Here is a 144,179-nt window from a genome sequence, read left to right on the forward strand (position 1 = left end):
CAGTAATAAAAACCAAATCAGATAAATCAAAACTCTTGTGTAACATGACGGCTGGAAGGAAGCAGGTAGTGTGGTAGGGATTAAAAAGTACTTTCTAGCAGAGCTCATATTTGAAGCCTGTCTTTTGATTTGACATGTGGCAGTTAAAGAAAAAAACACTTCAGAGGAAACCATGACGTCACTGCAGAGGAACACACACAGCGGGTGTCTAGACCAACAGTAATAACATCGTGTGCTGATACCACGACATCAAAAAAGCACGTGTTGTGTCCATCTGATGTCGAAAGAGAAAGACGTCCGTCTTTTAACACAGACATGAAATGCTTTGGGAAATTTTCAAATAGTGTTTTATCAATATCATACGTATTTTCTCTCTAGAATCATAATCAACTTTGATCACAAAAATCCAATATCTGCACTTTTTTAAAACTCAACTCTCTCTATTCATCCGTTTTACCCAATGACAAACTGTCATAGTTTTAAGCTGTAAAAGATTTCATTCTGTGGGACATTTAGTGAGTGAGGTCAAACCATTTTAGTAAAATTCTCTCATCTTTTTACATTCCATAGTTACCTTTGTGTCATCAAATGGAGAAGATTTAAAATGGTCAGAAGGTCTTTTTAAAGTGAATTCCATATTCATTATGTCTTTGACATCCCTACTTAAGCAGTACGTTCACCCCAGTCTCCGACTGTTTCCTCTGAGTAGCTCCCCTGGGGTTGTTGGGGGCTAAGTGCGTCACTCAAAGGAGGCTTCAGAATAGTTGCCGAGGGAGAGATCGTCCATATCTAAGTTCACAACTCAGATCTTATTGACTGGCTTGGAAATTCAAGGCAGAAATCTACTGGTCTAAAGCCACTTGGGGAAAAAACAGTATAATTGAGTGTGGATATGATTGTACCTATCTTAAATAATTATTTCAACTGTGATCATTGCAAAAAGATGAAGGAATGTAAAAATATTCTAATGCCATTAAGTAAATGTCTTTGAAAATGATCTTATGTTTCTCTGCTACTTCCCTACCATTGCTACCAGGGGATGTGAAGCTCTTGCTGATATTGTTTTGATGTATACCGTCACATACTCTGCAAGAGGCAGGGAGTAACCTGAGGTCCGAAGCAAGGTGGTGAGGGGATTCATCTCAGCAGGGCAGTGAGATAAAATGCTTTCATGACACCTGCTGGTGTAATGTTCTGCTAGCCAGACTCTGTTCCTTTTCACCTGCATCATCCATCCATCATCCCAGCGGTAGGTGCACAAAGCACAGCCACTCTCCATTTGTCAGTGCCCATCAGAAGTGGTTACATTCTCATTATGGGCCTGCCGACGCTTTTGAAGACTGAAATAAACTCGGGCTGTGGCGAGAAAACGACACAAAGGATCAAATGCAGCCTACCACCTGAGCATGATTAAAAAGCCAATATTTGAGAGGGATTACATCAATGTGTTACTGTGCATCATGCACTTCATCCCCAGTGTTCTGTCTTTGTAGTGTACTGTGTCTTGATTTAGATTTTTTAATTGAATGGAGAACTCGTGGCGAACAGACGGTTGTCACTGCTGATACGTTGGAAGAAAAGGGAAAGGAGAGAAGGTGAGGAGGAAGGAAAAGGGAGGGTGGTAAGTGATTGGGTAAGTATGACGGTAATTCTCAGCCTGTCAATTAGACATGCAAACTATAAATAAAGCAAACCACGAGACACTTGAAGAAGTCATTGCTCTCCTGTATTGTTGTTTATTTTTTTCTTACACCCTCTTGTGACTTTCAGACTAGTTTAACTAGTCTGAAATTAAGTTTTCAGACTAGTTAAGTTTTAATTTAACTTGTGAGGCTTTAAAAGGGAAAAATTGGGTGAAGTCCAGCTTTTGAACTCCACACTAAATAACCATTTTGTTACTACAGGGCTTCACAATGCAGGGCTGATTGTAGGAGCTGCACATTTCTGAAACAATCAGTAAATCAGTCCTGGATAATATATAATGAGAAAGCACAGCCGAATGTACGCTTCATAATTTATACTTGAAGACTCAGGACACTTCCTGTGAAGGAGAGCACTTGGTCATGATGAGTATAGAAGCTGAATTCTGATTGCTCATTCTGATTTAATAAGTATAAAGATGATGGATGTGTTCAGTATGTGTGAACTAGTATATTAGTGAAAGGTGATAATAAGTAGAAAAACACCGAAGAGACGAAATTTTATCCAAAATTCACAGACAACTTATTCAAGTGGAGCATGCATTTGTTAATTTCCAGGTGTTTGATTAAAATAATAATTAAAATTCATCTGACAACATGTTATTAAAACGAATTAAACAGTTCAAAACCCCAGCCCTCTTCGTAAAACCGTGGAGGATATTCATGTGGTTTATTTCAGCTTGTGAAATGGAAACCATATGAATGGCAATCATATGGAAGTACAGTTAATGAAACCTCTATGGAACTGTTTAGTTGACACAATGTGAGCCTTCAGGCTATCAGACGACTCAAGGTCTTGATGTAGTTGGTAATGATGGTAACACTGATATAATATGAACGCAATGTATTATACGTGTATCCTGCAACGTTCAGAGAGGATAATTTCGTCCAAATAAATGTTCTGCTCAAATTAAGAACTAGTTCCATCCTTAAAAATGCTATACACTTTCTTTTTTTACTTGCAGCTTGGCACTCCAAATATATCCCACAGATTATCTTACGTTAATACCAAGCATTAGATGTTATTAATGCCTGGTCTGAAGTCTACCCCTATCAAGCATTAAGGGATAGTCAGGTCAATTAGAGCTTTAAAGAGTATTGACTGATCTTTGGACAAAATGTACTGCTAAATGTATGGATCACTACTGTATATAATGTAGTCTTTAGAAATAGTTGATACTGAGAAATATACAAGTAATGATTCAAAGTTTCAATGCTGTTGTCTGTTTCTAACAGTTAACATTTTATTTTCACAAGCCAACAATATGATTCCGCACGGGTTTAACCTATGACCTGATGATGGCGCTACATAAAAAGTCAGTGAATCACCAAAGTCTGTAGGCTTCATTCTAAGGGAGGACATGAATGCATGCACCAACCTTCATCATTGTCCAACGTGCATTCCACTGAAAACTACAGAGGTGAACCTCATGGTGGCGCTACAGGAAGAGATTTCATTGGGATCAGCCGTCAGAGGGATCCATCCTCTGGGGAGCATGAAGGTTTGTATAGAGCATTATGGACATCCATCTGTAGCTGCTTGTTTAGTCTAGAACAAAGTGCTGGAATGACTTTCATTACATTCTAGAAACATGCAGTTGTAATGACCTCATGGTCAAACGCAATAGCATAGTACAGTGTCAGGCCATTATACAGTTGTATTGCTTTCACAACAGCTTTATTAGTTTCATGCAGGTTCAGCACAGCATGATAGAGATGGACAAACGTGTTTTTATTGCTGTTCAAGCAATTCAATTTTATTTGTACTTTACATTGTGAGGTTGAAACCTTCAAATCGTAGAGAAACCCAACAGTTCCCACTTTTCTGACCTTTTCACTGATTTCTAATGGAAAAATAGATGGATCTCGGTGCATCTTCATTTAATTTAAGGGGGCCTGTGGTCCTTGGTAAAAGATACTGAGATAGATCCATATTATTTTAGTGAACTAAATCTATGTGAAATCTCAACCTTTTCTATTTCTTTCCAACTCGTTTATGAATGCAACTAAATTGTATATATCTTGTTATTCTGACAGATGCCACTAATGTGTTGAATCAGGTGGAAGCTCACATACTGACATCACAACCCTGTGCATATGTTGACATTTCATCAGTTGACGTTTGTGCACCCGGAAAACATTGAGCAATGCAGTCACCCGGCAGCAAATGAGTTCAACACTGTCATGTGTCAGGCGTTGATTAGTCACCAAGACAACCATTTAGCAAGCTTTATTCATTTATTTGTTTGCGTGTGTATGTATGTATATCTTGGCCATTTTGAGCATATAGACTTGACACTTTAGTGAGGACATTTTGACAAATGCTAGCGTTAGAATCAGGTTTAGGGTTCAGAAATTCGGGTTGTGATCGTTGAAGTCAGGGGTAAGGGGCTTGGGAACGCATTGTGCCAACTGAGGTGCTCACTAAGATAGAAGTACAAGAATGTCTGTGAGTGTGTGTGTGTGTGTGTGTGTGTGTGTGTGTGTGTGTGTGTGTGTTTGTCTTTCTTAGGGCACTTGAATGATGACACGCACACTGATTTCAGTCCCTGTCTGTCACACAGGTTGCCCCCCCCCCCCCTCTCTTCTAGGAATGTTGGTGTGTGTGTGTGTGTGTGTGTGTGTGTGTGTGTGTGTGTTCTCAGTCTATTGGTTCAGAGTCCCGTTCACTTTGTGGCTTAGTGAATAGCAGTGTCCCTGGAGACAGAGCCACACCGCTCAGTCCTCTCTACCCTGTTCAGTGTGACCAGCTGCGCGCACGGTGCAGTTGTCGGAGAGTGACTGCACAGCAGCACATCCCGGTCAGCCAGTCCTCTTCTTCCTCCTCTCTCTCTTTCTCTCTCCCTCTCCCTCTCTCTCTCTCTCTATTTCATTCCCACCAGGATGGATCTACCCTCATAGCACAAGTCTACTTCAGCAGTTGGCAACTTGTTTCCTCGCTCAGAAGTGAAGCAGGAGCTGAAACACACGTTTCTCCTCCACCTCTGACAAGGATTTGTTTCCCACCTCCGCGCATCAGCCCCGGCTGTCGGGAGACCTACAGCGATGACACCAACCTGGCTCCATCCACGCGTTCTGCTCCTGCTCTGCCTCGTCTCCGGCACAGCGGGCAATATGTTTTCGTTCACCGAGGAGCCCTCTGACAGAGTCGGGAAGGCGGACGGCTACTGTAGTCGGATATTACGGGCTCAGGGCAATCGGAAAGAGGACAACAACGAGTTTCGCCTGCGCGTTGAAGGAGACCCCGAGAGCTACCAGCCGGGGAGCACATACGGAGGTTGGTGTTTGTCTGGAAGATTTACGCGCAGTGCCTTGGCTGGCACTTGGTGCGCATTGTCAAATACGCACTAGTCCGGGGACACCAGGCTGTGCAAACTCCAAATAAGTTTCAACAGAGGCTGCTTTTGACCCATGCGAAATTGGAATTTAGTTCAGAGTAATTGCTTTTTAACAATTGGAAGTCAAATGGGACAGTAATGTCTAATCTTGAAATGTCAGAACCCAAATTTAGCCTTTTGAAAAGGCCAATCCTTTATAGCATTTTTTTATTTTATTTAGCTAAACCTTTATACCACTTGTGCCGGTTGCTCAGTGAATGTCAAAGTCTTCTGGTTCCTACCTACGTTTTTTCTTTCTGATTCTTTATAATCACATATAAAGCTATATTTGATATTATCAAAATAGTAAAACAGTGTTAACTTGAACTGGGGAGGAGAAAGTTGTCTTAATGAAAACCTATTACCTACTACAGGAATGAGTCATTTTGTTTAACACTTATCTCAAGATGCTGAGAAAGTTGTCAAGTGCACCGAATTCAATTTTGTCTAAAGTAGAATGAACAGTCATTTTTTATGGTCTGCTGGATTTTAGAGTGAATAAAAAAAACCTATCTTAAGCATCTTGTAGGCAAGAAAAAACTGCAAAGCTGAGAATGAGTCATTATAATTGCTGTTATCTAAGCTACATCCTCAAGAATAGGTGAAATGTTTGATATTTAAAAACTGGGCTTTATCAGAACATTTTACACTTGTATCCATGACAGAGTCATTTCTAAATGCAAACACTTCTCTTGCAGGCGGGTAGCGAGACCCATGTTTTGACTCCTGTTTGGAATTGTAATTGCAGTTGAGGCTTTATCTGTGTTGATGGTGGCTGTCTCTTTTGTTTGCTCCCATCTAGTGACTGTGAGCGCATCCAGCCCCTCCTACTTCAGAGGGTTCATCCTTATAGCCCTGAAGGAGGGCACAGTAGGAGACAGGGACGAGGACTACGTTGGAAATTTCCAGGTGAGGCATTGCTGAAGACATCAATACTGATATTGTCCGGAAGAAAACCCCCAATTAACACAGTTCCCGTAGATGGAAATGAATTATTACAGTTTGACACACCTGTAGTCGAACCCTATTTAATATCCATCCTCTGTATCGGGTGATATAATACATTTGAATTTATGACTTAGCACAGTTCATTTCAATACCATCCTTCCTCTGGACTCCAGCACTGTGCAAGAAGAAGTGTGCCAAAACAGAAAATAGAGAGAGATCTTACAGTAGCTTGGGGGAGGGTGGGCACTTTTCTTTTATGTGCACAGCCTTCCAGTGTTCACGTGTTAAGGTGTCGTTTTTCTCACCTCACCTCCTCTAATGAGCTTGATATAGCATATGAAAAGAGCATACTCTCAGCTCAGCTCCATGTAGCTGTGTGTGCTCTGCCGGGCTGCGAAAGTACTTGAGGAGTTGTGCTCTCACAGGCAGACGTGCTGTTCGTGGATGAAGGCAGTGTACAGTTGGTGGTAAGGGTCTAATTTGCATTGTATAGAGAGAGGTCCAACTGGAGTTCTCAGGGCGAGAGAGAGAGAGAGAGAGAGAGAGAGAGGGGAGCAAGGCTGAGAGTGCGAAAGGAAGAGAGAGAGAGAAGGTACATGTGATCGCAGCCAAATATGTGAGGTCTTTTGTAATTGTTATGCAGTGTGAGGAGCTGACTGGTGGAGAGAAGGAGAAGCTTTGTCGACGCGTGTGTATGCGTGTGAGCGCAGAGAGAGGAGGGATAACAATCATATAATACAAACATAAATGCAATTTACTGATCTTATTAAGCATACAGTACAAGTTAATGTCCGTATATTCCATTAGAACATAGTGACTGTAGAACTACAATGTAATGTGAAAAAAAAATCTATGAACCCTAAACTTTATTTTACATTCATAACCTTTAAATTCATTCCTCTCCACTGATTCTTGTTCTGCTCTCGTGCCTTTTAGCTCACTGTGTCCTGCCAATGTTTCTTCCATCCAAGTCAAAGCTGCAGTTTGCCAGAAATTCATAGAGCTTACAGTGCACATAATGCAATCCTGTTTTCAATAGAATTTTGAAAGAACTGACAAACTGAGGAACATCTTTTGATATACTCGAATGTGGTGAACAACAGTAAAGACAGTGTATTCCAAACAGGAAAAAGAAAGGAACACATATAGGCAGCTGGTTTTAGCTCATGAGCCAAATGGCTGTACCTTCCCAGGACTTGAAATCATATGTTTCCTAGAGTAGAAACCATAAAGATATATGGGTTTAACAACATGTGTGTAGTTCTCTTTTTCAGTATCTTGTGAACCTGTGGGTTTCAGTTGCCTCCCACATAAACCCATTATTTGATTGAACCTGTAGTGTACAGTAGATGGGGAGGTTTGACGAGTACCCCTCAGGCTACCCTGATCACAGTTATTGCCATGCTGGCACTCTATGTGAACCTGAGCCTTGAATATGGGAGGACATAAAAAACCGGAACACTTTATTTTGTCCTGCGTGCACCTCACATCTCATTACCCAGTGTTAGCACCGGCAAGGCTTTCTCTATTTTATTTGTCCTTGCAATTGATTTCATGCTGTTGTTATTTAGTGCCAGCCTTGAGCGTGATCCCCAGCCATTCGGCGGTGCTTGGTTTGGTGTGACAGGGCGCTAAACGTCCGGAGGCAGAGGGGGGAGAACCTACATCATTTAGTCACGTTAAGTCACTTTGCTGCAAACATGGATGAGAAACGATGAGAATGAGTGTGAGGTGCACACGAAAAGTTGTGATAGATAGATGCGTGAGCCTTTAGATGCTAGCATCGAAAGTGAAAAGAATGGATTTGTCATCACTGGGGTTTTGCCTTTGCCAGTCTCCTGCCTGGTTTGAAGAAGTTGAAGGTCTCTTTTGCAGCTGCAGATGGTCACCTGTCTAAATTTAAGCAGCATGCGACAGTGTAGTAAAAATAAACTGCTGTCCGTGGAGATATCCCTCTATCATCACCTGTTCCGTTAATCTTTCATATTTCAGTTGTCTTTTAAATCCAAACAAGTACGGACACATATACACATGCACGCATGCATGGGCACACACGCACACACACACACAAACACACACACACCATTGCTCCAGTCTGAAAGAGCTCTGGGTGGGCCGGCCTCCAGGCATTGAGAGAATAGAGAGAGAAAAGAAGCTGCAACAGAAGACGTCTGGCTTTATTTAACATACAGCTCATTTGAAATCTGCTGGTGTGCTACATCTCAGCCGTCTCAGGACAGCTCCCACTTGATGAAAAGCACTTTTATTGAGCTCTCTGGGGAGGTCAGCTGCCTCTGTGTTTGTGTGTGTGTGCGTGCGTTTGCTGGCAGGACGCTAAACCTGTGCCGGTGATGTCTGATGAGACATTACCTCTCAGCAGGGTGCGGCAGTGGAACCAGAAAAGCCAAATTGTTACGTGATATGTGAGGGGAGAAATCCACTTGAGAGCCAAATACTACATAATTGTAGACTCAGCAGACATCATGAGTGTAGTATCCTCCCACAACGATGATCTGATACTCGGACAACTAAGAAGTCTGACACAATTTATTGCCTGGTTCTCTGGTCAGAACTAAACAAGTTATTGTTTAGTCACCTTTTCTCAAATTTTTCTTACAGCCAATCTGTCTATTTGTAGATAAGAGAACTTAGAATTGGACACGTACAAGACGAAAAAGGCCCTCGGGTCATTTTGAAGCAAATCGGTTGTTTCCTCTTGCAGATGGACCTTAGTGCGTTCCCACGAGACGTCACTGGTTTTAACATGTGTTGCAGTCCAGTCAGGCCAGGCTTTTAGAAACCATGGGAACACGGAATAGGGGGTGGGTATAATCCGTCAAACAGAGATAGGTTTAATGCACACACACACAAACATAAACACACACACACACACACACACACACACACACACACACAGACATACACATCCGTCTTACTTTTCACTGACTAACACACGGACACACATACAAAAGTACGCACATCCACACACAATCCACCGTCAGAGGGAACTCATTCATAACATTGTATGACAAAGGAAATTCTCCGCTGACAGCTTTATGGAGTGAGAAAGTTCCCCGTCTTTTACTGTGTCACTTCCTATCAAACAGATCCTTGGTTTCTGGGCAGTGCATATTCTCTCCCTGGCAGCCACCTACTCCAATAACTCTCTGTCCAGTTCATATCGATGAGACGCTCAGTATCTCAGCTGGGCACCTGAGTGGAGAGGGCAGCATCTGGACGCTTCAGTTTGACCCAAAGTATCCAAAGCCTTTCTCTATGTTGTTTACAGCACTAGTGGGACGTTTTAAAATGTGGGTGCTAACTTTCTAAGTGATCTAAGCATTGATGATTTTATTTTAATTGACTTTATTTCACCGGTTTTGCTCTCTCCAGAGACTGCTTCATGTGTCTTCCAGCTGCAGTTTGATGCCTAGTTGTGCTCACTAGGCTGACAATATGGAAAGTGGCCATGTGTCATCCATTCATTACACTGGGTTTATCGCCCTGCTGTTAAATGTCTGAACCATGTCTATTAGACTGTGCTGGAAAGTCTGAAGAAGCCTGTGCCTGTGTTTCCAATACAATGACAATGACAGTGATTCACAAGGACTTCCAGCAACAACCATCCGACGACTGACTTCTTTCTATTTCTCTCACTGTGGTTCAAAACCATTTTGGCTCATGAACCCACTGTGACATCTTGTCAAAAGCTGTATGAATCTGAGTGCTTTTCTCGATATACTTTCATTCTGTTTTATTTTAACAAGAAAATAAATTATAAAACCACAGCACTTTAATGTAGTTTGATAAGAAATCTTTTGCAGATTAACAAAAAGAGTCAATTAACTTCTATTCAGCTGAACTGATTATTCTTCTTTTATCCCGTTATTCATCTCACTACCTATCAGATTTATTTACAGACCCAACTACAGGGCTTTCAACCCAGAGGATGGGAACTTCCACTTTAACATTCACACAAATACAATTGCAGATTTTGGAATCACCGATACATGACAAGTCTGTTCATGTCAAGAAAATGGCTGTCAGGGGTTGTAACAGTGTTAAACTGCTGATAGCCACACATAGATCAAGTCTATAATGTGATTTATATCTATCATAACTGTAATATACAATAATTACTTCATCCAGAGCTTTTAAAATGTTTTCTTTGTCCTTCATGTGTCCTGAAAATGTGTAATTATTGTCAGTGTCAGCTGCTAATTATGTTTAAAGGCGATGGGGATGATCACATAACGAGAACAATCATGTGCCGATCTTTCAAGTGCTCTCTCTAATATGTGTGTGTGTCTGTGTGTGTGTGTGTGTGTGTTCCTGCTTTACAGATAATTGATGAGGAGGAAACACAATTCATGACTAACTGCCCCCCTGCAGTGACAGAGAGCACTCCCCGCAGACGCACCAGCATCCAGGTGTTTTGGACGGCTCCCTCGAGTGGCTCCGGCTGTGTCCTCCTCAAGTATGTAACTGTAAACACAAATTGATTATGAGCCTGTGCCAGCAGTGGCTATAATGCACTATATCCCTTTTGACGGAGGGTTAATTCATAAAGTATACTTTTTTTATTTTCGATAAATGGGTCCTTGCACTCTCTGAACTTTAAGTCGTTATTTGACAAGAGGTCTGGTAATGTGTAGAGAAGGGGCTGACCCTTTCTGTTTAACTCTTGGATTACATTTTTTCATCCTGCACCACTGCCTTCAGATCAGTGGAGGATACAAGCTAAATCTTAAAGTCCATTCTTACCACAGATTAGGCAAATTAGATATGTGATTGACTCCCGCTGAACTATAAACTTACTTTTTTCTACCTTTCTCGTAGCAAAAACGCCCTCTAAATTCAGTATCGAATATGAATATATTTCATAGGGGACTAATAACATACATGGTATTTTCCGGGAAACATCATGCCGGTTTTCCAGTGTCCTGCTCCAACCGTGGTAAACTTCAGACTAACAATGAAGTTGATTTGACTTCGTTGAGCAATGAGGGGATGATTATTGTGTAGCCCAAATAGATCAAAGGGTCAAAAATAGAGGAAGCTGGCTTTAAATTTCCATGTAGTTTCTTCTCAAGCAGAACAAGCAAAGAAACGTGATAGATGAAGTCATTACAATATGTGTAGCTGTCTGTTCATAGCAGGGTACTAATAATTATTGTAGCGATGTGATCAACTTAATAACTATGTTCTGATAGTATGTCATTTTTTGTTACAAGTTGTCCTATCTCGATTTCAAGTCCTTGAGCCTCCACATAATTCAATTAATTTGGGTGTTGGTTGATGGTCATTGAAATCATGGATTTTATACAGTTATTACATTTATGCTGAAGTTTTAGAACATTATTGCCGCTATCAGTCAGTTTCTATATAAATGGGAGAGGTTGACAAAGTAGGATGTTTCTAAGCGTTTGGTTTTTAACTTTTTAATTAAATCCTTTTTAATTAAACGTTTTCCAAGGACTCTGGCTTATCCCGAGTATTAATCATTTAATGTATAGTGCTGCATCACTCCGGAGTTGTGAGCTATTCTACCATTATATCTAAAGTCCATGTGTACTGTAGGTCTGTTTCATTACACCCCTCCCCTGAAGCTACGCACAGTTAATTTCAGAATGTATTATCGATTTTTCATTCCCACTTGGCTTCATAAACTATTCATTACCTTTATTAGTTATCCAACTGACTGACACCGATCAATTCTTATAGCATGTGTCCTCAGGGCTTGCTCATACAGAGGTGTAGTCATGTTCAGCTGAAGACAGATCATGGACCAAATCTGTTGGTTTGTCCTGCTCTGTTGGGAAATGATGAAAGGACAGCAGGTGGAGAGATACTGAGGACCTGTGACTTACGAGGCCTTCTGATCAATGCTCTATTTGACAGTTTGCGTACCCAGTCGGTCTCTCTCTTGCATGGACAACATCTCTGCAAAGAAAGGACTAAAAAGGTTGCATTTATTTCAGAAATGCATGTTATTATGTGACATGTTCCAGAGTGATATACGTTTTCCCTATTCTTAATCCCTGCACTTTCCATCTCCCTTGTCCCTTTCTGTCTGGAGCATCTTCGCTGACCTGCCCTTTCGGTAACCTCTGAGCTTCCATCCACTCTGTCTGTCATTCTCTCTCTCTGCTCCTCGCTTTCTCCTCCCCTCGTTTTTATCCCCCTCCTCTTTTTTTTCACCGGGGCGCTGCAGTTTTTTTGCAAAGCAGATAATGTCTTACTTCACATCTGCTCTCCTCCATAGAGACCAGTGGTATGGCGGCAGGAATGTATTCAGCTACAAACGCATGGGTAGAGGAGAAAGTTGAAAGCGCGACAGAGTGCAAGGTCTAGAAAGAGATACTTGAAAGAGCAGAGATGTGGCTGTAATGACAATGGTGCAAAGACAATGAATGGTGGATGGAGAGAACAAGGAGCTTGAAGTTCAGAAGCGATGCCTCTGAAAATCAGGATAACAAACAGGGAGTGGGTCCCGCTCTTCTCTGTACCTGGCAGTCATAAAGATGACACGGTTTTTATATGCCTCAGAGCTGCGACACAACACTTTTAATAAAGTCTTATTGATTTAAGAGGTGGAACTCTTTTAACTACTTGAAAGGTTCAGGGCTCTTTTTCCCCCGGGCTTATAATGTAGAGATACACTGATCAATATGTCTGTTCATCTGTGTGGCCGTCCATCTTTAATCATTTAGTTTCCCAAGCAGAACTACATTCTATTTGATATTTTGGGTTTATTTCTTCTTTCATTGAGTTTTTGTTTCTGAAAAAGAACTCATTTATCGTGTGATTTAAAAAAAAAAAAATTGAAGCAAACTTTACATGTATATTAATGATGCAGTTAAATGCTGCCTTGATATTCAGCAACAGGAAGATACCACCCAGCGGAGTTCTATTTACAGGGGTATGAAGGGATAACTTGTTATCTCTGGCACTGAATTACAGGATGAGTCAGTACTTGACACCTGTGAACTAACAATGTCAGAACAGTTGAACAGGCTGTTGAACTCTATCAACACTTCATATGCCCTTGTTATTGCTGATATTAACTCATAATTATCCTTAAACAGAATTGAGTCCTTTGTCTCTCCTTCCTGAGTAAACCAGTTATAGATCATGTGTACAGCAATTTACCTCTTGACCCAATTCACTCTGGCAGCTGTGAAGTATATTGGACTGACCATAAAATCTTGTGGGCAGCTCTGAGTTCTTTATTAGCCATGCCTTCTTGTATTTATGATTTATTCTCATTTAAAATTATGTCAAAATGTTATGCGCCTTTGATGTGTACCTTTCTTCTTGTGTGTGTGTGTGTGTGCTGTCTGTTCTGTATGACAGAGGGAAATATTCCGACTTCAGGTAACTGTGATAGCACCGAATGATCTGCCCTTTCAAGTTTTGTTGGTGCCGTGGGGAATGAAAACTGTTCAGAGGCAGAAACAGACTTGTGCAATACTTCTCTTTTATATAGTCCATGGTGGCAGTAAACGCACACAAACACACACACACACACACACACACACACACACACACACACACACACACACACACACTATACAATCAAAGAATATGCACAGAGAGGAACAGCCTAAATAATTTATTCCTGAAATGTTGTATTAGCGAAGAGAGAAGGTATATGTTGTTTTTATATTTTTATTTCATATTTTAGAAATGCTCAATTGCTACCCTTTAGTCTGTCCTCCTGATTACCAATCATGGTAATTTAATATAACATATCTGTCCTTGAAATCAGACAGATGACGGACGTGTGTTCCTGTTAGAAAGCTCTTGTGACTCACATTTTGTCCCAGGAATCGTGCTCTTCCCAAGTGGTTAGCTGAAGTATAATTGATGGGCAGTTGCTGTCTTTTAGATGGAAAGACTGAGCTCTGTGGTTTGGTTCCATGAAAGTTTGGTCTGTGATGACAGGGTCAGGCAAGGATGCTTGTATAAACTCCTGAACTCGGAGCACTGACTGTGAAAGTCCAATCCAGTTATTTTCAGCTTTCTCATATGCAACAACTACAACAACCTAAGCTTTAGTGAAAGTTACCTGGTTAAATCTACTTTTCTGGCTCGTCTGTCATATTCTCCTCTTCCCCTCTCTCCCTCCCATGTTTATATGTGGCTGCAGCTGCATAGTGTTCAATGTCTGAATGAATCTTTTTTTTAGATTTTACCAATCTAAGAAAAGATCACATCTGTACTTAGAGCTGTCCACTTGAGATTGGAACACAAAAATCACATGTTAACGCCGGGTGTGTACGAGCTCTTATGTTCAGGCCAATACCTTTCTGGTCGGTTTAGACACACAAGCTGTAAAACTTGGGCCTAAGCATTATTGCTCTGCACTTTTATAATGGTATGAGAACCCTGTAATCAATACAGTCCCCAGCCTGCACAGACCATGTCAAGCCTGCAAGCAGCCAAACTTTCAATTTTTATTGCAGTTTTGTTTTGACTTGTTATACAGCTTGTTGCCGGTGCATGTAACAAGGCTTTTGTTATTTGATTCAAAATAGTAAATAACCTAACACAACAATGTCTTTAAAATTGCGACCTTGCTTATTTAATCTCCCTGTCTTTGTTTCACACATTTGTTCTACAGTCAAAGCAGAACTTCCAAGGTTGCAGGTTTAACAATGATGGACTTTTCTTTGATGTTTTCACTGGCTTCCATTCTTAATCAGATGTTGAGCTTTATTTGGAAATAAACTCAAACAATTGGCTTCCTTTCTGCTCACCAGGGGCCACTTAATGATAAAATCTTGCTTGAACTGCAGCTGTGCAATGACGAAAATGAGGAAAGTCAGGAGCTATTGTCACAGAATGAATCATTGTGGCCGGCCACATCCCGGTTGTTCCCCACAGAGTAAGTCATATCAGAATGTAATCCATATATTGCGGTCACCATCGCTGCCTCTATCTTTTATCTTTCCATTTGTAGGTGGGAAGCAATTTATTTGTCGTCTCCCTCTGGCTTGCGATACGGAGGGTAGTGCAATGTGTTTTGATGGGCTGTCTGAGTGACACAGTGTATCAGTGATCAGATGAATGTCACAACCTCGCGTCGCTGTCATAACCTGTTTATTTCTGTCAGCATAATGATAGGACAGATCAAGGAGGACTTCAGGACTCCATAGACAAGCCGTTCCATAGATATTAAATGTAAACACATTTGCTTTTGTGCAGTGATTTTTTTTATGTGCTTGTAAATTCTTTCTGCAGCAGGAGCAGATGGAACAAAATGAATTAATTTAATCTCTGGTTTTCGCAGGAGCTGATAGAAGGAAATGGAAATGATTGAATATTTGGTTGTAGTAAGAGCAGGTAGAACCAAATGAGAATTTATCTTCTTGGTTAACACATCTGTAACATAGAAACAAAAAGTGTCGGAGAAAATCGATCTCACTCTTTTATAAAAAAAATTGACGCACACATAGACACACACACACACTCTCTCAAATCAGTGCACTCTTGGGCTGATTGGGATCGACGGTGGCGTGGATCCGGCGAAGTGAGATAGAATTTAAATTGGATGTTAAATAAGCATTACTCTACTTGATTGTCTGGCCAGCCCAGGAAAGTGGGCAAGCAGCGAGGCAGTGTGCTCCGCTCTTGCAGAGAGATATGTGAAATTGGGGTGAGATTGAATTAAAGCGTGAACAATTAGAGATGTACGGGTGGTATCGCTTACCTTGAATCGTTTCATCCATGTTACGGGAGGCCCTTTAGGACATAAATCAGACTTGCTCCCACGCCACCATCATAATGTTACATGAACCAATGTGACGGACAATAGTGATGTGCATGAGAAAAAGTCATTTGTGAGTGAAATATTTTAAAATAAGTATTTTTTGAGTGGAACTGAAATTATAGTGTGTCCAATTTAGATAGATGATGTATGTGGGAGAGTATAAAGTATAATGTGTGTTCCACCGTGAGAATGATTTTCATGTGCTGGAGAATAGTGACACGTATGAGGGTTGAACTTTAAGTCAGTGTTCAACTTAAAAAGATGGCAATTTTGGCCTCTTGGAATTAAAGTCTGCATTTATCTCAAGATAGTGCGTTGAACTTAAAATCATGTATCTGTAAACCCTGCCGGTATTTTGTACTTTTATTCTGTATTTTATAATTTCATGTTGTTCTATCGCACATGTGGTATGCTACTATGGGATAATATATTTAGTGTATATTAAGTATAGGGATTTGTGTTTTGGTAGAGGCCTATGTAGAGATGTTGGCGGTGATTTTACAAGATTGCAAACAGTCAACATGATTTATGACCTAAATGGCCTCATTATTGAGAGAGAATCACCTCTGTGAACTGGGATTTAAGTCCATCCTGTTCTTTGGCTCATTGTACAGGATATTACCTGCCCTAAGCAGCTCTGTGAGAAACGGGACATTTGCGATGATAACCTCCTGTTTGTTTCCTCTGATCTTTTGTTATTTCCCTGTCTGTCCATCTCTCTCACACACCTCTTTCCTTTAAAGGCCAAATGAAGCCTAGAGGTACAAAGAGAAGAGTGGTGTGGTGTGTCATTCACTGTTACCATGGTGATTTGCAAAAATACCTTTAACCAAACCAATTAATCATCATTCATAAGTTGCCTCATGCGAGTGCCACTCATACAAGCACATTCATTGTGCCACGTACAAGTAGCACTACCTTTTCAGGGCAGCCACCTCAGTCTCACTCAGTCTCACCCAGGGTCAGACTCCACAGCTGCCTGTCCCCGTCACAGACATCCTTAACAAGCTGATAGGACAACCTACTGTAATGATTTTGCCCCAGAGAGCAGTGTGACGGACAAAAGATGAATTAATGCTCAACTTGAAAACTCCCAGTCGACTGCAGAGACTGGTGCTTTAATGTATGACTTTCAGGTAGCAGCTCATGAACAGGTGGCTTTCATAAGCTGAAATGAACAGTATGACACACTGAGTGAACCTGACTTGATTACTCGCCAGAGAAATATCTCCACAGAGTTTTTCACCGTAGATGATACCAATCGAACAGGCGTGCTCACATTAGTGGGGGTAGAGCCTATTCCCAAGTTTCTACGAAATTCACCCAAAAACTTAGACCAAAATATCTCCACAGAGTTTTTCACAGATTGGGATTTTCCCCTTTCGGAGGTTGTAGAAGCTCGGGGATGGTACTAATTGATCAGGCGATCAGTGCGCCCGACTTTCCAAGTCTCTACCACCTTCAAAAAAAAGTTATTCAAGAATATCTCCTATGTGCTATTAACCCTAACCCTAATCGCGACCCTAACCCTAATTGCAACCCTTACCCTAATCGCAACCCTAACCCTAACCTACACTTACCAAGTTCGTACACACATAGATGGTACCAATAGAACAGGCGTGCCCGCATTAGGGTAGAGCCTACTCCAAAGTCTCTACGACATTCACCAAAAAACTTAGACCAAAACATCTTGAGTCTTTCACACAATTCCATGTATGTCCGAGATACAGAACCTCGTGTTTTGATGGCATCTAATCAAACTTTGACGCATCACCACGGTCATACTGTTTGACGAAAAATCGGCTTAGCTAAATTTGATATTCCAGAATAAATGGTATCCAGACAGTCAAAGTGGATTAGGCCTGTTTGGATCAGACTTCCCAGCCTCCATCCAGCACCTCTTTGTTGGTTTTATTATCATGGAAACCCTCCAACAATCATAGCTGGTGTAAAAAAGCTAGTGTATGTGTGTTTGGAGCCTGGGGGCTTGTTTTCTGTTGTTGTTTTCTTGAGTCTGCTGGCCTCTGAAAAGGTTTATGTGTAAGTGATTTACATGTCAAGGCCCCTGCGGTCCCACCACCCAGAAGCATGTTGTGTTTTTGTTGGGTAGTGAAAATGATTTCTATCTACATGAACATTTTACAATAAATAATCTCTAATTATTCCATCGCATCTGAAAATACACCATAAGACCATTCACATACGGTGCCTGTTCAGACTAAAACACAACCCTGGAAGTTTCTAAAAACAGAGTCAGCAGCGTTTTGAAAAGTCTCAAAAAACTCTGGAGTTAAGTGGAAGCTTGGTAAAAAAGAAAAGTGTATGTAAAAGTGATTTCTCTTGGAGCACTCAATCTAGAGGAGTGTCCCCCTGCCTCACATTTTTGGAAGGATCTTTGTTGGCGTGGGAATCAGTTGATATCGATTCAGTACATATAGCTTAGTCTATGGTGGGTCTATGCATTTCTGTGTATGCTTTCAGAGTGCTCGAGGGGATTTCTTAAATAATAAATTTCTCTTTTAGTCTTTCTCTCGTTCAGTTCCCCCTCAGCATTCCAACGTCTTTATGCAGGTGTGCATGGTAATACCGATGCGCACCTTTTGTGGAGATGGTATGAGACATTGAATGCCACAGTCTGATTGAATGACAGCCTGATTCAGCAAATTCCCTGTGGGCTCTGTTACCTACTTTTAGGGGTCTCGTGAGAAAAAAAAAGCAGGAAGATGATTTAGAAAAAATCTGTACCTGTTCCATCTGCCACAAGACACGTACTCCTCAGATGCCCATCAGATCTTAAAAGCAAAGCATTTCCTCCTGTCTGTTCTGTTATTTTCTTTCTTTTTAAAACCAAATAGCTTCTCCAGATTCATATTTTAAAGTATTTTCCAGTTGTGACGTTCACTTTCACATTTCGCCATTATGCCTACATTTGAACCCTCACTTCTCAAGTCTCACTGCCTCCCTCTCTTCTTGTTCACTCTGTGCAGAGCCAGCATTGTGCAGAAGAGGATAATCAACTTCCAGGATGAAGGCCCACTAACCAAGCGGATGTGTGTGAAAGGTAGGTGTCCATAATTGACTTGGAATAAATAATTGACAATGAATTTCCTGCTCCTTAAATCTCCTTGCTGGAAATCTATTCCGCTCCCCACTGTCTCTTTTTGTTTGTCCAAATTTTTTCTCTATTTTCTCTCATTCTTGATTTGATGCAGGGACATTCCCCTCTGCTATTTTACTCTGACATCATGTGAATGATTGTAAATGAGTGTGACCCCCTGGCTGTGCATGACATTGGATGCCACGCTGAGAAACAGATCAAAAGAAGCGGGCTGCACATCCTCGCTTTTCCTGATGCCCTCCCTCTTTTCGGCTCCCTACTTCCTTCAACCTCCCATCTCCTGTATAATGGATACCACTTTCATCTACTCCTTAAACTAACGAGCAATCTCTCAATGCCTATCTCATTGTGTTCTGTATTTCTCTCCCCGGCCTCTTATGTTTTTCACCCTTCTCCCCTCCCTCATTTCTGAACAGAATCCCAGTACGGAGATTCCACAGATAGACCTCTGCTCGACTGCTGTGCCTGCGGAACAGCAAAGTACAGAGTCACCTTCTTTGGGAACTGGTCGGAGAAGATTCATCCCAAAGACTATCCCCGTGAGCACAAACTCCTCTGCTGTCCTTCACGTCACCTTAGCTTTACCACACATGTTGGGGATGAGTCTGGAAAATATTCTTTTTTGTCATAAAATCCAATCCAAACACCATCAGTGAATTGGTCTCACTAACAAGTCTTGCCTGAGCAAAGCAAAGCTGTTGTAGTTAATTCCAAAGACAATCATCCCATTGGCCACCACTATTTTCCAAATACCAATAAATCACACACGTGACAATGGTTTTACACATGTTGACATTAAATGTATATAATAATGAATATGCACATTGCTGCTTTAAAAACTAACTGGCCACAACTGCAGTTGCAATTAGCAGCCTTCTAGTTTGAGTAACTTTTGCTAGAAACTACAGGACCCATCGTCTTTTTTATTAACTTATGCCCATAAATAAATTGAATTACATATTTGTGAAGCATTTTAAATATATATAGGTGAGAATGAACAAGTTGGCTGTGAGTCATGTCCACTTCCTCTAACTATCCAGAAATGAGGCCAAAATATTCAGGATATGAATAATGCCATCTTGCACGGGTGATGCCATTGAGAGTCAGAACCTACACAATAGCAGTTGGAGGATGGGGCTACAGTCTCTGCTGTCATTCATAACGCTTCACCCTGTTTTTTCTAACATCAAATAATAAAATAAAATCAAACTCATATATAATGATAGTAGACATTTAAAAAATAGCAGCCAGCTACCAGGGTGCAATGGAGATGCTTTGGCTTTATGCCATCCATCTATATACACAGTCTATGGTTTCAAAGAGTTGAGCGGTGGACTAATTAATTGTTGACATATACACCGATTTGTGGGCAGAAACCATCAGGATATTAACAGTCTATTGCCTTAATCTTGTACCCAACAAAAACTCCTGGTTATGTTTCCCACATGTGGGAGGTGTAGACCTGTTATGTGGCTCTTGGTGATTATGTGGGTGGTGAGCTACGATACTACACTTGGGTGTGATGTGCATATAACCTTGAGATGCACTATCAAGATCTGAATAGACTCAAGGATTACACAAGCTCTCTTGTCTAAATCAGGCTCTCGCCGGTCAGATCAATATACTGATTAGAGTGGAATAAGATAAACCCTGAAATCGAGCAGAGCCCTGAATTACTGTGTTATGTAGGGAGCAGATGGTTTGTGACACACTCACACACTCCTCTAAACTGACACACATAAACACACACACACACACACACACACACACACACGCACACAGTGGATCAACTTAAAAGAGAACAGGGCAAGCCGTGTGCTTTCTGTTTCATCCCGACTCTTAGGAGACCACAGTTGGATTTCTCCTTGCACAAAGTCATATCCTAGGTAGCTAGTTGTTATGACACTGCACATATTGAACTGGACAATATTAAGTCTGTTCTTACCTTTAGCCTGACTTTGCGTTAGTAGTTTTTAGGGTTTTTAGCTCATCATTCTATTTTTAACATGTGCCCTTCATGAGCAGGAGCCATAGACCAATTAGGTGACACACATTCAGAGACCAAAATGTCACTGTGAAACAAGCCAACAGGAACTTTTTTTTACACTGCTGATATGATAACCTTGACAGGGTTTTTTCTTTCTCTCTTTTGTCCCTATTGTATTTCATGCAGTGCATGGCTATTCAACCTGAACTTCTTTTAATGAGATTAGTGAGAGACAGAGAGAGAGAGAGAGAGAAAGGGAGAGATCAAAAGAGGCAGATCCAAATTAACAAATAATTTCTAACAAACTTGACACAGAAACTCCTAAAGTTGTTTCCACATCAACCTCCAGGTACATAAATGCAGTTCACCTATGGCACAGAATAATTTAACCATTTACCATTGACAGCAATAAGAAAAGGTCACATTTGATGCTAAAACACAATCAGATCAGGCCCTAAGAGATGCGTGGGGAATCCTTTTCCTATCAAGGACAAATTAAATTCTTCTAAAATTCTTGGAGAGCCATACTTTTCCAAACTATATATACATGATGTGTTTAATGTTTCCATGGGTCATCAGAGAGGAGTAAAGTAAATGTGCTAACAGGAATCTGGGGTAATGACACTCAGTATGAATGGGTTGCAATATTCAAGAAAAAACTGGATATTCTATGGCAACTTAATACCAGTTTACCAGACACATAGCTTTCCCTGTTTATATTAAAAAGGAAAAACAATGACTCTTAAAGTCAAACTGCACTCAAGAGCCTGCAGACCAGAATGAGGAACCTAGAAACTCATAAAACTTAAACTAAATAAAATTCATCCAGTAGGAACAAATGCATTCAATGATGAACAAAAATAAATGTAGTATCACTAATTAAAAACACCATGAAACTGGTCCTCAGTCCATGAAGCTTCTGTAATGGAGACTAACAAATAACAGAGAGGAATATTTACAAAATAAGACATCCAAGAAAGTAATGTGTCCCAGATTATAAGAAATGCAGCAATCCTCCAGGCTGACGATAACTATAATGACCAACCTTGATACAGCTGATATCTCAATAATTGATCAATTTTTGAAATCTCTGAATCTTCCCTCAGGACTAGACAACAAGAATAGGGCTCTTACTGGAGGGGGGTAGCCATCACAGACCCAGACAATGCTATCTCCTGACTGAAAGCAAACAAAGCACTTGGATCAGATGGTGTCATCACTGAATGATACAAAACTGTCAAGCCTCAAGTGAAGCTTTAACTACACCATAGAGTAGTGACGGAGGTCTCAGTCATGAAATAAAGCAGTAATATCAACGAACCATAAAGAGGACAAAAACAATAGATACTGACAATATCTATTTTAGATACAGACTTTCAATATTTTTTTGATTATCATATAACAATTTAACATTGTCTCTGAATTAGTAGACCCAGTACATGAAAAACGAGCACGTAATATATGTAAATAATATAATAATAGGCAAATATAGGCAAATAATAGGCGTATAGGCGATCACTCCATGTGGTGGACTATGTGAGTGAGGTAAATACCAGCATGGTGGTGATGTGTCTAGATGCAGGAAAGCCATTTGATTCAGTTGGAGTAAAGCAATTAGGTTTCAATGAGAAATCAGCAAAATTCATTAGATCAATACACACATCCCCCACAGGATAGAATAAAGATAAAGGGCCATTTATCCCAACCCACCAAGCTGGAGAGGGTGTTTCCAAGGTTCTCCTCTCAGTCCTGCTGTTTCACTTTCTTTACAGATCATCTGAACAACTCAAGTACAACTAAACAAAACATTTTCTCTCAAAAAGTGAGGACAATATTATGGTGTGAACAGGCAACACAGTTTAGAAACTTAAACTTGGAAAAGATAACAGCGCCATGACCAAGTGTCTTGCATACCCGGCTACCGAATGAGCAGCAGCCTCTGTGGGCACTAGTTCAGAAAATATATGGGATGATATATAGTTGTAGAGCAACAGCTAAAAATAGACTGATATTAGCTATTGAGTAGATATTGAATTTAAAACAATATGCCCAGATAACAGCCAAGAATTCAGCCAAGCCACAGGATAAATATTATTTAGTAAATGGGCCTGATGCAGCTAATAATAGAATTTAATAATAAAATAATTATTATACACAACAATCCACACTCAAGGATAAACTTGATTTTAATACTGTCCTGTAAATGTCTGCTTATATCTCAGACTGAGAGAGAGAGAGAGCAGAGCAAACAAAAGGAGAGAAGACTGTAGTAGGAGCTCTGTGGTGTCAGGTGGGAGTGTAGGCACTGGAAATGGTTTCACGGCTCGAGGGTCAAAACTCTGTGGAGGATGGCAGGACCAGCTCTGGGCTTGCTGGGACAATCAGTGGGCCAATTTAGTGTCAAAGATTTTATTGGCCCTGTATGTCTCTTTACTGGCCCTCTTATACGAGTTTACAATCAAGCCTATTGCAGAAGTAGCACACAGCAGCGAGTGTAATTAATCAACCCCCTCTGACCTCTCAGCCCTATGGCCTATTTGATTGAGCCTCACATTGACTAAATAGGTGGTGTAGCAGTGTATAATGGATAAGTTGTTAATGTAAAGGATTAATTACGTACTACAGCAATAATCTTTCCACTTGGTGCGTACATTTTATGTCTTCAGAAACCAGGCATGGTAGACTCGAAGGGCAACCATAAATCTGTTGTTGATTGTGGCTATAAAATCATCATGGTGCTTTTAGGGTGGTGAAGCTGGAAGTGATTCCAGCCCATGTTCATTTATAACACACTGGGCAGGGGGATAATATGAAAGTGAAGGAGGGTAATAAAGACGTCTAAACTCTCTCTCTCACCTGCAAACACCAACAGGGAGTCCATTAGTGCTAGAAGGACAGCTGTACTCCATTAGTTATTATGACTGATGGACCAGTCAACTGATGTATAATCATTTCGCTCTCTAGAGCTGCCAGAGGGGGAAAACATTTGAAAGTTGAATGATGTTAAGAAACTGTAACCTCAAGGTACAGGCTGAGAGTGTGGAAATAATTGATTGTTTTGTTGTCTGACTTCATCAGGTCGTGCCAATCACTGGTCAGCCATAATCGGTTCGTCCCACTCTAAGAATTATGTGCTGTGGGAGTACGGTGGCCTTGCCAGTGGTGGAGTTAAGCAGATAGCTGAGCTGGGCTCCCCCGTCAAAATGGAGGAGGAGATCAGACAGAAGGTAAGATCGTCCCCCGCCGACTGACTCACGCTTTGTATGAAGTAGAGGGCCACAGAGTCAGTGATGCATCTGATTTAGCAAGAAACGTGGTCATGATATTTGCAAAATTCGCAAACGTTCAGCTTCCTTCATTGCCTTGAATAAAAATGGTAAGAAGTGAGCTGTATAACACCACAGGGGTCTCGGAGGGTGTTCCAGGGTTTGCACACCTAAGTTCAGCAAGGGATGAATCGCTTTGACATTGTTGTCCGGCTTGATTAGTGCTTTCAAGCATCAATGCTATTCTTAGCCTTTTCTGTACTAGTGCTGTGTGCACTTCAGCAATATACAAGATCTGTGGGGCGTACGTCTCAAGGACCTGGTTTAGATGTTGAAAGAAGTGGAAAGAAGGAGCTTTTGCTGGGCCTTGTATCAGTTAAAAGCTGAACATTAAATTCTTACATATCAGTTCATCTTCGATCATCTTTGATCATCTTTGAATGGGTTTTGAAACGATTCACATAGTGCTCGGGAGAAGATGAGATGTTCTTGCTGAGAATTGATATCTATATTCTCTTCCGTTATAGCGGCGGTTTCTTCTACATCACAATTTTTTTTTTCTAATTTTGTCATCTCTTTTCACTCATTTGCGCTGTCTCTCACTCGCTCCTATTCACCGTTCATTTTCTGTGACTTTGCATCATGTGGGGGAACGTCACGCTGTCATTGATTGAGGGAGAAAGCCAAGTTAATGCAGCGCCATGGGGCACAGTCAATTCTTTGGGAGAAAGTAGGAGCGCTTGTTTTGATTCAGCTGATGTCCCTAATTAATTGCGGCAGAAATGAGATCGAATAAACGTGTGAATCGTGATCATGATTTCATTACGATTAATCGTGCAGCTCTAGTTGCATACAGGAGGCAGCCGTTATTTTCCTCAGTAACTTGTTTAAGTTGTAATTGACTCCACCTTGGATGAGCTGTCTTACCTGTTGTGCCTTAGGGACATTTTCTTTGTTTCAAACTTTCTCTCACAAATAAATTGCAGTTTTTGAACAATTGTTGTCCTCGATTTCTCTTGATCTTTCTCCCTCCTATGCCCGTCCTCTCTTCATTTATTCCACAAATAACTTATATATTATATCTTTTGTCTTTGCTGTCTCTCTCAGCCTTAAAATAACCCATGCTGGCAGAGCAGATGTTCCTGCAGTGTGCTTATTGTTGGTTAATATAGGACCTGGAGTCGCAGCAGATAATCAGAGCATGGCGTGAACAATGGGGTCTCTGTGTCATTGCTGCTTTCTCACTGCTATTACAGCACACATTTTTTCTTTTTCTTTTCATACATCTCTCGGTTTGGATCATTAGATGAGTTGCTCTTTAGCTTTGAAGTGACAGTGAAAGTGTAGGAGATTTGCGATTATTCCCGGAGCACATGATACAATAATACATTTACTGACACAATCATAAACCTATTGGTTGCTGATCGGTGAAAATGCCTTCCTGGAGATCATGAACATAGAGATATCACCCTAGGTAGGTTGAGAATTGTAAATGGTTATCAGGAAAGAAAATAGTTGAATTGAACAATATAAGTCCACCCTCATGTGCCCAAAAAATCCTGACGTGTGAGGGGTTTACAAAATATTCTTAATGCTACCAATTTAGTCAGAGCTGACCGAGAAGCGTCACCAACTGGATTTACAATACAATACATACCCAATCTGTACGCCTTCTCAGCAATGACCCACACTCCAGGTCAGAAGGTGGCGGTAATGTTCCTCAAAGTTGTTTGCCATCCGCAATAAACAACTGAAGAAGACGATATCGCAAGATTGTGAGATTTCAAGACTCTGTAATCCCCAATGTTAAATATTTTCCTACAACCAGCAAGTGCGTGGTCTGACGTTCTGGCCAAATTGTCCATTGTTGCATTCAGAAAATTACAGCGGCCCTTAGCGTGTTTGTTGCTTGTGTGTGATGGTGCACTAATGAGGTGATCGCACTGTGCTTTCGTAATGTAATTTTCCCTTTCATGGGTTCTCTGTGCTTGACATTCACAGCTGCTTTGATAACTAGAAGCTAAACAATGTTTCATGGCCTTCGACAACTTTGGCACATTCTCTTTGTATCCACTTTTCTACAACTCGAGCAGCACCGAGAGTCTTTCGACGCCCTTGGGGTGAGGAGGCCCCCTCTTTTGAGCCATGCAGGGCTTCTCGGTAAACGCTGACACAAACAGAAAGCTGATTTGCTTTTATGTCAGGTGGGGCATCGAGGGGAGCAACTAGCGATGAATGCAAAAATTGATATTCATAGCCAGGCTCCACTCCAGCCAAGGGGCTCGCCGATCAGAGTGTTCATACAAAGTTCAATTTGCAGAGCCAAGCAGGTATGCAGGCCTCGCAGGCATGTGGGCGCACACCGACACCGAGAGCCCCTCTTTATCTTGCTCATGTCAAGTCACAGCGTGATGGCTTTGTTTTATATCAGAATTTGTCAACCTTTAAGAGTTGGGACATGGGTGTATGGTACCATTTGTCTTGCTGCGATTGCTCTTCAGATGTAAAGGTTAAAAAACGACTTTTCCTCTGGGAATAAAGGCATCTCTTAAAATCTCCACAATATGTTAGCATTCAATTATGTTGATAAACATGTAATGCTACTACGGCCATGCTTTAAAATTAGAGTTTTTTCTGCTGTGTTTTAGCAGCACATATACTTTGTAAAGTCTCAACAAAACAGATATTAGTATAGCACAAACAAAGCATTTGAGGGGTATTCTCTATTAGGCCACTCTATCTCATCTTAATTCATGGGGAAATGTAGGTAGCCTAATTTTGGTACTCAGATATTCTTTCATAGTTGTCTTACTTGACATAGATCTTGTATTTTGTTCATTTTGGCTTTAAAAAGTCTTACATTTATCATTTTGAAACCTGAAGAAACCATATATGGCACTGCAGAACTTAAAACAACATTAGTAGTACTTTGTATCTTTCTTAGGCTTCTTTAAAGACAATTAACGTAGATTACAATGAGGAGTATGTATATGACCGTGCACAAATTGTCTATCCCATGTAAAAATGCTGCTCTGCCTGCCTACTTATCTGACTGGGAATAAAAAAACATGATTGCATGTCAGAGCCTCCTCAAAAACTGCTTCCACCCACACAGAGTCAGGACCTGTGCACCGCACTCAAGCAATCATCACAGTGAAATGGGCCGAGATTATAAGTGTGACCATTACTACCCTTTTAAGAATTCATGTATGGAAATGAACGGCATCAAATTGCAATTCTCGCTCACAGGAGAAGGTGCTTTGATATGATTTATGATCGCTTGCCACCAAAGATGCACATCAAATTTGTGTTTGTTTACCTCATGGATTGAAGTGTGCATTTTAGTGGATACAGTGTGAGAAGGTAAGTGACAGAAAGTAATCAAGGAGCCTTTTTAAAAACATTTTTTACAAATTATCCCGACAGACAGTAAACAGATGCAATACTGTCTCATTTTCCGAGTACAAATGCTCCTATCAGAGGACTTGGCAGCACAGGGATTCATCCGCAGTCCGTTATTGTCCCTCTTTTGATGTCTGAGGTGATTTGTATATGCATTCAGTCATTACAGAAGCTCAGTGTGTCACTAATGAGAAGTTTAATGAGACTGTCTCTGTGGACCAGCGACCGGGGCCAAGGCCTCAGACGGATTATGAAATCTCCCATTTCCTTTAGCAGCATGGGGCGTTTTTCATTATTGCACAGTACTGATGCTTACCGACTGCTTTATTAAACTCAGCTCCGCAGCTGTGCCACCGAGCAGAGACAACGCCTCCAAGGATGGAGTCAAAAAGAGACATCACAGATTAGTGACAGGAAATACCGACCCGTGTCAATTGATACAGCTGCGGTCCTTGTATCGTTTATACAGGGATAAAAGTGCAGGTGATTCTTTCATGGAGCATCTCAGTGCCTCACGGGATGCCTCTAGATTCCTTTTTGATTGCCAGAAATCAATGCAGGATTTTCCCGTGGAGGATTCCCATTTTCTGAAACTGTGTGGTAGATATTTTGTCACGGTCAAACTGCCACGTTGATGAAAGCCTTTTCTCAGCATACGAGGAGCTTCAGGGCTGGCTTGCACATTTAGTTTGCGAGTTGAGCGCATGACCAACAGGTGTGATGGAATAAAGGTTTCAGTTTGTTGTTGGTGTTCCTCCCGCTGCTGGTCTTTCTGTGCACCTTGCAGAAATTCAAACAGTTATTTAGTAGGTAGTTCAGTTGTCATGAGAACAGCAAGGTCTGCCATCCGTAAGTGGGAGGCCTGCAGTCGGGAGCATGGCTTGAGAATAATGGATATGCAGATTCCTTTGGATCCTTGACTCTCTGAATGAGCAGGTGCTTATGTGTGTTTCTCTTTGTATTGAGAGAATGACTTCACATTTACATTCATGGTGCCGAAAATCTGTATTCCCCAAGTGTTTTTTGTCCACTTTTAGTTTCCTCCTGAGGCAACATTGACTAGTCAAGCCTCACCAGAGATTGTGGCATCGGGGACAAGAGTCTCTGTGTGTTGCATTGATCTAATGAGATTTAGAAGGCGGACGAGATTTTCAACTAAAACAATATTATTTAATTATACCAGTACATTTTTTGATTTTGTTATTGCTTTGCAACCATCTATTTGTCGTAGCTGTTTTTCATAAAATCACAATGACACACTTAACACAAGTCTTGGAGAGAAGTGGCTATTTCTCAGAAGTGTGCTCATGTGATGCATGCACACATTTACCCTCTTTGCTCCAATCTGTGCTCAAATGAGAAAACATTTTTCAGCGCACAACTCACTTTTCAAAAGCACACAGTCTCCTGACTAAGTAGTAGTTGACATTTTCATAATGAGGCAGTGTAAATCTTCCTTTTCATCCCACTGCACATGCCTCCTATCAGACCTGTGTAAGGGCCTGCAGATCAGAGGACTGCACGACGGGCTCAGTTATTTTTCTTGCACCATTAAGTTTCGTAATGTCTTTTTAAGAACCCATCTTTCATCAAACAGCGAGAGATCACACTGTTCTTCACCTCGACGTCATTCACAATTGGTGCTTCAGCCCCCTCATTTGATTAATTCCTTGGTCAGCTAATTATCTCCAGTCTGGGTTTATCCAAGCCTATCAGGTGGTCTCAGCAGCGTGCACGTATGTATGATACATCAATGGAATGAAAGCCTTTTTAAGTTCCATGAGAGGAACTCATTCATGCTTACTGAAAATACAGCCCTCTGTTTTAATGGCAGCTGTAACTGACATGATCCTGATCGTGGAAATTTGATTATGCGATAATGCACTCTCATTTTCTGCTCTATTGGACATCACTGGTACTGGAGTCCAGTTGTTTTGGAGCTGGGGGGGGGGGGGGTTAAAGGCTGACTGGATTCACAGTGATTCAGGCTTTTCCGCTTGAGTGCCTCAAATCCTGTTTCAGCCATGTTACAGTATAATGAAGCACACAGAGAGGAAATTCATCATGTAGTCCTGAAGGAAGCCATGTGCTTAATATTTGCCAGAGAGGTGTGGCCAATTTTCAAATTTAATGTAAATTTTAAACATGCTGATACTGTGATGTATTATCTTTACTTCAAAAATCCTGAAAGCGTTTTTTAATTAAAAAATATATATATATGTTGATATGTCGTTTTAGATTTTTCTTTCAGGCATGCATATGATTAGGCATGCTAACAAAACCCAGACACTGGTTCCTACTCAGCTGGTAACCAGTGGACCAAATCACGACGCAGATTTTGTTGCAGGCTTTGTGCTGAGATAGTTACCTTTCTTCACAACATAAACATTACCACATATGTTTAGTTAACAATACATTAAAACTTTGACAGACACATGGCTCTAGCAGTATGCAACGTTAGCCTACAGTTAGCTTGTATCTACCTCAAACTGGAGTCCACTCGCCAACAAAATGCCTAAAGCTACTGTTGTTATAAATGATACATCGCAGAGGTAAAACTATGTGTGTCATTTGTCAGCATTCAATGACGAATTCCACAAGGGAACTCTTTCTACACAACTCATGCAAGCAACTTTAGCCCTCAGGACACATCGGAGTTGTTTTTGGGAGCTGTATTGTCTTCATTCTCATTTCCCTCAGCACACCATTTATCATGTTCCTATTGTTCCTTGTGTATTGTTCTGTGTGCTTGCTGGAGCATGAGTTCAGATTTGCCACAGTGGTATAGTAATTAGCTATAAAGAGACCTCCCAGAGGGAAGAAGTCTTGACCCATGTGTTTGCATCCAACCTTGCCAAGCCACGGTGGACCATGCCAAACCCCAGTGAATGTAAGAGCATGCAGACATTCTCCGCGCTCGCCACCAACCCCCCATGGCCACTTCTCCCTTGTTGGACCGCTTTCCTGTTTTGTTTTCTATGTGTCTTCTCTGTTCCCTGTTTAAAAATCAGCAAACACCAGTGTTTAGGAGGGAATAATTCTTTAACTTTGGCTGTCAAGTCAGCTTTGTGAGGCTATAGCAGAGATATTCCTGTTTGGGAAAACAAAGCTCTCAAAAACCTTAATGTCTGCCTTGGTTCCCAGGACTGTTATTATGATTGCCAAAATCGAGCAGTACAGCCAGAGGCAAGCACATTTTGAAATGCAGTGGGGGTTAGCCAATATGTGCTTTGTGTGTCAGTGTGTTTGTCTGAGTGTGCATTTGCAAGCACTGTGGGCATATGAGGGGGTCCTTTTTTTCCGCCTCGTAATGAGCAAGTCAGAGGAATGTGTGACTTTATCATAAAGACGAGACAAAGCACAAATGCCTCCCATTCAGGTGTTTTCATGTAGATGGCATGTGTCTCTGGCTGCTATATGATTACGTGCATTTTCATGCACATATATTACATGTGTCCTCTGTGTGTGTGTATGTGTGTGTGTGTGTGGGCCTTCCTTAATGTTGACTCAACCAGACCTTGGTGCAGCCAATTCAGAGCTACAAACACAATCACAGGGATAAAAGCCGGATTATTCTGGAATCTCAGACATCTTGGCCGGAGGCGGCTTTGATAAAGCCATCATAGTGTCCAGAGAGCTGACTGGAATAAGAGAGTGGTAGCATGCAAAGCAGAGGGGAACAGAAACTACTGCTCCAGTCCATCTTGCTTTATAGCAATCAGATATTTAATATTTCCTTTATTTGTCTTGTTTGAATATGCCATAACTTTACTTTTACTTTTTGAGTGTTCCCGAAGTGCGAGATGACACGGTTTAGGGAAATTTAAAATGTAATTTATGCTAAACAGTGTGATGTTTTGAGTTGGTGTCGTATCTGTGGTCTCTTAGAAAATTCTTTATCGTTTTGGATCAGTTATGAATCAAGGCTATTAATACCTTTCTTGCTGTGTTTCATGTGTTAAGCTGCATGAGCTTTTTAGTTAACATCAGAGTTCAAATCTATGTGTTTCTATCGGTTGGTTCGTGTGTGTTGCTGGTTTGTGAATATGTTTGTTGCCAAATTGGTACTGCTTGAAGTCAGAAGTGAAGATGTGGAGAGAGATTGGTTAAATACAATGAGAGAACCAGTTTGTGCTGAAAACTTATAACATCTAGAATGGCACTCCAACAGTCCCCATATAAAACCACATTTAAATTCAATGGATCCAGATTCAAATTTTTGGTCTCTCCTAAACATGTCAGATTTTTTCATTAGGATCCATGAATCTTTCTCTGAAGCTGCATATTTGAGACGCATGTGTTGACACAAGAGCCTCCGGGTTATCTGCAGACTTTTTCCGCCTTTCTGAATTTGCCAACCTACCCAGATCGGCATCATTATTTAATGGGTTCTTTCCTGACCCATGCCGCATCTTTCCACCAAGTTTCATGGTCATCCATCCTGCAGTTTATGTGTTTCCGTGCTCACAATCCCAAACAATGGATAGGTGTAAAAACATACCCTACTTGGTGGAGGTAATAACTGAGAAGCACAATTGTGCAGCCATGGTTAAAGAGTCATTTGGCTGAGAGCATGCATGCCTCTAAAATGCTGACTCGGCTGTAAATCAGTGTATGCTGAAAGCAAGTATTTATTTCCCATCTCATCTGTAAGCAACTGCAGCCAGTGTGGTTTACTGCACATTAACATGGTTAACATTTGGTGGGGTCATTGCAAATTACCGGAGGATTTACTCCCCTTAACAGAACCAGCATAGAGTCGTCCAATTTTTCGAGAGCAGATTCTCCTGTATGAACTTTGCTGATATGAAATAGAGACTTATTCTTTTATAGATCATCATACAACCAAGGCCAGCTAAATATAATAAACCCTCGTTATCTGTGGGATCTTTTATTCATGAGGTGGCTTTGGCGAATCAGTTTCCAGCATTGGCTCTTACCTGTTGTGCTGGCCTATGTTAATGAGACCATGCCTCTGAGGGTCCCTCATTCACTGCAATCTCATCATATCATTTGGTGGGTAGGGGACCTAATGTCCGTCTTCCCAGACTCGGAGCCTGACACACAAATCAAACACAAGAGCAGCGAGGTTCAATATCTTATGAGATTTTTCCCCTCAATATTGTAGCCTGATGCAGCGTGTAAGCATATTCTCACCCACATTACGCTTGTCCATGGTAAACACTATAATCATCTGTTCCCATCATCATTATTAGTCCACAATAGCTTTTCATAAGTGTTGGGGAGGATGCAGTGATTTATTATCCAGAATCAGTTTTTGTACTGCTACAGCTTGCTAAGGTTGTTTATTTCATTACTTTTAGTGCAGCGTCTTTCATTTCTAATGTTGCATTATTTTTACTCAAACTTATTAAGAATCTAATTACTTTGTGTGTGTGGGCGTGTTTGTGTGTGTGTGTGTGTGTGTGTGTGTGTGTGTGTGTGTGTGTGTGAGTGTTGGGGGGGGGGGGGGGGGGGGGGGGGGGGGGTGTTCTGTATCTCAAATTGGATGGTGGACTCACAGGGCAGTGAAACTGTCTGGCCCCTGTAGCAGCGTATTGAAAAGTCAGCTGCAACCATACATATGTACTGCTTCTATACACTGCTCATTGTGGTGTTCCTTATTTAACTTTTAGGATATCTGTGGTAGCGGATCGTATGATTATTAATAATGATTAATCCCTTATGTACTGTCTGTTGGGGCAACTGAATATACATTAAAATATTCTGCATACAGATATAGCTCTGCAAATTTCTTTAGTCTTGCCATACTGTGTATCTATGCAAAGTAATGTTTGCCTTAAGCATGTTTTTGTTTTTTGTTTCTTTCCCCCCCCTGGAGGTAACACTGAGTTAACGTCTCCTGTGAGTTTTGGACTGAATTAAGTATTCTTATGCCTCGCCGTGTGATGCAGTGCTTCAATAAGGATGCTGTCATATATATATGGACTATATCTGGATTTAATTGGAAACAGCAAGCCTCAACCTGAGTCGGTAGAGTTGAGTTTCCGTAGTGGTCGTGTCAGTTTCAGGATTATGACACGCTCCGCAATGCGGCACGTCTTAGCCTCAATGACCACTGACCTTCTTACGGTGCATGTATTCTGGAAGTAAGAATGCAAGTTGGTCAAGTGTAAGAGAAGCCTAGAAAGCGACAGGCCGCCTGAACTGGGTCATCAAAAGCACTTACCTCAATTCATCTCTAATAATATCCCCTCACCCTGGGCCCAGGTCTGCCGGAGTTGCCTGTATGATGATGGCTCGGGCTGCTTGATGAATGAGTGTGCCGGGCCTGCGCTATGTGCACTGTAAGGCTGCACTGCAAGGTGCAGAGATTGCCACTGCGGAGAGCCACGGTCAGCAAATCAATTCACAACTCTCTGGAGGATCAGTCGGCGCTTACAAACCCGTCTGCCGTAAGCGCGGAAGGTTCTCTTGTCACCATGTTTCCTCCGCTCGCTGGCGAGATGTTCTCCTGTCCCGTTTCCGAGCAAGATTGGTTTGACTGGGGCGACTTCACCTATGCAGTATCTGAACTGTGGCTTATTCTGCAGGGCAGGATATGGGAATGTCAGTGGAGATTTAATTAATACCTGAAGGCTGTGTAAGCTTTTACGCTATGTGCTGATAACAGCCAGCTTGCATCCCATTGGAATTTTGAAGCAATTTTTTTGTGTCTATTAATAGATTGTAGTATGTGCTGGGACAGAAAGATCAGAGATTCCTGAGCGTACCTTTGATTACAACATCAGAGGAGCTGAATCTCACTCCGGGGTACAGGCTCCTTCAGACAAGCAGGGCTTTGGCTTGCAGGGTAGAAAACAGCTCATATTTTCACATAATGCTCATGTGCTGGGGAATAGTTTGATCCTTTTGAGTATAACAGCTTCATTAGGGTAGAGTAGATTCTCTCTAGCACGTAACTAAACACTAACAAATTTATGGAATTATAACATAAGCAAGGGACTATTTGGTATAAAAAGTTTTTAACAATATATCCTGCTAATCCTGGGAAAAGCTAGTAAGCAGCGACTGCTAGAAGCCGACTTTTCCGTAACTTGCTTACTAACCTCTTGCTCATCTCTGCTTCAGGCAGGCCGGTTAGTGACAGAGTGTGTGCACCGGGTTTGTTTATTACACACACCGTTTTTTATTTTTATTTTTTCCATAAGACTTATTTATTGATGGCTATCGGGATGAGGAGTTCCAGAAACAAGATAAAGAGTGTTTTAGAAAGAACCCTACCTTAAAGTTACCAGATACATAAAGCAGGAACTCTGTCATTGTCCTTCTTCTGCTTTTTGCATGTTCCCGTTCCACAACCTTCAGTGTCGGCTTGTTTTGATATCTTGTGGCGTCGATGGAGCATTTGAATGAGTTATCTGCATAGCTCTGTGCTCGGAGGGCATTTCCTGATGATATTAATGAGATGAAAACAGGTATTTGCATGATAATTAGCCCTAATGATCTTTTTAGCATGATGATTATACGAGGATGTGCCGTGGCAGATATTACAAAGGGCTCTGAAGACGCAGAAGCTCTGCGTCACTAGCAGGTCTTCTTGCGGTTGCATTGACTGAGGGGGGATGTTATCTCCCTCATGTTGTAAGCAGAGCCACCAGAGGCTCGTAATAGCCATTACTATAATTTTTCACCAGGAACTGAATGATATAGCTCGTTTCCGTAGCAGTCTCCCCTCTGGTTTTGCTTCTGTGCCAGGCTGCAGCTTTCTTGGCATGAAGGATGCTTAAACAGTTTTATTTGTACTGGGAACACGGTTTTCTGTGCTACCTCGTCTGTTTTCTGAAGCAAAGCAAAGGGAAACATTATCATCATCACTGTTTAATGAAAGCTCAACCCCAAAGAGTCTCTGTCTAAAATAAATATTTCATAGCAAGCAGATGCATTCCAGGGACCTTGTTAAGGCTGATCAAAATTTAGATGCACAATTTCTAAATCCCCACACAGACCCACACGTGCACACAGAAATTGATAGTAGCTCAGTTTTGCTTTTAGTACACAGCTTGGGGATACTTTACACATGATGGGCTGTCAGATTGTCTTTAGTTATGGCTGTTATGCATCCTGATTTTATACAATTGGCTGTACACAGTATACGAGTTGCATCAAACAGTAAATATTAAAAATGCAAACAAAAGACACGGTGTGAAATAGTCAAACATCAAACATATAATCATCGGAAAAGAAGAACTCACTGCAATTCCTTCCACGAGTAATTATCCAAGGCTCAGTACTTGTAAATGTCAAATGATGTGACACTTCTTCCAGCTTTCATCTGTGTCCTGACAGTAACATGCTGCATTTAGTCTTCGAGGGCTCACAGATGGATCAGCAATGTTTTCCTCCACTAGAGATGCACTGTGATGCTCTGGAGACTGTGTGATCTTGCCTTTTGGCGGTTTTCCTGTTTGTTCTTTCCTTTGAGGTGGTCTCCAGCACAGGATTTTCTATATAAGAAGGTCTTACAAGCTTCATTGTGATGTTATATCCACATCAAAGTTCTTTAGGATTCTCATAAAACAGTCTATGCTGGACGTTGGTGTGTCATGAAGCTGTTTGCTGAATGAACAAACACCTATCTGGAGTGCTGTGATAACTATGATCCCCGGAAAAACTGAATCTGTTGTCTCACCAAGTGCCCTTAAAATGACATACTGTATGTAACCAGACCTTGTAGTGGACATAATAATCATGGGGATCTCATTACATCCCTCTCATTCTCTCTGTGTAGCTGGATGTAAGAACAGAGCATTTTGTTGCTGTTATGATTGTCTGACAGTTTTCTGAAATATACACTACAGATTGTTACCTGCTGTGAACTGGTAAACCTCACTGGTGAATGTAAATGGCGATGGTCCGCCAGCACTGATGATATGCCAAGCTCATGGTTAAACTCAGACTGAAATCCTCCAATATTTCACAAAGTATAAACTGTAGCCACTTGTCACTAAAATGACTATCCATGGGAAGACAGTCAAATTGTATATTGCCTTGTCTTGTAGCTTAATATCTCAGAAAAAGGTCAGCTGGGTTCTGTGTTGGAAATACATTTGGATTGAGAGCTTCAAGACGTTAACAGTATTAATATAAGACAGAGACCTGCTTTATAATCAAAAAGAACATGGCAATCTCCCTTTTCTTCGGAATGGGACCTCTAAAACGGTGCTGATATGTCTGAGGCAGGCTTTTGACAGATTTTGTTCATTCTGCAGTGTGAAGGCACAGAGACATCTATATGACTGCCTCCCGACCCGTATTCATATTAACCGTCCCCAAAGTCACTGTAGCAAGCAGGCAATATTAAACCATATTAACACTGTGACTCTTTCTATATCCATCGCATTTGCAATGATGCCAGTTTAAATGCCGTTTATTGCCTAACAGGGAATTACAAATGCTAAATCAAGCATTGCAAATGAAGGTTCAGTGCGCTTGTCAGAACTAGATGGAAATTATTCATGCAGTATGAATATTTCCCCTCCAAGACAAGAGACTGTGTCATAAACACTGCGTGATGTGTCTTCTCTAATGGATAGAAACGGTCTTTTGTTCCGGAAAACTACTCCACTGAGCTTTTTACAACATGATCAGGTTTATTAGAGTGAGCACGAATCTTTAAAAAGGAAGCTGGAATCCACATGAGCCGTAAATACAAATTTATATGTATTGATGCTGAGAAGCCTGAATTTTCCCGGCTTCCAATATTAACACTTGGGAAAGAAACCTATTCATACTTGAATAGGTTTCAAGTATATATATCATGTTCACATTCTCCTACAAAGGGATTTTAGGCCTTAGTCTTAATTGAACTATGGTTTTAGGTAAGCTCCATGAATCTCTCCATGGAGCTTATATTTAAATGTGTATATTTTTCCAACATTCATATACAATCAAATCAATTTAAGAGGTCATGTCAGACATTACAATGTTACGTTTAGATTAGAAAATGTCTGTATTTGTGCACTACATGCTGAAACTCTAACGTATTCTGTTCCGTTACACTTAGAAATTGACTTGGCTGTTACATTCATTAACAGATTGTAAATTCATGCACGTTTGTCATCAGTGCACACCTGTTTGATCCTTCATCACTGGAACTGATGTGTTGTGATTTTAGCCTGTGCTGAGAGAGGATCATTGCTAATGCACAATAACAGCGAGCAACACATTTCTAAATGTTTACACGCCTGCAAATACATTTGTCCAACGTCTGCACTTACCTTTAGAAAATGTTTGATTATTTAGGAAAGAAAATGACCCAAAACTTTACATACTTGCGGTTATACAAAACAATGTACAAATATTTTTTACATTAAAAAACTCAATTATTACCCTTCGTAAACATCTGATTTGTGAGATGTGAAGCTGTATGAATAAGTGACTCACGAATCAGTTTTTCCTCCACATAGTGTATGAAGTGATTTTATAAGTAGAGAATAATTTGGTTGCACACAGAGACACTTTCTCTGCAGTCTCTTCTTGTAAAGCCTTAATTTTTACAGATGAAGTGTATGCAGAGTGTTTCCAGGTACATTTCTGAACTCCAAATCCCCCTCAGTAATTTACCATAAGCTCCCTGAGATACTGAAACGGCAGAGGTTAAGACTGATGTATGATTAAACTTTTGCTGTAGCTGCACTTTTTTTCCTTTCTTTTTTTTCCATTTTTAAAAATAGCCTTAAAGAGTCCACTTTTTCATTCGATGTTCAGTGTCTGAAATGCAGAGTATTGCTCTTGAATGTGACTTTTATTGCTCAGTTTTAAACCTTACGCCTTAATTTTTGCTTTAATGTTCACGCTTTATCTCCTTTTCTAATGTCTGCTCATTTGTAACGCACTTAACAAGTCTTATTAGCCGTATAAAACCATGTAAAGGGCTGCTTAGGGACCAGCATCTGCTATGACTGTTGACTAGAGTCCTCAGAGTGGAGTCTCTACATTGAACTTGAAAAGAAACTGTGCGGTGATTTTGTGGTGCGACTTGTAACAGTAATTAATGACAAAGACGGGTGTTTCCTAGAAAACAGAAACTGTTTCCTAGTAAAACTGAATTAATATTTATATTTGTATTAAGTATGTACAACTTTATTATACAGCATTGAAATTATGACTCCTAATAGATCTACAATAAATATAGGTTCTGATGGAGGTGCTGTGTTTTTATACTAGTTTCTGTAAAAATGCACATGACTTAGACGTACAATTAATCTGAGACCTGTCAACTGAAGCAAGGCCATCTTAAATATGCATGTAGTGTAGGCGGCTGTATTGTTGATAATCCCTATGATCTATGTCTGACTTTATCTAATCGATTTCTGCCTACAGGCATTTAAAAGCATCGGTCTCTCGGCAGGTCTGTGTTTTCTCTCACCAGTAATTAGTATTGGTAAATAAAACTTACAATCTTCCTTTTCCTCTGCTCTACTGCTCTGTGCTCATCTCATCCATGCTCTGAACTGAAAATGCATTTTTTTTGGGAATAGAAAATGGAGGCGTCAGAGTGGAATTCAATATGACTCCACAGATTCTCCTTTTCAGGAGGGTGAAATGTAATATCATTAATTCCAGTGATCGTCCACACTAGTGATACTATTGACTTCTGTCGGGTCACTCTCTTCTTTAATAGTCCACCCTTCACCTCAGTGTTATTCACCATCACATTCAGAGTGACTGAGAAATCTATTTGCTGAGAATTTGACTGACAGTCCATAGGGCTAGTTATTGAAGGAAAGAGGTTTTCAAGAGTGTTTTTGAAGAGTAGAAAATGTTATTATTGTCACTTTATATATAAAATATGACATTGACTTTAGATGGGTAATGAATCCTCACCTTAATTGCATTTTTATATTGCATTTTTCCATATTGCGTTCAATGTGAAGTCAGCCTGAAGGAAGGAAGAGAAACATTTCTAATTCTATGTCGAGCTTCTTCGCCATAATATTTCATCTTTCTATTGGTCGGTCTGGTCTAAAGCTCGGGCAGGTGTTGATGTATGAGAGGAATTTGTTTAAGAAATTCTAAGCTTTCAAATAAATCCTTTAGTTTGGCTTTTCATATTCTATAGTGCTCATCACAGATAGTTATTTTCTCTCATTTGCTTTTCTACAGTTGATTAACTGAGTAAAGAGAAAAAAGTGAAAACCGTGCTAAGGATTAATATTAAACCAAATGCAGATAAGTGAAAATAAATGTGCATTAAAAATAACCTTTCTTCTTCTTCTTCTAAAGCCAACATGTAATTAAACACGAGCCTGTGACACCCTCCACCTCATGAAGAGACTGAGAAAAATGCTTCTTTTAACACTCGGAGCTGTGATATCATGGCAGCATGTACTTTTACAGCATGTTCTCTTTCATTAATGGCATATTCACTCTATTTGTAGTCCCTGTACATTCACACATAGAAAACTAATCCACAAAGGGGACCTGTCTCGACAGTCAGTAATGATTTCCCTTCATAGATCTGCTAAAGCCATTCTGAGTGTCAACAACAAAACTGTACATCACTTCTGCATGTCTAGTTTTAATGGTGCATATTTCAATATTTATTGTATTCTAGCAAAAGCATGTTCACACATGATTGGCCCTCTGTTGCTTATACAAGATAATCATCCAATGGAAAGATGCCAAATCCCAGAAAGTTCGAATTCAACATCAACCTTTATGGTGACTGGGACATGACAGCAATCCTGGGATCTCCTTCTCAGGAATGTGCTGAGGATCTATGAAAAGCGAGTGTGCAGTATTTAAAATCAATACAGTAACAAAGGTTTACAGAGAAGCAGAAAGACATGAACAACCAATAACTGATCTTTATTAATGCTGATTTACTTTCATAGATGATTGACAGAATGTGTATAATAACATCTTTATATATGTATGAGCTTTATGAACCTTTAACTTTATATTCTTTACAAGAAGACTGAATCCTTCTCACTTCGAGCTAGAGGCCTGGATGAGCAGCCTTCCAGGATGCTGCACCTCGAACGCAGAAGTTACAAAAAACTGCACAAAAGATATGACATTGTTTTGTCTCTCTTGTGTAGTTTTATGCAAACGTTTGGGACCTGGTGGGCAAATGACATATTTTGTTGAATTTTGTAGTGAAAAGTAAAAGGAATAAAAGAACAAAAAAAAAAACATTAACAATTGCTGATTCATTACCCTAGAAAAGTGGTGGCATCAACAGGTCAACAAGCCATTTAGCTACATTTGAACCTTATAAACTTCTCAAAGATAAGATTGAATACAGGGCTGGTGCAGACAAGGCTAAACAATTTTACTAGATAAAAAAGAAAAATTAAGCAATTAAAAGTATGTTGCGCTCTAATTTAGATGATCAGCTTTTGCTCGTGAGTTAATGTGAATCAATAAATGACTTATTTTCTGTAGCAGGCATATCAGTCCTCAGTCTATTTATACTTCTTGTTTCCCTCTTTCAGTTCTTAGTTATAATTTGTTTGTTTTGCTAATCCAGTGCATCATGTCTGAGTTTACTGTGCCTTCCCTTCTTACCTGCGTTTAGACTTTCCAACTGTATTCTCTGGATTTCAGATTTCCGTGTGCCCCCCTTGTGGATTCTTTTTACTTGTTTGGGTTTTTCTACCTAGTTTTCTATTCTCGCATGCCCCAACCCTCCATAAGCCTCATCCCTTAATGTTTTATTACATAACTAAAAACTGAATCTGTCTAGACATCTGCCCTTTGGGTCCTTGTTTTTGCCTGCACCCGTTGTTACAGAAACAGACAAGAAGCCACAAAGCCTTCTGCTCTTCCCAGACACAACATGTGTAACAGCGTGCCCTCAAAGGTTGAAGCTGTGAAATATGTCACCTGAGGACATTATTACAATGTTTGGGGAAAGAAAAAAAACTATAATAATTCAATCGTAGTATAAAGAAATATTTTTTGGGTTGGCTATCTGTGTAAATTCAATAAAACGTGTATTTAAGCACTCAGAAGTGAATTAAGAGATAACACCATAGATGACCCTGTATTAAACCCTGTATTAAACCTTATACATTAAGATGTTCCACCTCATCACTGAAGCAATGAATTGCTTGACAAGCACAAAAGCCCCCCCGTGGGCATGAAGAACAGCCAGTTGTCCTGGTAATGGAAAAGGAGGAAAAGACAATCCTTTGCTAAGATTTTTTTATGCCAATGTGAGAACCGCTCACGTTGCTCGCTTCGTATTACCTTGCTGATGCAGTATTTAAAGACTGTACCCTCGGCCTGCCTTGAGCCAATTTTATGGCTGATCTCCTTTGTGCGAAGAACTCTGACAGGTCAATTCCACCGCAACACGATAGACTCGGCCTGTGAGGATCTGAGCCCTCTGACAATGATCTCACTTCCAGCACAATGTGTTGCTATTTAACGGGGCAAGAGCAAAATCATATACAATTTGGGTAAAAAGCTATCATGCATTAATACACTGGTTACATCCATTTAAATATTAATTAGTTTGATGGTGAGTTGTCTGCATAATTGAGAGCCATATATTAATTCCAGAACTGCAGTCTTAAAGATTAAATAAGAAAAATAACATCCTAAATATTAAGTATTATTAAACCTTAAATATGAAACCACCTGAAGTTTAGATTAAGCCATTACTTTCAAGGTTTGGAATCATAACTTACAATACTATCAATATATCTTATATATTTCCAAGAAAGTGCAAAACAACTGACTTTGTGGTTTGATAACGATTTCACCCATCGATCTAATTGTAAAGCAAATGGCAGTCATTCACAACGAGCCATCATGATGCTGCTTTTAAATATTCTGAATTGTCAATTAAATAAGCAGGTATCCAAATTGTGTTTGGTGTTCAGATGAAATTCATTTAATATAGTGTCTATCAAAATGACTCTCAGGGTAAATCTAAATCCCTTAAGAGCATTTACGTTTACCTCACCTGTATCTTCTTCATCTGACTCCTCCCATTGAAGACATAAGTCAGTTTCTGATGTCAGTCCGCTTTTTCTGTCTCAAACCACCAAAACAAAACATGGTGAGTGGCAGCTCTGTGTACATGTTAAAGTGGTCAGAGCACCTTGAGGCAAATGAGATACAACATCAGAAAACCATCTCAGGTTCGACTCCTGTCAGCCTTCAACAGGAACCTGAGGCTGCAGTGGGCACAAGCTCATCGACACTGGACGACGGAGGACTGAAGAAATGTAGCCCGGCCTGATTTTCCAAATTTCAGCGAAGACATGCAGATGGTGGTGTCAGAATTTGGCGTCAACAGCGTGAATCCAGCGATCCAGCATGCCTTGTGTAAACAGTCCAGCCTGCTGCTGCTGGTGGTGGAGTGGTTGTGTGGGGAGTGTTTTCTTGACGCATTCTTGGACATTAATACCAATTAATCTTTGTCTGGACGCAACATCCTATCCGAGTTTTGATGGAACGAATAATCTGTAGCTTTAATGTGCTGCTGATAAATCTGCAGAAATGATTTCATACAGTCATGTCAACATGGACCAGAGCCATCTTGTAGAATTCCACAAAGAAAGTAGACTGCATTGAGAGCAAAGGGAGGCTTTAGCTGATATTGTAATTTTTTTTTCAAATGCTCAGTGAGTGTCCATCCCTTTTCAGACAACACAAAATAAAGATGTATGAGACAAATTAATAAGGAAACAAAAAAATCGAAAATGAACCCTTTAAAATGCCATTCTTATCATAAATATTTCACATCAAAGTCTTGTCTCTAGCCATTCAACTGGATTTCCAGCTTCACTTGTGACTGAATAGAGATGACAGTGAAACATTGAAAATGTGTTTGTATCATAGAAGACAGCAGACAGGTTGGGCTTGTTAAAGATTGAGTCGATTCTAATTCAAAGTCAAAGAAGGCTGTGACATTTACCATTTTTTTCACCTGTGGCTCATGAATTTAGAAAATGTGCCAAAAAAGTATTACTTTTAATATGGTTGCTAAACAAGGTATTACATGTATAACTCATAAAATATGTATTACGATAAAAAGTGAAGCCAAAGCTTCTCGATTGCCCCCTGGTGGCTGGCTGCAAAATATATCATAAACCAAGCCTCCTCCATGTTAGTGGACAGTAATGACACATTCAACAATCTCATCTCTAAGATGGTTTCTGTCATCAGTGATTGATCTAATCCTCAAATGCCAACTTTTCAGGTACATTTGATTTGACAGCTGAGACTGACTCACCATTGGTTGACCTCTTGTACTAGGACCTGGAGACTGCAGCTCCGTCCCTAACTATCATTCCAAATGTTCAGGATGGCAGCGTTAATTTCCAGTATATTTTGGCTTCATTTCTGGACAGTGGGACGAAGTGGTGATACCTCGTCCATCTTTATCTACGATCAAACTAGGCAACTTTCTCCATTAATATTTGGATTGAAACCATCTGGCATGACGTGCGTTATGATGATTAATTCGCCCTCCTTCACTGGCCTATGGTGAGATAATTGTCTTGAAACAGATGTTTAATTTTTGTAAATATTTTAATCAATTAGATAATTTTCTTTAATAAGCCACACTTTGATGTATACCACAGTGTTTGTCCAGTTGGGCAGATGTGCCTGTCTGCCGTGGTCTGACAGTGATCGATGACAAGAGGAATGAGATGCACAACATCATAATCCAACACAATATGATTGATAACACAAACATATTTGCATTCCTGTTGGATACGCTCAGGGAAACTGTAAGAGTGATGGGGAATCTCTGTGAAATGACAAGAGAGTCAAAAACCTTTTAGATACAATGAGCAAAACCTATTTGTATGATCTTTTCAAAGTTGCTGTGGAAATGCCAAGTTAATGAGCTTTTGTCAAGAGTAACTTCAAAGTGCATCGAGAAAAACAACAAATCACGAGACTAAAATGTAATGCGCCAGTTTTCATGTATTCAGTCATAATGGTGCTGCACAAGTGAAAGGAAAACACAGCATTTCCATAATGCATCTATTCATCAATGCAATAAATCTGCATTATTCTTCGACTGATTGCAATATTATTTTGAAGCAGAGGGGGTTCTGATGGAGCGTGATGGGTCATGAAACTCAGAAACAATAATATAAATGGATAATTCAATTAAAACGAAAAAACAATAAAACTGGAAATGTACAAACAGAGAAAAGCTGCGCTGTGTGTGGGTTTATGGGTAACTAATGCCTTTCTTTACTAAAGCGTATAAATTGAAAAGACACTTCTTGAGCCCGTTCTAATGAGTTCCTGCGAGGCTGTCCCCGAGCTGCCATCGTACAGGATTCAACCGAATCATAGATTTGCTTCTCCTCAGTATTAAATTAGCAGAGGGGGATGACAGGCTCTCTGAGAGGCTAACGGCTGTATGTGTTCGGTGGATAAGCAGGGGACACTTTACATCACTAATAGGGTTCGGCTTTAGACATCCTTGTCACAGGTGGAAATGCACTGTGTTTGAGCAGCAGAACTTGTACTTAGACATCAGCTTTGAATTACTGTCCCTCTCCTGCCTGCCTTTCACATTCACATGAAGAGAGGTAGGGAGTGCATTCTGCCACTGGAGTGACTTTAATAAGTGGTGTGAGTTGTTCAGGTAACGGCTAAGAGGTATATCCTCAAGTTATTGTTAAGATAACAGAAAGACAATCCTCTGCTGCTATAGTGTTCACCTTTACAAAACCCTTAAAAGATGGCAATAAAGTTTCAGTTGTCATTGACATTAGTTGACATTAATTTGACTTTTCAGGTCGACATACTGACGGTGTGTAGTGAATAAATGGATGCAGACACAGTTATATTTGTTAATTGAGAAATGTCAGAGTTTGGGGATTCTGTGCCATGGTTATGATGTGTTGCACATTTTTTCATTAAGCCAATAAATCTTTGTGCTTTACGTCATTAAACCTGAGGGCAAAGTTGTGCGAAGCGAGAAAAGAGAGTTAATTTTGGCTCCATACTTCAATAATGGTCTCTAATGGATGCACAAAACCAAATTAGGCTGCTTTCTCTCTTGATTCAGAAAGTAGCTGAATAGCGTAAATAGTTTGATATATATTTATGTTTTGTTTTATTCATTTCCTACTATATACGTGAGTTCAATATAGCTTTAAGAATGGTGGATCATTGTCCACAGCGTCTTTCTCTCTTTTTAACACTGTTACTGTCATTGGTCTTTTATACTGTAACTCTCTCACACTTGGACTTAACCTGTCACATGTTTCGCTTCTTAATGTTAAAGGTTGCACCTTGCGTTGGTAATTATTCCCACAATTACAGAAAACTCAACCAGATTCCTTACACAAAATCAACATTATTTGGATGCTGGTGTAGCACGAGGGGAAGAGGGCAACGTCTTTCCCCATCTCTGTTATTATTATTTGCTATGTGTTGTTATTAATGATATCATTTCAGCTCAGCTTTAGCCTGGCTTTTTGCACATCTTCAGGCCTTCAAGGAGGGCAGGAGGAATTACCATACCTGAACTGTGTTTTTATTTGCAGGAATATATTATAGATGTATATCAGGGATGCTAAATTAATCCCAGGAAATTAGTTTCCATTTTGTTTTAGCTCATGCGATTAATCTGTTTCAAATGGGACCAATATGACAATAACATAAAAAGTTTTCTATCAGGACAGCGGAACGAAAGCTGGGGGAATGTTGGATGATTTTTATGACACACCAAGCAATTCATATGTGTGTCAGAGGGAGTCCATTAGGGTGTGAGGGTCCCCCACTTGGCAGATGAATATTCCAGCTGAAGCTTGCAAGTTGTGCTTTTGGTGATGAAGGAGGCTATTTGCTTGTGTAATGCTCTCGATTTGCATTAATTTGCAGTGACTAAGATGAAAACTCTGAGCTCAAGCAAGAGAGGTGCAAAACATTTGAAGTAAATAAATGTAAATTGACCTTGAAACATAAACGTTGTGTAACTGAACTTCATTTATCAGAAGTTATCTTGTGTCTATGTGTGAAATTAAAAACATTAATATTGACAGCTGATACTGACTCACTATTGGTTGTGTGTGTATATCGGATCCGGATCATAATCCGGAGGCTCCATCCCTGCACCACTACAGCACCAACTCTGGCTCTAAATGCAAACATGTCATCCATCTTTATAATCTATCAATACAAAATAATCCTTTTACATTTCCTAGTGATTTGAAAATGTAACTTTAGCAAGTTCTTGGGCTTTATATTGTGCAGGGCACTCTTGATATTTTCATGAGCAGATGCACACTGTGTGCACACTGATAGCATATGAATGGTTAAAAAATGGCTTCAATTACATCCAATCATATCAGCTCCTCTGATCCTGTTAAAAGCGGTGCCCTCAGCGGCAGGACTTACTGACACTGGGAAAAGGAGTGCAAAGTCCAGACCTGAGAAGAAACACACCTTCTTATCAGAGAGGGACAGAGTTGCACCACTTTAACATCCACATACTGCTCCCTACTTTGATATGTTATAATCACGCTATGGTGGAGTAGCACATTATCCTCACCTTCAAAGCAGAATCATGCAACTTTTACAAAGTTTCAGAAGGCTAGGTTGATTTATAGGAAGCCTTTTCCTAGGAAATATGTCCGTTGTGTGTATGGTCATTCTGGTATATTTACTTTTAGATGTTCAAGAGAAAAATAGGTATCAAAAAGGAGAGAGAGACTGAGAAGACAGTTATTTTCTGGGTTTGCAGGTGTAGAACATGAAATGTGCCCTTTTCAGTAGTTATGAGTCACAATTTGACACCTCAATTTGTTCTGCAGAATCCTGCCAAAAGACTTACTTGTGCAAGATGGTCTTTTTTTGGCTCACTTGCTAAAGCGATCCTGTTCACCGTCTTGGACATTGCTGGTTGTGATATATCTGTTTTTAAAGGTCTTGCAGTAATATTTGCTGGCTCTATTCCTCATCAGACCTGTACATCCTCTCTCCTCTGTCCTCCCCTGCTGTCGGGGAGCTCGGAGATTGAAAACCTCTGGAGCATTCATCACATTTAAGGGCAATGTTTAACACAAAATCAATACAATTAAATATATATTAACCTTGAGTAAGCTTTTTTAATACAAACTATACTTTAATAGTCTATTGTCAAAATAAAAGGATATAAGAACAAACATATATATATATTTTGTTTTCATACTTCAATTCACGTGAGACCATGAACCAAACATATCACCTCAACGTTATTTTCTCACTGGTCCGCCTACTTTTCATTTTACGTTTGGGAAAGCCTCCCTCGTATGATTAAGCCCTAAGCGAAGTCTTCACGTGAAAGTGTAAAGCTTCCAGATGCATTCAGTTCTGAGTCAGGTTGTGTAAACACCCACAAAGCGGATAAGTTTATAACATTTTAATTCATGCACTGCCTTGCAGGCACAGCCCATCAGTAACATCCTTGAAATAGACACAGGATTAGTCCGCTACGCTGGAAGCTGAGGGCGGCTGCAGCTCAGGAGTTTAGAGCGGGACGTCCACTAATTGGAAGGTCGCTGGTTCGACCCCAGACTTCAGGGAATGTGTCCTTTGGGCAAGACACTGACCTGACAGGATGCCTATTCCACCAAAGTATGAATGGATGCATTCTTAAGACTAGAATATATACATTTGGATTTCTTTATTTAAGGGCCATGATTGACAAATCAAAAAGAGACATTTACAGTGTTTATCACCATCAACATCAGTGGTCATTGATTTGTTAACTTTAGAGTATCCGGAATTTGGTTTCCTGATTGTAGATCACTGTTATCTATCTAAACCAAGTGTATGTGTGGTCTTGTTGTAAAAAAGTTTATTTAGAATATTTATCTTGAGTTGTGTAGCAGAAACCATATGCCTTTCTTTAGTTCCATGACATAACTCTGACATTTATGTTTGGATTCTTTCGTAAAGTCTTCACCTGTCTTCTTTTGAAAACATTTACTATCAAGTTCACCGTAATCCTCTCGGCCATATTTCAATAGATGTGTTAATTTTCCTCCAGCTCCGGTTGAAGGTGTGTTTTTTTCCTCTCCGTTGACGACACACAGCCTCTTCATTCACTGACCGAAAACGATTTAATGCAGTAAATATGTGTGGAAATGGAAGAAGAACTGTTTGATCATTTTTTTTTATCATTGACCTGTGATGCATGATGGTTCAGTAGTGAAGTGTTGATTATTACGTTGGACTGAGATTGAGTGTTTGTCTTTTTGTCTCTCTCTGTCCTGTAGGGTGATGATGTCCTGACAGTCATTAAAATGAAAGCACAGTGGCCGGCCTGGCAACCATTAAATATGTAAGTAATATGAAACAGAAATCTGAATAAATACCTACGAAATAGTTCATCTCACCATCTTTTCAAGGATTTTGAGATATAATGAGAATGTTCCAGCTTTGTATAGTGTGTACACCACTGTGAAGACTGTGAAGATGGACGACATGTCAGCTCCCCCACAAGTTAGAGCAAATCCTCTTGTTCTCCCCCTGAGAGCCGGCTGCCGGCCTCATCTATGTAGTGGATTGGACATCGACCAAACCAAAATAATACATGTTAAAAATTAGTGAAGTTCTAAATAAAGATTTCACTATAGTGAACTATAGTTATATGATGCGGAGACTGACTCTCCATTTTGTTTATGAATCTAAAGGCAAAAAACGAATAACTTAATTTTTCTTGTGTTTTATTCTTGAAACAAAGATAAGAACTTTTTTAAAGGAGCCAAAGGCAGAACACAATTTTAATTAATTTGATTGAATTAGTTTGACTTGTTTGACCCGGGAGTCACAAAGTCACAAACCGGTATTTGTTTTTTGGTGTTGGATTAATCAATAATTAACGAATTAACAAATTATTTTTTTCATTTTCTGATTTTGCATCTCAATTGAGTATGGGAAGAGCCAATCAGTGGGACTTTGAAACCATGGCTTCATCTCTCTATCAATACTGTGCAGACTCTATAGCTCCAAATGCATCAATAGCTTCTTAAAAGTAAAAAACTCATATTTGTACAAGCATAATGTGAATAATAAAGTAAAAAGGAGATGAGTCGATTACAACCTCTTCTCCTCCTTCACCTGGCTGTACCAGAAAGTGTACTAGCCGTACTTTCATAACCCCTGCAGCAGATTTTGTATGAGGCTAAATTTATGATTCTAAAGATCACTGTAGGGTCTGTAATGGATCACTGGTATATACATGTCTCCACTTTCACTTATCATCAAGATGATGTGCTCTTCTAATTGCAACACACTATACTACATGTCTACTGTGATGGATTACCTCTTTCGAGAAATTTTCTCTGCAAACTGATTTTTATAACGAATTAAAATAATGGTGAAGGAACCTTTCCCTGCAAGGCGGGAAATCAATATTATGGCCTTTAAAAGTGGTTCATGTAAAGCCTCCACAAATTTAAGTGAAGGTGTTGAAACATCTTCAGCCACCAGTAGGACCACTTAAAAGGAATTAACTCACATATATATGATACCACAGGCTCTAAAGCTTTAAAGCTTTAAAGCTTACGATGTCAGAACATGCAGCAAGATGTTAATATCCAAAGTTGGTTTCAGAGTCTGCTGATCAGTGAAAACTCAGCTCAAAGGTGCCCTGAAACTGCCAGCCACACCGTGCTTACAGTGTGAATGCTTAGTTGCCGCTAAATTCACGAGGGCCACCTCATCTCTTATTCATGACAACAACAAGTTTGTACAGCAGAAATTCAGTCGTAAAGTCCTGTTCTGTGTTGTTTTCTCAACCATAGGCCTCGATCGAGGGGGAGAACACAGCCAGGGAAAAAGGTTGTGATGTCCACCAGGGCCAATTAGCTTTTTCTGTGCTTTAGATCCAACCAGTTAATTGTTTCACATGCCGATTGTGTACAGCACGTTCACGGGTGTGTCACAGCAACAACACTGTTTTGCAGCAGAAACAGAAGGGGAGTTTTTTTTGTTTATAGCAAGTAGCAATATTGAAGTGTCCTCACTGTGGAAATCTAGAATCAAATAGGTTTTACTCAACCAAATGAAAGATGCACCTTGTTAAGCTCTAAAAGTCTGCAGAGAGCTCATTAGCTTTACATAAGAGCATCATGATAAATGTGGTTTCAGCATGTTGCATAGCTAGATGTGTGTTTGTGTCTCACAGATGCAGTAATGCAATGTAAATGTGCATGTTTTTATGTTTCCATACCCCTCACTTTAATAGTCAAAGGACTGGGGTGCAATTACATCTGTGATGCCTATTTCTAGGTCGACTACAGGGTATTGAGCAGGTATATGTACTGCAGCTTGTGCTTGATCGAGAGAAGAATGAAGCAGAAGGGCTGATGTCCATTATCACGGCCCCTTACATGCTGTGATAGGATCAAGGAAAGAGGAAGAATGTATTTTCCAGAAAATAACAGAAATGTAAGCACCTGCTGGCTCACCTATGGGCCGCCCCACATACGAAGGCTTGAGCCCTCACATTCGGTTATTTTGCTTGCAGATATAAATAGATTTAAATAAATGGTCTGTAGTCAATCGTTTCAACTTAACGACAAAATGCTACATTTAAGAAGTTTTGTGTACATTTTAATTAACATTTCACTTATTTCATCCCAAACTGCCACGATTCATATAGTGCATTAAAACTATTTACCAAAATACCACTTTCGCATGAGGCTGCATATTGACAAAACTATTGTTGTTATTATTATTCTCAGGCAATCCCGTCGCACAGAGTGTAGTTGTACCGGACCAGTTGTTGACAAACCTGAATCAATTTCATGTTCATGACTTAATTGACCTCTCACTATCTTTTGCACTTTTTTTCTACATTTGGCAGCAAAGATGCACAGAATATAAAAAACGATGCCATACTATGTTTCATATCAGTCCCACACAAATTCTCAGCCTTTGGTCTTATGAAACCCAGTAATCCTAAAATGAACAGTAAACAGTAGTAAATGTCATGATCTGTCACAGCTTCCTAAAGACGTGTCTGTGGCTATCGTTGCTCCTTTCCATCTCCTCATGGGCTGAGAATAATGCAAACTAAAACAAATATTTCTACTGAAATTACTGTTATAAAGATGGACAACATGAAAAGTAAAGGCAAAGCGTCTCGAACGCCACCTCGTGACTGGCTGCATTAAATCCTGCCTCCTCCATGTTAGGGGAAAGGTCAAGGACATGTCAAGTATTTATTTTTTTCAAAGATGGTTTCTGTCATTTTAGATATAACTCTTATCAAACTGTTTGTTCGAATGTTAATTATTCGAGTAAGTTTCATTCGAATAAGTTATTTGATCCGATAAAAGCATGGGTGAAATGTCATGGTTGACAGCTGAGACTGATTCCTGATTGGACCTTTCTACCACGACTCTATCCCTTGATAACTGTGCAGACTGCGTGAGATGCCGGCGTTTGTATCTGAGATATTTTGGCTTCAATTTTGGATAGAGGGAGGAAGTGGAGGCGTGTCGTCCATCTTTTCATAGAATGTATCACTGACAGTAACTATTCCCGGGGCAATTCAGCCTTTAAGGCACAAGGACTGACTTTTCATGTCACAGACCAGTGTCTGAAAACAAATGTCAACTAAGAAGTAATTAATACTGGAAAACTTCAGAAGAATGAACCACAGATGAATTACATTATACATCCTGTTTTTAACCAGACTCAGTCGGAGCCTCATTGAAAGTCAGGGCGGTGCAGTTACTCGGCTTTAGCTCAACACAACCTGCACTTAATTGGACACAACACATGGTGTGTTATGAAGTCCGTCTAAATTAGAATCTGTGGAGAAGAAGAGAGGCTGGCACGGATTCATTTCTTCATCCTCTGAACACAGAGGACGTGCAGTGAAAAACAGTGGGACGGAATTTCTTATTCAGAACCTGACAGTTGTGACTGAATGAGAGTATCAGCAGGAAGCCACTGAGGCAGCAGGTACGGACTAATAATGCAGCTGCTGTAGCTTTGGTGTGAACACTGGATTTTTTTTTTTTTTACTTGGTCTCGAATAGAGAGACTCTGCTCTGCTGCTCATTATTCTGACACACAAATAACATCGTCTCTCCATCAAACAACAGTGCAACAAAACACAAAAACACGTTCACCGCAATTACTCAATCTCTTTTATACATTAGCATTCACACAGATTCTACCTCTGACTCTGTTTCTCTCTCAACCAGATCCCCCTACGTACACCACACTGCTGTGTCTTGTTTAGCTCTCTCACTAAATGTCTCTTCATTAGTTCCCCCCCTCTGCATCCCACTTTACACCAGATTAAAATGGTTGCTTCAACAACGCTCAGCGCACTCCTTGTTGTCTTCCCATTTCCAGAGAAATATGATGAGATAAAATAAAACAAGTGGTGTGAAGACAACAATACTGTTAATAAGCTGCCATCTTTATTTTTGTATTCCCCACGACTAGTTTTAAGGTCGAGAGCAGTGATTTAAATTAGTTAACATTGTGGTAACCAGGCTTGCTTCATCTTGACTAACCTGTGTTCTAGTAGCAACTGTGCAGCCAGGTGTTGTGCACACTAGAAACAAAGTGTGTAACTGTTGAGTTCTGCAATAATGATACACTCAAACAATCCCAAGCACTGCTTAGCAATTCTGCCTCTGGGCAATTAATTAAAACAAATCATTTTAAATTAAAACATTCGCTGACTATTTAAATGAACCAGGTCTTGGTAATAGATGGACACTCCACAGCCACTTCATTTGATTTTTTTGTGGCAGGAGTTATTATTAAATATATGTATATTTAAGATGATCTTTCTCTTATGGTAATCAAGCACTGTCATTTTTTCACCCACACAAATTATTTTTGGAACAGTCAAATGTAATGAAGGAATGATAAGTGGCAAATATCCTGACACCTGCTTACATTCATTTCATTGCCTTAAAAAAAAGACCTGCACACGTTTCTAAATCAGAGACATTGGGGAATAACAAACATATTCACTGGGGTTAATGTATTAAAAGTTTTTAATATCTTTCCAATTTTCTTTTTTTTAACCAGTCTAGCTCATGTCTCCTTTCCTGGCAGTTATGCTTTCCTTGTGTGTAGTGCCCAGGTGGCTGTGTGAGATAAACCCCAGACCTGCAGAGGCCCAGGAGAGTTGTGTGTGAGAGTCCAGTTGTGTGTTCCCAGTGGATAAGGGCCATTTTGACATCCTCAGAGTCCATCATTAGTGGAGGGACCGAGTTGACTGGAGTCAAATGGATTCATAAGGGCATGATGACAGCTGAAAAGGAATCACTGGCTAATTGTCGGCGCATCGACAAGAATCTTTCCTTCCCCAATTAATCTCGTACTGGCTGGGAAAACTCTAGTAATTGGTTAAGCTGTCAGTCACTGGTCGAGAAAGATGGTGGTCAGAGGTGTGTTTGTCTCATGTGCTGGAAATGAGCAAGTGTGAAGTGGTCTTCAATACTGGACGTCAACTACACAACTGCAGGTCCCTTGAGTCTGGGACACAGCTGCTCTGTCTAAGCCTATAATATAGTTGCTGGAGGTTAACATGAGTACCACTTATATATATTTTTTTAAAATAACAAGGATCAATACCTAGGCTGAACCGTGTCTGTTTTAATGGATGAAATTGGCTAAAATGTAGATTTTTTTTTTAACGTATTTTTAACAGTACTTATAGTAATTGCTTGACTGGCTTTCCATCCGCCCATCCATTCATTTTCTATACCACTTAACAGTCGCAGGGGAAGCGGGAGCCAGTCCCAGCTGACATTGGGCGAGGGCATCGCAGGGCCAACATACAAAGACTAACATTGATCAATTGAGAGTCTCCAATCAACCTAAACCCAGTCTGCATGTGTTTGATCTGTGGGAGGAGGCCAGAGTGCCCAGAGAAAACCCACACAAACACAGGGAGAACATCAACACATGAAAAGACCCCGGCCAAACAGGGATTCAAACCAGGAACCTGAGGGGACAGTACTTACCACAACTCCTGGGCTGGACTAGGTGTTAGCATTCACTCAGTGTTAGAGCTGGGATAGGTTCCAAAAGATTATATCCCTTGTGCATTCACTCTCTGAGTGGGATTTCAACATCCTGGATCTCTTGCCGTTTATCATTGCCCTGATAAACTGCCTGCTAAATGTCATAACTTGTAAAGTTGGTTCTCAGAAATGTGACCTAAATTCCCACTTATGTCCACAGTTATTGTGTTTTAACAATTTCATAAATGAAAAAATTCGATCTGTGATAACTAATGTGACTAATGACCAGATGCATCAATGTGTTAGATTCAGGCTGGATGTCTCATTTAAGGAAGAGCGGGTGCTGTGTTGCATTTTATGGGTCACATGCTTGAGGTGTTTCTACTCATCGATCACCTATGAACTGTTTGCTCCCCCCCCTCCAGACGGGCTGCTCCTTCAGCTGAATTCTCAGTGGACCGGACCCGTCACCTCATGTCCTTCCTGACCATGCTGGGGCCCAGTCCGGACTGGAATGTGGGTCTGTCTGCTGAAGACCTGTGCACCAAGGAGTGTGGTTGGTCCCAGAAGGTGGTCCAGGACCTGATCCCCTGGGATGCAGGCACTGACAGTGGTGTGACATATGAGGTCAGTATAAGAACATCACACATTTTAATGATATTACTAAATGAAAGCTTCATGTCACCTCTTTTTTGCTTTTTTGCTCCTCAGCATGAATACTGACTATACAAATGAACATGTATTGTAATTGCAATGCATTTACATTCTCTTTTACCTATACAAATAATACAGATTACAATTTGTTAATAATTTCCTTTTTCTTAGCTTTTGGGAGGAACACAATGGACAAAATAAAAAATAAAAATTACGAATATATTAAATAATTTGTGGCTTTGCAAAAACTATACAACTATATGGCCAACAGTAAATAAGGAATGACTTAAATATGCATCTTAGTGAATAAGGTATAATAATCCAACAATCCAAACTTTGAAATATCCCTTTACCATTTAATGTTAACAGGAAACTGTAAACTATAAACTCATTACAAAAGCTTAAAACTGTCCTCAATAACTGAAGTGTCGATTGTACATATTACTTGACAATAATCCACTGACTTAAAACTATTAAGTCAACGATTTTGATAAATCATTATCGTGGTGGGAAAAGGAACTCTGCCATTATCCTGTAGAAACCACGTCAGTGTCCCTCATGTTATAAACATGAAACATGACTCAGGGCACGAACCCACAGTCCCGTAGCAATCACAGACTTTTGCAAATTGTTATTCTCTCCACCTTCTTACCCCTGGACAACCTTTCTTTTCACTCCCATCTTCAGCTGAGTGTACTCTTCACGCTCACATTTTCATCTTGTCATTTTACCGACCTCTACATCTTCATCTGCCTGTCTGCTTACATTCTCCATTGCTCCCTGTCTCACCTCTTCACACACTGGCAGTCTGCAACAATTCAAGTGTCATCACCCATCCAATTCTCCCTTAAAGGCCTCGAACTTCGTCCCCTCCCGCCCTCACCCTGAGGTGGTGTCTGCTGCGTGCTAAGAGTCTCCAGTCGCCTCAAATAGATTAGGCTGTGCCTGTGTGTGTGTGTGTGTGTGTGTGCGCTCGCATTTGACCAAACTCTGTCGACTTCATGTGTGGAACCTCTCCCTGATCCCTCAGAGCTCCCAGATGAACCCAATGAACTGTGCTCTCTTGCTTGGTTTGGCTGGCTCCAGGAATAATTTCACTCTCCTTCTTCTTCCTCTCTCCCTGTTTTTTTTTGGATCTCTTTCACACAGCTACCCTCCTTTCTACAGCACACCTGTCTTTGCTTACAGACACTTTGAGGCCTACATGGATTAAATCAAGCTGTGCTGTAGAGGCAGCAGGGATATTTAGAATATATATTTGGTTCTCATTAACTCTGACTATTATGAATAGAGTGACTATGTCTTTTGATAGAAGCCTAAATGAAACTGTTAAGAACTACTGGTGTCTGCTCTTACTTCTGCCAGCCATCTCAAACTCCAATTTTGTGTATTATTCTCAACCCATCAACTATGTAGTCTGATGCATTTACTTTTGGATAACTCCCTAATCTTTAACAACAGAACAAATGTAGTACAGGTAGTCTTAGTAATTGAAAGTTCAGTATACAGCTGGTGTTTGTGAGGCAAGTCGCTAGAAGTCACGTAAAGCAAAGACACTGCGTGAGGTGAAAGGGATCCACGGGAAGTTCATTATTGTACTTTGACACATTAATCTGTCTCATTCATCAACACAGTGAGCAGTTGGAGCAGTCGCCATGACGCAGCTAGCAATTGAAGCACTTTGAAACGCACATTAATAATTGTACCTCTTATCTGATTCAAGAAAGAGTCAAATCTGAACAAACGGTCTGACAATGATCACTTTCATCGCAAGTATTTTTCCACATGAACCTAATCCAGTGATAGTTGTCTGTAACATCTGGTATATGTCAATCCAAATCCCGGGTAAAAGCTCTATTGCTCAGTTTTCCCAAATGCATGATATTTTATAAAATGAAGAGGTTAAATAAATAGACAAATCTTTATAAGATGACAACTTGCTGAAAGGCTGGTGCTACAGCATCTGGAGTCTGACGCATTCATTTTGGGATAAAATCCATAATCCTCAACAACAGCGATGAGTAAAGTGAAGGTAAATTCAAAGTTAGCAAAGTTGCTGTGCAGTTTACATGGAGCCAAATTACCCTCAATGATAGATGTTGGAAGGACTCGCTCAAATTACACAAACCATCTGAGAACGAGGACAGAACACACAAGTTGCACGTTAAAGCTTTGGAGAAAGATCAGTGAAAGAAAAAAAAACATGGTGCAGCCGAGGATGGTGAAACTGTGGCTATTCTGGTGGTGGAGTGGGACTTTAGCTCCCTGTTACAAAGTTGTTAAAGTCACAGGCCTGTGACAGAGTAATGAGATCCATTCTTTGTATCATTACTTTTACTGTATCTTTTAATTAGTGGCCACTCATTACTCCTCTCCCCATTTCCCTCTGGCTCTCACAAAAACAAGCAGCACTGCTCTCTCTCTCTCTCTGTGTTTCCTGGGTGGCCGCAGTGGGGGGGTGAAGGATGATCTGGTCTTCTGCCTCCAGACAGCCTCTGGCGGTGGTGCCTCTATCAACCACATGCTGGCAGACCTTTACTGTTGACTAATAAGAGCATCTCCCATATAAACCATAGCACTTCTCCACAGCTGCTTTCCGACTTTGAGTCTTGTCCTCTGTGTGACTTGTGTAACTTTGAGCGACTTTGTGCTCATTGTACTTTTTCAAATAAATCCAGAGTCCAAAGAGCCCCCGCTTTGTGGCCCACATGCTTTAATCTCTTGTTTTGTGTTTTTGTGTTCTTCTTTCAGTCTCCCAACAAGCTCACTGTTCCTCCGAATAAGATCCGTCCGCTGACCAGTCTGGATCATCCACAGAGCCCGTTTTATGATCCTGAGGGGGGCGCTATCACTCCTGTGGCCAGGGTGGTGATCGAACGCATTGCAAGAAAGGTCAGACTGTTTTCATCTGTCAGACTTTGCCGAAAATAAAAATACTTGGTAGATTTGATTGGATAAGGATTAAAAAGCAGGCAATTATGTTCTGGCAGCAAATTACATTAGATGAGGTAAATCTTCAGACTGTACAGTATTTACAATGTATAACCCTTGTGCACATTACAGCACAGACATGTAACTAGTCCTAAAACGAGATAGGACTTCTGTCTAGCACCAGTAACAGATTCCCTGGCTTTATTTGTATTTTGAAATTATCTCCGTCTACTTTTATCTCAGCTCTGAGCCTCCTCTGTATGCATTCACTCTCAGTCTTTATTGATTCTCTGCTACACTGATGAACAAGCCGAGTTTGACTGACGTAAAATCGGAATACATTTAGAGGTACTAGATCTTTTAGTATTTCACACAGCGTTACTCTGAAGTAGAGATGCCTTTAAATGTTTTCAGAAGTAGAAACAGAGAGAGTGAGACATTCTCTACATCTTCATCACTTTGTCAAAGCTCAGCAGATACAACGATGATTTAAATCCTTTCTATCATCAGAGAAACTGCTGATCTCACCCTATGGGACTCTAAACAATTATGGCGATTTCCAAACTATTAAAAGAATATTTCCAGTTTTGAGGACAGACAGACAGACAGACAGACAGGCAGACAGACAGACAGACAGACAGATAGATAGATATGTTCGTACATGTTATAGCACTATTTAAAGGCAATATTTTGATCAAATATCACGGAAATCGTGTTCCATAAAACCTCAAAAGTCATGAGATTTCACTCCTAAGCAATAAGAAAAAACTGAATATGTAAGTTGAAAAAATAATCTTTTTTTTTTTCATCATTTTTTGCTCTTTATCTATCTTAATGGGAAGTTAGACATGTTGTCTGGGGAATCTGGCTCAGAAGGATGAAAGGTCAGCAGTACTTCAGTGACATCTAGAGGCAGATGTGTGGGCTTGGTTCTTTCTTTTTTTTAATTAAAATATAACATGTTCTAGGACTATACATAACCCACATATGCGTACACACATATACACGCACTAACACACTCAGTTTACACTTTCAGTTCAATTCTGTGCTGACCTCCCGTTTACCTGCACGTTGCGTCTGTTTCACAGAAGAGGGATTCAGACAGAGCAAAACTGAAACAACTGCAGAGTGGTGGAGTTTTGCAGCAATGTCACTTTCTGTGTGTGTATGTGTGTCACAGGGTGAACAGTGCAACATTGTGCCGGACAATGTGGACGACATTGTAGCAGATATTGCCCAGGAGGAGAAAGAGGAAGGTCAGGATTTTGTTTTACTTCTCTCTTTCTCTCTCTCTCTTTCTCTCTCTCTCTCTCTCTCTTTCGCACAACATTTAAACATATTTAACAGAGCCAAATTGTATTTATATCATTAATCATTCCATCTATTATTTTCTGGTTTTTATTGTCTTAAATTATATTTTGATGTCTTTCTAAGTCTGATTGTTTATGTATTTCCATACTTACTCTGGGCAGCAAAATAACCTCCTATTTGAGTATTAATAACCTTGCTTTACCCTTGACCATCCTGCAGATGATACTCCTGAGACGTGCATCTACTCCAACTGGTCTCCATGGTCTGCCTGCAGCTCGGCTACTTGTGAAAAGGGCAAGCGGATGAGGCAGAGGATGCTGAAGGCCCAGTTGGACCTCAGTGTTTCCTGCCCACACACTCAGGATTTTGAGCCTTGCATGGGTCCCGGATGCAGTGATGAGGGTGAGTATCTCTCCAAAGACTGATAGTCGCTGTATTCGCCATGAAAACAGTAAACTTCTATAAAAACAATCTTAATAAGTTTAGTTTCCTAAAGACTCAGCATCAACTGAAGCCCTGTATCAGAATTTCCAATCTCTTTCATATTTTATTTAAAGTTTTAGGGTTATTAGGTCCATAATATGACAACAGCCTTATTTGTATCGATAACGTTCAATGTGCTGTTCACCTTCACAAATTTAACTGGAACAGAATAGAGGTAAAGAAGATGGTCTGAGTGTATGGAAGCATTTGGAATATTAAAGCAGGTCAAGTTTAATAACCTCGGGCTGTTAATTATATTTTTGGAAATGCTGAGAGCTACTCACTTAGCAAATGCTGTCTATTACTTGTCCAAGGTTTTTTTTAAATTTCTTCTATGTTTTGCCTCGTAGATATTTGCCAGAGGCAGCATGTTGGGCGTCCATGTGGGTCAGTCAGCGTGTGACTCAAATATAAATGTTTTATTGGAATCGTTTAAAATAGATGATTAAATTAAATGATCCTGTCAGTGAAAGAATAATTGTATCGCCTTTAATGGCACACAGATTGTTCTTCCTGGAGGTTAATTATTTGTGTCATGATTATACTTTGAATGCTGATCATGCGGGAATATTAATACAATCATAAAAACTTTATATAGTCATATGATAACTTTTTTGCCCACCAGCATCTTTAAAATCAGGGGAAAACATTTCTTCACAGAATAAAATTTGAAGTTTAAATTCACAGAAAATGAATACGAATAAATAACCGCAATAAAAATTTGACTAAAAGAAGGTTCGGATAAACTGTGTTGGAATGAGCCAAAAACCACAGTGGCCAAAGATTCAGTCTCATTGATCAATGTATTTGTCTATTTGCAAAGTCTAACGCTCATTGATTCAAGATATAAAGGGCCGCGAAACGCAATGGATTCCCCCTCACACTACTTGTCTCGGGACTTTATTGTGCGTTTGCTTGCAATATATTCTAGAGTATTGGGGGAAAAAGATTATTTATTTCTTAACTTGTACAAACTTGCGGTATCTTTTCTTGTACCCCAGCTTCATCTGTGTCCTGTGAACGGATCGTTTCTAAAGCGGGCGAAAATTATTTCTAAAAAAGGAAACCGCCTGAAACCCAACACTCATTTTATCTGATCTCTTAATGTCCTCAAATTAAAGATGATGATCAGAGGCTGGAGTCCTCCTGCAGCGACCAAGGGTTTGGTTCTGACCCGGCTCTTTGCTGCACGTATTCCTCGAGTCTCTCTCCCCATTTTACGCTTTTACTGTCCTGTCAATTAATTCAAAAATGCTCCAAAAAAGAGTCAGAATAAAGAAGATAGTTTGCATTTCAAATTCACCATAACAGTCTCTAACAGTTTCATTATGAGTTCAGTGAGCTGGAGTGAAGAGCCAACAAAAAAGAAATGCCATTGTCTTCGTATTTATGAGCTACATCTCAAACTCAAATCTTACCAGACCATGAAAAATATTCTCAAAAAATGTTGCTTATTGATCTTTATAACTCAGAAACCAGTAAGAACTGTCAGTGGATTAGGAACATCATTTGGACACACTGATGTTTTTATACTCACATTATCACAATTTGTTGTTGTTTGGTGTTGATGGTTACAACAATCATTTGAAAGTTTGATTTGATTTGTTCGACTGCTGTCTGCAGAATGTTGTTAGACCGTTTGGCTGTTGGATCCCAGTTTGTCTCAAAATGATAAATGGACGGCAGTTATGCAGCACTTCACTCTAATCGACCACTCAAAGGGCTTTGTGCTCAAAGTCACAGTCATGATCACTCACTCACTGATTGTCAAACCATCAGAGGCACTTTGAGGTACGACCTTACACTTAGGTAAGCAACCACTGTAGCTCCTGAACCAAAGCCATAACATTTTAATGATAATATTAGTGCCTGACTGTAAATCAGTCGGCTCATAGAGTCGCTCAATATGAGCCTTTTACAGTCATATCAATTTCAGCCTTCATGTTTATTTGTTAAATTCACTTTCCATATATTTGTGTTTTGTTTGTGATTATTTATGATTAAGTTCATTGTTAAACTGTAAATGTTGAGCCTCAAACAACTACTGATTATTGGTTAGATAAAGTAGCAGCAACTTCCTGCATTACCAATAACATTTTCTTTTCAAAGAGAAATCACTTAATCTGTTTCGTTATCTAAACTTGAATAAAAATGTATGACTACACTATCATCATTCTTGCAGGTTGAGCTAGAGAGGAATGTGGAGAAGAGCTGGCAGTGATTCATCAGTTGCATGTGTTCCCTAATCTAAGATAACAGGCGTAAATGAGATCAGATAATCCCCCAACATCTAAGACTTTTTCTTTTTTCCCCCTTCCCCGTCTGCTCCCTACATTTATGCTGACAAGAAAGAAAATCTGTTTGTGTTTTTGCTCCGGAACCTGGGCATTTTTAATGAGCCTACATTAACTGCATTCCTGCCGTCTTGTAGCTGTGAGAGTTGTTTTGATCATGATCAAACATATGGTGATAAGAAACGTGTTAAAAGTAACAAATAAAGATTTGCAATAAGGCATCACAGACAACTTAAGCAGTCCATAGTATATATATATGCTCATGTGCATAAAGGTAGTGCTTATTCACTTTGAATGTAGTGGAATAATTAAAGCAGTGGATATGAATGACAATGTTGTTTACTATACTGATCTGTAGATGTCACACACTGAGCAGTGAGAGGAAAGATCTGATGCAGTCAGTCGACAAATCCATTGTATTTTTAAAACTTACACTGTGTTGTTTTGTGTACATGGCTAACGCGCAACTAGAAAGGTTTTCTCAGCATCAACAGCATGACAGAAACCAGATTTCTTTCCGGAAAATTCGCTGAGACAATTCATTTTACTGTTAATTATAACGTTTCATTCCATGTCCTCTCAGATCAAAAACTACAGCCACTGTTTTCAGTTTAATTTATTGAGCAGAACCTGTGTCCCTACTTGACCTTTTGCTCCTTTTCAAATTTTATTATACAGTCAAATAAAACGCAGAGGCCCATATAATGACACAAGAAACCTTAGTCAATGAGGTGTGTGTTTAAGCCTAAACCTACATCTATAACATTAAGTGGAGCATCCTTTATAGTTTTGGAAGAGAAATGAATGTCGTTGGTGTAAAACGATTAATCAAAAGGTAATTCATTCTCTTATGGATCTTAAATTTGATAGTTTCTTGATTCAAAATCATGTGTTTTACTGTGGAAATCATGTCACGTTTCAGAAAACCATCAAAAAACGACTAAAAACACAAATAGTAATAAGCAACATTTCATTTTGTAAGCTGCTATGGTAAAACACAACATGGGCACATACTATAAAGGTAACAGAGAAGTCTCAGCTATTGACTTAAAATTACACTCTGGTTAGTTCTGAACAAACTGAACTGAAATCAGTCCAATGCAACTGGATCTACTTCATCGTAACAACTAACCAAATGTACTATATTTGGGAGATCTGCTCCAAATTGCACACACTCATAAATATCAGTCCAAATCTTGCAAAACTAAAGAAAGTGAACAAAATCATGTTGATCTGCCCCTCATCTGCAAAAAGTGTCACAGAAAGTAGTTTTGACGTAATCCTGCTCTACAACTAATGAAGACGAAAACATGACCTCCTTGCTGGAGGTAATTAACTCAAATTCAAATCAATGAGGAGTTTCCTGTGCCTTTAAATCCCTTTGTCAGTCGACCAAATGTTTCTTGTTTGCTGACATCATTCCCTTTGACCTTTGCCTCTTTAGATTCGTCCACCTGCATGATGTCCGAGTGGCTCAGCTGGTCCCCGTGCAGCTTGTCCTGCGGAATGGGCACACATACCAGGGAGCGTTACGTCAAACAGTTTCCCGATGACGGCTCACTCTGCACGCTGCCCACAGACGAAACTGACAACTGTGTGGTCAATGAGGAATGCTGTAGGTTGTCTCTTCTGCGGGGACACAGTTTAATGCTATAGATCTAATGTAGACGGCACCGAGGCTTGACCCATGCCTCTCTCTTTTGACCTCAGCTCCCAGCAGTTGCCTGGTCACAGAGTGGGGCGAGTGGGACTTCTGCAGTGCCACTTGTGGTCTCGGCAAGAAGAGGAGAGAGCGCAGGGTGAAGATTCCTCCTCAAGATGGTTCCATTTGTGGGGCAGAGGTGCTCGAGGTGGAGAACTGCATGATGCCAGAATGTCGTGAGTAGGAGCATTTTTCAGGAGCACAACTCTCCTGACACTACTGACAACAGTCCTGTAAAGCAAAGTAGTGAAGTCGAAACAAAGTTGTGTTATTGTAAACTCTCCGAAGTCAAGGAGAACTTTTCGAGGATGTTTTTTTGTGTGCATATTCTTCTTTCCGCCAGTAAATTTAGGCACAAACTTGACCTGATCCATTTCCTGTTGATCTAGATGTGTTACACTGATATGACCCCATCATGTTACCTGTAATTGGCTGTATGTGTGTGTCACTGAGCGACTCCTGCTCTACAGACACAATCCCCTGCATGCTGACTCCATGGTCTGACTGGAGCGACTGCAGTGTGACGTGCGGCAAGGGGCTGAGGACGAGACTGCGCGTGCTCAAGTCCCCCGTGGAACTGGGAGAGTGCACGGAGGATCTAGAACAGGTGGAGAAGTGCATGCTGCCAGAGTGTCGTAAGTAATAAACGTCCCAATCAACACGACCTCATACTGAATGTATGTAAATGCATGTAAATGAATGGTAATCTCAGCGTTATTATGCAAAGTGGTGTCTTGATGCACACACACATATAGGTAAGGGAAAGGGAGGCACAGCCACTGTGCTGTGTATCTAAATGACAGTGATGCAGAGATGGCTGGTGAAGATGACCAATGAGTCCATGTGCAGAATTAACGTCTTTGGATCGAATTAAAACTCCTGTAGCATTCAGCAAACAACTCAACAGATATACATCATTCCAGGATAGAGGCCTGATAGGGAATGCATCAAATATTAAAATAATAATAAACTGTTAAATGACCCACCCACATTTTGTATCAAATCTAAATTTAAAAAAAACAGATTCTGTATGCTTTTGTTGAAATAAAATTGTTTCGATTTTTTACTGTTATCATCTCTAGAATGGATATTATATGATAAACTGTGTCAATCCGTAGAATCTGAATATAAGGTTGTTTTCTTCATGTCAGTGTTTGAGTTGGTGAAGCTCGTGGTTATGAGTAAATAAGTCGCACTATGTGGAACTGACACAGGTAGTTTTCTCTGTGGTGCTACAATACACTACAAGATAATACACATTTTCCTTACACATGGACTCATATATAATGTTATAAAACAATTATAATATATGATAATAATACATCATATTTTACACATTACTTTGTCTTCACTTCGTCTCCTCCTATATCATCAATTACAGCCCTTATGTCAGTTTCTACTCTGCCACTATCTCTTTCTGTCCGTTTCTGCCTCCCCAGCCATAGACTGCGTCATGTCGGAGTGGACCGACTGGTCCGAGTGCAACAAGTCCTGTGGGAAGGGTCATACCATCCGCACACGCATCTTGAAGCTGGAGCCACAGTTTGGAGGAGACTCGTGTCAGGAAACTATCCAGAGGAAGAAGTGTAAGATCAGGAAGTGCAGCCGAGGACAAGCCAACAGCGACGAGAAGAAACAACGCAAGGAACAGCGTGAGAAGAGGAGGAGCAAACAGGGCCGAGTCGAGACCACCTCGGATCATCCAGGTCCGAATCCACTCTCATTTCAGTCGGAACTTAAACACCACAGAAATTATTTTTATTTTAGATCAGAGAGAAGCACACATTAATCTGACAATCTCTTCTTTCCTTTTTCCTGATATTCATGTGTAGGTTGTAAAATGAGGCCGTGGTCGAGCTGGACAGAATGTACCAAGCTGTGTGGCGGCGGTATTCAGGAACGGCTCATGACGGTGAAGCAGAGGTTTAAGACGGCCCAGCTGACCAGCTGCAAGGACAGGAAGGAGATCAGGGCTTGTAACGTGCACCCCTGCTAGGAAGGAGTAGGGGATCAGGGTTGGTGTGGACGGTGGGCCTGATGTGGGGGGGGGGGGGGCTGGCTACAGGGCGGGGCATGGCACACCGTTATACAATGATCCAATGCACTTTGTTTACGGCTGAAACTCACGTACTCCAATCTGTATCGGTTAAATCCAGAGCTGAGATAAGTCCTCGTCAAGAGAAATGAGTTGAAAGATCCCTCTGGGTTTACACTATGCTGATTCTTCTGTGCTTTCAAAGGAGCTCTGGTACACAAACAACTCTTTTGCAAGATTACTGTAAACTTGTTGTGGTAAAATGAATATATCTTGAACAATATGATAAGGAACAATAAATTGATTTAATGATAATATAAAGCTTGTTGTATCCCTCAGTAGTACAGTATTTTCCAGACTTTAAAGCACAGGTGCCCGACCATTCCAGTGTTTTCTATGCCTTCAATCGTTCAGTTGTTTCTAGGACACAAAACGCCCAGTTGACTTTATACCCAGCTATACTGTTGTACAAGTACACTCACCATGATCAAATTGTACGATATATGATTTGGAGCACTATTAGTTCTTTTTAGATTTTTTTGCCGTGGAATCTTTTGATAAGAATGTGCCCCAAGATTCTTACCAAAGTCTCGTGTCGATGTTTTATAGATGTCTTTCCTTCCTTTTCTTTATCTCTGTTCCTCTAACATGTTAATATTTTGGAATAATATCACCTTTACAATAAAAGTGAACGTGACAACTTGTCACCTGGATCTGTCGTTGTTATTCCGGGGGAGGGGGGGGGGGGATAAAAATTATAATCAAATACAACAATTTATTTAAATAGCTCCCTTCATAACACAGTTACAAGGTGCTTTATAAGTTAAAAATGAAAAGTTGACCGTATAGTAAACATTTGAAAAGATCACACAGCTATGGAGATATAGGAATAAAAACAATTTAAGATGAGAAAAGAGTAACAACAAGAAAACATACTAAAATGAAAGAATGAATAAAGTAAAATTATGTTGATGGTTTTCACTCTCACTGCCACTAGATGGCAGTAACGACCTTCAAACCTTTGCCTTCTAGTTCCACTTGCTCCTGTATCTCTCTGCATTGATACACACCAGCCACAAGGGGGCAGTGTGCCCAATGGAAGAGACATTCCCGAAATATGAGATTGATTCGTGATGATCTGGGATTTTAATGATACTGGAAAACTGCCAGAGGTTATTAACACACTTCTCATTCACACAGTCTGCAGATCATTGAGGGTTTTATTAATGCGCTGACTGAAAGCATGAAAGGATCTAACTGACCCCCACCCCTCCTCTCTGGTGTAAAAAGTGGGGGAGGGGTCAGTGTCACTCTCTCCTCACCGTGGAGCTCAGGGGACAAGGGTGAAAAATCCAATACTTTTGTCACAATGCCATTTTTGTTTCCATGCCAACACGACTACACATGGGGGAAGCTGACAACACACTCACAGGCGATGGAAACATGACGAGAGGGCGGTTATTACAGGCTCAACTGGGCCGTTACACCTCAAAGTACCTGTGGAGACTGTGATGCGAGCTGCCTGGGTTTAAAATAGAAAAGGAAATGGATGAAGGACGTGCGTTTGTTTATCTGCTGGTGTAATCTCACTGGAAACCCCTCTGGACCTCATCCAGTCGAGTGCAGAGCAGTTGTGTAGACCAGCTGCATCTCTAAAGATCAGACTGGAAAAAACATCTCAGAGATGCAGTTATGCAAGTAGACCGTCCACGTCTCTGTGATATTATAATGAGCTTCCTCTGTCTGTGGCCACGGCGATGAATATTTATTTATATATATTTTTTTTTTCAATTCCTCATTGAACCTGTTTCTCATCGAGGTTTCGGTTACTGGGAGCAATAAAACGATTACAGGCTATTAGGCAACTACAATCCTCCAATAATATATAAAACACATAAATGATATACACACCTTAAATGTTTTTGGCCTAAAGGTTTCAGAGGAGGCGTAAATGAAGCCATTTTGAGTTGAAATGAATGTCGGGGGTAACGGACACTTGGATGACACAACACTTTTTTATTTTATGTTCGAAGAATAAGTCGCCATTTACTTCAAGTATTGTGGGTTTTGCTGCAACGCTGTTTACCCCTGAAACTCCAAAGGTGTTTTGTGGACTCAAACACTTCACCCACCCCTCCATCGGCGTGGTAGCGAGTGCAAAACTAACTATATCAGGAGGAGGAAAGACGACTCCATTTTGACGACCATGATAAGAACTCCATGCTGGTGAAAGCCTTGGCTGGAGCCATTATGTTTTGGGCTGTTTGGCGTCTGTGTACCGTCCGGCTGTCGTGTCTCTCAGTGACCCCCATTCTTTAAAACACAATATTTCAGCAACACACTGAGAGAATTTCTCCCACGTTTTATTTTTCTGGCACTTGTCACGTTGATATTCTTTCAATATGCCTTCATTTTGTACAGTGAGAGTAAGTGGAGCCTTGCCAACAATCTTTATTTACATTCAATTCATTACTCTAACTCAGATATATAATAAATAGATACAAATAGTGACGTGATTACACATTATATCCAAACTGTTTCAGATCAACTTCACTATGGCATCATAATGTTCAGTAGAAATATCCCTGCGACTGCCATTTGACGCCATAACTCAGGAACAGAAGGGGAGATTTGAGAGGTGTAAAACCACAAGGCTGTGATTCGAGTTTCATTATGTTCTCAGAGATGTTTGAGGTGAACCCCGAAGGAAACATATTGCATGTTGTCACTGAAACATACTGTGGTTATAGCTTGTGACAGACTAGCGACCTGTCCAGGGTGTAGCCCCCCTCACGTTGTAACACCCCCACCGCAGTATACACTGTACCTGATTTCTGAATGTTTTAACCCTTTACAGGAGCTACAAAACTATATTCCCACATTACTGAGACCATTATTTGCATTTCCTACCCTGCAGGAAGCTCCTCCATTTCATTTCAAAATATGTGAAGTGTTCATTATCTAATGTTAAGGTTACATAAGGGTAATTCATTGATCAGATGTTGAGATGGTATTTAACAGGTATCCCTTACATAGAATTTGCTGTAGGGCTTTCAATTCACGTGACAGAATGGAGGGAGAAGGAACTCTGTGGTCGTCGTGAATCTAAATCTGAAAAATAAAAACAATAGAATATAAATGTGTTTATATCGCAAACAAGAATATTTGTGTGATGTTTAACTTAATGGGCAGAGATGATATTCGATTTATTTTACTTTTAGTTTTTTCAGTTTGCCTTATCCTCTGCAAATTTATATCAGTGAATTAACCTGTCCACCATTTGTTTGGTTAACGCGAGCACTGTGAGTGACATGATGTCCACCGATCAGCATGATTATAGAACTATTACCTAATATCATCACGAAGCAATTCAGGAATTTAGGTTTAACATAATTGCCCCTTTCCAGCCTTGGTAATCTACATGATAATATACATGTAAATGATGCTCAACTTTTCTGCTGAATCCTCGTCTATTAAAACAAAGTGTCTATATTGTTGATGACAGGTCCCACACTGCTTTGACATCTGTCTCATGATGTGACGAGCTGTAATTCTTGGTTTAAACAATCATCTGTCACATTTGATGATTGTGGATAACAGCGTGGGGGTTTGGTTATGTCGAGGTGGACAATAGTTGCTACCTGTTATTTTGACAGCTGACTTTTTGTTTAGCTTTCTGAAGGCGGTGAGGCGTGAGAGGGAGACGCACAGTAAAAGTAGGAGGGTGGGTAATAGAGTTGGAAAATCCTTGATGCTCTGGTTTGATTTTCCTCTGAGGGCTCTCTGAATGGGAGAGGGTCAGTCTATATAATTGGCCAAACGTACAAAAAGAAGGGGCAAATGAAAACAATTTGAGCAGCCATCCAGGTTTTTATTGTTTATTTTTTTAACAAGGAAAAAAATATATGTACAGAATAGCTTCCTTTTTTATTGACCTCACAGGCACTTCTGCAGCCTGGACAGAGAAACAGAGGAAATATAGGATTTCATAAACTAATAAACCTCAGAGGGGAAATCAATATGGTGGCCAGACCAACCAAGGCTCTTTTCAACAAATTTATACACCACTGCAGCAATCAATGTCCTCGCTTTTTTACCTGTTCAGCTTTGGAACAGGAGGAATTTATGAAGCGACAGTTAGCTTTAAAGCAAATTCAGAATATTTCGTTGAATAAACAATTACAGTGTGTACAGCAGACCCTGGGTTTTTCTGTGTGGAGACAGCCTCCCTGAGGGTATAGCTCATTATCCGGCTCCTACATTATGTGTATGTTTAATTTCCAAACTGAAATGGCAATTCTGCATTGTCCTGCTCATATTTCTCTCTCTTTATCCCATTTTACCCTCCCTGTCAAGTGACGGTAAAACAGTGGTAAAACCTCTTCACAGTGATGGCACACCATGATTGTCCTGTCATGTTATCTTGCCGTTGCTGGGGAAACACATTTTGCAGGGATTTGCCGAGCAGTAATCTGAAATTGCCTGGTATTCCACGGTAAGGCTATGTCTCACTATGTGGCTTCTGCAGAGCCTAATTATCATTGTGAATTAAAGCTGCAGTTGGTGACAGAGCAAATGACTAGACAGAGCATTGAATTATGTAAAATTGTCATCACATACAGTATGCTAAATAGTTGAGGCATTTTAATCCAAAATGACTTATCCCTGCAGCTCCTCTGGATTTACTCTAATACCTTTGTCTTTGTGAGATCCTAAATTCATCCAGGTTGAAAACACATGTAAGCAGATGGTTTTTTCACACTTTGCTTGCGAGAATCTTCATTAGCTTACGGGTTCAGTGTGGTGAGATTTTGAGATTTCTTCTGCACTGACACAGAAACACACCCTATGAAACTATGTAGAACATTACATTTAAGTTAACTGACAGATTAAATAGAAATGAGCAAATGCCCACTCATCCAATTACTTATATTTCTGTTTAAAACACATTAATCAATATATCGAATATTTATAACATGTTAAAGGGGCTACAGGGGGCTTGTACTCCCGTGCCACACAAGATATCAACTGTGAGCGTGTTGCAGTGTTACAATCCTGCTTTAGGATCTCATTGTTACCATGACAACACAGCCATCCCAATAGTTCACACTTGTAAATTACCATATGATCTTTAAAGGCATAGCTCGCACATTTCTCAATGACTCCTCTGCCGTTCAGACAATCCTCTCATGTACAGAGTCGGAGTCCACCTCGAGCCAAACGCTGGATTTTCTCTGCTGAGTGTCGATAATCATCCTCAAAATAAGATCAGTGTTCTCTGCGGGGGGGGCTTAAGGTCGGGGTTAGTGCTGTTCGTAATCTGTTAGAGGAAGTAGAGGGGTTGACAACAAACCGTGTAGTTTCAACTCCAATTCAAATTAAGCTCCCAAGCATTTGGACCTGTAGCCTCAAGCCACATTAAGAATGTTGAAAGTCTTGTATATATTGACTCTAAAAGATACCAGGATTTTTATTATGGTAATAAAAAATTGTGCAATATCAGCCCTGAATATATTGAGCAGCAGATCATGGTGCAGTATAATGTTCATTAAAATATAATGCTGCTGTGTGTTACATTACAGTAATTAAAGCTCTGCTGTTTTCTTTAGAGATGACTCTCTGTGATCCACTGTGGTTTCTAATTAGACAGACCATATTTGTTTTGACTTTATCCTCACTGCAGCTCACTGTTATATATTATATTATATATATATATCCATATGTGTGTGCATACACGGTATCTTTATGGCTACACTCCGAGACAATGTGAACCCTCTGCTCCCACAGTATAGTTTGATTCCTTCAATCTCTCCATCCAGATTGCTCTGTCTCGCAGTGAATCACAGAGAAACCCAGCATCACACTCCCATTTGTTCTCTACTCTTTTCTCATCGCTGGCAGCCAAAGTATTACAAACATAAAATTGGGTAATTACGAGACACAACAAGAGTAGAAGAGCTCCGCCAACACTGGACAATTCTCTAACTCAAAGGGATAGTCACCACTTTGCTGATGGAAGGTTGGTTGAAGTGTTTGAGTCTACAAAACACTTGTGGAGTCTCGGGGTTGCAGCCAAATTCGATACAATTGAAGAACCCGGCGACCTCTTCTTCAGACGTAATAAAAAAACTGAAAACATAACCTGCCTCCATACTGCTCTTGTGGTGTCATCCAAGTGTCTGTAATCCCCAACATTCAAATAAGTATCAAAATTAGGTAATTTACACCGTTTTTTAAGTGTAAAAGTACATTGGAAGTTCCTAAGCTAGCGGACGTAGCCACACGATGGTGCGTCTGATGGTCTGTGAATGCACCTCGTAGGACGATATCAGCGGACATTTAAGCTAAAAACATGGTGTAAATGAAGCCGTTTCTTGTCTTATATGAATTTCAGGGCTTAAGGACACTTGGATGAAACCAAACGAGCAGTTTGGAGGCATGTTGGGTTTTTTCTGTTGTTCTATTGGATTTGGTTGGCTTCAACACTTTTTACCCCTGAGACTCCAGAAGTGTTTTGTGGACTCAAACACTTCACCCAATCCTACATCAGCATAGTGGTGAGTAGATAATGAGGGCATTTTCTTTGAACTATCTCTTTAAGACTGCATTCCGATTTTTTTAATATTGGCCTTAATAGTTAGCTAAACCTGGACACGTGCCCTCAGGATTTGGATTAATGTCTCTTTATCTGTTCGATTTGTGGCTGAAAAAAACAGATTTGATAGTCATGGCTAAAGAGGGTTATTGTCTTAAGATAGAAATACCAGATCGCGACCAAAATGGAATCAATTATTCTTTTGCCCGGGGACTGTCTGTCTACTGAATTTCATGGAAGTCTGTACACAACTTTCGAGATACTCCGCGGACTATCAGACACAAAGCATGACCTCCTCGGCAGAGTTAATTATTTCGGTGGGTGCGTTGGTACAAAAGGATTTGTGAAGTTATAAGGTTGATTGTGGACTAATTTATTCTGCTGGTAATCCTCTGTTGCTCGTTTCAGTGTTGCCAAGAGCTGAGACCCGAAGGTGATGTCAGAGCTGCTCTGCTTTCCTCTTCTAAAGATGTTGGCACATACCAGACCGGCATGCTCCAAAAATCCAGTTCACACTCCCTGTGTGCACCACTTCAGGATGTATCACTCCGGCATGTCTGTGAGGCTGCTGTCACTTCTGTAGTTCCAAACTGCTAAAAACAGAAATACACAGAATTGCATCACATTTTAGTCAAAATGGTGCTGACATGCACACATATTACAAATAATGTAGAAACACCTGCTCTCCAATACAGCAACATCTAGCCACTACCAAATATAATCTGTCAATGCTAATGTTATTTTATTTAAATAGTGTATTCGGACTATAAGTATCTAGTCAAAATTGTGTTCACTTTGAACTCCCCTGAAATTATAGTTATAAAGCACAATGTAAACACTGGCTTAGACCAAATTGATTTATTCCATGTTGTCTGTTTGAAGGTTCGAAGGCCCAATCCCATTTCACCCCTTGGCCCCTTGTTTTCGAGGATTATCTTGCCCCTTGAAACGGAGACACAAGAGGTGGTGGTTGAAATCACCCCCTACGAATTGGAACAGCCCTTCAAGAACCTGTTACATCAGCAGTAGTCGTCGCGAAAACCTGACACGTCATCAGTAGTCATCGATGTAAACAGATGAGACAAAACGTTTTGCCGGGGAAGTCATTATAATAACATTATTGAGATCTTATGTAGACCAATGCTATTGTTGCAGTAACCAAAGTGAATAACCCATAATATCCGAATAGCATCTATGCTACTGCAGGTGAATCAATGACATTTGAAATCTAAAAACTTGGCGGCTCTGCGCTATTTCACGTATGAATCAAAAGCACAGAGCTTCAGTTTGCAAGCAGTGTCCGTAGGAAACCCTGCAAGGATGCTTTGTTGTTAGAGGAGCAATTAAGTTCAGTAGCATCGCTGCTATACGCGGGTTCAATCTAGTGCATCGTGTTTCTCATCGCGAGGTGATGCGAAATGTGAACATACGAAAATATCTTCAAAAATTTAAAAGCTAGCATGCTAACCCTAACTAAGATATTTACTGAAGTCCGAACTGAAATAAGAAGGTCAGGTCTACGGAGGATTTCTGTGATTGGCATCACTAGCTTGTCCCGCCCTTACCACTGTCGCCTAGCAACAGGGCTGCAGTTAGACTTGATGAGCACATTTTGTACATGTGAACAGTAAAGCGTTCGATTGAGTTGAAGCCTGATACATTTAAAGTGTTAGCATTTTAATGTTTTTGGTCTCGTCTCTTGGCTTTTATCTGCTTGAAAAACTGAAGCACAATGGTTGCTGGGTAGGAGCGGCGTCAGAAGGATCCACCTGTTGGAGCCTTTGTTGCTCAAACATAAAAGGATGCGTTTGTCGGAGGCATCTGAAGGTGCCCCAGAAATGAGACGCCCTAATTGTGCTGCTGTGATTCAATCAGTCTTCAAATGCAGCCTGTGAAGGTGGTGGCCTCTGAATTAGGACACAGCTACAGTTTGTAATTGCTCATCAGAATCCAGTTCAAAGCCATTGTGTTTACCCATAGAGCCCTATATGGTCAGGGTCCTGCCGACATTAGAGCTCTAACCCAGACCCACTTACCTTCAAGTCTCCAGAGTCTTCTTGGTTTTACGGTGCCTGAGATTTAAAACTATATGAGACTGAGCTTTTGTAATGAAATGCTTATTTAAGCTTGTTATTGAATATTTCAATTGAATTATTTTTATTTCTTACATTTTGGATACTCCTTGTGGCATTATTGTTTTGTAAAAGTGCAATATAAATAAAGTACATACTTACACAGGTGTACTTTGTACAGAAACTGCATCTTAAGACACTGTAGTCCTTTCATGCATTATTGTATTGTATTGTAAATAGCGACAAAGTGAATTTTCGCTGTCTCTCTAACCCACTTCCTTTCTCGCAGGCATTCAACAATTCAAGCTCCCATCTGTGGTTACACTCGGTAAAAGGAACATAAGCTAACATATGTGTGTGTATGGGGGGGGATGGGATCACCTCAATTCATGGTTTTTTTTCAGCACCTGCAATAACCTGCATCTTGCAATATGTTTAAATCATTTAATCTTCCAGTTTGCTTTTCAGCCCTGGAGGTGTAAAGAAACATTCAGGAAATGGCCTCAGATATAGTAGTGTGTTGTGATGTGTTATGGTTGGAGCAGTAAGGAAGCTCTTAACAACTTACATCATCCTCACCAGGGGATACTTATTTTACGAACTGATCGTCTTCAATAACTATAACATGCGCTAATAAAAACACACTCAATGCTTGAGCACAAAGAATTCAGTGCAAAGATTGAAATCATACGACAGTGGGTCAGCCACAATGTTTTTGGCAGGGTCGACGTGCACTTGGAGTCGGCAGGACTCTGTGCTCAGTTAGTGGGAACAGTGGGAGCAGAGACAGAATATCTGTGAATCAATGAGCAAAGCTCAGTGGAGGAATGACCTGTTTATACAAGCTAACGGCTCCCTGAGCAACGGCAGAGCCTGTAATGGTTCCTGCTAATGTTTTATCACACCATTCAATCTCTCTCCATCTGTCTCTCTCTCTCTCTCTCTCTCTCTCGCTCGCGCTCTCGCTCTCGCTCTCTCTCGCTCTCTCTCGCTCTCTCTCTCGCTCTCTCTCGCTCTCTCTCGCTCTCGCTCTCGCCCCAAAGGATTTCTTTATTGCAGGCAGCACCACTCTCACTTCTTTAAATCCTGTTTATTCCTTATTTATTTGTCTCTAGTTTTATTCCCTTTCACCAAATAGATCCAGGCTATTTTAATTTTATATTGTCGACTTGCATAAGAAATGCATGTTTATACAGCGAGTGTTTGTTTAATTTTTCATATTCAGAATAAGCAGATTCAAAGATACATCAACTGGGTGAAGAAGAAACTGTAAATCTAGACGCAGTGTATACATTACCACAAACCCACACTATTCAATGAAGCGGAACAATATAAGAAATGTTACAAAATGTTGGTGCATTATTGATGGCCGCATTTTCACTGAACAATATGATGAAATGCAGATGAATCTTTGGATGATGCTGTGGCAGAAAAAAAACAGAAGGACGCAAGTTCAATTTATGTTAAATATCACACACACAAAGGGAAGCTTTGAATTTTCTGTCTCATGGAAGTATTTTATGATGATAATTAGAGTGTGCAGATGTAAATGAGGCGTGAGGGAAACTTAATGTAGGCATAGACCACGGTGTCAGATCCGGAGGTTTCCATAGAATTGATGGAATGAATTATTCAGACACGTAGCATCTTCTGAGTGTGCTGGAAATGTGCGGCTCAACCCCAACAACTGATCGTTCTGTCTTTATGACAAATAGTGTTGAAATCTGCTTTTTCAAGTGTAATCACCAGAAGCAGCGAGTGGCCCCTGAATATCATCACCACCACAGTGAGGCTTCCATGATGAGGCATGGATAACACCTCGTTGCTGGTGTGCAGTCATCAAAGCAGGAGGATTGAGCGAAATAAAGCTGTAAAGCCGGAGAGCAGATTTTGAGAAATGCATGAAATGGCAAAACACAATGGTAGTAAATGTACCTTATGGCTGGAAGCAATTGGCCTGAAGGAAAGAGGAAGAGGAAGAGAATTGGGGTTCTTACAGTGCAGTAATCAGACAGTAGTTTGCTTTTTTTCTGTGAAAACCAAAATGTCCACATCTTCGAAACCACTGAGGTTTTTTAGGGGTTTCGACAAAGAATGACACCAATGATCAAGGCAGCATATTTCTCCCTTGTTAGCAAACAAATGTTGACTTCTTCTTAGACAAGAACAGTAAAGAGCTGGTCCAGAGGAGCCGGCAGCAACGTGTACTGTGAGCACACATGTTGTTAATTTACATTTTTCAATCTCAGACGATTTTCTCAACGGCGTGAGGTGTGAGTATATGCCAACATTAAAGGGATAGTTCACCCAAAAATGAAAATTCACTCATTATCTACTCACCACTATGCCGGAGGAGGGTCTGGGGTGAAGAGTCCACAAAACACCTGTGTTTCTAGCCTAAATGTCTGCTGTGATCCACACGCTCTGAGGAGGATCCCAGCAGACATTTAGGCTAGAAACACAGTGTTAATGACGCAGTTTCGAGTTGAAGTTGAATGTCGGTGCTTAGGACACCATAGGAGCAGTATGGAGGCATTTCATGGTGGTTGTTTTCTGTTGTTTTGTGGCTGCCATTTACTTCAATTGTATAGGATTTGGCTTCAATGCTTACCCCCAAAATTACAAAAGTGTCACCCACCCCTCCATAGTGGTGAGTAATAATGATAATGAGCGAATATTCGGTTTTGGGTGAACTATCCCTTTAAGGAACAGAGAAAACATGATTAATTTACACCATGTTATCCATGTAGCTCAGTGATGAGATGCTTTTTTTTATGCTTTTCTTTTCCTGCTGGTGAACACAGATGTGCTGTTTGTCATGGTTATTTGCATCTTTAAGCTTTTGCTAGCACTGTTATCATATGATTACATTGTGTTTCATTGACATACCCCAAACACAGCCTTTCTTAATTAGCTTACCACTGTGTTGCTAAGCAATTCAGCAGTTACAGGAGCCAAAAAATAATCACTGTTAATCAGTCGATCCTCAGTCATGCACAGTTTTTGGCGACAGAAGACAGCAGCCTTTCCAAAAGATAAACTCACTGGAGCATGCTCATTTGATATGCTGTTTTTCTCCGTCTGGAAAATTTGTATCTGAATGTTAAAACAGAAAATAAAACATGAATTTTTAACTTAACAGTAAAAGAGATCAGTTAGCTGTATCCCTCGTGTCCACTCGACCCATTTCCATGTGGATGGAACACATTTTCCACCCTGTGAGTCCGTGGATTCCTCAGGCTTTGCCTCACATGCGGTCGTGTCGAGAGCAGAAGCAGGTAGTCGCTCTCAGTTCAGGCCATCACCGGCTGTTCTGCACCAGTGCCACTCTGATTCGACACTTGGTGAGCAGAATCGTGATCAATCCCTCCACCCAAGAATGGAAGCCGACAGCCATAACGGGAGACACAAGAGCTATGGAGGTACTTGCACTGTTACCAAGGCAACAAACCATCTTAGGGGGGGTGGGTGGGGTGGAGGGGAGGCAGAGAGTAGGGGGTGGGGGCATCATCACTGACTCCCTGAGATTGGTAGTTGGTGGTTTGGTGCAGTTCAGCCCTACCTTGATCTGGTGGAAGCCGCAGCAGATTCATGGAAGGAAGATGGAGGAGCACGTCGATCGGACGAGTGAAATCCTGGGATAATCACACTCAGCCTGAAAAGATAAAAACATTACACAACAGCCGTGTCAAAATATACTATTAAAGAAGCATCTTGTTCATTTAGTACACAATAACACATTCTGGCGTAAAGTTCCCATGAAAAGCTGATTGAGTTCATCTTTTTTGATGATGAACACATCAAATATTTATTACTATCACATCTTCCAGAGAATTGTGTGTCCCTTATTTGCACCAGTGTCGTGTCTGGAGCATTCAGGCAGTTTGTCGTGTATCCCTCATTGCAATGGATCCCGGGGACACATGTGCAATTACACTCCTCCTGCCTCACAGATTCCATCTGATAAATTATTACTGACACGGTAACACAGTCACAAAAATGAGATGTCTTAATGTCCCCAAGGGGGGTACTGTATGCTCTGTATAATTTGATTCCAGAAAAACATGCATTATACACACACACACACACACACACACACACACACACACACACACACACACACAAACACACACACACACACACACACACAGACACAAGACAGTGGACCTTAGCTGGTCTCTGCTCCCCTAAGACTACTTGCAGTACTGTCTCACTAGGATTTAGTTAACCTGCTGATACTCTGGGAACCTGTCGGACTAACAGAGAAGATTGTTGTTACATCGTTCATACCGGTAACTGCCCTCAGTGTAATGATATCACTCAGGGACCATCTGTGGAGGGCTGCTACAAACACAACATTTCAAAATGATTATGTGTGGTTAACAAGTGGCCGTACTCACTAGTGAGATGTGCAGCCATCCTCCTACAGAGTGTTACACCTTCATTGCATTTTACAGCATTTGTAATATCTTATTATTATATTATAAGATATTACAAACTCTTATTATATTATTATCATGTGTTTTATTAGGTATTAACAAGATAAAATGACAGATGTCAAGCATGTTCTCTCTCAAATATTGATAGAAGCGTTTATTCATCCCTCGGTTGTTTCATCAAACCATGGTCATGACAGCTCCATTGTCCATTGTGTTTGGGCAAATTATTTTTCTGTCTAATTGCTATAATGTGCCATGAACAAATATGGGACATCGGGGAGTCGTTCACAGACTGTTGTGACTAGTGTTTTTCAAGTGATTCAAATTGCAATAATTATTAGCAGAGCACCGACGTTCCCCAGCGCCTCGTGGCTGAATGAAACCGAGAGCAGCTGAGCTCTGCAAAACAGCCCCTTTCAAATGTTAATTCAAAGGATTGTCTACAAGTCGTTTTACTGCGCAGCTGTGGAAGCATCAGCAACACAAACTGTTTGCCAGAGTTTGCATCAAATACTGTGGTGATGACAAAGCAAAGACATTTTTCTGTTCTATAATCAACAACTGTCACATGGAAAAACAAGGTGAGAGACTGAGAGACTGTATATGAATGATGCAGCTCCGCTTCTTCCCGCTATCCAGAAAGGAAACCAATACAATGATTACACCAACACCACCATCTTCTGCATTTGGAGCAAGAGTCTACGTAGCGGTGGTCCGGGGGTTGAACATCAGAAGTGTACTTCCACTGAAAGATGTGCTTGACCATAGGTAAGTCAGTCTGTCAGTCTATTAAAAACTACCTAAAATGAAAGAATCTATCTTTGAGAAAAAAATGTGTTTGATGTGTATTTTGACTTTTGACTTTGCTTGTAATACAGAGTGGGTGGGATATATGACCTATACTGCAGCCAGCCACCAGGTGGTGAACCAGATACTTTGGCTTCAGTTTTGTGGAGCCATCACGTTGTCCATCTTTATATTCAGTCTATGACACAGAGACAACATGTGTTCTGGTTTCCAGACTTAGCTCTTATTCTTTACCCCTGTGAACATGTTAGTAACTCAAATACCATTAATAATAAAGACACCTTATGGCACAAAACACAACTGTGTCCAGATTTTCATTCCCACATGGACGACACACCAACTGGAGCTGAGTGTTACTGTGTTGATCTTTCCCTCTGCCAACTGGATCCTTTTTATAGGAGCATCTTCCCACGAGTCACAGCGGGTTTACCAGGTGTTAACCTCTCTCTGGGAGGCTCCCTCCTGAGGCAACACTGTCTTGTGGCGCAGCAGTTTGCAGTCTGCCAATCTCACAGGTGGAGATGATGGACAGGTAGATGAGGGTCCCTCAGTCCCTAAGTAATATCACTTCCTGCACCCAATCAGGAAAGAAAAGCACATTCACTTTACTCGACAGCTTGACTTTTTCAGAAGATAATTCATTTGCAGAGGTGCTTTCGATTCTTTTCTCTTCTCTCACACGTTCAGAACTTGAAAAGCTTGATTAACATATAAAAAGGTTTTTGTAATCATTGAACAATTTTGCCGGTAATTGCCAGTATAATTTTGTACAAAATTCGGACCCATGCAGATTGCCTTATAAACAGTGCGCGCATATTTCTGCAGCTGTACTAAAGAGGCAACTGTGTGATCCATTGAGGAACATTTTATTTGAGATGCTTTTTATTCAAACAAGCTGTAACTTCTCGGCCAAATATTTATAAGACAAGATTCATATTTGAGGCCGTAATTTACTGTGTTGATGGAATGTTTATTGTTTGTCTCTTAGGGTTTGAGGAGTTTTCTAAAGGGATATTGTGCTATGTTGTGTTCTGTTGTGAAGCATCACTGGAGAGCCAAGAAATATTTTTTCTCTCAGTGTATGAGCTGATCTCATTTCATCATTAAGGGAAAAATGTGTTGAGGGAAATTGTGTTCAGATAACATGTAGTGGCTGAATATTTGCTTTGGGAGCTGGAGAGCAGAATTTGTAGCCCCAAAGCATGTCTCATCCCACGTACTATACATGCTGCTGTGATACCTTAGTGTAATAAAGAACAAATCAAAATGGCTGCAGTAGATGTGAACTAGAGGAAGAAGTTCAGATTCTAGAGCCAGGGGAAGTCAGACTGTCCCTGAGATACAATTCATCTTTCTGAATGTCTTAGGTCTCGATGCAGTCAGACATTTAGAGTGGTTGATATTTATAGCATGAGCCATATAAATGTGTTCATTATCCGCTATATTGTTGATGTGGAATACATAAACCATGGGCCAACATATTGTTGAACTTAGTGAATGTCACATTATTAACCTACTGTAAGTAAAGAACAAAAAAAAATCTTAGTGTGCATGGATAGAATGGATCACAAGCAGGTGAAGCATTATACGACTACTATACCTTTAAGTTACAGTCATTTAATGACACATTGACTTGTATTAGGGAGAAAGGTGTGTTTAAATCCTTGTCTGTGCCCCAGATGTTAAGTTATTAAAAACCAAATGTGTTTAGAAGGAAATTGTTCATATATCCATCCATTATCTACACCGCTTTATCCTTTTTAGGGTCCCAGGGGAGTGGAGCCGATCCCAGCTGACATAAGAGGAGAGGTGGGGTGCACCATGAGCAGGTCGCCAGTCCATACAGAGACACACAACTATTTACATTAAGATCTTCAGACAATTGAAGACTGCATGTCTTTGGACTGTGCTTGAAAGAAGCTGGGGGTTATGAGGAAACCACAGTTCGAATGTGTTTCAGTGGGTGGGTCTATGCATTTGAAGCAATTGATAAGCTTTGTTTATTGTGCATTAAAACAGCTTCACCGCTCGGATGTGGAACCAACAGAATAAATGACTACTAGCAGCTGCAGAAGAAGAACAGATATAGATGGCGTGAGAATAATATCGAATTCCATTAAATCCAGTGTAGTTACTGAGTCTAGCATGTGTTGCTTTTTTCAGTCACACATTATTTTATATTCATTCCCCGCAGAGAGGTTTTCGTGACATTTAACGTTTCATATTCAATGCCTTTTATAGCTAATATTAATTGCCTATATTTTTAATTAGCATTTGTTTTGTACATTCTTTCACCCTCCGACCCCACTTATCCTCAGATCAGATGATTGGATTGTTCTTTTTTAATTTTTAATGGGCAATTTGCTGCACGCTTGGGAATACACAGGTCTGATAGCTGTTCACATAATGGCTCAGAGCTGTGGAAATGGTGGGACGTGAATCAGTGGTGTGGTAAGTGCCATTTTGACTACTCTGCGTTTTCAACGTAGTGAACGATCAGTTGTACTCCTGTTATATTTGCTTATTCAAATTCCTAGAAGGTCTTCTTCTTTTCCATTCTTATTTTTCAGATTTATTTTGATAAATAAACTAGACTCAAATCACTTGAATAAATCTACCTGGCTCATTAGAGTAAACAGAAGTTGTCTCAACTCACAGCTGAAATTTGTATTTATTGGTCATAATTATCTAAATTTAAATCATTGTACTTTCCCTTTGAGAGACGCCATATTAACTTGGTGGAGAGCTTAGTGTGTCCTCATGAACCTGCAGGGAGCTGTGTGCTCAGTAGGGTCTCCCAAGGCAAACTGGCCCGGGGGGGGGGGGGGGGACTGGACTAACAGCGGTTCATATACAACCCTGACAAAATAAAAATTTTAAGTGGTGAAAACCAACAAGCAAGTTTATTGGGGATGTGATTGATGCTAGGTGGTCAGTAGGCAAGGAGAGGGACCTGTGTCGGGCATTTTCTGGTATTGTAGACACATTTTCAGGAACCTTTTTGGGTAAGGGAGCTGTATTGGGTGCATGAGGCGGAGGATCTCCTTTGTCCTAGAATGTGGGGGACATGGATTCCGAGTTGGCCATGTTCAGGATTTGCTGAGATCCTGAGATGCTGTAGGCTCAGGATCTCTCTCTCTCTCTCTCTCTCTCTCTCTCTCTCTCTCTCTCTCTCTCTTTGCTGACATGCTTTTTCAGTGCCTCATGTGGGTAGGGATCAGTGCCTGTGGAGCGGCACAACAGGGCTGTGGTTCCCATACTCAAAAAAGGGGAACTGGAGGGTGTGTACGATGCTGTAGAGAGAAGACATCTGGACCCCACTGCTTAACCTGCTGCCACCGTGACCTGACTCTGAATAAGTGATAGGAAATGGGTTGAAACTCACTTCATTTTACTTGGCAAACACTGCAGCATAATGAGCTCATGCCTGACAGGAGTCACTTTAATATGGCACAGCACAGTGTGCTCTGCTCAAACACTTAATCCTCAAAGAGAACTGTATGGCTTTGTGTTCTGACCTTTACAAGTAAGCTGCATAATTACCAACTAACAGTGGGTTAGTATCTGGAAGAAGCTGAGCTCAGCATTATATTTCTTTCTTTTTCGCTGCAGGAGGAGAGAAGCACTAAACATACCGAGCGAAACACAGACTTTTTGACTTGCTCAGCAACAAAGCCACGGGATAGTAAGTCATACCTGGCGGCTGAGTGCAGGGGGGTCATATCATTTAACAGCAGATGATGGAGGGCTTGTTAAAAATACAGTTTAAGTGGGGTTATACTGTATATTTGCAAAGCAACTAGCAAAACAGCCACGTCATACCCTTGAGAGATATCACCAAATCAAAATGCGATTATTACATGTCGATCAGTTTCTTACAAACAAGATAATCAGGGTGAACAATTAAATTCTTGCATTACCTTTTTAACATGTTCCTTTGCCTGGTCAATATTTTACACAGGTTCAAAAGCAATGAAACGTGTGCATGTCATCTGCTAAACACAGAACTTAAAGAATGCTAAATAAAACCAGTTAATAATCAATACTAAATGTTGACTGACAATATCCTCAAACTTTCTTCTTCCCCTCTCTTTCCAAAGCCTAAAATTACATTTGGCGTCAAAGGAAGATAAACCAGTGATATGGAGTGAATTGGTCTCTAACAAAGACAAATGGTTCAGGGCTTTTCTACATGCTCCTGCTGAAGTGTGACGAATTTAATAGCATTTGCAGAACTTGTTTGTCTGAACTGTACAGAAAATATATATTCAAGCCACAATGCTTAAATCAGCTGGTCTCAGTCAAACTAAAAAGGGAAGACACAAAGGATGTTAGAAACTCTGTCCATCACTCATGACCGTATGGTGAATATGAGGCCTCCAGCTAACCAGCAGGTTAGTTAACTTAGCACAGCTAGCATGGCTATGACTTAAGGTAAAGACCGTGCCTGCTATTAAAGCTCACTAATGAACACATGTCTCTGTCCTGTCCTCACTACAGTCGCAGAGGTACGATCGGATTTCTCTTGATCTGATTGTTTTATTCTCCCAAACTCTCCAAAAGAACGAATGATAGAGAAACAAATACTGTAGCATATATACTAACCCAAGCAGATCAGTGATGGGAATAACGTCATAATTTAACTAAAGTATTGAAATCTCTATAGGGTAGAAGTGTCTGCTCACTTTCAGAACAGCCAGAAGTAAATTACCCAATTCTCAATTGAAGTTGCAGAGAAAATTCAGACAACCAGCTAGGAAATTAATCAAGACATCTGATTGAAGACAGATGATAGTGTGAGGTACTTCTCCATCCCATCGCAAATAAAAGATGCTTTTTAAACGCAGTTGATGTCATACAGAATTGTGGCTTCAACAGTAGCATATAACACTGTTTCACAATATCGTAGCTTCTGGTAAATCTACCTCGGATGGTTAAAATATCCTAGTAGATTATCAACATCTCTAGTGAGTAAATGAATGGGATTTTAACTTCTGGAAACATGATGTTTAACTCTATAGGAATAAAGTTAGGTTGGGGATGATCACATTTACTGTAGGTTGACAAATACTACACAGCTTCTCTTGATTTGTGAACTCCTTGTGTTACAAAGGAGAAATGACACTTGCCATTTAGCTGAGGTTCAAAATAGCAGCCTGTCCTGACAACACCTGTGCACACACTTGCTTTGCTGAGGTCTGTGATGATGTGTGTTATTTCGTGTTATCGTGGCTACGTCTCATCTGCCCGCCGGGTCCCTCTGGACCGTTTTTCCGCCTCCCGCCCACCTGCTTTCCCTTCACTGATTCCCCATGTGACCCGCTCCCTTCCTGCTCAGCCGTCCCTCACCTGCTCATTATGTCACCTGTGCCCATATACAGGCATCGCCGTCTGCAGGGACATGTCGCATCATCTACGATGTTACTGAGCCGTTGTCATTACCTCATGTGTAATCACTGAATCTGATTGCATGTTGTCCATGTCCAGCTTTCATGAGATTTGTTTGTCTCATGCTGCCCACCCATCGATTGGAAACCTTCCAACTACGAGCCTGACTAGCAGTCAAGCAAAGTGCTCTGTATCTATCATGTCTCGTAAATCAGCTTTTGGATGATGCAATTGCTTCCTTCCTGTGTGGATAGTCATTCCTGTGTTCTGACCCTTTAGCACTATAGAAGCTCTAACATAACTTGTGCACATGTGAGAAAAGTGAACAAACCTCTTCTGTGAGACTGCATCTAGACATAGAGAGACGGCAGCTTATATAACTGTTACTATACCGCCCTAGGTTTTTTAATTAGACCACAAAGGTTCTCCTTTAATGATGGTCTTCCTTCATTACATATGGTCTTATAAAACAGATTTCCCCATATAAAGTGTGTGAGCTATCAATCACATTGGGTCCCGTCTCCCGGCAACAAAGCTATTCCAATCCTGGACTAAAACCCTCTAGAAGAAACATGCTAAAGTCAATCTTTTACAGTTTAAAGACGATTGAAAGATTCTCTCAACATTTAAATATAAGCTCAAACAATCTTGTAACATGGAAAAACATAACATCCCTTTAATTAAAAATAAATTAACATTATAATCTATGGAATGTTATGAGGGACAAAATAATAATAATAGAAACATTTAAAATATAAGCATTAGAAATTTAAATGGAAATAAAACGTCCTGATGCTAGACATAAAAGATCATGTGGTCTCCAACTCCAACATCCAATACAGACTATGTTAATATAGTGAGCAATATGTTGAAAATAATGAACTCTTATCACTGTGAATCAATTTATTATTATTTCTGTTTTTATAATAGAACAAATTTATTCCCATTGTACCCATGAGATTATGCAGCTGATTCATAGGTGTATGGAGTGAGACAGGGAGACAGGCCTGCTGCGTCTGAAGCTGCATCTGTCAGGCCTACACAGACTCTCTGGGAGTTTAACTTTTGCTTAAAACAACAAGTGAAAATCTGCTAGTCTTATTAGCAAATTGAATATTATATTAATGATGATAGGTTATAGTTGATAAATAATGATCAGTCAATCCCTGCCTGCTAGTTCCAGGCCCTTAGAAACCTCCAATGTCCCATTCAGTACACCTGGTAAGCATTATTATCAGGTGTTGCAAAGTTTGTGCTGTACTAAAAACAAAAATTCTTTCAGTCATTGAGGTTTAAGGGCTGATTTCATGAAGGAAACTCTGCCACTTAACTCCATGTCGTCAATGGATGATAAATGTATGGCACACAAATCCCAGCGTGAAAAACCTCTAGTAATCTTATGGTTAGGACGTCTATTGCGAGTGTTTTTTTTCTCTTACTTACAGTTTTCCTTCTTTCCCTTCCCCCCCAACACCCTACGTTATTCTGTTCTTCATATACACAGCATCTCCCTCAGTCTATCTCCTTTTCACACACACATACACACACACACACACACACACACACACACACACACACACACACACACACACACACACACAGACACGTAGACACACAAAAACATCTTGAATTGGCTTTGCTTTGTGCCTCTGTTTTTCGAGCCCCATTCCTCAAACCCTCAAGGCATCTCTTTTAGCCATAGAGAGAAAAATAGAGCCAGAGAAGGAGCAATTGAGATGAGAGAGAATTCCATCCCGTCTCCTCTGTGCACAGCTCCGCTACGAACCACACTTTGTTTGACTCAAAGAATGCTGAGAGGCTTAGGCAGCAGATGTGAGATTTCACGGAAAACAACTAGTACTGATTCTCCTTGGGACTAATCTAGTCACATAGACGCTGCTCTCCTGTGGCTGATAGATCTGTTTGTCAAAGCAGAGCTTCCTTTTTTTGCTATTTTTTATCTGTGCTCTCAACATTCAGAAAACTCCGTGCTCCTCACACTTAGGAAACTATTGACGTTGTCTTCTAAAATGATTCTTCCGACATTGGCTAATAAGCCAATGATTACAGTGGAGCAGGGAGATTTTTTATTTTTTTTAGCTTGATGATGATCCTCTTTATGTTGAAAACATATTAGAACCAGACAAAACATTTTTGACATCTTTATCTCTGTGTGAAACACATGTTCAAAGGCTCATCACGACAAAGGCATCAAGACCTGGAAAAAGATTAATCGAACTCTGCAGCGATAGAGGAAGTCAATGTTTTATTGAGATAATCTGCTCCGTAATACAAAGTAATCTTTTACCACCTCTGTGGCCACAGGAAACACAGGATGAAAGAATGATCCATAAAACAATAAATAGCCCTCATTACAGAAGCTCCTCAACCAACAAAAAATCTATTGGAATTTATGTAGTAATAAACCAAGGAGATGGACCATTTGCATTGAAACAAACACTAAAGTAAAGTGGAGGAGAAGTCATTGAATCCCTATTTAAACAAAGAGTTGTGTCTAGTTTAATCCAATCTGCCTCTCTTACAAACTGTTCTACACACACAGTAGTCTCAGGGGCTCTTTTCTTGTGTGTTTGTGTTTTGTATATTGAGTCCCCAGTCTCAGGGGTCCAAACCAGTCCCAGTTGAAAACAGCAAACTCATAGAATCAGCCAGTCACTAAGACCCCCCCTTAGTAGAAGAATGCTGAAGAGTTGATAGTGGAGGAGAAAGGCTGAAAGAATGAGAGTTGAGGAGAAGAAAAAGGTGAAGTGTGACATCTGTCTTTGGTAGTTGCCATGGACACCAAGAAAGCTGACTTACTGCTAAGTGAACAATTTTTGAATGGAAAGCGCACTCACACACAAACACACACACACAAACACACACACACACACACACACACACACACACACACACACACACACATACAGCCACCATTATAGTTACCATCATCTAATCTCTGGGCTCACAGACTGCTCATATTAATCACATGCTAACCACGATCACATGTTCGTCCCCTGTGTGGAGATAGAGTCGTTCAGGTAACTGATAGGTTCTTATTATCACATAGCAGGAGAGCAGCTGCAGCACACCGTTTGCACGACAGAGGAGCAGCAAGATAAAAGTACACAGGGCAGAGCTCATTAGAAATTGTGTTTATCTCGGATGGGAGAGGAATGCTGGGCTCTTTGTTCTTGTTGGAATGAGCATGAAACTCACCCAGAACAAAGCAAGCCCATTTATCTGTCGCTATTTTCATCTTCCTAATCTCTTTCTTTTAGCACCTATGGTCTGTGTGTCCCTTTGGAAATCACCGATAAATGTGAAGCTGTTATATTGATTAAAAAAAGGGGGGGTTTGTTACTCTGTTTCCTCTTTTGGCTTCTTCTTTGAACTGATATTTCCCCAGTAACCTCATTAAGGGCTTCTCTACTTCCCCCATTACATCACCACATTACATCACAGATTATTTCTCAGTTACATAGTGAAGCCTACAGCAGGTGTCTTTGTATGACGCTGGTCACAGATAGCGTGAAACCATACTCAGGCTATTACTTTTTCCACTCAAGAGTAAAGGTATTCATCACCACAGAGTGTCTGTGACGTAATTACTGGCTCTGTCAATCACTGAAATGAACTCAGTGAATGTGAAATTGACTGTGGGGCCTTTGGAAAGACTTCTTTATAGAAAAAATGGCAGCAAAACAAGGCTGACTCTAAAGTATTGAAATTGATTGTCCCATGAGAAATATATGGAGGTGGTGTTGATTATAATTATGCCCTGAGCACTACAGAAACGATTATGAACAATAGATAAATAAAGACAGGCAGACAAATAAACACCCTCTCTGTGTGTGCGTGCACGTGTTTCTAATTTATAATTGTGATTGGCAACACAAATCATGGGTGTCACTGCAGATGAGTGACAAGCCCAGAAGAGCTCACCGACAAAAAGACCATTGGAGGGTAACACTGGTTTAACTGGCTTTGCTACTTATAGTTCATTTATACAAAACTCACAAATGCAAGATAAGCATACACAAGGGGCTTTTGTGATATAACCCTTGTTGTATCTTAAAAATAAAGAAAATTCCTTGATTCACACAAGGGGGAGAACACCCTGCCATCCTCTGATTGGCCACTTGCAGGCACGTAAAACCCCACCAGATTCGCCTTGGCAGAGGAGTGATCGCCGGCTACAGGTAGTGCTGCCGTCAGATACAGCTCTTTCTCCATTTATCAGAGAGAACTTGTTGCCGCTTGAAGCCGTGAAGACATTACGCGACAGAAGCAGCAGCAGCCTCGTGTCTCTGAGGCGCGCACACATTTCAGCACCTCGGACAGCGCACGGCGCCGCAGTGGCGGAGCGTGGATTCAACCGGTGGCTTTGATCCGGAGCAGCAGCGCGAGAGGACCGTCCACTGAATGATGCGTAAAACTCCTCATGTGTCCACATGCGAGGAGGAGCACCTGCCCTCTGGATAACTTGGACTAGTGGGATTTTTTTTGCTCTTTGTAACACACGACGGTTCCATCGTGCGGGTAGGCGTGCCCCTCTGGTAACTCGCTAAGCAGCGTGGAGTGTAGGTGACTGTCAGCCGGGCGGAGTGGAGTGGTGTGGTGGTGCCTAAAGAGACCCTCCGTTTATAAGGATGCTGGTGGGAAATGCCTGGAGACAGAGATGACGAGATTTGTCAAAAGGCGCTTGAACTCCTGTCAGATCTTTGCTCGAAGGGGGAAGTGCAGAACGAGAACTGCCTGAATTTTATCTACTATTTCCGAGACCTCGCCCGGCCACGCTACACGGATTCAGGTGAGGGGCATGGTCACGAGCGCGTGATTCTGGCAGATGGCCGTATTGGACTGAATTAAGTGAACGGGCATGTGACTTTTTTTTCATTGAACATTCTGCGTCAAAAATCCAATATGTGGAGAGGAGGTGTTGATTTGAGCGTTTTCACACTCACACGCGGATTTTTATTTTACATTTGATTAGCTCACTAATCATCAAATTCATTTATATCAATACACATAAGAACAGCCCTTTTGAGCGTCTAACATGTTAAATCTCATAGCCAATTATAGTATTGCATCCATAATCTTCATGGGTCTAAACATGTGATCTTAAATTCATTCTTAACATCATGTAAAGGCAAGGACATGGTATAGTCACATAATGATACATCATATCAAATTATTGTTTTATAATTCTTTCCTGCATGTGTTCAGCTTGTGCCGGTATCACTATGGTGGCACACTTACTGTATCCTACTGCCTTTGAAGTTTACCCTAGATTTAATTCTTCATCTCACTATACGCAGTACAGCCTGCACATGCCGCTGCTCTAAACATTTGCTATATGCATAAAGAAGACCTTTGCACATTCAGTCTGAGGAAGAGATTTGGCCACTGTTCATCAACATCATCTTTATCTGCATGTCATGTGTAGTTGGGTATGGGTGTGTGTGCGTGTGTGTGTGTGTGTGTGTGTGTGTGTGTGTGTGTGTGTGTGTGTGTGTGTGTGAGAGAGCATTTGAGAAAGCACAGTAACTGCACTACTCCACATTCCTGCACGATTCACTCCCATTAGTTTGCGTTACTACAGATAATCAGTATTCACCTCATGAAAGCCCTTTTTTTGAATTTCCACTCCTTTCCCATCCATCCTCTTCCCTCCCTCTGTTCCCTAATCTCACAGCTCTCTTCTCCCCCCTCCCTCATTCATCACATAGGCCGATCCTGTCTTGTTATTTCCATTGCACTCTATCAGTTTCAAAAGTGGGATTGTTACAGTGCTATAGTGAGGTTATAGCTGCTGGGATGGCTCGCCTATAAGGTTATATATATATCAACCGACCAATTATTTGCTGGATTATGTCTTGGCCAGACCTAGAATCTGGATGACAGATGACTGATTAGCGATGGCAAAATTGATTATATTCCTTGTGGACAGAGGCAATCTAAATATTTCCCATTGTTTCCACCCAGTTATAGCTGTATAACTGGGTGCTGGATGCTTCATCTCTCATAGATCAATCATATACTGCCGGCACAGCTGTCAGAAGCAGTTTGGTGCTCAGTATGTTGCCCAACTTTGGAATGGGGGTGACAGCGATCAAACTGCAGACTCTCTGGGTAGTGGACAACCCACTCTACCTCTTTTTCTGTAATTTGTATTGATATTAATTGTACTCACAGTTTACACTAGTTCTATTTAAGATGAATAACAACCTCTCAGTACGTAGGTAGTTCCATGTTTAGCTTTTTCAGCACTTTACTTGCCTCCTACACTACAAATCCTTTGAAGGTCCTGTACTCTACATGTGGTCCAGCCTATTTGTAGTGATGCAGTCTCTGGATCCTTCAAGATGTCTATCCTCTCCACCAGGCAGCGCTCAGGCCTCCTGCCAAGTTGACTGGGGGCTCAGTGTCTTCAGATCGCAAGTCCCTCAGTCTCTCCAGATTATTCTCCCAAATCACACATACTCTGGTTATCACAGAATCTCAGAGCAGAAAGGAGAGTTTTTCGGAGTTACTGTGCTCGCTCTCTTGACAGCAACCCCCCCCCCCCCACACACACACACACACAAACACACACACACACACACACACACACACACACACACACACACACACACACACACACACACACACACAGTCTGTCTAGTATTAGCCAGTACTGCTGAATTTGGCGGTTGGGTTACTTTACCCATACCACGTATCGAAGAAAATATGTGATAAGTGTGATAAGCTACTGTCCCATTAACCTTAAACTAAAATGCACATAAACATCTAAGCCAAATCAAATAGTTAAGTTTTACAGCATTACTTAGTAAATATTTCAAAAATGTTAAAGTTGTAAATATGATGTGTCGCTTGATGCAATTCAGTTCAAAATGATTCATGGTTGCATGAGAAGTTCTGAGATGTTTTAGTTTCTTAGTTCTTAAAAACATTTTCCTCTTTTAAGATTTCTTCTCTTCGTGAGAAATCCTGTGTTTGTCGTGTAATTCAAATGAGGCACCACCAAAGACCGAAAACAGAAACAACACTTATCGCAAATAATATGCAATAAGAAAAAATGTAAGGATAATATATTATTTCTTAAAATGCAATCATGAAGCTCCACAGCACATGATGATAATATTGTCTTTATGTGACAATCTAAATACTTATATTCTGTCACAAAGCAATCCTGTGCATTGCCAAGTAAAATCATGAAGCATTTAGACTGTAGTATCAAACTGTTATTATGTACACCATCTTTACAAATGTGTTATTGCTGCAGTAATACACACAGTCCAAATACATAATATCGGCTACTGCTGCTGTTTCTTCGAGCCACTGATTGTTTCGCGTAATAGTCAAAGCTCTTCATAAGTCGACCTGTCACAACAAAGATACACAACAGGCCTAAAAGCTCAAACAAAAAGAAAGAAGTTCATGAGGAAATGTGTATTTAAGTATTATTATTTTGATGTTCATTATGAGAAATTCTTCTTTGAACCATATCAACATTCTTTTCTTTTCTAATCAAAGAGTTTTGGCTCATAGAGCAACAATGTGCAATTATTACCGTGTCAAAAAACGAAATGGCATAATGTTACCCATTATGATTATGAAGTAATTGCACTAATTATACACTAATTACTTTTATTTTGCTATTTGTTTTAATCCTATAGGCACCTAATAGCATGTTGCACTGTCAGCACATAAACTGGATAACTCGGTATCACTGCCCTTGCAGAGGATGAGGTAATGCCACAAAATGCCACGGTCAGGAGGATAAAGCCGATGCTGTTAAAACCACACAGTGCAGGAGACTGGACTGGTTTTACCTCAGAAGATATTTCAAAACAACAAATGAAAGTAAACAGTGCAGCAGCATGGATGGAAGTTAATCAGCTCAGTATTAGACCCAGAACATTAAGCAGAGGCTTGTAGCTGAAAATATACTGAATCAACAGCTAATGAAATAATTAAAGAGGTGGTTCGGTAGATTAACATGTATAAAACATCAGTGGACATGGTTTTCTACAAATAAAACAGGATAATCTTCACCTACAATGTCTGTCCTCCCACCTTCAAACCAGCTTCTCCTACAACAGTTGTTGCTGGGCAACAGTTCACTCCGGCACATGCAGATTACCATTATAGTAAAACCATATTCAGCTGGCTCAAAATACACGTGTTTTGTTGCCTCATTAAAAACAGTCAGTATATAAAACAAGAAGCAACATTTTTATGAAAAGTCAATGATGTGATTTCATTAAAAAAAAGTCTGACTGTGATGTTTTAATTATCTGAGTTTGACAGAACAAGTGGCTGCTTTCCAAATTAATTTTTAGAACAAAATTTGGTCCCAAATTTTTAACACTAAAATAAATAAATCTAATTGGATGTCTGTTGAATGGATTTTTATCTCAGTGTTGCCCCTCGAGCTGACCGAAAACACACGTTACATCACCGACTTTAAATGTGTGAAGTTGTGACTCTACTTTCCTCTGAACCATTCTTGTGGTTTGACAATGATGACAGTGCAAAGGCAGGAGAAAAAAAATCAAAGAAAGAAAATCTTTTGAGTCCCAGTTTGGACCTCAGTGCTGCCGTGTTGCAGCAGGTTCTCTGATTTCTCCTTCCACCCACTTCTGGAGAGCCGAGGTGATTCAGACAGCCCTCGGTGACTCGGTGGCAGCACACCTCTCCTGCCTCTCCACGGTGACTCGCACACCCTGCGCTGGTGTAAACAAACGCACCTCAGGAATATCCACCGTCGTGTTTTCAAAACCATGAACTCTTTCTTGACAGTCTCAGGCCCGCGGTGTGATACTCCTGTAAAACGTTTATGCTCCCACTGAAGACTCTGCTGCTTTTCTTGCCCACAAGGGCCTTAACTTCAATTTATGTTGTGCATAAAAGTTAACCTAGCTTTTTTTCCTGTTACTGGAACGTGGTGATCTGATGTAGCTATACAGAGTTTGAGCTTAGGGTCCACGACATGGTCAATTTATGTCAACCTTCATTTTACTCAACCCTTATCTATCACTTTCAGTTCACTGGTCTGTGATTTGTGTAAAAACGTCTTCAGCAGAAGAGAAAGAGCAAAGCTGTGAAACTCAAGTCGACTCTTAACAGTTTGGAGAGCAGGACGACTATTTAGCTTTGCTTCTTGTTAAATAAAATAAGCTGATTTCAAACAATCACTGCTGATGCTGATTAGTTTATGATTTTTACTTCCCCTATAAGGTTATGTTTCATTGCCGTTTTTCTGTGTATCTGTCTGTTTGCAGGATAACACAAAAACTCTTTTGAAACTTGGTGAAGGGCTGGGTAATGGGCCAGAGAAGAGCCTGTTAAATTCCACGTATTTATATATATTTATTTTGACACTTTCTCCAATTAACAAGAATAATTCAAGGAACTTGAGGGGGGGGACTTAACATCTTTAGGGGACTGAATTCTTTGAGCGTGTGTTATTTGGTGCAGCTTGATTGAATTTAAGTGGGGCCTCGGGCGAAGGTGCACTCTACTGAAAGCCACTCACTTTGTGTTCATTTATTTATACAGTAATAATGTTGCAACCATAGACCTACACAGCATATTGTAACCTTGTTTTATTCTAATGAGATGCCCTCTCTCCAAAACTATTCCAAACGTTTTCAATTGTAGTGAATAAATTAACAGCTCAGCAACTTTTACAATATTACACAGTGCGTGCATGAGCATGAATTGAATGCTGTTTTTCTTTTAACAAACTATTACTCTGGTGTTATCTGCAAAGGACTGAAAATACAGCGTGGGGCCCACTCCACTTGGGGGACAGATATGAGGCTGCAGGATAATTAAATAACTGTATTTAATCCTAATTAATCTTCTGAGGGATTCTTCTGTAACAATAGAAGATAAAAGGAGAGAAGAGAAAGAAAGCTACCGTCCCAGTTATAATAAAACACGTTTTTTTATTAGGAAGTCCAAAGAAGTGATTTGTTCCAACACATTCCTCTAATGTGACACCACAGCTGAATGACAAACCAGCCAAACACACCACATGCCCCCGAGTGTTACTGTAATAACTGTGATTCAATATTTTAGAAGAGTTTTCAAACTACAAAATGTTAAAAGTTGATTAAGATGGTAAATGGGGTCAAATCCTGGCTCTGCGACAAACCAGGAATCAAAGTGAATCCACTGTCAGATCCTTATTTCCTGTGTCTCTTGTCACCTTCTCAGATATATCAGTGAGTCTGCTGTCGCTGGTGGTGACTGCCTGTGGCTTGGCCCTGTTCGGAGTCTCTCTCTTCGTCTCCTGGAAGCTCTGCTGGATACCATGGAGAGAGCGTGTACTCTCACCCACCACCAAGGAGTCCTATGGGCACCTCCACCCAACCATGAGCCTTCTGCCCTCACAGCATGCACCCAGACAGCCAGTTTACACAGCTGTGGACCCACCGCCGCACGGCCGCCGTGAATCCTCACAATGCTCCATCGCCAGGGAGCCCACTCCGGTGGCATCTGTTGTGTCGGTGGAGGTTCCGGTCACTCCGGTGTCCCCACCACCCGTGGTCCTGGCCACGCCTGAGGCAGCTATGAAGATCAGTTTCACGTCCCCAGACATCCCACTGGACGCCCAGACTAAAAGTCGGGAAAATGGGGTCCACACTAACCCTCGCGTGCAGAGACAGACCACTGAACCTCCACCATCTGGTCGCACAATGGCTGAAATTGGGTCAGTTGAACATTTCTGGTTTCCTTGGCCAAGGCAGAATTACTGCAAAGCTTACAATAGTTTTTACTTAATACTTCCTTCCTCCAAGTCTAATATTAATTTGTGTTTGAACTTATCAGTACTCAAATTATTGCCAAAACATTGATATTAGATGATTCTGCAAAACCTTGTTTAATGCCAAGGTTCGTTTTACAGCAGTATCCCAGTATGACAACTACAGCACGTTTACCTGTAGGGAAAGGTTGTGGTTATGGCATTACATGTTGGTCCATTAAAAGTGAAGCCTTTTAAACACTCAGTTTAGATGACTAACAAACAAACATAATTTGCAGATCAGTGACTGATTAATTATTTATTTATTATAATATTTATCCCTCTGCCTGGCTACATACATGTGTCGGGGACAGCAGCTCCTAATTTGATGCACAGTTTCAGTGTAAACTATAAAGGTGCAGAAATTGTCCAATCCAGACATGAATGTCTTGATATGTTGTTTCTGATTATATATTTTGTTGTATAATGAAGTGTATTGTGGATTACCTCTGCCCACAGTCAAGGGACGATTCGTAGACATATGAACTTGTCTAACCCGGACTTCAACGTGGCCCAGTTCCAAAGGCAGGACTCCCTCACTGGAATGGGACTGGGCCTCGGCCGTCTCAAACCCGAGCTCTACAAACAGCGCTCCCTTGAGGGAGATGAAGTAAATTGCAGAGGAGGAGGCTGTGGACGCCTCAGCTTCATCCTCAGATTTGACTGTGACCAGGAGCAGCTAATAGTTAAGATCCACAAAGCAGACGATCTGCCAGCCAAGGACTTCTCCGGTACCTCTGATCCTTACGTTAAGATCTATCTGCTGCCCGATCGTATGACCAAACACCAGACCAAGGTGCACCGCAAGACGCTGAACCCTGTGTTTGACGAGGTCTTCCTGTTTCCCGTGGCGTACTCTGAGCTTCCTACACGCAAGCTGCACTTCAGTGTCTATGACTTTGACCGCTTTTCTCGCCATGACATTATTGGCCAAGTGGTTGTGGACAACTTCCTTGATCTGGCCGATTTCCCGCGGGAGACAAAACTCTGCCGGGAAATCCAGTATGTCTCCACGGTGAGTCAGCACTTCTGTTCATAACAATAGGTTTGCTATGTTATTTTTAGGGAAATAATGAAATATTATCACAAATGGCAAGAAGTGTTTTATCACATCTGAGGGATTTGCTGCGAATCTCCTGAGAGCCTCATGTCTGGTCCACATTTGAGTCTCGCATTGACGCTGTAAGTATAAGATAGAACATGTCTCTGCTTTTTAAATACTCTGAGCTGTGGGCTCCGAACAAACAAGAGGAAGATGAGTTGGTAGGTGAGGTGAACAGGTCTGGCTTTGATAAAGAGGATTTCTCTTGATGACTGTGCTCTGTGTCTCTCTGTTGTGAGAGAGAGAGTCTAGTACTGACGGATGAAGTGTCTGCTCAATACCAGACCTGCCACTGCAGACAATACCTCTCACACAACTGTACTCATATATAATATTTAAAAGTCCTTTCTTTTGTGACACACATTGTGAGGATACGTGATACAGACTCAGGTGTAGGACGGTGAAACACTTTCATTTCAGATTTACTGCATCTGTCACAAATTATCTTTTACAAACATCGGTTAATGAAATCCAGAGTGAGACGTCCTAAGGTCAATAGGATTTAAAGCACTTATGCCTGTGTGTGCGTGAGAGAGAGAGAGAGAGAGAGAGAGAGAGAGAGAGAGAGAGAGAGAGAGAGAACCAGTCTAACCAAAATCTTTGATTTCAGAATAAAAATATATACAGTTTCCACAATTGCAGACATCATTGCTACAATATGCTTAACCAGCGCTTTTATTTTCTTCAATTGTCCAAACAGGTTAGAACTCCTTCGGTTGTCAGTTTTCATTTCCGGATACAAAATACATCTAAGATATATGATAAGTCTAATATGTCATGGACAATGTACGTAAATATGTATAAGTGTATGCTTCCAGTGATTGCTTTCATCGATAGGCATCTGGGAGGGATGCACGAGTTAACCAGATACAATGTGCCATTGATCCTGTTATTCATGGCATGCTTGAGTAGCATTAATAAGACTCCATGCTATTGATCACTCCCGAACATTTGATTTCATCCCAGGAAGATCCTTGAGGCAAGATCAATGAAGCAGAGCTGTTTAAAGGAAAACAGCTTTCTTTTACAACATGGTTGAAGTTGCATATGAGTAAATGGGTTAAATTTTCATATGGGCTCAGTTTTTCATAGCTGTGGTAAAAACTTTCTCATAAAAGTTATTGCTTGGACTTGGTGGAAACGTGTCAACTAAAACGTCCCCAACAGCCATGGTCAGCTTGTCTGTAAACTGTGATGAATGTTCCCAGTGGTCTGCTCTGAATATAATTTCTCTTCTCAATACTTTTTACTAGCACGTGGGGTTAGTGTCTGACTGCCCAATTATTTTTCTTTCAATGCTGCAGCCTTCAGAATTCTCAGCAACACGTTTTTTACAATGTTGCATGTGCAGCGTATGTAAATGACTGACACAGCAGCCTTTCCAAATTAATGAGCTTTGTACCATAGTTACCTGCTTCTGTGTGCCCCCACCTGCCAACCCAGGCTAAATAAAACCACTACAGAAATGTTATGAATGTAATTGAGCCGGGAAACACTTTGAAAAACAACCTTGAAAATGATGTGTTTTTCTGCATCACATAATCAGTTTCATGGTCATTCATGCTTACCTTGTGAATGACTGCTCCTTTGGTAATCACCTTTGTGTATGCATGTTGTTATAACAGCCAGAGGGTGCTCCAGTTTTATAAAAGCAGAAAAACATGTGAAAGGCAACATATGTATCACCTGTACGTAAACTGTAATCAACACCACGCTCAGTTTCTCCTGAAAAAAGGAGAAAATTAAAGGTTGCATGGTGCAAAACATCGACCTGAATCAGAATGGGAATATGGTAATCAATCACTTTCTGATTATATGACTGGAGGTTTTTGATCATGGGTTCGGTTGAGTTCTGCACCGCCTGATATTTAGAATCGTGCTTTTGTATTTAATGTAGGATTTTGAAACTAGAGTTGGTGTTATCCAGTTTCGTGATCATATGTATTACAATTTAATTGTGTTCACCAAACCTCAGACACTACCTGCAGCAGATATCAACTTGTCAGCCACTGCATGGTGTTAAGCACAAAGCAACACATACAGTAGCCAGAGACCATACAAAATCGTCCTACTCATGGCTTCTAAAAATACTGGCAGCCAGAACCCTTCTGCTCTCTGCGAGTCTGTCTCGGTCTTTCTCTCACGCTTTCTCTGCTATACATGCCTTCTTCTTATAACCTGTAAATGGTGAAATCAAAGGAGAGTTACATAGATCCCTCAAGCCGTCTTTATAAAGTCCACCAGACTGACTTCTTGGCCAATCAGGCCAAGCTCGTCCCTTTGCACAGTGCAAGTCATATTTATGGAAATCACAACCCCACTTGGCATCAACAAAGTCAGCAGCTGTGCCCCACATTCACACTCTCACTGGGTTTTGAGAACATAAAAGAACAAGGCATTGAATAGTTTATTCAAGATGATTATTTGTAAAGTATATTCACTTGAATGTGGGGTTGATGGAGAGGAAAAGGAGAGATAAAAGTAACATCCACACCCAGAAAAAAATGCTCTAGTACATTCATTTTTGTCGACGTAAGAGTATACTGTACTACTGTATATATATTGAATTACAATGTGGAATGCTGCACGAGTGGGACTCAAGCGGCTTGAGGAGCATCAGAGTTCTCCCTGTTCATGTAGATCTGGTCTCACTCTGTAAGCATTTTCTATCTTGAGTGAAAGCTCAGAGGCAAAGTTCACCAACCTTAACACCATCTTAACACATTTATAGACACATGGATCAGTGCTTGATCCAGTCAGTGTGCATGAATGTCTACAGACCAGCGGATTGGTTGAACAAGAACAAGTTCATGCATACAGTATTTCATGCATAGTTTGTTAGAGGGAGGAGCCTGTGCGAAACACAAGAATACAAAGCTTGTACGTTGCAGTATAAACATTTAACAAAACCAACATTGTTTAATGAGAACTTTGGCAAAGATGTAAACCAAAAGAGATTACATTTTAAAATGTGCCTGAACATCATGTCAGTACTTGTGTAATTTACCTAATATGTGCGTGACAGGAAAGGAATGTTCTAGCTAGTTGGCTGGTTTGTATGTTTGTACGCAAGATTAATAGAAACACTAGCAGATGGATTAAAAGTAAACTTTGTGGAAGGATGCAGAAATATTTATTATATTTGCTTTCTTCAACATTGTAAAATCAAGTGTTTTTCTCTTATTGATGGATCTTGATGAAAAAAATCTGGCATATTTAGTGGACAGATATCTTTGAGTTTGTGCAACTTTGGTGCAGCTTGATTTAATTTGAGGGGACTGTTGGGCCGTGGTGGAGGTATGAGCTCTACCAAGTAGCAGTCCATTTAATAGGGGTTTGTTGATGAGAGGATCAGAAAATGACAGTAAGATAGTTGTTCTATCAGTGCTCCAACAAAGAGAGTTTAGGGAAATATAGATAATGACAAAAGTGTGGATATTTTTGTGTAAACTCTCAACTTGCAGCAGAACCCATTTGTCACACTCACTGTACAGACTCTTAATGGGTAGAAATGCCATGATTAGCATTTAGTGATGATTTCTGGTGGGATGGACCATATGGGTTGTTTCACTGCCAGATTTGGCTTGTTTTTCTCTGCGGTAGAAGCAGATTGTAAGTTGACGGGAGAGCCTGTGTTATTTTTTATGATTTTGAAGCAATGGAAATGCAGCAGAAGAAATATAATGTATTACATGTGGCTTACTGTTGTATAGTTTTTTGTTGTCATTTCTGATTGATGGTTTTGATCGTTCCTACATTCTGTGTCACTTGTGAAATATGGGATTCAGCCGTTTAGTAGAGTGCAGCGTAACGTTCGACCAGAAGGTAATAAAATACATTTGTTGCCTGAGAGGGATTCCGGAGCACATGCACCATGGCACTTATCTCTTTTTATCCACCTGTATCTCCAGTGTGCACAAAGACCACAGACAATGCAGCGTTATAAGCCTGTGGGTTTCCTCTGTGACGTTAAATGCATTTTCTAAAAGGTTGTCGGTAATCTATCATGCAAACTCCAACTCCTTACACCACAGCCTTGTTTAATACTTGACTGTGATTGTAACTAAAGAGCCATGTCAAGAGACATCCCTTTTTCTGCTCTCTCAATATCTCCACATCTCTCCGTCCTCTGCTTTCTCTCACACTCACACTGGCCCATTCACAGATAGAGATCACAGTTAAAAACAAGTCTAATATTACAGAGGACGACATTCACGCTCAGCAATCAAGACAAATGGTAATAGAGATAAAAGAAGTGTGTAAATCAGGGAAGGACTTCGGAGGAGTAGCTCCGCAGATCAGAGATTATACTGTACGAGCTGTTCACCCGACACGATTGTGTGTTTTCCTGGTTCTCACTTCTTCAGTGAAGCTATTTTAAGCGCAAGCGACAAGTCAGCTCCTGGCGTTCCTTAAGTTGAACAGAAGTCTCCCTGTTGGGTGAATTGTGGGAGGCTTTTATTTGAGCCATGTGACAGAGGAGAGTATTCCTTAACTGAAACACATTTCAGCTCTGTAACCAGGTGTCAAAGGACCATGGCATTATCCTTCACCTTCGGCTGATGTGCAGCAGAAATAAAGGCTGTCTTATTAAAAGTGCCTATCATGTTGTTTTTATCCATGTAACAGGAACATACATGACAAAAAACTGTAAAAAACCATGAACATAAATCTTACGCTAGAGGTAATGTGATTTGTGTTGTCTTTCAGGATAACGTGGACCTCGGGGATCTGATGTTTTCACTCTGTTACTTGCCAACTGCAGGCAGATTGACTATTACCATGATAAAGGCTCGAAATCTTAAGGCCATGGATATCACTGGTGCATCTGGTAATTAAAATCTGATACTGTCTACAACTACAGGGTCTCCCTGGAATCCTGAATGGAAATTAATGACTTCCCATACCGTTTCTCACACTTTCACAGACCCGTACGTGAAGGTTTCTTTAATGTGTGATGGTCGCCGACTGAAGAAGAGGAAGACGTCGACGAAGAGGAACACTTTGAATCCGGTGTACAATGAGGCTATTGTCTTTGATGTTCCTCCAGAAAACATAGAGCAGATCAGCCTTCTGATTGCAGTGATGGACTATGACCGGTAAGGAACCTTTAAATATTCATTCATGTCAGTTTTTCCATAAAAAATAAATAAATAAGATAAAATACTTTCAAAGCGCAATGAAATGATTTGACTGAAATTACTATCACGCAAATTGTTTGACAGCTTCATGTAATTTTTTCCTTCACTCACGATGTAACGCAGCATTATTTTTGGAAAGCAGCTTGGTCGTGACCACATTTCCACATTTCTTCCCCCTCTCTCTCTCCTGCTCCTCCAGCGTGGGCCATAATGAGGTGATTGGAGTGTGTCGAGTTGGTAACGATGCAGACAGCCTCGGTCGAGACCACTGGGGTGAGATGCTCACATATCCACGGAAACCTGTCGCCCACTGGCATCCTCTAGTCGAGGTGAGTTGTCATTACTGTGATGGGGGGGGGGGGGGTCACATGTGTGTCTGCAACACAGCCACAACTCAGAAAGGCAGGGGCTTCACAAGGCCTCTGATGGTGACCTGTGGTCGTACAGATCCTGTAAGTTGTGAGGTGGGGCCTCCATCCCTCTATCAGATGCTGGATCCTCACCTTTAACATAGTCCTTCAACCATTCCTGAGCAATTTTGCAGCATGGCAGGTTGAATTATACTGAAAGGGTCCACTAGGGAATACCGGGATGGGGGTACATGGTATTCATATTTAAGTAATATAGATGTATGATTGAAAGTAACATTGCCCCGAGCCTCATAGCACCTCCACCAGGTTGCCTTATTCCCATAATGCATCTTGCTGCCATCTCCTCCTCAGGGTCAATAAATCACACACACCCGGCCGTCTGCATGATTTAAATAAAGCATGATTCATCCGACCAACCCGCCTTCTTCCATCTCTCATGGTCCAGTACCGATGAGCACGTCGTGGGCAGTTCTGCCAAGGACAGAGGTCATCATAGGCACTCCGAGTGGTCTGCGTCAACACAGGAAGCTGTGACGCAGCCTCGAGAACCTTCTATCAAAGCCAGCAAGCTTTAGAGATATTTGTGCTACAGTTATTCTGTGGGATCGGAACACATGGGTTCCACCTTTATTCCCAACATTCATCCGTAAGTGTTGGTAACCAAGGACCCTGTTGACAGTTCCCTGGCTATCCTATCTTAGACCAGTTTGATAGGTCCTCACCACTGCATAATAGAAAACAACCCACAAGGCCCCAATGTTTCAGAGATCTGACCCAGTTGTTCAACCATCACAATATGGCCCCTGTCAAAATCTCTCACTTCCATCACATTAACTTCAGTAACTTCCTGGTGACAGGTGCCACTGTGACAAGATCATCAATGTTGCTCACTTGCCATGTCTGAGGTTTTAACATTGTGGCTGGTGTGTATCCATTCATAAGGAATCAGCATGAACATTTGTTTTGTTTGATAACTCTAATTTGCAGGGAACATGGTCAAGAAATGGAGTTTGACATCTGCAGATTCCAGTCTTTTCAAAGTACAATGAAATGAACATTATCAGTCAGGACAGAAGTGAAGTGCAATTCTAATTGTGTATCCTTTTAGCTTTTATAGGCAGGTTGTGGATATAGAGCAGGAGAAAATTACAAGAGGCAAATCAACTGTGTCAAACAAGATGTGCAAGAAAAATAAGATTAAACAACATAAAGATGTAGATTGCTGGAAGAAAAACTGCAAAAACTGTAAAGGAATAAGTGACAAAGCCCAACCGCTGCCCAGTCCAGCACAGTGGCTTCATTAGTATTCACCGATACACTAGAGTGCTCTTACAGCCTTGCTGTGAAAAGATTTTTGCTCAGCAGCAATGGGAATTTGTCTGCAAGCTTCTGAAGATCGAAGTAGAAAAGAATCTATATCTTCTATTTGCTGGGAGGTTTATTGACGGGGAATACGTCAGCCTGAGACTTTCAGAAACACTGTGCGTCTGATTTCTCCATTGAGATAATATTGGTTCCCTCCAAAACAAAAGTCCACAGAGGGTGATGGTGTTTCAATGAAGGAACATATCTCGATCTGACTGTGGGCACAAATCTTCTGCCAAAGTTACCATGGCGATGCACCCAAGTCTTCCACACTAAAGGTCCACATGCATAATTTGTCCCAACCCTCTGATGTGACCCAGAGGAGCATGGGTCAGAACCAGTGCCATGATGGCAGGTGCATCGGACCTGTGTTGTCATAAAACAACTTGTTTATAGATGCAGGGAAACACTGTAGTTTAAGATATAATAATAAGTCATTCAGGTTAGATGACTATTGTGAAACAAACATTGATGTAAAAAAAGAATGTTGATTATTGGTTTCAAAGAGGAAAAGCCTGTATTTTGTAAACGCATCCTTCCAGACTAACACTGACTTTGTCACTCTATGCAATACATGATAATGACTATGGCAGCTTGAGGTCGGCACACCGTAAAACGCTATCCCAGGACAGTCTAGATGCGCAGTACCTAGTGTCAACACATTTGTGTCTAAATCTAAAAAGACCAGTTTTTAGTCTTAGTTATCTTGGTTAATTCGAAAGACATCTATTCTTGTCTTCAAGAGTGTTTATATTCTTTATCTGCCTATTTTTTTGGGATAGTGCAGTGGGAAACCAGCGAGGGAGACAAGGCAGAAAACGCTCTGATGTGATTCAGACATCTACACGTGGGGCCAGATTTGAAACCATCTGAGCTCTCTAGTGAACATTTTTAATGTGGCAAATAAAATAAACGCAATTAGTCAAAAATCTACCGTTGGAGAGACTTTAGATTGTTTTGGGATTTGCAGAGAACTGAGTGTGGATTAGGGACAGAGCTACACAAACATAGACCAGATATGAACAGCAGAGAGGAGGAAGTCTGCAGAAGACTTGGAGGATTTTGTCTCTGATATGTGCACTCAGCCTGAAACAGCTCCTCATTGTGTGAGTGTGTGCACTTCAAAAAAAAATATTTAGACACAGTGATGTAGGGAGAAAACTGAAAATTTAGCTTGTTATGTTTCTTTGGGGTTATTTGGCGGAGTAGCACTTTGAAATCTTCATTGGTGCCTCAAGAAATTACATCTATTATTTACTTCCTCCCAAGTTATTTCAGTCAAAGTTGTTCTTTTTTGATCTTCATGCCTCTTTCCAAACTGCAGAGAGCTGCAGTTTGATAGTTTTCAAAGAGCAGATCTGTTCACAGATTTGTTTGCCAGGTAAGCCACTTTGTCTGAAAAAAAGCTTTCATCCCCTTGTTTGGAATCAGCAACCAAAACAGCCACAGTGGCGCAGTCTATTCCAATAAAACTGAGAGAATACATAAATAAATTAACTTCACAGAGATCAGAAATGATTTGGGAGGGATTCAGCGTTTCTTTAATTTCCCAATTCATCACTTTGCTGATGAGATATTATGAGATGGGTGGGGGGGAAAGACTCAAGCCTCATTTGATGGGACTGCACATCTCTTAATATAACTGTGTGAAATATGTACCCTGTATTTCCATGCATGGTAAAGCTCGCGGTATTGTTGATTGTTTTTTTCTACAGTACCAGGGGACCACAGGAAGTAGCCAGGGAGGATCATGTAACTCTCTGAGGACGCCTCCTTCTCCATAGCCTTGAATAACAACTCACCTGAGAGCACGAATCAACCCGGAGCCTCGGCTGAACCTTTGGACGGTGGTGCCGCTGTGCGCTGCACACACACGCTCCTGAAAGACGGATGCAGTCGTCCACAAACTTGTATGGAGACGAGGGAGAGACCGTCTCGAGCTCTGTTCAGTCGGATCAGTTGCATGTTGAATGAACGCAAAGATGGATGTTTTCTTTTCTATGATGTTCAATAAGAAAAACAAGACGCACATGCAGACATTTTAAGCCTCTGCTATTCCTGGGTTTATACAGTAGTTACTGTTCTTTTTTTTTAAACATAGTCTTGTTACCTGTTACCTGTTTCAATGAGGTGAGTCTGTATTTTGCACATTGTACTTACAACCAGTTGAACTGCCATACTGATTCTTTTTTAATTTGGTGGTGAACTGGTGCATGAGGTCACGGTTTGATGGGATATTTCCTCCTCAGTTGTTTGTTTCTGTTTCATCTTTTGGGAATACAGCGTGTTGTTCTGTCAGTTGATGTGCAGTGAACCTCGATTTCTAGGCAAAGTATCTGTAAGAAAAATATGTTAAATGTTATCAATAAATATTATTCCATTAAAAAAAAACTCAAATGTTGATCTTTGCCCTCTCCCTTTTGTCGTGTGCAATACAATTTAATTGCACAATGATTTTCTTATTCATATTTTGGTTTACAGTCTATGGATTATACACAGGCAACAACTAGAAAACCTGTGAAACAATAAAATATGGACATTTAAATGGGAAAAGTTAGAAAAGGTTGCGTATCAGAGGTTTCAGACAAAACACTGAATTGGACTGTGAGCAGATAATGAATGCCTGTAGGCACAGCTCTGACGTGAACCTCTGCCAATTACAAACTACTCTAAAGTAGTTTTTGAAGCAGTTAAAACTAAACTAAACTAAACTTGGAAATACTTTATAACTGGATACATTCGCAGTGGTTACCCTTGAGGTGAGCAATCCATTTATTTTCAAGTGTGCACAGGATTAGAAGCAGTCAAATGTATTGCAGTCAAACTGTTGGATTGAGAATGACCCTTCAGAAAGCCGTGGACGAGTGCACAGCGTGAGCTAATGCTGCTTTTTTGCATGTAAACAGGAAGTGACTCTTTGTTTGACATAATCCTTTTGCATGCAGACGTTTGTCGGACTTATTGGATGAGTGGGTACCTCCTCACCTGGAACTTCCCCCTCTATTTTTCTTCCATTTGGACCCTTTCAGTTCCCATCATGCTCCTTTCTCATTTAATTTACTTAACTGGCTTACAGCCAGGCTACTGGCTGATGTTTCTTTTGCCTCATGTGTGAGTGGAAGTTGAAATAAAATTTACGAGCTGCAGTAAAATGTCTCTCATTCATTATTATAGACACACCTATAACCTCGAGGCTACCTATAATATAGTGTATGCAGTTCTAATGGGGAATTCAAAGGCTCCAATAAGCATAAACACTTAAAGAAATGATATTGTCAAAACAGCGAGTAGGAAACAAAAATTGAAATACTTTCACCATTTCCATGTTCCCCTTTCATCATAACATTAAAGCCAAGTAAATAAATATGTTCTGCTTCCATATCAAATATTGTTACATACTGTGGTAAAACTTGAACATATCCCCTGGCATGTCTCAAAAAGACCCCTATGTCCACTGGGATTGGCTCCACCCCCCTGCGACCATCAAAGGAGGAGTGGTATCAATAATGGATAGAAGTTTCAAAAAGCTGCTCATTTTCCTGAGACTATTTTTTGCAAAATGTTTGAAAAACAGTTTATGACTAAATCCATGAGCAAGACTAACAAAATGTCTCGCGAGTTTAAACGTCTGTCTGACCTCTGACTCTTCTGTCCATCACTCTCAGAGAAGGGTTATCGAAGTCAGCTCTCTCAAAGGGCTGCTCTTCGTAGATGGTCTGATGTGATGGGGGAGTAGTGATGAATAATGCAGGCCTCCTTAGTGCTGGTGTCAAGGGTGTCCGAGTGCCATCAACAGATAGCCTTCAGCTGCTGCCATCTGGTTAATATCCATGACCTTGTCCACTTACTCTTCACCTGATTATAACCTACCCTGTGTGTGCATCATGATGAAGATCATCTAAAAGAGAGAACAGGAGAGGGTGGGTGTGGGCTGTCAGAGACAGAGGAGTGTGAGGCGTGTGGGCAGCTTGTTAAAGTCTTGTTAGTGGGCACTGCACGACACATTTCGGGGAGGCTGTATGAGTGTGATTCAGCCAGATCGGTCGTAACAAGGAAGGGGAGGGCACACTTTTCACAAATCGTTTCATGTGGTGACATAATTATCTGTCAGGAATTTGCTGTTAGGCAGAAAGTGAGATTGAAACATCTTTTAGAGAATGTCGATTCTCAATTATATTTGAGCGGTTTTAAAACCAGCTCTTCAGGAGCCCCTCACGCTGCACTGATACGGACACATGACTCTGTTTCTGTGAAGCCATCTCAAAGGGCTTAACACACTAATCTCTGCATGTTTGCGCAATAAATGTTCACAAGCATGTGATCTGCAAATTGGGATAAGCCTTATTGACCCGATGGGAATCCAGAATGTCACATCTCATCGAGGAGCACATGAAGAGGAACTTGTTTCATTACCTCTTAGAGTCTGTGTCTATCGTACAGGTTGATAGAGCAAAGCCTGGTGACCTTAAACATTCAAAGCTGCTTTTGGAGTATTTTAATATAACGTGTATTGTAGATAGAAGAGAGACAGAAGACAGGAAAAAGGTAGCGAGATACAGCAAAGGTGCCGGGCCTGATTTAAACTGGGTACATTCCAGTTCGTTGTTGGTGTTTGAGAGAGTGTTGACATGTGTACATGCTTTTTCTTCAGATCAGCATCAACAAGGATAGAATATAATGAGTAATATCATCATCACTATGAAACCAAGGTGAAAACGGTGTAGACCTGGAGATGTAATAAATACATTTGGTTCATGTTCTGGGTTTAGGACCCAGAGCAGATGATCTAGCAGACTATTACCTCTGGTGGTTTGTTTTATATTCCCCTTTTAACCTTTGCTCCCATCGGAGTAAATTGTTCACAAATAAATTCACAACCCTTACCAGAATTTAAAAAGCTGCTATTCTGTGTGACAAAACAATGGTCTAGGAAGTGGAGGTGCATGACCATGAGACTCTATGTCACAATCCTCTGCAGAGGCGCTTAGGTAGCGTACAAAATAAATATTTCAGAGCTGCAGCTGTCCTGTGCCATTGTGTCTTCTGTGTCTTACTGCTAATGAGGAGATTTAGCCCACACTGTTAATCCTGTGTACTGTAGATTACACAATATAATTGCCTCCCTCAATGAAATGTGCAGGATTCCCAGATGGAACGTGGTAGTAGTGGTGTTTCAGCTAAACCAGAGTTTTTTATTCAATGATTTAATTAGCTATTAAATGCAAATAATATGTGTAATAGCAGTGAGTATATTACAATTCAGCTGCATGGTAGGATTGTCTCTTTAGGATGAGTATCCTGTTATCCACACATTGTTTAGTGTTTCATCTCTATTGTGTTATGCTTGCCTGTTTATGGCAGTTTCTATTTACATTAAAAATGGAGATTGTGGACGAATCAAATCTAGAGTAGCTTACATCAGCCCAACACTGTATAAACCAAATAAGTTAGGTAACAGTCTATCTGTCTAAGCTCAGTTGGCTATTCATTCACCAGGCACTTTTATCCAATGTGACTTACAACTGAGGGTCAACACTGAAGCCTCAGTACAATCGGAGACATGGAAGTAAGTCACAATATCACAGTAATAGGGTCCCGACCAGTATCCAAGGAACAGTTAGCCATTAGCATTTAGCCGTTTGTATGCCTCTGTAAAACCTGGAGATGTATTCACTGTGACGGGGATAAGTCGCACAAACACATTCACTGATGCTAACTGGTTAACTGGCTACCTCAGTGCAAACAATAAATCAAATAACTTTCCTGGATCCTTAATGGTGGAACGAGCTCCCCATTGACATCAGGACAACAGAAAGTCTTCACATCTTCTGCCGCAGACTAAAGATAAATCTCTTCCGACTACACATCCGATACATTTTTTTTTAAATAAACAACTGTTGCACTTATATGGCACTTACAAATAGCACTTTGTATTTGAAGCAAATTGTGCTTACTTGATTCTGGTTGTAATTCTCGCTTTTAAAATGTAGAGCTACCTTAGCCTTTTGGGAAACAGTTGGAAATGTTCCTAAAGCCATTGAAGCTTTACCACATGTCTATTTATGAGCTTGATGGTGAGAATGTGATTAGTAGGAGGTTTGTTGGAGTGGACTCCAGTGTTCATGTAGCAGGATGACAGTCTTGAGTTCTGATATCTCATTCTCAGAGAGATAAGATTATGAACCTTCTGAATACTGTGAGAGAAGGTCTATGTCAGAACAGGTTATTTTGTAAAGATGAATAAAAGGCAAGTGGGCACTTTGAATCTTGTTTCGCTCACTAAACTTTGTGTATGGTCTATGCAACCATTGAAGAGACTCACTGATATGACCCCGTTATATATCAACACACATACATATATAAACATATACTTTGTACAGTGGCCTGAACCCTCAATTTTAATTAAAAAAACACCACGTTTCTGCCTCTAGCCCTTTCACTTAATTACAACTTTAATGCTTAATGCTTAGAGGGACCAAGTATAAATGGGGGGAGATAAAAGGACAGAGAAGAAAAAGATAGAAAGGGGAGATTGGGGTGACTAAGAGAGAGTCTTGATGTCTTGATCTCACTCTTGGGAAGAGCTGTCTTTTTCCATTCTGCATGCAGGCCTTTGCTGTTGCTTCCACACAGACTGTGGAAGGAGATCCCTCTTTCTAACAGATTCAACCCATCCAGTCGATTCATCCAAGTCCAGGCTCACAATGCACTTTATTTTGTCAGCCTTCAGAATCCACTTGATGTTTGTTTTGACAATCTTTCTGTACAGTTTTTAATTGTCTTTGAATTGAATGGGGGGAGGGGGGGGGGGGGACAAGTTATTAAGTTCTGTTGAGAACTAAGACAAATAGCAACAACTCATTCTTATTTCCAAAAGCTAATAAGCACACCTGACTGCACTGCCTCAGGTATCTATCTTTCTTTCTGGCATTCATCGGCACACTGGCAAAAAACTGTCGCTAAGTCATTTATTTTGCTTTATGGGCAGAACATTAATATATTTGGTTCCCAAAGCACAAAAGAAACAAATAGATTAAGGTAAATTATTAGATAATTTTATTATGTGACATTGACTAAATAAAAGAGCACTAAATGCAAAATGTAGTGTTTATGTGCTGGTTGTATAAGCACATGGTAATTCCATACTTTCTATATATCTTTACATCCTATATGCATGCTGAAGTCATAGCTAAAACAATATGAAACCAGAGCTAAAGAAATGAAAGAAGATTACATAAGGAGCTGAAAAAAGCATTAAAAAAAGGCTCTCTTTTGTTTTATATAAATATAAAATGCTTTCATCACATCTCATCCCTCATAAACATTTTATACTAAAATAAAGCTATCAATAAATATCTAGCATTTTCCCCTATTTAATAATGTTCCCTTCTAGCATAAGATTTTAAACAAAAATTTCCTGAACCATATTTTATATAGTTTTAGAACCGCAGGCAGATTTTATTTTTAACCCACTGAATAACAGAGAATTCTGTATGAGGATGCTTTATTATATTCTTGAATAGTAACGCTCCCTGTTGGACATATTGTGTATTGCACATTTGTTGAAGCTGTGAAGTAAGAAAAGTAAGGTAATAAATCAGACTACTGCAGATCTCATATAATCTTGGTGACAAATGTGCAGTTACCCTACTTTACAAAAGAGGATTAACAGATGAGAGAAGTAAAAAATCTGATTGATTCAACAAAAACACTAAATGATTGACCTCATATCTGTAACTCTGAGTGTATCGATGCACACTAAATCACTTTATTTTATTTTGCATGGACAAAGCATGCACTAGGGATTTTAATTGATTCATAGATGGTAGTATGGTGATACAACAAATCTAAATGTAGCATCATACCATTTCTTGATTCTTTGTTATTCAAGATTCTAAATTCAACAAAAAAAAACAACAATATAACCAAAACCTAACTCTGTGTTCAATCAGCTGCTACTTTTCCAGCACCACTGTAAATTGCTTATCATTATGTTGTGTTTTGTGTGTCATCATCATCAGTCACAAACTGCCTGTTATGGCCCAATTGGCTGATGTGACCTCTGGCTACAAAAAAATGTTGCTTTACACCAACTGTGCAAAAGGACAACTGTGTTTTTTTACACCAGCCAATCAAAAACGAATTCTCAAATGCAGCAGGGAAAACAAATCAGTGCGAATTTAGGGAAACAAACAAACAAAGTGTTCTAAATCTGAGGCTGGTCTTCACAAGAAGAGCAGCACTGACAATGGCTAAGGCTTCGGCCACAAAATGAGAGGAGAGTTTAAACCCAAAAGCCACATTCAGGAGGTTATTTACTTGCAAGTCACTCAGACGTGAGGGCGGCTGTTGCAGCTTTGCTGTAGAAGAAGTGTGACAACGGAGGGGAGTATCCTGTGACACTGTCTTCCGGCTGGACATCTCTCTTTCTCATTCCACCCGCTCCACTCAGCTCATATCAGCAGACGAGGACCGACTAGTGCTGCTTTACAAGCCTGTGTTGCCATGGCGTCAAATGCCAGCCACATGTTGGAGGCTGCCTTGGAGCAAATGGACGACATTATTGCTGGTAAGAGTTTCTGTTTCATTATCGGAACTTCAATAGCCGGCCTGTTTGTAATTGCAGGCCCCCATAAAACCAGCCCGGCCCACATGCATTCACTGTGGGATACTCACACACATGTACACACACATACTGACATACTGACAAGCACTTACACATACACACACACACACACACACACACACACACTCACACACACACACAAACACACACACACACACACACACACACACACACACATAATTTGTGTGTACGTGTCCTAACTAGATGTTCATATTCATAAGATGATAATGCATGTATATGTCTATATAAAGTTTGTGCATATATGCATTATTGCATTATGAACACCAGCTAGAGCACTTGGGGCACAGTTGGAGAGGGTTTACTGGAATAGAAGTGAGCAGGTTTTTTTCACGAGTATTTTTTCACTCACACTGACTCAATTGCAATTTTTTTACTTTTATTGCTTCTCGTTGAGCTCACGTCTCCCACAGCACAGAAACTGCCAAACCTCTTAGTTACTTTGCAGCGTCGTCTTCCTGCATTTTCTAGAGAAGGTGACACATTTTTGTCACTAATGTTTATCTCAGCCACAGCAGTGGTTTTGCTCGGGGTCAGAAGAGGTCAGAGAGGTGCTATAAATAGAAGTGACAGTCCAACCATTAGCACACTTCCCTCAGAATATAAACTACACATAACAGCCAAAAATCACATAATGTCAGTGAAAAACATTTCATGAAAGTATATAACAAAATGCATTTTGTCCATGTGTCAACATTATGTCCGGACTGCGACACAGTACTTTTTCAGATTGCACATATGAAAAGTACTTTCTGCAACTTGACATAGTGATTACACTAACCTACAAGTTGAGCCTCTAATTTGTGGAGGCCATTTGATGCTATTTTCATCCGGTAAACCACACTGGAGCCCAACAGTGCCATCAAGAGGTCGCTTCAGGAACTGCTCCCACAATTAGCTGTGTTCTCATTACTGATGCCTAAGAAGTTAGGATGCTGAATAATCCATGAATCTGAGTTTGGTCTCTGTGTCGGTTGTGCAGTACTTTTGATTTCCTGTTGTTCTTTCCTCTACAGGCAAAATCGGTGAGGAGCTGTTGGATGCTCGTATGCATTCAGGCGGCCAGGATCACCCGTCCGTAGAGTGTACCCAGCAGAAAACCCTTCCCCCACCCGTGGACCCCGCCCTCAAGACTCTTCAGCTGACTGAGGCCCTCAGGGCCGAGCTGGATGGCAAGTGGAGTGAAGAAGAACAGGTCTCGCTCAGGAAACACGTCTCCACTGATACAGCAAATGTTATACTCAAGTGGCTGGAGAGAGACCAGGTGAGCACTTCACTCTCATCTCACAACCTTAAGCATTCAGACAGGGACAGTATTATAACATTATAACATTATATAATACTGGAAATACTCGTATATAAGAGATGGCTCTGTTGGTTTGCTCCTACAGAGTTCATGGGTTTTATAAATTGCACAATATAGTTGTGTATGATCCTAGTCATCAACATCTGGAGGGCCTTTTCCTGTCTGCAAGAAGTAAAGAGCTGGAGGCTGGATCCTCTGCACACTGCTCCGGTAATGAGATCCAGAGCTCCTGTTTAAAGTACGAGCAGTCACACCCCCTTTGTTTTTTTTTACAGTCCTGCTCCCAGAGTTCCTTCATTCTTATACCTTTGCATTACTACTGTGCTACTACAGTTGTCTTGTGCAACTTACCCACCAACAGTGTTTATCTTCTTCTACTATACCTCTACTCAAATTATATATTGTGAGCATAACACTCCCCCCCCCCCCCCCCCCCCCATCCCCTCCACGGCCTCCTCCTCCCATTTGGCATCATCTTCACTGACTTATTGCTCCTCACCACATCTGACAAGCATATGCTGCAGAAAGTTTCCTCTCCCCTGTGCCCCTTTAGGAAGCCCCACAAAATCAGCCTGACTGAGAGGTACTTCAGACAGAGCGAGAGAGCGGGCGAGAGAGACATTCACAGACCAAGGTGCAGGGGAGAGAAAGTGAGGGCAGATGAACAAACATGAGGTGCAGTAGTAATATGCAGAGACTGAAGCAGTTTGAGTGGGCTTGAGAGGGAAAGCAGGAGAAAGAAAAAGGGGGAGGTAGGAAGAGGTAGAAAAAAGTGAAGAGAAGAAAGAAAGAGAGTACAGCCAACTGGCAGAGTTTGAGTTATTCGGCTCAGCTCTAAAAAGTTTCAGGCGGCCCAGACTCCAAACCACAAGGACCGAGGTCCTCTCTGCACACTCTCCACTGCAGTATGGTGGGTCTGTAAAAGCAGCAGAGTTGGAGTGAGGACGATAAAGAGTGCGACACCGTGATGAGACATTATTTAGCTTCTTGTTGTGGATCTGGTCTCTGTTCATCCAGCCGTGCAGCTGCAGACTGCACCGTCCGTAATTTACATTAAGCGTCAGACCTCCTGTACGATGGGCCTGCAGAATGGAGTATGATATTGATTTTTACAAACATTTTGCCTGGCTCAGAAAGGTAAGACCCTCTGCACACGCATGTTGCATTCTTCATACCCTCACACTGCATCCATGACTGCACAAAAGATCTTGTGTGTTTGTTTTGCTCCCGGAGCATTGCTGCCTTTACTGTACAACATAATTACAGTTGCCATGGCAGCTAATTTAGGAGGAAGACGTGTTTTGTTTTTGAGTTGAGGAAGTTCGCTGCAGAATATGAAACACACACACAGCCAGATGTGGACTGAAATGTTCACATAAGAAAAACATTGAGATGTGTTTACTTATAAGAGGGAATTGCTGCACTTTTTGTTTAAGAAAAAATAAGATTCAAGGGAACATGTATCTGTTTGACTGAAGAGAGATCTGAACAAGTTAGTTCCTCTTTCTGCAGAAAATGTTTTGACATAATAACAAAAATTGTCCTCCGATTTAATGATTAGTCTGAGCTGCACACCAGGTTAACAGGTCACTGCTGCTGACTCGTGGGTGAGTTGTTGAACACACAACAAGTGTGTCAGGCCGGTCGTGAGGTGAGACTGTTTGAGGCGGATGATAAATGGATACACATGTCAGCTGAGATCATTTCCTGCCACTTGAATCTGGAGCGATTCTTCGGACAGCACCCAGCATCTTGCTGCCATTAAGAAGTCATCAAGTCTGACTGCCTCCATTAGCTTTGAATTTCTACTGCCTCTAATCCACAGAGGAAGCCTTTTCATGCACATGCCTTATAATCATTGGTGAAACAATGATTCAAATTCAAGACAATAACATGTCAGTAAGTAGAAGAAGGGGATAATGGAGGATTTCAGGATTTTCAGCCACGTGACATTCTTCATGATATTGTTTAATAATAAACAGTAGCTTTGCTCAAGTAGCAGGAGAGTACAGTAATGCAAAATATATATTTATAAAAAATATGTGTTGTTGATCACACTACAGCTCACAACTACTAAGCAGTGATAGCTAAGTTAACTCTTCATCTAAGCCAAGACCTACTGTATCCAAATAGTAGAATAAGGAAAACATCAAACTATTCGAGGAGGGACTCGTGTTGGACATAAATCCTATAGGTTACTAAATGTAAAAAAAACTATCTGTAACAACCTTTCTATTTCCCAGTGACTATAATATTAAAACACATGGCCTGTCACAACGAGTCTATTAAAGGCTTACTGGTATTTTGAAATTATTGCAAACCGCTTGAGCTGGCTGCCTCGGGATGATGGACGCTGGGCTACATTATGTTTCCATGATTGTGGTTGAAAGCCTGGATTTCTGAGAAATTTGAGCTCACTTGGTTGCACTTTGCCTTCCCCTGCACACGGATGATTCTGAACAACCTCTGACTGCACAGGCAGCTCGGAGCTCAGACGAGCTCAGGACATTTTTATTTCCACTGATCAGTGGGTATGAAATGCTATATTCAACTTTTAATGCTGGACCAAGACCTTTAAACTTTTACAGACTGACAAACAAGGAAGTTTGAGACCGAGAGACCAAATTTGACCCACTGAGTAATTGTGTATTAATGGTGTACTTACTGAACTTAATAGCTGACCTTTATTCTGAAGGTAAACCTTCACTCAAACAGCAGCAGTGAGTCCTACCAGGAACGCTTATTACGTCTGGAGGGAGACAAAGAGTCGCTAATTCTGCAGGTAAGAAAAGTCACTCTTCTGCTTTCTTTGTGTTGGGTTGCATCTTGTTAAATACAAACATCATAATCTCAGTCTGTGTTAGATTGTTTTGGCCTTAAAAAAAAGTTGTTGTAGCCAAAAGCCTGGACATCAATTTATAAACATGAATCAATTCCATTGGATATGAGTAAAAATAAAAGAAGACATATGACACTGGGCTGCTTCTGGGAACTGATTCTAAACACTGCCTATATCACGTTTCAGTAAAAGGAAAGAGACGAGGAGAGGAAGGTGAAAGGGCAAAGGTGGATCAGAGTGTTGTGTTGTAAACGTTGGGTAATTGCGTGTTTTTTTCCCACCGCATGAGTGAAGCAACGGTTATAAACTGGGTGCAGTTTCGAACACCAGTATGTCTTGTTTTGTGTGAAGCGTTTGTCTGCGTATGAGCTTGTGTAGGTGTGTAGGACTGCTGAACAAGTGCTTATCTCAGACAGGTTGAGGCTAGCACCACCACTCGCACTGCAGCGTGAAGGTGTGGGCGAGAGCAGGTGCCCCACTTGTTTCTTCAGGCCTCAGATGAAACATTCCTTTGGAAAGATCTGCTGCAGTTGGCTGGTCGGAGCTGCCATTTAGCCTGTGATAAGTTCTTCTCTGACCTTAATGGTTTCTGTGCAGATTCATCATGCATTCTGCTGACGCTGCTGGAGCCGCTGAAGTGTTGCGAGCGCCGAACGAGGCACAATGGGTCATTCATTGCTTCTCAGAGGAAATGTTTGCACTATTTGATCTGGCACAGATGTGGACATTTCAAACAAAAACGAGCAGCAGAGATTTAATGAAAATAGCTGATATTAATGAACGAGCTCTGTGACTAACTCTGGAAATGTAAAACATCTTAGCTAGGCTGCAATTAGATAAGTTTTATGTAGAAATAGGATTCTCACGTCTGCTGTCGCTCTGTCCCCACATAAATGCACACAGGTGAGTGTGCTGACAGACCAGGTGGAAGCTCAGGGGTCGAAGATCAGCGATCTAGAGATTTCTCTGGTGGAGCACCGGCACAAACTCAACTCCACAGAGGAAATGCTGCAGCAGGTATGAACCTCACTGACCTTCTCTATTTGAGTCTTAAACTGGACTTTCTCAGAACCAAGCGTGTGATGTGTTACTGGACCTCAGTCAGGAAACTCTGACTTCTTACCACAAGATGATGCAGGGCTGTTATATCAATATTGTTGCTCCAGTTCATGAGATGTGAGAGGCCATTTATCTTTTTAAAAGCCACCATTCTGCAGATCCACTCTTTTCCTCATAAGCTGAAACTTGAGGAAGATTTTTGCTTCCTGTGTCTAAGAAATTCCTCTCTGAGATTCCAGTGAACTTGGCTGCACATAACCTTGACAACCGAAATATTTAAAATGCTCAGACGTATCCCGGTACAGTGCCTCAGAGTGCATGCCTGGTTTATGCAGGGCCAGACTAGTCTAGCAGGTGATTACAGCAACTTTAGCCTCACACCCCCCAACCTGTAACCACCAGGACTGAGGCTGTGCATGCTCTCGTACACACACAAACACACACACACACGCACACAAACACACACACACACACACACACACACACACACACACACACACACACACACACACACACACACACAGAGAAAGAGAGAGAGTGAGGAGACAACCGAGGGAAGGAGGAACTGAAAAAGGTGGAGAGATGGGAGGGAGAAAGAATAGGGGTGGTGCTCCTTTTTAAAGTTAGAAGTGTATGTCTGCAACATTCAGTTGTTGGCATTTGACTTCAAGTCTACAACGGAGACTTTGCTGAATAGTTCGAAGGACTCTGAACGGAATGGATGAATGAATCTTTCAACTCCTGAAACCTCAAGATGCTTAAACCAGTGTTTCAATGAGGGAAATACACTTCCTTCTACTTCACAGAGACACTGGGGTAAGATGAACCAGGTATTACATGGAATCAATTTATCTCATTCTTACAATGCTGGAATTTCCATTCCAAAAATGCCAGGAATATGTCTATCAGGGAATCTGATGAGATGTGAGCTTCATGCTCAGCGCCTCCCTCTACGTGCTTTATGTGTGCAGGGTATCAAAGGGCAGGCGAGGCTGGTTTCTTGGAGGCATGGTCATTATGAGGCTTTGGACCTGAGCCGTAAATCTCTTCCTGGTGACAAAGCTCCAATATTTTCCGTGTGCACACTAAGAGAGAGAGCCCAGATATTTTCCGAAGCTAGAGTTTTAAATGGACGTATCCATATGTACTGTTTGCCTTTCTGCCATGCTCATTTCTGGACTTTAAGTGATTTAGCACCTGCTTGACGTCAACCAAATTAGTAGTACATCTGCCTGTGGAGCGGGGCTTATAGCTCTGGAGTCTGGTGGCCAGTGAAAGGCGACAGTCGCACAACTGTACCGCTGACCCAGCGTCTCCTTCAGCACCAGGTTCGATTTGGCCAAAGCTTTGCACCCTGACAGGAAAATGCACCTGTCAGAGTTATTCTAATGTTCTTTCTATGAATGTTTCGCATGCTTATGGCACCTCTCTCACTCCCCCACTACCCACCCCCTCTGCAGTGTACTTTGAGTGAGCTGTGAAATAGGCATTATAAATAGTGGTCATGGGTTGTGTATATTTAGCCACTCAAACAGCGTCTGAAAGCAGTGGGACGGTCATTACAGGACTCGCTGTGCCTCATAACTAATGTTGCCTTGGTTCAGTAAGTACTGAGCACTGAAGGGATACTGTGTGTACGTTTGTTTGTGTTGCTTCATGCTCTCGCTGCATGTTGTCGATGACAGGAGCTCCTGCATAGGACGTCACTGGAGAACCAGAAGCTGAGTCTTATGGGGGAGGTGTCCTACCTGAAACTGAAGCTGGCAGACATGGAGGGAAAACAGAACCACGGGGCTGAACGGCAACACAAAGCAGAGGTAGGACTGTCACAAAGTTTTAATAGTTTAACACTATGTGCAGATGGTTATTTTGTTGGTCAAGAACTTATTAAACAAGGTTGCGTTTATTAAGATCAAGTTCCATGGATTTACTTGCGCAATAAAGTCTCCCTCAGTATAATTTCGTAATCAAACTGCATTTTATCGTTCAGCTGTTTTATTCACGTGAACGTAAAGGCTCAAGGCCAAATAGCCTTCTGGTTAATTTCACCGGGGTCTGCTATAAAGGGAAATGAGTTAGCTAAAAACATCAGGAACACTTCTGTTATGCTTCAGTCCGTGGAAAATTTTAACCTAACTCTGCAGGAATGATGAGGGGAAACACAAAAATCTTGCCCTGTGTTCTGATGGATCTAACCTTGAAGTCAGCTGCTGATTTTATGGAAGACCATAAACACGTTCTGGATGGATGTAGGGGAATATTCACCCAAAATCCTGGCTCTGTTGTTCCTGGGCACAAGACTGCAGGAAAAAAAAATCCTCTGAGGGGTTTAATTTTTTTTTTGTCCGTTTAAACTGAATCATGTATTTGCTTAAGACCGATGTGTTGGGTTACCAGCGGACTTCCTGGGCTTTTAGCGACCATATGGGTTGGAGAAAAAAGGCAAAGCAGGGAAAGCTACCCTATTACTAGACAGGATACCGTAATGTATGTAGTTACTGTCAAAACACTGCTGGTCAAAGAGCCTTTGTGTCGTCAGGTTAAGAGGGTTCAGGCACAGTGGAGCTGGCATGATGGATGGCGGGACAAATATGAGCGTGTGTAGGCTTAAGCCCAGAGAATTTTGTTGTTGGTGGCGGGTAAAGGGTGAGAGAGGCCCTTTGGAAAAAAGCCCCCTTCCTACCTGAGCATACATTTTAATTAAGTATATTAAGTATTTTATTAGGATTTGATTTGTATTTCTAAGCAGGAAAAATCCACATACGTGTGTTTACTAGATGTGTATTCAATCCTTCTTCCGTATTTCTGCATTGACTTTGAGCACAATAACCAGCTTCCCGAACAGCTGCTCGGACTTAAGGAGAATAGAAAAACATCAGCTTTCAACACTACCTCCACGTGCTGCCTCTACTACACAAACATGTCCACACGTATGCACTCATTTGCACGCAGACACACACACACATACACAACATGTGCAAGCCTCTTTGCTGTGGAGCCAGCAAGCTCATAGTTAAATTTAGCCATGGGGGCTCTTCATATCATCTGTCATATCCGCTGTGCCAGACCCCAAGTGAGACTTCCTCTGTCCACAGTCCGAGCATAACTTGGCCGGTGTTTACTCTCTTTCTGGAGGAACATGCGGGCACGGATCACCTCTAAAAGACGGCAAACAAAATTCACCCCTCCACCAGTTTACCAGTGCAAACGTCCCATGAACTGAATATAGACTTGACGGTCAAAGCATAAGAATAGTTGTGGCCCGTGTACAAAAATAAAACGTGTGTTTCCAGATGAGAGTAACCGATGTTGGGTGTCTGCACATGGGAGCAGCCAAGTATCTGTGTTTCTAATAGAGGTTGCGCTATTGATACATTCGGACCTGGGACCAAATCTATTGTTTCTCACAATGTAAAATGTCAGATGTCAGGACATGAAGAGGAAAAAAACACCGTCCTGAAAGGTCATTTCTGCAATGATGCACAGACTCACAGAAACACAGACAAATAAACCTACTCCCCATCATTACTCTTTCTAAACATCTCTCTCAATGATTTCTCCCCCACTGCATCCGTCAGACTGTAGTTAATTTCATTAGCGAGCTGCAGGAGCAGATGTGCAGGTTTCAGGAGGAGATCAATAACAAGATCCAGGAGAAAAAGGCCTCGGAGACTCCGGCCGACAGCGGCGCTGCTGTGGCGTGCTGCGCTGAGCCCGCTGAGGGTGGAGGCTCCAACCCCGGGTCGTCATGTGACAGAGCCTCCGGGGTGATACACCAACTGGACGAGGATCCAGATGGGGCTGATGGGATCACCCACAGCCTGGGAGAGGGTAGCTCAGATGCAGAGGAACAGTACGACTATGGAGAAGAAAGTGTAGGCACAGCCCGGCAGCATGACTCCTAATGGTGTGTGGAGCATGGGTTTGTCTCACTGCAGTGGGTGTGATCCTTTGGTGTGCGATTGAAAGTTGCATTCCCCACATGTCCTCAGTGCACCGGTCACCGTGGTTACAATCTGCTCGGTAGACCAACAAAGTGTGTGACACGACTAATACCAGCAGGTGGCTTTCATGTCGTGTGATATTTTGTGCAATGTGCAAACTAGCTAACATCACATGATCATTGTATCCTGCTATTGGAGTGACACTGTTTTTTTAAAGTCTTGCAGCTGTATTAACATTTTTTCTCGCGTGGTGATTTAGGGTTTACTGAAGGAGCTCCGTATTCTCAAGGACAAGGTGGAGCACCTGGAGGACCAGAAGTCCCAGTACGAGAAGAAACTCAAAGCAACCAAGGTAAAAGAAAGTTCTGATGTCCATGGTGTCTAGACTTTGAAACACACACCGAAGCCCAAATTCCACTGCTAACTGTCCACTGAACTTTCCTTAATGCTGTCGAGTCTGACGTTCCAGCCAGTTAAGTGAGTCATTTTCTTTCACACACTCTCTCACTCACAGACACCCTCTGAGTGTTTTCTTAAGACGTCTGTGAGCTATTGCATCTTCTATTTTAAAAGAGAAATAAAGTTAATAATGGCTTAGTGCTTTTTTTAATACCCTACTTGTATACTCAGACATGATCGCACTGCATTAACATCTTAGACTTCTTCAAGTGGATTCTCCTCTTTTAGGATCAAATCTTTACCTCTAGCAATATTTTGTATCTCATTCCATTGCTCTTTACCTTTCAGTACTATTCCAGTCTGTGTCCATGCACTAGGTTATATAAGATATATACTCATGGTGTTGTTATTGTTGTTGTTCATCTGTCATTAAAATATACATTTGCTGATTCATTTTTAGCAACTGTCTGCAAGGTGTTGCCTGCATAGGCTTCAGGGTGGAATGGGAGGAATCTATTTGTTTTTTTAAATGTTAGCGTCCACATACCTTTATTATTTTGGTGGCTTTCCAAGGGATCCATCTGGTTTGTTGTGCAGTGTAAGTTAGTTCTGCATAAATCAAAGTCAAACTACAATGTGGATTTCTTTATTTTTAGTTTTGAGATGTTCATCCAATATATCCCTGTCTATCAAATCAATGTTTATCAGAAGGGTTTTCCTTGTTACTCTTGGATTGTTTTCCCGTATCAGACAGTAACACAATGTTAGACAAGAATTTAAGCTAAGAACATCTTAATACACACTTGACTAATTGGCTACAGATGTTGATATGACAAAAACGAGTGAAAAACAATGAGTTTATTTCCTTTAACACATTTTTTTGTGTTAATTCTTCTGTTTTTAACAGTTCCATGTATTGGAAAATCTATGTTTTGATGTGGTGACTAAGGCAGAAAGTGTATTTCCATTATTCCACTTCCATTTATTTTCTCTCCAGTGACAAACACGCTGGTGAATGGGTCAGCCTGAATTGAACTTTATTACCAACTGTTTATTTTGCCTAAACTGTAAGCATTACCTCAAAACAAACTATAAACTCTACAGTGGCCATATTTTTGTGGTTTTGTAACAGTCAGAAATGTGTGTGTACTTTTTTGTGGATGTGTTGTATATGTATATAGTTGCTGGTGGATCTCACAAACATGTCTGCACTTTAAATTCAGGTGCATGTCTTGTTTTTGGAGAATGTGAAAAAGTGCTTTTAGCTGTGCGTGTTTAAACAGCAGTGTGCTGGCACATGTATGCGGAACCCTCAGCTATAACTTCCCTGGTTGTGTGGCACCTACAGGGGGAGATCAGCAGCCTGCAGCACCTTCTGCTCACTAAGAACGCTGAGATCGAGAGCTTGCACACTCAGCTGCTGGCCAGACCCTCTCTCACCACCGAGAGCTCAGAGAGAGGTGAGCAAAGCACTGGGAGAGGTACCTGCCCGGATAGATGACACAGATAATGACTGCTATTGAATTCATTAACTTGTAGTAAAAGCTGTGGGGAAAACTTTGGCCCTTGATTAACTGTCTCATCATGTGTCTCTCTCTCTCTTAGAAGAGACTTACAGGAAGCGGTTAAACGCCACATGTAAGCCTGGACAGTATATAAAGAAAATCATTTAAAACCTCAGGGCCATGTCTACTTTTTGGTAAATGATTTATTTCTGTTCTCCGGACATTTCTTTTTATTCTGTTATCTTCCCTCTGCTCTTTGGGGCAGATCTGACAATCATCACACGGTTTCCAAAATTACCTAATGTTCCATTTCTTCTCCCTCTGGCCTCTTCGTTGTCTTCATGGATTCTTAAACTCATAGCCCCCCTTTAGTTCCTCATTTTGTCTGTCAAGAAGGAAAACTCCTCTGGGGCACTTGCTTCGTATATTCACTGTCACTGTCACCAGCAATGCTGCCTGTGTGACTTTCTTTTTTACAGAGGAAGTGGCTTTATATCCTGACATGAAGATTGCTGGATAAACAAGGTTTCGGGGAATCTAAAAATACATGGATTAGACCAGTGGTTCTCAAAGTGGGGGGGACACTCTCCAGGGGGGATGCAATGTCACAGACAAAAAAAAAAATTAATAAAAAAAAAAAAGCTCCCTCAGTGGTGAATTGCTAGTGGGTCTGGACTGACACAAACCAACCAAATACTGTTTCGTGCTTGATCCAGCAATCAATAGAGGAGTGTTATCATTTGAACGCGAGTTGCACGTACGCTTCCGAGTATATAAAGTAACTGCAGGCATGGTCAGCGCTCACCCTCACTGAGACGAAACCCTGCAGAGTTTGTGCGATTGCTCTTGTTCCTCTATAATTCAGATATTGCTTTATAAACAGTCTTTTTAAAGACTCACTCCTTCCTTAGTAATACCTTCCTGCACTTGCAGCAGGCCTATTCGTAGCCTAATCTAGGGAGTAATTTGCTCCACAGTCTTTTTTAGAAAGCTTATAGCCCCATGAGCTAGCCTTCTAGCTAGCTAACTTCTTCCAACTGCAGCTAGCTCTTTTTTCCTTAACACCTACCTTTACATTTTCAATCATCCACCGTGTTGCAAGGAATAAAACGCCAGCACTTGAATACTATTCTGTGCTGTCCCTGTCTACATTGTGTACTGTTCGTTTTGTTAGGAACCATTGCCTATCCCCAACTACCCCTAACACGCTTTGGGGGGGGCCCAGCTTGCAAAAGTTTGAGAACCCCTGGTTTAGACGGCACTCTAGTGACAGATCACACTCAAATAAATGTTTTGCCTTTCCCTCTTTTCTAATTAACCAAATGTAGTTAAATGCGACACAAAATGATATTTTACAAGACAGGATGAGCTGATTAGTCATTGTGGCGTTTCTCTTTCCAGATCAGGAACTGCAGAGGCTTAAGATTGGAATGAAATCACTGGTCGCTGCAAACGATGAAAAGGTAACTCACCAGGATTCTAGAAAAAACGTATCCTTTCACTTTCTCCTCAGAACATCTGGGGGTGATTTAGCAGCATAGAGCAGCATGTGTCTGTGACAATGTAAATGTTTTACTGGCGTGTATATAGCAGCGCTATCATCACCGCCGTTTGGAAGGTTAGAAGGTAACTGTTTTTAGATGTTGTCATTTCTTTGAGGCAGCACCCTGCTACCATTTTTAGTACAGAGGGGCTTTTGTATTCTCCCTCCCAGAGCGGGGACTTTAAAGACTTACAGACACGGCCCTACATGTGGTTCACTAGTGAAGACGCACACGGACACACACATGGACACCCACACACACACACACCCCAAGGCGAGCCATTTCAGGCAAAGCCACACTGAAGTAGGCCACGTTCTGCCAAGCCTAATTTTGGACTGAGCTGCGTTGAGAGAACCATGGCGAAACCAGGCACGGGGCCACTTCAAAAAAACACACACACACACACTCATGCACTCCACGCAGCTGGTTACCACAACTGAGATTTCCAGCCAGGCCTGTGTCAATCCCCTCCCAACCCACTACTTTGATGTAAAGGCCATATGGTGGAAGAGGGGTTTCTGTGCGGCGTATTGGTCAGAAACAGAGTGAGGCAGATAATCCACATGTGCTTTCTAACCTTAGATAAACATCCTAATTGGGTTCTGTTGACCTCGAACCTCCTCTTCGCTGTTTTCTGTAGGACCGGCGCATTGAGGAGCTCACTCTGCTCCTGAACCAGTGCAGGCAATTCAGAGAGGTCACTCACGTCACAAGGCAAGGTAATCAGCTTATTCACTCCTTTATCCTCGCCTCGGAATATTTCTATTATCTCAGCAGCAACATTTCGGCTTAATGAAAGCCACTGCACTTTTCAACCGAAACGTGCCCCACTGCTTGAGTGGAGGAAAATGAAAACACATTGGTTCTCTTTGTTACTGCAGCTCCACCTGCTGTCCGTTCATCACCGAACGGGAGGACTCCTTCAAGCAGCAGTGAGGAAGAGGAGCAGCTGAAGAATACGGACTCTGCCAGTGCAAAATCTGAAGATGTGAAGTCTGAGGTGAGTGGACGATTTTAAGTGTAAATTTTAAATCTGCTGTTTGCGTTGTTTGAAAATCATCTCACTGTTTTTTTCCCCCCTCACAGGTTTCCACAAACAGCTCTTCCTCCCATCACACGTCACTGTTGTCAGATCTGAAGGACAGCGGCTACAGGTAGTGAAGAAGCTTTTTATCAGTGTTTGAATTCAGTGTCTCTTTGTTTTATTTTACTGAGATATTTGTGCTTTTATTTTCTCAGAACAGAACCACCGGCTCTATCTAGTAGTATGAATGACCTGACAAATGGACTTTCACAAAAGGTAAGTTTTAATCATCATGCAAATACAAAATGCAAGCTGTTAAAGTATGTCTAATGAATGTGGGACACAACTCCCAATTTATTCATTTGTACAACCTCTTTTGTACATATTCTTAAAGTGCCTTTGTTGATCCTGGTTTATTACGTGTATTTACTACTTCTATATGTGTGTGGTTTGCCCAGAGTGGCACCAGAAGTCAGACGATGCCTGTGAATTCCTCCCCGTCAGAGCAAAACGGGATCGGAGGCAGCAGCAGTGAAACCCAGAGCCAAAGGTCTCCGGATGGGAGCGAAGATGGAGACTCCAGCCAAAGTACAGTAAATCCACACATATTAACTCAGGCTCCATTATTAATAGCGCATAGTGATAATCCCAGATATAGGATTAGACTTTTTCTTTGTAATAGTTGGAGGGCAGCGTTTCCCCATATTTGAAGAAAACCACTTTCCTGTGATCAGACGCCTGTTCCACCTTTGATCACAGTTAAATGTAGAGTGTCCTGACAGAGCAGATGGATGATGGGATGTTCTCCACAAACACACCCTCTCTCTTGCTGTGATTGACCACATCCATCCCGGCTCCACCCTGCCCCAGCTTCACTGGCCGGCCTCAGCTGGAGCCCCACCCTGATTCTCTGCCAAGTTCTGAGTAGAGACGAGAACTGACTGCAGCTTATATCATAATGATCACACCTTGTGCATTTTAGCGTAATCCCCTTCTTTGTCATGGGACATTAATCAGTGTATTATTTGCTGGAGTCAATGGTCTGTAACCTGTGCTCCCTGAATATAAATCACCATGTGTAGTCAAACCACCTCACGCACCACTTAATGTGCTGCAGCTTTTTTGGCAGTTTTTTATTCAGATTGTGTCTCCAGATGTTTAAATTACACAAAACTACAAACTTAGACAGATCTAATCTTTTCAAATATTTCTTTGCTGAAATGTTTATTTGGCAAGATAACAATGAGCTTTTCTGTGCTCAAATTATTACAATTTAACTATTCAAATGCATCTATAATCTTTTTTTGAATCTCAGCAGCCCTCTGCTGCACATTTAATCAAACGTCCGCTCAGTAGTAAGAAGACTGTGTTTGTAACCTCTCACAGGAAAGTCGGAGAGAGCTGATGACAGCACTTCAAGCAATAGTTCCCCCGTTCAATCTGGGACCAACTCGCAGCCGAGCCAACGGGCTGTGGGCTCACCAGAATACATGAAGAATAACAGGAGCTTCAAGAGACTTTGGGGGAAGTGAGTGTGGTGAAACGCATGAATACATCAACATTATGTCAACATAATGCACTTAGACAAGAGGATGACAACCAACAGACTGTACTTTAACTGGCAGATAATAATATTAGGTTTCAATGATATCCTTTAGACAGTCTAATATGTATTGAATTGTCTATAATACTTACTGTAGCTTAAGGCTCTTTATGTATTAGTTGTGGGTTTATTTGTGCATCTTTTGTGTGAATAATATGAAATAGATTTTATACCATAGTAAACTATTACCCTGTTAATACATTTAAGCTACCAAAAACGTTTACCAACTATTGCAATAAAAATATTATAATTAATTAGATGATGAAGTAATTAATTTCTATTTGGATCTCAGTAATAAAAGTCAAAAACCTCTTTCTTTAACATCTTTTTTTTCAATGTATTATTTATTCTTATCTAAATAGATAGTAAGAAGTGTTACTGAATAAATCAGACCTGTCTTTTGATCATTGCACTGTGAGAGAGAACATAGTGCCAGAGAGTTTATTCTTGTCCATGCAGACTTCGGAGAACCCAGTCTGGAGGGCTGCAGGCAGCAGATCCAGATGCTGGTCAGTTTAGAAGAGGGGGTCTCCGTGCTACAGCTGGACCCAGACTCACCAGGACGCCTGAGTCTTATGACTCCACACGGTAAAACTCTGAGTGCCTCTTCCTCACCTTGTACTAAACTACTCTTTATCATTTAGTACGAGAATCTGGGTCTGCTCTCTCATCTCATCCCAACCAACCAATGAGGTTACAGGGTTTCTGTTAGCAGAATAAAACTGTGTTAAATATTCTAAAATATTATAACAAATCAATAAACCAGTTCAGCATCTAATTTGTTCTTTTGCTTTCCCTGTCAGTGATCTGAATATTCCATTCAGCCAGTGGACCAAGGAGCAGGTGTGTGGATGGCTGGAGGACTATGGACTGGGCCAGTACGTCAGTCTCTCCAGACAGTGGGTGGAAAATGGACAGACGCTGCTGTCTGCTACACCTCAGGACTTTGAGAAGGTCAGAGAATAAATCACTACAGTAAATGTCACTTTAATCCAAACACTACCAAAATATTTTAAATTTAGGAATTCAGACTAGGATGTGCATATAAATCTAAATGATTGGTATAGTTAAATCTGCCGCTGTTTATCAGGATAAAGTAGATTGCATTGTGTGTGTGTGTAAATCACAGAGAGTTTCACAGTCCTTTCTGTCTCCAGGAGATGGGAGTGAAGAATCCTCTGCACAGGAAGAAGCTGCAGCTCGCTCTGAGGGCGTTCACCACCAAAGTTATAGAGAAGTCGTCGGAGCTGGACTACATCTGGGTCACACGTGAGACATATTTTAACCGCGATTCAAAACCAGGACATGTGTTTTAACAGAGCAATAACAAGTGATGATGCTTTTAGTGAATTAATTTCAGATTTTTTATGTTTACCCTTTCAGGCTGGTTGGATGACATTGGTTTGCCTCAGTACAAAGACCAGTTCCATGAGGCCCGGGTAGATGGTCGAATGATACAATACCTCACAGTGGTAAGACTGAAAATACATTCTGTCAAATTTAAAACATGATTTAAACACATAAAACAATGTAAGTTGACTGATTTTCTGTTGCTGTTCACCCAGAACGACCTCTTGAGTCTAAAGGTCACCAGCCAGCTTCATCATCTCAGTGTCAAGTGTGCCATTCATGTCCTTCACGTCAACAAGTTCAACCCCCACTGTCTGCGACGCAGGCCAGGGGAGGAGGTGAGATAAGAGGGAAAGTTGATTCTGTGTTGTTCAAAAAATGTTGACGTCAACGTGGATACAATGTTGCGTGTTAAATTCATTCAAGAAGGGAAACTTTTAACTGACACTGCTCACACATGGTGATCAGATGTAATCACACCAGTTGCCCACAAGATGGAGACAGAGCATTTTTCCTCTCATACATCATAGCCAGGGCCCGAGTGCTGTTTAAACTACATTATGTGTATTTAAATGAACGGTTATGAATGAGGAGATTTCAAATAATAACTTTATTTTGAACCTTCTGCAGAAACAGCCCAGCCCCTCAGAGGTGGTGCAGTGGTCGAACCATCGTGTGATGGAGTGGCTGAGAGCGGTGGATCTGGCTGAGTATGCTCCTAATCTACGGGGCAGTGGCGTTCACGGTGGTCTGATCGTAAGTGCTGTTAACTTCCATGTCTTCTCAGGACAAACTGACATTAAGTGCTCAGATGTCTGGAGACCTAACTTTGTTGCTCTCAACTTGCTCGTCCATAGATCCTGGAGCCTCGCTTCAGCTCTGAAACATTGGCCCTGCTGTTAAATATTCCACCTCAGAAGACGTTGCTCCGGCGCCATCTTGCCACGGCCTTCTCTGCCCTGGTTGGGCTTCAGGCCACGCAGGAGAAGAGAGAGTACGGCAATGCCACAGGCCATGTTCCCCTCACCACCACAGCTAAAGTGAAGGTAAATGAATACGTCTATGAGTCAAACTGTCCTGTGGTTGTCACAGCACCAAATTAAAATGAATTATTAATGGGTTGAACTTTGTGTTTTCAGCCAAGAAAGCTGGGCTTCACCCAATTCAGTCACCTGAGAAAGAGAAAACCTGATGACTCAGCGGATTACATCTGCCCAATAGACAGCGGAGCACTGACAGTGAATGGGGTTTCCCGGCTGCCCTCTGCAGCACTCAGGGGCCTCAGCCCGAGCTTGGAGAGACAGGCTGAGAGGCGGGAGCCGATTGGGATAAAGGTTGAGGCTAATGGCCCCAAACAATGATTTAAAAGTATCCATGGATGCACTGCTCTCCCACTAAGTGACTTTCGTGAACCTGTGGAGATTCTAATGCAGGAACTCGATAACTGAGATCGACGTGATGATTTGCTGAATGGGCTGCAAAGATGCTGTGTGAAGCAGTTGATTTGACTATTGTTTGTGTCTTTCTAACCTGATGTCGCTTGCACACTGTTCACCTACAATGATGATTAATGACATGGTCTGAAATGTTCTATCAAAGCTGCTCTCTGCATTCCTTATACAGTCGGATTCCAAAGCTTTGACTTTTGCTTTCAAACAATGCATTTAACCGACCATTTTGTTTCTAATCTTGTGTAAATTTAGTTATGATATAATGACCTGTTTTTGTTTAATATCTGGATTAACTCTACAGTTTGTTATCAGTTACTTAAAGTCTTGCTGTTTCTCATTTCTTCACGAGTGACAACACGTTTGAAAGTTAAATCCTTTTGTTGGTACATTAATGATACTGATATGCACATTTAAATAAGGCTTGTTGATATACCTTTGGATTCTCCTACACTAAAGTTGACTTGTTTCATAAGATACTTGTGAATATGCAGTAATATAATATCAGGTAAACAGTTAACCTTGTTGGATTTTTAAAATTCTAATACATTACCCTTGAATAAATGTGTTTTAGAGTTTCTATATTTATTTTTTATCATTCAAATTGAGCATTAATGTTGTATATCTTGTTATAGCAACAGTAGGGGAATAATTGTGTGCAGTGCGAGCAAGTGGGGAACCTATGGGTGCAAGGCCTTTTGACATCACTTCCTGAAGATGGATCTTAGAGTTTGACTGGATAGTTGATAAAACACTGCCCACTACTGGTGAAATATATAATCAATGCAAAAAAAACAAGTTATTTCAAGTAGAGGAGCATGTATAGCAGCTTTAATATTTCTGACATGACTTTCAATTATTACTTCAATAATTTCAATTAATTTACGTTTGAAAATTAATTAAATTTAATGCATCAAATAATCAATTATCTTTTGGTTGGTCAATAGCCCGTCAATCGCTTTAATTTAAGGCCAGTTTTATTTAAGCAGTTTGTGTGTATCAAAAAAAAATTGATTCAATGCCAACTTCTCTATAACATAGTTTGTGTTGAGTAGCTTATACGTCAGTTATAGAAGTCTTTGTTCAGTGAGTGTTGCTGACTCCAGAATAATGTTCGGTGATTCGATAGTGCTGCATAATCGGAAAGGTGTAATAGCTGTACATTTTAAATATTTTCCTTCTTCAGAGACCAAATCAAAAAATAAATACGATGTTCTGTATATGGATTTTAAGTCAATGACAGACATAGTTTCAGGGAATCATTTTTGTCTTATTAACCACCCAACGTGCTGTACAGTACAAGTCACATCCACCCCTTTACACAGACAATTATACACCACATCTTCCCAGAGCTCTTTTTCCATTTAAACCCACAATTTGGGGTCCGGTATCTTGCACAAGGCCACTTCAGAATTCAAACTGGGAATCATGCCAAGGACCTTCTGGCTGGAGGACGACCCATTCTATCTCCTAAGCTAATGCAGCTGTACTTTCTTCTTGGTCCTACAAATAAATACTTTTCTTCATGAGTAGGTCAAACTAAGTAAAGATGAACTGGACTGCATTCTATCGTGTTAATCAGTGGTAAAGGCTAATTGAAATGTAGCAATGCATTTATTGGTGTTATTTTTGCTTGCTTGCTATTTACGCACGTTTAACTAATGTCCACTTCATCTATCACCAGTGTGGCATAACTGTTAAGCAGCATACTGTACTGACAGGATTGGCAACAGTAGAAATATTCCATTCGACTCACAAAGTGCTGTAATGTGACAACGCCACAGTTAATGGCACAGCGTCAGGGGTTGGGGGGGAGGGGGGGGGGGGAGTTCATCAGTTGCAGTCCTAATGAATCTACTCAGATTCTGCAGGCGTGTGCGGTGGTGTGGCAGCTAGGGCGGCAGTCAGCTCCCCTCTGAACCCCCCTGCGGAAGCACACAGCCTCAATTATACCAAACACAATAATTAGGGAATCTTTTACCTCCGCATATCATTAGCTCCCCAATGGAGAACATCCTGATCAATGATTACAAATGACAGGTTCATAAATAAATTAGTCCTGCTGATAAGTGTGTCACCCGACTCAATTGATCAATGTTAAACGGAAATTAGAGGGACACAGCAGTCAGGACTGGGTTTGTAAGTCCAGAATATAAAGAGGGGGATTTTTACTGCAAATGTTAGTGGAAGTATCTGTTCCTTACGACAACAGGCAGATTAAAGGTTTAAGAAACATGAAACAAAGTAAACTTTAGTAAAACATGGGTCCTCGTAAAACCAGCAGATGTCAGTGTTGTCTTTGGATTTGTCCTGTGCCATAAAGACAGCCAGCGCTGAACCTTCACAGTCGACTCGAGGTGAGGTTCACCACTGCATGTTTAAATATGAAAAGAGCTTATTTTTCTTAATACATTTGTTTGTGTTTATGTGTTTGTCATTCAAGTTTACTATTAGGGGACACTGTCCTAGCCTTTAGTTTGTTGTGCATGAGTTAGGCCTGTTGGACTTCATAACAACATTCTTAATTACACTTCCAACCGCACAGATTGTAACATGTGTATGTGAATGAGCTCAGCCTGATGTTGTGTCAAACACGAGTTTTGGAGAATGAGCATTGGCCATGTGAGTAACGGACAGTTCAGAATTAGAAATTAGATAAAACTGTATCATGTTTTATATAAACAAAATCCTAGAAAGACCCACTTTAAAACATTGTGGAAAGTGAAAACAATTATATGTAACACAAATCGAACCAATATTCTTTCTATTTTATTCTGTTTTCTCTACGCAGTTTGGGTGGGTTTACTTTTGTGTATGCAAGTGTGTGTTAAGAGGGCATGGAAGTGTTTATAATAGTGCATCTTAGCTAATTTCAGTAATGTGATCCAGCCTCCACTAGCTGACAGTTTAACAGCTATTATTTGTGTCACACTCTCTCATAACACTCCTGCAGTAAATTGCTATATGTGCAGGAGACTGTGCCATGACTGACATCTTATCTTTCCATATCATATCTATTGTTTTAATTAAGTGAAAGCAATGGTGACATTTATTGGATTCAAAGTTACTTGTTAATGAGAATATATGAAAAAATCACGCATATAAATTATCAGCATTTAAGTTACATAAATAATTTGTAAACCCTTTCCTAATGATTACACATTATCTTCCCACTGTTACTGTCAAATTATTTGAGTACATCAAAAATAAAAAAAACAATGCGTTGGTGATGCAACGTTACTGCTCTCCTGACGAATGCCTTCTCTCTTTTCTCTCTCACTGTCATCTTCAAATTGTATGTTTGTGTATGTGTGTGTGTGTGTGTTTGTGTGTTTGTAGTGAGATTTACTATTAAAATTACAGAGGCAGACTTCATTCTGGTGCCGATGCTCCTGTTTAAAGTAATGCCAGTAGCCAGTGTGTCAGAGCTGAAAGTCCTCACCCTGTCTGTTTGAACTATGGACTCAGTCCGACGTCTTTAGTGGAGCGTAATCATGTTTTTATATGATGTCACTGGTCGTTCCTGTCATTAGCTTGCCACCAGCTTGCCAGTTTGGGGAACATATTCAATGTTAGGGCGGTGCATGTGTTGCATACTCCACATCTAGCCACTAAAAGTGTATCCATCTCCGGCACACCAGTTTGTTCTGACAGGCCTGCCACAATGATGACTGCATCAACCAGATGCGGCAGAGCTGCTTGCAAGCCAACCCTGACACGCCGTCAAAAAGAGCAGCCAGCCGTCTTCATGAGCCTCCTTCTGCCCCATCAAACCTCAGAGCCCATCTCGTCCTGTACACGCTGCCACCATCCACCAGGCTGATTCTCTCTGTTTGCTTCCCATGCCGAGTGCAGTCCACATAACGCCCTCGTTTAGCATGGATGTTGTTTTTTATTGACAAATTCAGGGGCGTTAAATGTCCTCAAATTATCTGCAGATGATCTGAACTCCCCACAAAGACACTGTGACTGTCCTAAGTGAGCATGATGGAACGTGATTTGGGGAGTTTCGTTATGATCCACACTCTTGGCACCAGGGGACCTTTTATTGGCAGCCAAGGCAGCCTCCCCCCTGTCATGCTCAGCTGCTGGACTGTCCTTTAGTTCACTGGAAGACAGGCGAGAGATCAGTCACCAGGACATAAAACACTTAAAGGGACATTTGAAGAGTCCTCCACCTCACAAAAGATTGAGCATGATGTCACCACTTTGATAAACATCACATTTAGGGGTTTGTAAACAGTTGGAGATAAGATTCCTAATAAAAATCTGGTGACAATTTCTATTAAGGTATATTATTCACAACTAACGAGTTACTTATTAATAAAGTAGATCTTTACTTGTCCGGACTTTGTTCTTAGAGCACTAAATGGAAACGGGACATGTACACTTCAGTAGACTTCCATTATTCTAAGATGGACCGCATTATTCCAGAATAGAGTCTGTTTTAAGAGGAGGCCTTAGAATGGGGAACCTGTGTGAACACAACACTACGAATACCTGTGAGCATCTAGATTTACGTCTTTCTGACAATACACAATGTACATTCACAATTTACTTGAATAATTCACTCACATTTAGATTGAGATCTTACTTGCAGGTAAGAGAGCAATATGAAATTATCATAAAAGTGGATTATACAACAAGATGGCATTAGCCTGCCTTATTTAAAGGCAGGGTCATCTTATTTATTGGAATCCTTTTCATTTCCTGATAACCATCAATAGCTAAAGTTGTCTCTAAAACAAATAAAGGAAAAAGCTGCTGTGGCCTTCACAGAAGTGTATTAACACACGACCAATCATTTCATTTGGAATATGACATTAGTGGTTGGAGTATCTGCCCGTGCTCTCACTTCAATGACTGGGGTCTCTGCTGGGGAGACATACACCGCTGACGCAGAGACGATAGCCAGAAGTTAGCGAGCCAGTCACAAAAAAACGTGGCTTCTAGCAGTTGTCAGGCAGTGTTCATTCATGTGTGTAGCTTCGACGAGAGGGTTGACGGGCGGGGGTGGAATGCATTTGTTGCCCTTTTTTCAAAATGAAGCCTGCTCTGGCTAGCTCATCCAGGATTACCAACCCTAGCTTTAATCACATGGGTTTGTAGAAACGGAGTGTACCTCTTCACAGAGCCAGCCAGCTGAAGGAAAATACAGAGCATATTTTCCTTTGTCAGAACTGGTTCAATAACAGATTCAGATGAGTTCAGGTTAGGAGCCCTTTGTGGACATTTTAAGCCAAGAACCATGCAGTTAAGATTCTTAATCCATTGTAATCAGGCTTTAAAAAAAACTGATAGTTGGTCTAAAACGATAAATAAAGCCTTATATACTATGGCCACTAGAGGGCTTTGCCATTTGAACCCAAGCATGACATTTTGAAAAACTCGCTGAACCGATACAGTTTAGTAGTTTGGCGGCTTTTATTAAGCTTTGCTAAAACACAGCCTTGATATAATTCGAGAATAAATATATTTTTTAAGAGGTCTGAGACACATAAACAGGGGGAGACAGACAGAGAATGCATAATGCCAAATTCTAACAAGGCCAGGAAAAAAAGGATCTGGAAAACAGATATGTAATAGAGTGATTACGCACAAGCTACAACTGTCCTCCGTGATATCTATTGTTTTGGCTGCCAAAACTATCATAAAAGTGCTGAAACTCAAAAGAGTTCCCAGGTCAGAGGAGTGGAAGCAGTTCCCTCACCTCAGGCCATCATCACGGGTGATCAAGACTGACATGCATCACCAAAGGCTTTCGTGTCCAATAACAACACCTGTCTGACTCTCTGGGTGAAACTAGACAGAGGAATGCCGCTCCAGATAACATTTCATATGTGCCACATTGCCAGGAGACATTGTGGCATAATGCACCAGTGAGGAGAGGAGATACAGAGAATCATCAAATCAATGTTGCTTGGTCAAATCTAGTGGCATGATGTATGCATGTATGCATGTATTCATATATACAATACATTATGTCTGTACTATATGTCCTGCATTTTCAACAGTTATAGTACTGTTCCAAGGCAGGTTTTACACACTCACCAGAGGTAATGGCTCCTATTGTTTTCAAAAATCAATAAAAAGCAGCTTGCAGAAGAGATACTTTGTCTTGGTTGTACCAAAACAATATTTGTAGGCCACATAACATTATAATACTAATTAAAATAGCATCGTAAAGAGTTTTCAGTTTGATGAGATGATCGGATGAATCTAAATCTGGCTACAAGCACAATCTGAGAGTTAAAACTACTTGAAAGCAAATAATTCTTGGTCTTAAAATAGGTAGACAATTATTGAATACCTCAATGGAAATGCTGCTTGTACACTTAGCTGATGGGGTTTGTTATCATTTATTTTATTGGGCAAAATATGTATTTTTAGTATTTCAACTACAATGACAAGAAATTACAAGTCCAAGCTTTTATAATCATTGTCGCAGCTCTGTGAGGCTGCATTTATGGTAGTCAACGGGTTATTCAGACTTCTATGGTTCCATCGTGCATGCAAGTGTTTTGATCGCCACCTGGTGTCTGGCTGCAGTATAGGTTATAAATCATAAGAGGTTAATGAATATATAATTTGTTTTTAACCAAATTACTGGACAAACTGAATTTTTAACCTTAAGAGCCTCTTAGCATTTGACTTTTGAAGGGGACAGGGTAATGAATCTATGAATGAATCCTGTTTACAAACTTCACAAACATACAGCAAAGAGGCTGGAATGAGAGCACCTCATTTCAGCAATTTTGTGTAAAGAAATATGCATGAAAAAACAAACCACAACAGCCATGCTTGATGAAATTACAGACAAAAAATGGTCTCTGATGAATTGGCACTTAATTACTGCTTGATTAGCATAATTATGCATGTTAATAGCATCTCAAATGAATTGCAGTTGTCAGGGGGGAGGAAGCATCTGTAGTGGCGGCAGCCTGATACATATTTTCTCCTATCCAACAGCGTTGTCTAACTCTTCCCCTTAAGTGTTCACCATTAATCACTACACACTCCTTTTCCTTTGGAGTGAAATTTGGCATTTTGGGATAATTGGGCTATTATGGTGTGCTTGTCACATCTGTAATAGCAGGCTAACGAGCCCCCTCGTGTGCTAGTATTCAGAGATGATGGCAGAGCATCGGCACTGAGTGGCATGGCAGGTAAAGATACGGCTCAGTCATACTGACACATAAGATCCCATTATTTTAGCTATTACTGTATATCATCATACTAACATCCCAAATATAGGCTAGATTTAAACTGCCAGTCTGACTTGGACTGATACCAACTGGTGGGTGGTTGTATATGACATGTCAGATTTGATTGTCCACAGAAAAAAACACAGGTTATACATTTTTCCAACAGCATATACAAGAGTCTATTGCTAAGATTTCAATTCCAAAACACCAGACTGAGTTCTGACACCTGGGCAAGTCTTCAACAGACATCTCTACTAGCAGTGAGTGCTGGAAGCAAATAATCTGCTTCCTTCCAATACCAGCAGTCAGCCATGTACCCTAGTTAAGCCATATCTTCATCTTTATATGAGATCGAAGCCTATTACTGTATTTAAAGCATCACTATGTTACATTTACTTAGCAACAGCGCTCTCTTCAGCCGCACATGGTGATTCATTCTGTTGAGCTCTGTGAGCAATTAAATCTTCTTTTGAACAGAAAGCAAAGCCTGTCCATCTGTTGACCTGAGCACTAACAGAACTGAAACAAAACTTAAACTGTGAATATTACCCAGGACATCGAACTTGCTGGGCCTGATTCTGAGAATTTGAGTTGTGACTATAAGTCGGTTCCCATTCATTAAAGTTACGTAATGAAAGAACGGACATTTGAGTCAAGGTGTGGGAATGAAAGCGGCACCATTCTCTCTTTTCCAAGTCAGTGAACCATCAAACTAATTTCGAAGCTTCTATTTTAAGGTAAAAAAAGTTGCAAGGAGGTGTTATATAATATATGCAGAAAGAGAGGTAAGACACAGCAAGCTGTGCAATGAAATGGTATGAACACATCTGATATGTTAGTTTGTGTTGTGGCACCTTTAAAAGCTTGAAGGAAACCATGTTCTGGGTTGGAGTTACTGTCTCATCCTATAGCTATAGCATCAGTCCACTGTACTGTTCCCTAAAACCAGCAGCTTGCTGCAGAATGACAGACTTTTCTTGTCTAAATAACCTTTATGCTGTGAATGTGTGAATCCGTTATCCTGCGAGAATCAATTGTGTGATGGATTGCATTGATACCCCTCTCTGTGGCTTGCATCACAGATTCCAGAGATGACACAACCAATTTGATGGTAAACATTTCCTCCCACTGCCACTTCGTCTGGCTCCTTATTATTGGCAGACGTGGAGAAGAGTGGAGGGAGGCAGGGGAGAAAAGAGGTAGTCTCAAGGTTGCAGGTGGCAGCCAGGAACACTTATGGATTGAGGCAAAGGGCACAGTCTGAGATGAGCTTTGACTGCCTCATTAGAGATTCTCCTCAGGAGTATATCGCATTTGTAATCATCTCTAATCGCTTTTTGTTTGAAACTGTGTCGCAAGTTACAGTCTCCTGTAAGTGAACTCCAGGAATATATTGAAAATTGGTGAATTGAAATCAAATATAGAGCTATAGAGCCTGTACTAGTCAATGTCAAAACGTTAAGGTATGTGTTGTAACATCAATATAACTGTACAAAACATACTTTAACTTAAGATGTGAAAACCACCAGGTTTTAGGTAGGTGTAATTCGTGTGTATAATTAGCATGGCCATTGGCCTGTGTGGCAGGGAGCGCCGTGTTGTATATTAACTCACTGACGTCTGGTGGTCTGTCATTACCACAGACAGCCTCTTAATGCCCTAATGGCTCATTTACATTATTGATGAGGCAACCCTGTGTCACCATAAACACAGACTATTTAAAGGAAATAATTTTATGCAAACTACATATTGATGCACCAATGATCAATTGGCCCTTGTTTTGTGTGTTAATAATATGCAACTGTTACAGGGTGAAGTACATCCTCAATTAGAGAGTTACTCTGAGGGCCGGCTGCGTCCAACAAGACGTGTGACTGCATCATTTGTTCTGCTGACTAGAGGCAGAACCAAAGAAGTGTCTTGAATGAGAAGTGTAATGTCTTCCATTCAACTTCATTGCAGAGGACGATTTCGTTCTGAACTGTGAATGAATGGGATCTAAGTGCCTCTCCTTTCTTCTTCTTATCACAGAAACACTGCAAGATGCACCCAGAATCTAAAGCCCATCTATATATCCATCCATGCATGCATCCATCCATTCATCCATCCATCCATCCATCCATCCATCCATCCAGCCTGGCATCAACATGTCTTCATCCTTCCATCCATCCTGTTTCAATCCACAGATCCCTCCATCCATCCTTATATGGTTAAACAGGTTAAACTCATCCATTAATCCAGATTTAACCCATCCTTCTATCCATCCATCCTGATTCAATTACCAAGTTTAGTGTCATGCATTGTTTCACCCACATCCTCCACAGGTTCTTGAATAAATGTTTCCACTAATCTTCTGATAATCAGTGGTCATTAAGTAGTTAAGAATGGGCTCATAGCACAATCCACCAGATGTCAAATTTGCTGGAACCAGGAGGATGAGTGTAGACTTGGTTTTACCTATTAACTACAATATCTAACTTCGGTCCTGATCTTTATGTGATCACAGTGGAGTTTAGATTTTGACCACAACATTACCAGGAAGTTGTAGAAGTTGATTGTATTATATAATGTTATTTATTGGTAACTAATTTCCTTGTTGTTTTAGGACGTGTACGATAAGATCAAAGATACAATATCTATGACAAAAAGAGGTGTATCTGTTATTGCCACTTCCTCGTGAACAGAATCTCCATTATATAATTTTATTTCCTCTGCATATGTAGTTTGGCAGAGGAGTAAGAAATGGCATTTCATTAAGCTCATTCATTGTTACTTAAAGAAATTGTAAATATCCTCAAAAAAGGTCAAAGAAGATAAATGTAAGGATCTGATTGTTCAACTGCCTCAACTGCTCTTTAGGGATATCTCTTTTTTTCCAAAATACAATAATCAATATTGTGATCAATTACAATTTGTTGTTCACACAGTGATTCAAATGGGGTCTGCCAGGGCTGTTATTGTGTCCCTGACAAATTGGGGACATTGTTTGCATGCAGGGAGAGTGCCTGTCTGCCACAGAATAGCAAACAGCACACAGAGTGACACGGAGGATTTGTCTTTCTGATTGATTGGTGTCATGCTTAAATGCTCATCAATCTCTTGATTTCTAAAAGCCATTCGTGGAAGAATCAACCCAGCGCAGGCCCAGTGTTTGGTGCAACAAGGTAGCGCTGGTAACTTCAACAACACCTACTTTTCCAGCGGGCCCGTGGCAGAATATCGTCATATTGACTGTGAGCAGACGCTTGGGACAAGCTTTTCGGTGTATCATCATTTATATCTATGACCTACAAGGTACATGGATGTCACCACTTCCTATTCAATCAAAGATAGATGACCAATATAGATCATTTAAGTCTCTGAATACACCTACACGACTCACAGTACCTCAGCCCAATGGATTAGTCCCTTTTGTCTGGGAAGGTCCTATGGTATATGAAGTCCTTGTTTCACTGCTTATTTTCCTGAAGGTATGCACAGACCGCCAAAAATGTTATAATTGTGGTAAATTAATGTCCGCCTTAGAGGTCAGCCACAAAAGCCCCTTTGCCCGTTTCCTTCACTGACAATGTATCTGTGGCAGTGCCTGCCTCTCTAAATTAAGAAGCCCATAAAACAGCTCCACTTTCAGGATCTCAATCATAGGGTGAGGACCCATCGCCAGCCCTTAGGCCCCCTCGTAGCCTGCTGAGCCCCTTTTAAAATGAATTACCACTGTCTTGACTAGTGACCACGGATCCTGGTCAGATTGATTGCTAAATATAAAATGTCCCTCTTCACTTTTGGCCCTTACATATATATCAGCCAGGAGGCCGGTCGTTTATCAGGCCCAGTGCTAGTATTAAGTATGCTGACTGCTACCATTAGGATAACATATAATAATGTAAAAGGCTTTGAGGAGGGGGTCTCTGGGTCTCAGAAGCAGCTGTCATGGCCACAGATTTAGACCAAGCTGAGGAAAATTTGTAGCGACAGTATCAGAATTTCGCTGAAGAGCTACCTTGTACCTCAATAATAACTGTAGTTGAGGAAATATGGAAAATACAAGGCAGCACTGCATATACATGCATGTAGCACTCGTGCAAAAAGCTGTAAATGTGCCAATGACCACCTACATTCAACTTTCATATTTCATAAGTAATGATGTCAGAGCTATAGTAACTGGGAAGGTAAGGAGCTGGAATAACCAAAAGTTGTAGATTACATGAAATGGAAGCCAGTGACATGGGTCTTTCATGATGTGACATCATGTGAGTCCAGTCGAGGCAAAGGAAAGTGACAGAGGTTGTGACTGCATGACAAAGTGTCAATCACACACAGTGAAAGAAAACCCTCCCCTGTTCAGAGCAGCAACTTCTCCAGTGCCTCTCTGCCAGAGCTTTTCTGAGGTGTCAGACAGCTGGTGTCACAACCGAAGACCATGGTAATATTGCTGGTCACCCTTGGAAGGAAGCCATTGCCGAAAATAGCGTTTAACTACCAACTTTGCTTTTAAGGAACTTTGCGTTAAACATTTGAACCCTGTATGTGTGTGTGTGTGTGTGTGTGTGTGTGTGTGTGTGTGTGTGTGTGTGTGCGTGTGTGTGTGTGTGTGTGTGTGTGCGTGTGTGTGTGGTGTGGTGTGTGATAAGGAACATGGCAATACAGACAATTCGTCATTACAACATCACAACATGATTAGACCTATGTTATATATTTTGTTGACTTGTGTAGTTACATTATCCAATTATCCATTTTCAAGTTAGCCAGTTAGCTAGTTAGCTAGTTAGCTAGTTGGCTATTTTTTCCTTCAACTGTTTCAGTTGGTCGCTTGTTATGGATCTCCATTATTTGTTGCCATTTGCTAAGATGCGTAACATCTCACAAACATACATGATCAGCAATGAACACAATGTTTCACGATCTCATCGAACTAGGTATTTTGTGATTGTTAATATACTTTAAAGTCTTCCAGCAAAAATGTAATGATCAGTCAAGGTTTAGATGGTGTTGGTCCGAGCTCTTATATTAATGATTAATGCTTACCTGAATGACCATGTCCGTAGGAGAGTGAAAATATTGTATTTATGTTATATTTATATATATTTGATTGCTGTGTCCTTCTAGTACCCTGTTGGCTCTTGTTTTTCGAGGGTGGTGTGAGGGCAACAGGGCGACAAAAAAATCTAATATAACCAAGATTCAAGTAAAGCTCGGTCAAAACCTTCAACATAACAGACACACTGGTGAAACAAAAGACCAAGACATGTGAAAGGAAATGCTAATAGGTGTTTGCGATGTGGTTCTATTTGTCTACTGTTATAGAAAAAGCCTGCCTCCTTTACCTCACTTTAAACACTATAAAAAGAAAACTGAAGGAAGGAGACAATAGTGACGATAATGTTTTGATATGCACAGAGATTGGGTAGACATTACCGCAGTCCTGATGCAAACAGCAGCCGAGAGGTTTGTCTGTCTAGCTGATGGCAGAGGAGAAAAGGGCTCCATATAAATGGGAAATTAGCAGGGAACATCGTCAAAAGTAATTAACTCCCCTCAGCACCACTGTCCATTAGCCCTGACATGATGACACGGGGGGGAAACATCCATGTCAACTCTGGCAGCCGCCTGCGCAGATCAGATAAACATTTTTTTGTTTTGTTTTGACGCCTGATTACAAAATGATTAGCCAGCGTGGCTGTCTCCTCCTTACCCTTCACCTCCCCTGTGGCTTGATTGACAGACGAGGTGATATGCTGTTGGTTCTGTGCAAGCTGTCCACCACCCTTACTGACACACACACACACAAACACACAAACAGACAGACACACACACACACACACACACACACACACACACACACACACACACAACTTGACATGACTTTGGAGCTCTTGCAGTTATATCTGCGCTAACATGAATATGTACTGACTCAAGTACAATGTACATTTGACCATTCTCTCTCTTATTTTAAGAGCATCTATATATATATATTGATAAAATGTGTTATATATTATTGTAGATTTTGATTATTATATCATTTTAAATACACACATGCTGTCACAACTACAGTAATTTGCTTCCAACAAAGGTCTCTAACTGTATGGGCTGGAATTGTATGATTTTAAAAAGTGCCCTCTCAAGAAGTGTACGATATTGTATCGATGGTGTTTGCACCATAATTGTTTGCTGGAAAATTCAGTCATCAATCAGTATTTTGAATGTGAAATAGCAAAACCATTTCCCTTTGGTGTTTACCAGGTTTAACATAGTGTCATATCCCTGAGGTCGATCATTAACCAG

The 144,179-nt window shown here is 40.8% G+C and overlaps 3 protein-coding genes across 10 annotated transcripts; all 3 read left to right on the plus strand.

The window, feature by feature from the left end:
* Nucleotides 1-4,501: 4,501 nt before the first annotated feature.
* On the plus strand, nucleotides 4,502-65,918 carry spon1a (spondin 1a). Its single transcript, XM_053422431.1, has 16 exons — nucleotides 4,502-4,977; nucleotides 5,880-5,986; nucleotides 10,369-10,502; nucleotides 18,788-18,861; nucleotides 19,335-19,457; nucleotides 23,984-24,132; nucleotides 48,789-48,853; nucleotides 54,944-55,145; nucleotides 57,924-58,064; nucleotides 59,284-59,359; nucleotides 59,634-59,816; nucleotides 63,636-63,806; nucleotides 63,902-64,069; nucleotides 64,364-64,528; nucleotides 65,333-65,599; nucleotides 65,726-65,918. Exons 1-16 carry the CDS (start codon nucleotides 4,746-4,748, stop codon nucleotides 65,887-65,889), a joined length of 2,421 nt encoding a protein of 806 aa, XP_053278406.1. The 5' UTR covers nucleotides 4,502-4,745; the 3' UTR covers nucleotides 65,890-65,918.
* Nucleotides 65,919-89,894: 23,976 nt separating this feature from the next.
* On the plus strand, nucleotides 89,895-106,306 carry syt9a (synaptotagmin IXa). The gene is made up of 8 exons (XM_053422027.1): nucleotides 89,895-90,042; nucleotides 95,460-95,684; nucleotides 95,799-95,955; nucleotides 96,508-97,063; nucleotides 101,861-101,981; nucleotides 102,078-102,249; nucleotides 102,491-102,620; nucleotides 105,743-106,306. Exons 1-8 carry the CDS (start codon nucleotides 89,895-89,897, stop codon nucleotides 105,809-105,811), a joined length of 1,578 nt encoding a protein of 525 aa, XP_053278002.1. The 3' UTR covers nucleotides 105,812-106,306.
* Nucleotides 106,307-114,586: 8,280 nt separating this feature from the next.
* Nucleotides 114,587-131,272, plus strand: ppfibp2a (PPFIA binding protein 2a). 8 transcript variants are annotated; one of them, XM_053424728.1, is made up of 22 exons: nucleotides 114,587-115,114; nucleotides 116,673-116,759; nucleotides 117,720-117,833; nucleotides 119,561-119,692; nucleotides 122,079-122,171; nucleotides 123,567-123,678; nucleotides 123,824-123,856; nucleotides 125,125-125,186; nucleotides 125,908-125,986; nucleotides 126,149-126,267; nucleotides 126,354-126,421; nucleotides 126,507-126,567; nucleotides 126,750-126,879; nucleotides 127,678-127,819; nucleotides 128,354-128,482; nucleotides 128,698-128,848; nucleotides 129,052-129,163; nucleotides 129,278-129,366; nucleotides 129,460-129,582; nucleotides 129,875-130,000; nucleotides 130,102-130,290; nucleotides 130,384-131,272. In XM_053424728.1, the coding sequence occupies exons 1-22, from the start codon at nucleotides 115,067-115,069 to the stop codon at nucleotides 130,603-130,605; spliced, it is 2,421 nt and encodes an 806-aa protein (XP_053280703.1). In that variant the 5' UTR covers nucleotides 114,587-115,066; the 3' UTR covers nucleotides 130,606-131,272. The 8 variants fall into 8 exon arrangements, with proteins under 8 accessions (XP_053280703.1, XP_053280712.1, XP_053280721.1 ...); XM_053424737.1 differs by lacking the exon at nucleotides 123,824-123,856 and having other exon boundaries at nucleotides 123,567-123,699; XM_053424746.1 differs by lacking the exon at nucleotides 123,824-123,856 and having other exon boundaries at nucleotides 114,588-115,114.
* Nucleotides 131,273-144,179: the final 12,907 nt, after the last annotated feature.

This window comes from Pleuronectes platessa, chromosome 1 (genome assembly GCF_947347685.1).
Source record: "Pleuronectes platessa chromosome 1, fPlePla1.1, whole genome shotgun sequence".
Classification (NCBI taxonomy): Eukaryota; Metazoa; Chordata; class Actinopteri; order Pleuronectiformes; family Pleuronectidae; genus Pleuronectes; species Pleuronectes platessa.

Excerpts from the sequence above, each read along its gene's own strand:
- spon1a (XM_053422431.1), top strand. The coding sequence starts at position 4,746 with ATGACACCAACCTGGCTCCATCCACGCGTTCTGCTCCTGCTCTGCCTC. Across the intron at positions 19,458-23,983 it reads TCATCCCAAAGACTATCCCC|GTCGTGCCAATCACTGGTCA; the intron begins GTGAGCACAAAC and ends TGACTTCATCAG. Across the intron at positions 24,133-48,788 it reads AGGAGGAGATCAGACAGAAG|GGTGATGATGTCCTGACAGT; the intron begins GTAAGATCGTCC and ends TCTGTCCTGTAG.
- syt9a (XM_053422027.1), top strand. The coding sequence starts at position 89,895 with ATGCCTGGAGACAGAGATGACGAGATTTGTCAAAAGGCGCTTGAACTC. Across the intron at positions 90,043-95,459 it reads GCCACGCTACACGGATTCAG|ATATATCAGTGAGTCTGCTG; the intron begins GTGAGGGGCATG and ends TCACCTTCTCAG. Across the intron at positions 101,982-102,077 it reads GGATATCACTGGTGCATCTG|ACCCGTACGTGAAGGTTTCT; the intron begins GTAATTAAAATC and ends ACACTTTCACAG.
- ppfibp2a (XM_053424728.1), top strand. The coding sequence starts at position 115,067 with ATGGAGTATGATATTGATTTTTACAAACATTTTGCCTGGCTCAGAAAG. Across the intron at positions 123,679-123,823 it reads CACCGAGAGCTCAGAGAGAG|AAGAGACTTACAGGAAGCGG; the intron begins GTGAGCAAAGCA and ends TCTCTCTCTTAG. Across the intron at positions 125,987-126,148 it reads CACTCACGTCACAAGGCAAG|CTCCACCTGCTGTCCGTTCA; the intron begins GTAATCAGCTTA and ends TTGTTACTGCAG.